The following is a 144,179-nucleotide window of genomic DNA, read 5'->3' on the forward strand; positions in this document are numbered from 1 at the left end:
GCCTTGATGACAAAATGGAAACTCCCATGTTCTGAATACAGTTATTGGGTCTTGGCCTTCTGGGAGCATTTGGCATGGTGTAGTGGTTAAGAGCGGTGGTTTGGAGTGGTGGACTCTGGTCTGGAGAAGCGGGTTTGATTCCCCACTCCTCCACCTGAGTGGTGGAGGCTTATCTGGTGAACTGGATTTGTTTCCCCACTCCTCCACATGAAGCCAGCTGGATGACCTTGGGCTAGTCACACAGGATCCGACCCACCTACCCCAAGGGTGTCTGTTGTGGGGAGGGGAAGGGAAAGTGCTTTTAAGCTGGTTTGATTCTTCCTTAAGTGGTAGAAAAAGTCAGCATATAAAAACCAACTCTTCTACTCTACAAAACAGGGTGCTCAACTAGATGGATCTTTGGTTTGGTTCAGCAGGGCTGCTCCTAAGTTCAGAATGTTTGAAAACTCTACCACTCCAGTTAATTGGTTGCATCTTTTAAAGACGGCTCATACATTTTTGAGCAGTTAATTAAACATTGCAACCTGGCCTGTAATCCCAAAGTAATTTCTTCTGTTTCTTTTTTGAACAGGGTGTAGCACTAGCTTGAGAAGGCCGTTTTCCAAAGAAAACCATTAAAGCCAATGTGGGTGAATGCTGGAGTGAAGCTTGAGAGCCCGTTCCAAACAGGATCTCCCCTCAGGGCATGAATAATAAACACAGTCCACCTGCTAACTAGGCCTGGTGCAGCCAAATGGTTCATTTTATCATAATCCAAAACAGCTGAGCGATAAGGCTCTGATGACTCCATGTGCGGGTCCCCAACTCTGAAAGCAAATGTTCCCTTAATGCTCTTGATTACATTAGACTTGAGCTGCAGAGAGTTATATTTGGATCCTTCTCCTCGGCATCTCTTGAGCATAATTCTGCCTCCTTTACACTCCCGACGCTTTACATTTCACAGCCGTCGCAGGCTTAATGTTTGTTTATCGCACGCCTTTTGCAAAAGTGCTAAAAACTAGAGAGCTTGCCAAAAATGCTGTCAAATCGGCATTCCTGCTCCACCCTGTGAATATTGCACATTGCTTCACGGAGGCGCGGAAGTGTACTTCATGGCATCTTCTTCGGATATCGGCTCGCTCTTTTTTCTTCTTTTGAGGATGCATATAGATCCTGGAGGCTTTAAAAGAGGGTTTTCTCTGCAGCCGGAGGGTTGGTTCTGATCAATTACCTGCCAGCAAACCATGTCGGGGAATGGCACAGCTGCTGAGGATACCTATCCACACATGCTGTTAGACACAGAGATTTGGATGCTTTATTTTATGTTCAGCTTCTAATGTTAATGGTGGAGCCTTGCCATGAAATTTGGCCCACTGATGAAACGTCCTCAAAAAGGACAAATTGGTTGGCTGTGTGTCAGCCACGAACTTCTTACATAAACATAACAAGTGGACTTTCAGAGACACAGCCTGCTTTTTGTTACAGTGATCTACTCATGAACTGAGTTCTGCCATAATTGTGTTGGCAAGATCATGCTGTGAACCACCTTGTACATGATCTACGTATGCAATATGCTTTACTGTCATTAGCTACCTAGAGTGCAGAAATGCATTGATGTTATTTTAATTGTATAGGGACCTGGCAACCCTATCTATAGAGATTCATTTAAAAAAAATATTTATTTATTTACAAAATGTATATCCTGCCTTTCTGCTCTTAAAATCAACATGTGTCCCAAACACACATTATTTTTTTAACTTAAAAAACAAAGGTAAAGCAGATACAAAACAGTTAAAATACATACAAACCCTAAAAACATTCGTTAGGAAGGAGGGATAATTGAGTAATGCCAACCTAAACAAACAAAAAAAATCTTCACCTGCTGGCCAAAGTCAGGAATAGAAGGGGACAAAAGACTCTTCCTGGGGAGAGAGTTCAAGAGCTTTTATAACAGAGCTGTTACTACAGGTCTGTACTCAGGAAAGCAGAGCCAAAAAAATTGCCAGGAAAAACCTTACTTGTATTTTTCGGCTATTTTTTGGGCAAAAAAAGGGAGTTTTAAATTGAAGCTGGCAATCCAAATCCTGAAAAAGCTCAAAAAAATCCAGGTTTTTTTGGGAACATTTTGGAATTACCAGCTACAACAGTAGAAAGAGAAGCAAACACTGTTTAAAGGGAAACAACTGCTCCGGCACATTCACACCGGGTTCTATGGGTCTTTAAAGTTTAATCGCCCCCCCCCCCCCAGTTCCATTATAGCATATAGGAAATACTGCTAAGACTTGGAGAAGGGCTGTTTTTAAAGGTAGAGACACCAAATTTTCAGCATAGCTTCTGGTGACTCTCTTTAGAAGAACCCCCAAGATTGGCAAAGTTTGGGTGAGTCCAATTTTATGGGCCCCCAAAGAAGGTGCCCCTATCCATCCTCCCTTATTTCCAATAGAGCCTCCTTCATCATCGTCCCCCCCCCCATTATCAGGCCTATATAACAACGAATCCAGGGTTGTTCTTCTGCTTTGCTTTGTTTTGTTTAATACATGCCTATTTCGCTCAGGATATGTAGGCCTGCCCCTTTAAAGCCAGAAGGAAGAGCCATTTCTGTAGCCTGAGAGGAAATCCAGGAAAAGAGGATTCTCCGGTACAAAGCCCCAGAGCATCTTTTGTGTGGAAAAAACATTCTTCACTCCAAGAATCTGAAGAAGAAGGTGATGGAAGGTAATTCCTCCACCAACTCAGAATATCTACTTAAGGAAAGGGTTGGACCATCCTTCCCAAATCAAATTTCCTTGCCCAAAGACCAAACCTTTTTAAGGCAGCTATCCTATACTCACTTGCTTGAAAATGAATCCTATTAAATATTGTGTATTTGCTTCTGCTTAAACATGCATAGAATTGCACCATTAGTGGTAAATGAAAGGCATTCTGCATACCCTCACGATCATTTTGGTATCAGGAACTTCTTTGCCAGTATTGTGTAGTGGTTAGTGTTAGATTAGGATCTGGAAGGCCCAAGACTGACTTCCTAGGTGAGGCTGAGAGTATGATACTGGCTCAAAGTCACCTAGGAAGCTCCATGTCAGAATAGGGATTTGCAAAAATCCTAAACATTAATCACAAAAAAGTGAAGTATTTGCAAGCCAGAAGGAACACTGGGCAAATTTATCGAGTGCAGTTTAGTGGTTAGAGTATCAGACAAGGATCTGAGATTAGGGGTGCCAGGTCCACTCCAGCAACCGGTGGGGGGACTTTAGGGTTGCCAGGTCTCAATAAGTCCACTATGATAGGCAGCTGTTCTCTAGTGTCTCAGGTAATATGTTTCTATTCTGATATTTATACCCCACTATTCTTCCCAATATTAGGAGCCCCGTGGCGCAGAGTGGTAAGCTGCAGTAATGCAGTCCAAAGCTTTGCTCACGACCTGAGTTCGATCCCGACAGAAGTTGGTTTCAGGTAGCCGGCTCAAGGTTGACTCAGCCTTCCATCCTTCTGAGGTTGGTAAAATGAGTACCCAGCTTGCTGGGGGTAAAGGGAAGATGACTGGGGAAGGCACTGGCAAACCACCCCGTAAACAAAGTCTGCCTAGAAAATGCTGGGATGTGACATCACCCCATGGGTCAAGAATGACCCGGTGCTTGCACAGGACCTTTACCTTTTATTCTTCCCAATGGGGGACCAGAACATCTTACGTAATTGTTCATCCCTCTTCCATTTTTATCCTCACAACAGTGACCCTGTAGGTCGGTTAGTCTGAGAGTGATTGACTGGCCCAAGGTCATCCAATGAGCTTGCATGGCATAGTAGGAATTTGAACCTCAGTCTGTCCAGGTATTAGTCCAGTCACCACACTGGTAGAGATCTTGCACATCACTTGAAACCTGATCTTCTCAACTGGAGATGCTGGGGATTGAACCTGGAACTTTCTGCATGTAAAGCAGATGCTCTGCCAGGTCTTTGCAACTTTATTTGTATATGGCAACTAACAGCCCATTCCTGAGCCCAACAGCACCCAGGGACAGTGTGGCCAGGGTGCCACCGCAATGCCTCCAAAGAGGTTTAGAGGCTGCCATGAGAAGGAAAAAGGGCCACTTAATGCTAAAAAATAAAAATTGGGGGAGGGGGGAAAGCCACATAAACTAAAGAGATGCTGCACCAGCAAAAACCTGGTGCAGTACCGCTTAGGCCGAGGGGGGCGTTCCCAAGCTGGAAGGGGTTAGGAAGCTGCCTACTGGCAGCTTCACCCCCGGAACATCCCAGAAGCATCCTCTGGGACAACAGCGCAAGCACTTGCGCCATTGGGATGCTGTTGGGAGGCGGCATCCCAGGGCCGCTCTGCCACACCAGTCCACAGAGGCTGGCGTGAGCACCCCAACACCTGCGTCCGTACCACTCTGGGCAGCGCAAGTGGCCTGGGCTGTGGTGCAAGTGGCTCGGATGCCAGCACAGCCACTTGCGCACCTCCTATGGACTTTTGGCCTCGGGACTCAGGAACGAGCTCTTATTCTCCTAGTAACTCTTCCTCCTGTTACATTTGACAGTTGATTTCCAAAAGATGGTTTGCGATCTGTTTGAATATTTGAGCGAACCCGTGGCCCCCTCTGGCAGCACTGAGTTATCCTATCGAGCTTTTCATGGATTTTAGCAAGCCTCTGGCCAATTAATACTGTTTGCTTAGCTAGATAATCCAAAATTTCTGCCCTGTTTGGCTCTGATCTGTTGTTCCCCAGAGAAGGAATTTGGAAAAGATCGCTAAAATTAGAGGATTCCTTCAGACCCTCATCTAATTGTGAGTTTTGTGGATTAGGGATTAAAGACTGTCCTGACTCCTCAACCAAGCACTGATATTTATTTATTTATCTGCTTGGTAGGATATGGGAGTCCTTCTGAAAAAAAGCCTTCCATTTTATCTTGTTTAGTGCAAGGGGTAGGAGCATCTTTAAATGGGTAGCCCTGTTTCTTTCCCATTGTCTATACTAATGTTAAATTTTCAGTTCTCTCTATAAAAAGGTAAAGGTTCCCTGTGCAAGCACCGGGTCATTCCTGACCCATGGGGTGATGTCACATCCCGACGTTTACTAGACAGACTTTGTTTAAGGGGTGGTTTGCCAGTGCCTTCCCCAGTCATCTTCCCTTTACCCCCAGCAAGCTGGGTACTCATTTTAGCAACCTCGGAAGGAGAGAAGGCTGAGTCAACCTTGACCCGGCTACCTGAAACCAACTTCCATTGGGATCGAACTCAGGTCGTGAGTAGAGCTTGGATTGCAGTACTGCAGCTTACCACTCTGCGCCACGGGGCTCCTAGTTCTCTCTATAGAAATAGATTTAAAATTTGGTACAACAACATACAAATAGTGTTAAAGTCCTAAACTCCTACTTCATCACAACACAACTACATAGACACTCGTGTCTGACAATATAAATGGCAACAAGGATGTTGTAAGTTTTCATCACATAGCCAGACACTAAGGATGACGAGCTCTTTAGATGGATGCAGGTGCGAGTCATTGAGATTATAAATGTTGTAAAAGCAGATATTTTCGTGTCGACAGTCAACAAAGGTACACTGTGAAATTTTGTTAATTGAGCACTCACAAGGAGCCCATTTCAGGTTACCCTTGTGTTCCTAACTGGCGCCAGTGTAATTGGCTCTTTCTATGGCCAACTGGGCCAACATTTTCATGTAGTGTAAAATTACGGGAGCATTTTCATGGAACGCTTTTAGGTTGGACTTCACTACAGCTATTTTTTTTAAATAATGACGATAATAGCAATGCATGCTAGAAATGTCTTTCTCATAAAAGTATTTAATACATAGGTTTGGGGAATGAAGAGCCCCCCAAATGGTTAGAGATTATCAGGAGGATACTAAACAAAGAATCTAAATTTGAACATGCTTTTTGTCCATGATGATTTTTAACTGGGCATAATGAAAGGATTAATTCCTATGGAAAAGACAGGTTATATTTAATATGATTATCACAACTAGATAAACTATAACTAAATGTTGGAACAATAAACAATTATCATTGGGCAAATAGTGAAAAATGTATGAATTATTAATTTGATCAATGCTCACACATTATATTGATTTAAGAAGAGGAGGGGTTAAGAAACTTTTTTTTTAGAATTCAGAATCAGGCCACAAGGTCCAGGCAAAGCCTGTGGTTTTGTATTTTATGTTTTTCATATTGTTTGTTTTTATGTTTTGTTGCTCTGTTGCTATAACGTGGTTTTTTTCTGTTGTGTTTGCTTTTATCTTTTGTAATGACGAAAGTTTTACAATACAATCTTATGAAGAGTTGCACTCTTGGATTTAGAAGGGTGTAATTCTGCATAGGATTGCCTTGTTAATCCTCTCTGTCCTTACTTTACCCTCTGTGATGTGGAATGTCATTGTAGGCTCCATAGATGTTTCACATTTTAATTGTATGTCTTTTTTTGGCAGCCTGTCAGTCCCAGGTATTTACACCTCCCAGTTTTGTTATTATAATAATACTAGGGAAATTATAATTATAGTTATTTTTTTTCTGAGAAGTGGATGTCCTGTAATGATCCTGTGGATGTCACGTACTCCTTTAAATACTATGACAAATGGATGTTGGTGATGGAAATAAATTTATTTTGGTAGTTAATGTTGACCTCTTCAAAGCTGACAACAATCACAAAAGGCAAATATAAACAGGCAAAGATTAAAAAAAAACAGGAAGAGGTAACATATAAAGATAAAATGGGAGCTAGGTTTCTTGGCAAAAACTGTTGTGGACAGTATCGGAAAGAAGATGTAATTCCAGATAGACAGAATAAATGTATTTGTATAGCCAGGAACATGAATACAGTCAACTACATGTTAATTAGAGGAGGAGGAGAGTTGGTTTTTATTTGCCGATTTTCTCTACCTTTTAAGGAGAACCAAACTGGCTTACAATCTCCTTCCCTTCCTCTCCCCACAACAGACACCATGTGAGGTAGGTGGGGCTGAGAGAGTTTGAAGAGAACTTTGACTAGCTCAAGGTCACCCAGCTGACATCATGTGTAGGAGTGGGGAAACCAACCCGGTTCTCAAGATTAGAGTCCACCACTGTTAACTACTGCACCACTAAACCATAAGAAAACTGTATTAGCATAAGAGTATAGGGGGTAAGACAAATTCATGGCGGATAGGTCCATCAAAAGCTATTAGCCATGGTGAGTAAAGGGAACCTCCATATTCAGAGGCTGTAAACTTCTGAAACCCAGTGCTAGGATGCAACATCAGGAAAGGCCTTGACCTCTATATCCTGCTTGTTGGCTTTCTAGGGCAGCTGGTTGGTCACTGTGTGAAACATGATGCTGGACTAGATGGGTCATTGTTCTGATCCAGTAGGGCTCTTCTTATGTTCTTAGCACATGAATTGTATCTCTAGATCAAATCAAGCCTTACCCTCAAAGCTGTACCTTACAATCAGTTGCAAACATCCAATTTGCTTCAAGCATGACAGGCTCAATCTGAGAATTCTAGATATTGGAAAGAAATGTCTTTCCTTTCTTAACACAATAAATAGGGTTGCCAACTTCCAGGTGATGGCTGGAGATCTCCCGCTATTACAACTGATCTCCAAGCAACAGACATCAGTTCACCTGAAGAAAATGGCCACTTTGGAAGGTGGACTGTATGCCATTACACCCTATTGAAGTCTCTCCCCTCCCCAAGCCCCACCATCCTCAGGATCCACCACCAAAATATCCGGGTCTTTCCCAACCCAATCTGGCAACCCTAACAATAAATGCCTTTCAAAAGCACTGGTTTACAAATGTTTTATCGCATCCTAGTCCTATTTATTTCCTTAACTTTGGTGGAATGCTACCACCTTTGTTTTTGCTAATCTTTTTCTGATGGAACCATCTAAGGTTTTTGTGCTTTTGAAACAAGGGGGCATTGGTTGTTCTTGTGGCTGTGAATATCAGATGTGTATTGAAATGTTCTGTAGGAGAAGAACTTGGGGTTCATTTTTCAGTCTGAATCCACTACCAGTCAATTTTATTGCACTAAAATAAAAGAATAGTAGGCACTTAGCTGGGATCATAGAAATGGATTATAGCTAACTTTTACTTCTTTGAATCCTTATTCCAGGCATCTATATTTTTCATGTTAATTTTGGCAAGACTTCCATAGTATACTGAATTCATAAACTTGTTCACATTTTAAGCTTGAGGTGATATTAAAGCATGAATTCATTGAAGATTCAGGACCCCATGGCTACAATCCTAGGAACAATTGCTAGCAAATTAATTCGAGTTCTACTTAGCAGCCCTTATTCCTAAACCTCTTTAGGATTGTGCTGTACATGTTTTATGACTATCAACTTTGTAGAAAAAAACAAAACGAGGAGTCTTGTGACAGCTGTAAATCAGATTCCTGAAGTGGGACATCAGGAGGCATACACACCCACACTCCCCCACATACAGAGAAAAAGATTGTGAGCAGTGAGGACAACAGGCCACGAACTATAAACAGTACAGTCTGACACATTTCCGCACAAAGCTCAAATGTGTACAAGATAAGCACAAGAACCAGGCACCGCTCTAGTAATTGGCAATTTGGCAAATTAGTTCTACAAAGCTTGGAAGATTGACAGCTGGAATTAACACACACGCACAAAAACACTTCATCTTGATTCAAACCTAGATGAATACAATTAAGCTTCCGATTGAACTCCACTTCAGGAATTTCACACTGGAATCTCCTTGATATTTCATTTGTGGAACAAAGATGACTTTTAGGCTGAAATGCTCTCAAACAGTATCTGAATGCTGCCATTTTCATGTCAGATTTGCATCCTATGTATGTACATTAAAAAAAGGTAAAGGTCCCCTCTGCAAGCACCGGGTCATTCCTGACCCATGGGGTGATGTCACATCCCGACATTTCCAAGGCAGACTTTGTTTGCGGGGTGGTTTGCCAGTGCCTTCCCCAGTCATCTTCCCTTTACCCCCAGCAAGCTGGGTACTCATTTCACCGACCTTGGAAGGATGGAAGGCTGAGTCAACCTTGAGCTGGCTACCTGAAACCAACTTCTGTCGGGATCGAACTCAAGTCGTGAGCAGAGCTTTTGACTGCAGTATTGCAGCTTAATACTCTGCGCCACGGGGCTCCTATGTATGTACATACATACAAATATATACACACAGAGAGAGAATGACCTGTTTCAGCTCAATAGACAGTAAAAGGACATTGTGGACAAATGATGTTGAAGTATGAGCAGGTAAATGAGTGCCTAACAATATGGCTGAAGTTATTCAGCTTGCCAGCTCCAGGTTGGGAAATTCCTGGAGATTTGGGAGTGGAGCCAGGAAGGGGGGTGGTATAATGCCATAGAGTCCATTTTCGAAAACAGCCATTTTCTCTGTCATCTGGTGATCAGTTGTGATTCTGGGAGATCTCCAGGCCCCTCCTGGAGACTGGCAACCCTGTAGCCTTGTCATATTTATTTGTATTTGATTTAGAAAACATAATATTCGGTCCCTTTGGCAATGCCCTGACCTGGATGGCCCAGGCTAGCCTGATCTCATCAGATCTCAGAAACTAAGCAGGGTCTGTCCTGGCTAGTTCTTGGATGGGAGACCCCCAAAGAAATCCAGGGTCGCTATGCAGGAGGAATGCAATGGCAAAACACTTCTGCTAGTCTCTTTCCTTGAAAACCCTACTTGGTTGTCGTAAATTGGCTGCGACTAGATGGGACTTTACACCCACATGGTTACTAACACTCCAAGTGGACAGAATTTCTTGAATGGATATGAGGGCATCTTGGTTTCTTGCGTGATCTGTTTCCTGGATTTATGTCTCTGACAGGTAGCTGCTTCTTGTTAGCCATTTACGCAGGGTCAATTTTGATGTTCGCTCAAAGCAGTTTTTTAAAATGCGACCTTTAAAATGCCTATTCACGGTCCCAACACAAAAGGACAAATTCCACCACTCCCACTCGCCTGCTCCTTCGTTCCTTCCCTTACCAACCACCTTTTGTATAGCTAACGCGCGGCTGTCATTTTGCATGCTTCCCTGAGGGGATTCTTTGAGGCGGGTGTGGAGCAGACACAAAAGGCCGCGTTAAAGAGGCTCCTAAGAAATGCGAAGCAGCTATACGCTGGCTTTGCAGTCACTTCCTGAATGATGGTTCAGCGTGAAAAACTCAAAAAAATATGCGGGGCACTTCAACCTGGAACTCGCAGCTAATTACCAAGCATAAATGGCCATTGTATTTTTTATTATGGATTTTTTTGGCCCTAATCTTAATTATATTAGGCTCTCCTTCAGGGTGAGCATAAAGTGCTGAGCAAATTTTAAAAGGATGTCGCTCTTGGTTGTGGAAATTATAACCTATATCTAGAAGAAGAAGGAGAAATACCCGTAACTTGAGATGGTGTTAGGTGTGCCAGGCTGGCCTGGCAACCGGTGGGAGATGGGGAGAGGTGGGTGCTCACTGAGGGGAGCAGCAGTCTTCATCACCGCATGATGCTGGCACTTCAGGGTAATGCCAGAAGTGATGTTATCATGTGATGGTGAAGATTGCTGCCACCCTGTTTGCTGGCCTATTTCCACCCGCTGACCAGATGAGCATTGGCGGGCATCAGAAACAATTACCAGTAGTTTGCCTGCCATTAGAGGGCACCTGGTAAGAATAGATTATGCCCTGAAGTTAATGTGACTGATTTAGTGATTTGTCTTATCCATGTTTGATGTGGGTTCCTATAAAGTAGAGGCAATTGGCTTGAAATGCATGAGGATTTATTGTGCAGCTAGTGAACAAATAATAGTAAAAAAAAATCTGCAAATGAGTACAAATCACTTTTTATTATCATTTATTAAGGAGTGCAGAACTCCTGTGTTATTTATGTAATTATGTCCTGACGGATTTCAGGTAAAATACATTGCATTGGAAGTGAGTCCAACCAACACAAAGAATAGGAGAGTGTTTTATCTTCATGAAAATGTATTGCTTTTGGCTGAAATGTGGAAACTTTAGCAGAGATGGTCATCTTTCTTAGAATCTGGTCTAATGAACCCTCCCAGAGCAAGTTTCATTAGTGATGGAGTCTTTATTGCCATTATCATTTCTGTAACTCTTTTAAAGATCAGGCTTTGTAGTTTGTATCTCTTCTGTCTTCCACACCGCACTGACACTGTGGCAGTGACTAGTGACAAATTCCAATAGCACAGAAAAGTTAAATCATCAGCCAAAGGGGAGTGGGGGGAGGAAGCCATAATTCCTGGTCTTACAGAGGATACACATCTAAAGAAAAGCCAGCATCTTAACTCATTAGGTTGCCAACCTCCAGGCACTAGCTGGAGTTCTCCTGCTATTACAACTGATCTCCAGCCATGGAGATCAGTAGTTCACCTGGAGAAAACGGCCGCTTTGCCCATTGGACTCTATGGCATTGAAGCCCCTCCCCAAACCCCGCCGTACTCAGGCTCCGCCCCAAAAATCTCCCGCCAGTGGCAAAGAGGGACTTGGCAACTGTATTAACTCAGGTAAACAACTGTGTGCAATTATCAAATTAAGTGGACATAAATCTGTGCCCCCCCATATAGCCAGTAAACCAGTTTGACACATCATCCTGTATTCATAGCAGTTCCTTTTTCATACAAATTGTAACTCAATAATGAGTGCTGTATTTTAAAACTCTTCTCAGCATGGCACTATCCAGATACTTAGCTCACACTGACGCTGTAGGGGAAAAGTTAAATTCTAGTCCTTTGTGGTTTTTAAATCAGGCCTCTCAAAATGTTTGTTCATGCCGAAAAATGTTTTTTGGTCTCACACACAAATCAAATATTATCTTCCATATGAAAGAAAATGTTCATTTCCCAATAATATTATCAAGCAGAAATCCAGCTGGAACCATTTTGTGTATGTATGTTTTTAAAATAAAACCTGGAATCTTTTGCTGAGATATAAACCAAGTCCAATGTGAGATTATTTAAATCACTGTATATGTTTGGAAAACTTGATCTGCTATAAAATGCATGAATGTAAGGCATCAATCTCTCTCTCTCTTTATCTCTCTCTCTCTCTCTCTTTTTTGAAATGAACCCAACCAAAGTGTAAATGTGAAGATGTTAATGAGTAGTTTGGATGAACCAGGGAGAGCCTGGCTTATTTCATTCTCAGCAAGATCAATTTTTCTCAAATTCAAGAAAAATAGAGAGAAGTGCTTAGGCAAAAATTGCAGTCCAAATAAAACAGAATCTTTTTCAATGATGTGCGTGGAGGTCATTTTGAGAGCATATGGCATATATAACACCCTCTGTGAGTGCAAATAATTTTTTAAAAGGAAGCCAATGTATATCAGGAGGCATCTGAAATAATATACCCTGCGTTGGTGAAATCTGTAAGAAGAAATACAGCCTATGTATTTATGTAGGACTGAAACATTTAAAGTGATCTGATCATTCAACCACAGGTGTGTATACTCTCAATGTGGGCAACTGAACTTTTATTAAAATGTTCTTGTGTGTAACATGTGGAAAAGTGACAGCATTTGATGATAATTGTGGATGAAAGGCAGATGGGCAACTTATTCTGTGACAAGTTGTGGAGACGGAAGGCTGAGTTGACATCCCAGAGACTGGCAGAGACTGGGAAATATACGCTTCATCAGATGAAGAGGATCATTTACAGTCCAAAGGAAAAACATGCTTCTCTTTGATGTGTTAACACGTCTCTATTGGCTGCCCTGGTTCTGGTGGGCTTGAGCTCCAGGACTTGGCACCCAGATTGGATAATGCCACATGGGAGGGGCTCTGCAAAGGGGACTATTCCTTTGTTTGGGAGGTCAGGATTGAGAAAGAGGAGACTAGAGTTGGACCAAGGAGGGTTCAATGTGAGCAATGAAGGAGGATGGTGCTTGCAGGCTCAGCCCTGGGGATTGTACTATGCATGTAGTAGCCAGCCTCCCTCCAAGGCTGGACCAGATGTTCAAGGATTGTAAATTAATTAGCCAGTAACCTTTCTTTTATATTCTTTTTTATTTTGCTTAGCTGAACCTTGATCTGCCTTGTAGTTACCAATGGGTTTGTATCTTGTAGTTAATAAAGTTGTTTAAGGATAACCTACAAGAACCAATGAACTCTGACCGTGAAAGCCTTCGACAAGATTTTGTTTAAGGAACCTTGCACACTTCCTTACCCATGGCCTAGGCTGCTTGACAGCACTACTACTTGACAGCCAGCATGCTGTAGTGTTTAAGAGTGGTGGTTTGGAGCAGTGGACTCTAATCTGGGGAACCAGGTTTGATTCCCCACTCCTCCACATGAGCGGCGGATTCTAATGTGGTGAACCGGGTTGGTTTCCCCACTGCTACACATGAAGCCTGCTGGGTGACCTTGGGCTAGTCCCAGCTCTCTTATAACTCTCTCAGCCTCACCTACCTCACAGGGTGTCTGTTGTGGAGAGGGGAAGGGAAGGTGATTGTAAGCCTGTTTGATTCTTCCTTAAGTGGTTGAGAAAATCAGCATATAAAAACCAACTCTTTTTCTTCTACTATAAGATCCCCCTTGTGTGTCATGCCTTTGGGGTGACATCAGGTGGGAAGGATAATTTAACAGACCCAGAGGTGGTGGCATGCTACTGGAGACAAGAGAGGCACCTTTCTATCCCCAGCTTCATAACAGGGCTGCTCTTGCGCACCAGTGATGAGAAGTCTGGGGAGAAAGCGTCCATGAGCCTCTACATGGTGGCAGCACCCATTACAGGTTTTAAAAGGGTTGGTTTGGGTGACCACTTGAAAAGAGGCAACTATGATTGTGCGTAGAGGCAATAATGCACTTTGGGCTTAGTAACTGATTTTCCTTGGTCCTTTATCTCTTTAATTTCTGTTAGTTTTCTGTTTGTTTCCAATATTGTGGTTTTATATTGTGAAATTTTATTGCACTCAGATAAAAATTGGCATATATATGCAGCCATGTAAATCCAAAGCCTGAGTGCCACTTCCATCTTTAGGAGAAGGGGCAGCAGTTTTTACTGATTTCTTTCTCCCATTGGAGACCCCCATGGCCCCAGTGTTGTCTGCTGGCCTCCAGGAGTGATACTTCAGAGGGCTTAGTGAACTACAGCAGGAGGAGGAAATGGGACTGCCCCACTCTGCATCGAAGGTTGGGTACCCCCTGTAAGTTTTGTGTTGATTGTACCCGATTTTGAAATTGTTGTGAGATGAGAAAGGTCCATTCATCCATAAGTAAAGGCAAGTGGTAGCTCCATGTGAGTTGCAGATTGACTTGTACCCTTTTAGATTTTTATGGACAACCAAATGGTGAGCAATTAAGTTTATGAACCATGTCCTCTGTATTGGTGCCCAGTGCTATAGACATTTCAAGAGTAGAAGTGGATGAGAAGCTATAGATCAGTCTTACTTCCTTTGTAATGCTTTGAGAAGTGCTTGAATGGTAACTCCGACCTCAAGGAAGCTGCACATTGTCATATATGGCGTGCAAGAATGAACTTTAGAAAGTCAGTGTGGAATCAGAACAGAGGTGAACAAGATCTGGTGTTAAGTAACATTTGGATAGCCTTTCTTTTAAATCAGGTTGTCAATTACATGGCCTCAACTGAAATCCAGTGAGACTTCATGAACATAACTTGTTTTGACGGACATCTCTCGTTCTTAGTTCCAAGTTACATCCATTTAGAACAAGTTTAACATTGTTTGTTGGAAGTAATTTATCTCACAAATCAAGAGCTATACAGATGGTAAATGTAACCATAAAGCACGCATCATACTTAGGTGAATGGATGTTAATTTGCTTCAGTTCTAGCAATACATTTTAATCCTCCTTATGTATGCAAACTGATCTTATGTGAAAAGAATACATGAAATGGGAATTGTAGTTTTTGCAGTGAGGAAAATAAAACATACCTAAAATATCATGGCGAACATTTGTATGAAACATAAGAATTATATCCATTAGAGTATTTTTGATTGGTGGCAAATACAAGCATAAAATAAAGTAAAATCAAGATCCGGATTTTTTTTTTTTAATGAGCTTCATGAAGACAGTTTGCAAATCTTGGCCCTAACCCACAGTGGTTTGGCTTGCTGAAAGTTGACTTCTCAACACTACATTTTCCCTACAGAATTGCCAACAAAATAGCATCCAGAGTCCTTTGCAAAGAGTACTATAAAAAGGCAGAAGGACTCAGAAGTCAAAATGTCCTAGGAGTAAACCAAGCACATGAGATGTGGCCACTGATGATATGCTGAAGACAGCTGAGCTGCCCTGCCAGTGCCTCAGTGGCACTACGCAAGGGCCAATCAGCTTAGACATGACCTGTGGTGCCAGGGATGGGCATTGGCTCACCAATTGCCACTTCCTGTGAACTAGTAGTAGTGTGGGAAGAAGGAATTGGAGAGCTGACACTGATCATAATTGCTGTTGGGGGATCTGAGCCAAGTGGCCTTTGGGGCGTGGTCATCGTTGCTGAAGTTTGGCTCCTCTTGTTCTTGGACACAGGTCACCTTCTCAGGCTCACCAGGAACTTTCCTTGTCAGTTCACCCCTGTTCCAGAATGCATCTCTGCACAACCATCCATTTCTCCTGACTTCTGGTTTAACTAGGAACGTTTCTAAAATTAATGCCACAGATTAATCATGTAATGTTTGGTGCAGCTTTTGGTTCCTTCAGTTGATTTGCATGTTTTCATCACTGTGTTGCCAGTGAACATGTGTACATTGACTTGGAGCCAGCGTGACATAGTGGTTAGGAGCAGTGGGCTCTAATCTGGAGAACCAGGTTTGATTCCCCACTCCTCCACATGAGCGGAGGACTGTAATCTAGAGATCCGGGTTGGTTTCCCCACTCCTCCACATGAAGCCAGCTGGGTGACCTTGGGCTAGTCACAGTTCTCTCAGAACTCTCTCAGCCCCACCTGCAACACAAAGTGCCTGTTGTGGGGAGAGGAAGGGAAGGAGATTGTAAGCTGCTTTGATTTTCCTTGAAAAGTAGAGAAAGACAGCATATAAAAACCAACTCTTCTTCTTAAGAGGGCTGAGCAGGCAGCAAGGCAGAAAAACTGGGCACCTGAAGGAGGGATTGGTGGATTTAAACTAGCTGATCACTACAGTGAAGAAATGGTGGCAGCGTTAATGACTCTGGGCAATATCTCCCACTCTCTGTAACAGAGGCAGCAGGGCTGGCCTAAGGGGTTTTGGTGCCCCATGTGAGTGAGGAGCCAGTAGCCCCCCCATGAGTTGGGCTCCTCCACAACTGTGAGTAGAGTATGCAGAGCTGCTGCTTCTGTGAGCGATGGGGTAGAGGCACAGGGCCAAGAAAGTGCACAGCCACTACAAGCAGAGCTGGCTCTTCCTCCCTGGTGAGGGGGGAGGCAGGCTGACAGAGCAGGCCTGCTCAAGTTCATCAGTATCAGCACCGCTTACAGGTGCAAATAGCTCTGGATGAAGTAGAACTAAAGGCTTTGCCATCTCACACCTTTCTAGAAGGTCACACTACGGTTGTGCATATCAATAAACCCAAACTGAAAGCAAACCCAAAATTAGCCAGTTCAGTAATTTTCAGGATTTGGGTTTACTGGGTACCAAAACCTAGGGATAAAGCCAAAGCTGAATAGGCGATTCCCAAAAAAGCCTATCACAGGTAAACATCACTTAGGATAAGCACCAAGTGTAGGGTGAGAGGATTGTGTGCTCAACCTTTTCTTTGTATCCTTGATACTTGAAAAGCCAATGTGTAGAACTTTTTTATTTTTGTTTGCTGAACTTTTAAAAATTTTCATTAAAATGCAACAATATATCATCAGAACTAGTATAAAGAGCAAACGTCTAGTTCACAATTTTAAAACAAACAAAGAAAGAGAATGTACATAGTTATATTTATTCCTTTCTTATTAGTTCATTTCAAACAGCTTAAGGATATTTTTAAAAATGCAGCCAATTGTTGCCAATTTTTGTCATCTAAGGTATTATTAGGATTTTGAATTGCGGTTTCACTATTAATAACAATTCCCACATTTTTAAGAACCATTCTAATTTGCCAGGCAATGCTGGTTATTTCCAGTAATGTGTGCTGAACTTTGTTATATTTTGGACGCTCTAATCCTGGTCTCTATAAATACACCACTTCTGTTTGGTCTTGCTATCTAAGGAGTGGTAAAGGGGAGGGGCAGTAGCTTGAAACTGTGAAAGTGCGATTGATCATCTCCATGCTAGCATGCAGGAGCAAAATGGGATGTGGCAACTAGGTGGAGCCTCTAAATGGCAATGCCGTAAGAGGGCTAGATGTGCAAATCTGTCAAGGATGACATAACTCTCAGATTTGCTGATTGCAGTTTGATTTTGATCCCTCCTGGGAGTAAGAGAAAAAGATGTCAGGCAGGGACCTGGTTTGGCCGTGGGGTTTTCTGACCTCCTGGGACCGAAGGGAATGGAGTGTGTGGATCTGTACTTTAACAGACTGCATTACTTGACCATTTGAATGTTATTTCAGACCCTCAGACCATAAGTTCTCAAAGGACTCCAACAAACCCCTCTGCTTTAAGCCACTGAAATACATGGAACAACCCCAGAAAAGTAGCTACTTAATTGCTTTTAAAACTATAGCATAAGACATTAGTGTGTGTCTGGAATTCCTCATGCTGTTTCTTCTTCTTAGTGACTAAGAAATATGAAGCACCTTCCTGATCTTTGCTGTCATTTTTGTCTCTCCTCGTAGGATATTTTCAAAAGAGACCAGCTTTTGTGGAGACAGAGAAAATTCATTTACAAATAACAGAACATAGAGAGATTTTCCAGCTTTCCTTTTGGTATTCTGTTCCAGCCTACTGCATAATATCAAATCTCCCTTTCAGACAATTGGGGATGATGGCACAGATATTAAAAAATGTCATTTGTTTTTTTTTTAAAGAAAGTCCGTTGTTTAGGCAAGTATCCTGGAAAATTAGTCTAGAAAGTGGGAAACATTGCAAGCTAGACATTGCTTGGCCTGAGCTGGCACAAATGGATATTAAAGATGGAGGAATGTTTTAAATGTGCTGAAGTGTCTGAAGGAGGATTTCTTCAAGTTTGGGGGAGATTTATTTGGGAGTATTTATTTACTGAGTTTATAGTCTGCCTTTCTCGCTGCAATTCAAAGGAGATTGCAAACAATATAAAAACAATGCAACAAAACAGTATGACGTCTGATAAACAATGCGATAAGACCGCAAAGCAGTAAGACTGATAAAGAATTCAATAAGGCTGAAAATAAGACATGGCGTACCATAAACAGGGCAAAACAGGGCAAAAATGGGATTACAATGATTAGAAAACAGTGCAGCAAACAAGATGTTATATGCCATTTGCAGTGCAAATTTTATACCCTTTATAAATTGCATTTGCAGTGCAATTTTATACCCTTTATAAAAGTACCCTCCTGTGCTGGTGCTCCCTGATACACTTTGGATCCAAGGCAGTTTAGGTTATTATAGGCTGACTTGACTTGGGTTTGGAAATAATTTTTTAGCCACTGTGGTTGTTTTCCAGCACCAGTATGCTAAAGTCTGCTTGCTCCCAAAATTAGTTTGGTCTTCTAGTAGGGGATGTAGCTAGTGAACCCACCAACACTGGAAAAATGTGTTCTCGGCCACAGCCAACAGTGAAACATGTTTCCTGTCAAAAATACGGCTATGATAGGGTTGCCAGGTCCCTCTTTGCCACCGGTTGTTCCCTTGTGTATGAAGCAGTCCTTAGTCCAAAGGAGAGAAATATGGGTTTTCTTGCATTGCAACCACACAGAGAAGGCAGGAAGGAAAGACCCAGGAAGGCACCATAGGAACTACTGTTGAACAGCCCCCCCCCTCCTTTCCTTTTCCAGTCAACTGTGCCTGTGGCTTTGGAATTCAAAAGGGGGGTAATGATAGCAGACTGGAAGTGTTTCGAAATGGTTCTTGCATTAACTGAGGATGACTGCATGATGCAGGCATCTTAATCTGATACCATTAAATGCTTTATAGAAAGCTACGCCACTGAGCATATGTAAGATATACTTGAGAGGGTGCCATAATATGATTTCATAAATTTTTTAGAGCCTCTTACAGTGTTTTATGGGGACCATTTTGTTTTACCCCACTGCCCATAAACTCCAGCGGTTGTGGAAGGCCACTGTGCAGGCTGGAGACTTCCTTTTCCCGAGAGCTGCACCCAGAGTTCGTCGAATACTTTCACCGATCAAGAGTACGAGTGCAGATGGGAAGGAGAAGAACTAAATGGAGAAACATATGCCGTGTTGTGCGTGTCTGGTTTCTTCAACTGGCACAGCTAGCGAACATTAAGAAAAACCCTTTCCGCTGTGATATATTACATTTCTATGTTCATTTTCTCGGATTTTTGGAACACTAAGGAAATGTGTCTATGTTTCTTAATTGGTCCTGCCTATCCTCTCTAGTCCCCCCACCCCATTCTCCTGTTTCAGACATTTACCAATTGGTTAATAACTTTAAAAGTTTGTGTGATGTCAAACTGGGAAGCTAAGGAAAACCAAGGGTAAATATTTTCCTGGAAAGAACTATGTGTTCTATTCTATTGGGGTCTTTCAGAAAGGCACATATTTAGCACTAGCATTGTTGCCTAAAACACAGCCATTATTTCTGAAGACTAGATGATTAGTTGATTGCAGGGTTTGCTGTGTGGATTTGTGTGACTGGTCTTTTATGCGTGGCTGTTTCACTCGCCGTCACCCCTCCGACGACTTCGGGACTTTGTGTTGATTATTAATGTCGTTTTTGACCGCCAGAGGTCGCTTTGCTCTCCCCCTGTATTTCCACGCGTTTTGCCTGCATTTTCAAATTTGAGATAAAACAGGTCTCTGAAAATGTGGGCAAAATGCAGGGAAACGCAAAGGGAGAGTGAGACAACCTCTAATGGTCGGAAACGGCATGCATAATCAACACAAAGACCCGAAGTCATCGGAGGGGTGACGGCGAGTGAAACAGCCATGCATAAAAGACCACTGTGGGGTCAATCTCTCGATCGTCTATCAATCATAGTTGATATGATAAATATTGTGGTGTAGTGGTCAGAGTGCTGGACTAGTTCTGGGGACATTCAGGGTCCAAATTCCCATCCACCATGAATTTCACTGGGTGACCTTTGACCAGCCATGCTCTCTGTCTAACCTACTCCTTAGGTTTGTTGTGAAGGTAAAATGCAGGAAGGGAGAACTGTGTGTGCTGTCCTGAGCTCCTTTCTGGTTTTAGCACCACATTTTATTTTTGGTCAGCTTTAGCACCACATTTTATTTTTGGAGCTGTTCTTTAGCTTTTCTTATCCTATAGTTTGTTTCGGAGTGTGACTAGGAAAGGGTAGTTCATCATGGTTGTTAATGTAGTAACATTGATCTGCTATTTATTTATAATTTATTATTATTAGATTTTACACTATACTTTGTAGCTTACTTTTCATTCTGAACCAGTAGATGTTTGATATCTTGATAAAAAAGATGTAGACAAGCTGGAACGTGTCCAGAGGAGGGCAACAAAGATGGTGAGGGGTCTGGAGATCAAGTCCTATGAGGAAAGGCTGAAGGAGCTGGGTATGTTTAGCCTGAAGAGGAGAAGACTGGGAGGGGATATGATAACCATGTTCAAGTACTTGAGGGGCTGTCATATTGAGGATGGTGCCGAGTTGTTTTCTGTTGCCCAAGAAGGTCGGACCAGAACCAATGGGTTGAAATTAAATCAAAAGAGTTTCCGTCTAGACATTAGGAAGAATTTTCTAACAGTTAGAGCGGTTCCTCAGTGGAACAGGCTTCCTCGGGAGATGGTAAGCTCTCCTTCCCTGGAGGTTTTTAAGAAGAGGTTAGATGGCCATCTGTCAGCAATGCTGATTTGGTGATCTTAGGCAGATGATGAGAGGGAGGGCATCTTGGCCATCTTCTGGTCACTAGATGTGGGGGGGAGGTAGTTGTGAATTTCCTGCATTGTGCAGGGGGTTGGACTTGATGGCCCTGGTGGTCCCTTCCAACTCTATGATTCTATGATTCTATAATATATTTAGTGCTTAGAAAGGGAATACCAGAACCTGCTTATGGTTGAATATCTATTAGTTTGGCTCACATTGTACTTACTAGTTGCAAACAGGGAGCAGATGGTTTGGAAGCTGTATGGATGAGTCCAAATGAATTTGGACATGTCCACCTGCAGGATAACATTGGTTTCTCACATGATTAGATGGTTTTCTTCCAGTAATCACCCCCATGCCACCAATTGTCTGCCACCACCTCCAAATTTAAAAGGCTACATAGCAAAATGAAAAGAAGATAAATGTTAGATTTTTGAGTTTATACTTACTATTTAGCTTTTCTGTGTGCCTTCCGTATTTGTCCATGAATCCAGGTAGTCTTGCAGCCAGTTGTTGTGACCACCACTTGAATAGATGCCACTGCTCATGCACTACAAAGCATACAGGGCAATCACTGATGCTGCTCATTTTTAAGGAATGCATCCAACTGCTCTGGTGCAAAGAGAGGACAACAAACAAGCAGTTTTATGCTTTATACAAGTCCTTAGTTTCGTGACCCAAATGGCCATGGTGCTGGAGCAAAGCAGCTCAACGCAGTTCTGTGCTCAAGACAAACTTTGTCAGAGAACATCAGAGCAATCCTTATCCTTAAAATCAGCCTAAAATATAACTGATGGAGTTTGAGTCAAGAATGCTTGCCTGGTGACCGTGTTCCTTGTGAACGTCTCAGCATATCAGAAACTGCTTTACAGGGTGGGGGACCAGAGGCTGTATAACTGATGATTACCAATGTATAACCATGGTGACAACAAGCAAAGCTCAAGGAGCTCATGGTTATGTACATGACTTGGTTGACATCAGCAGGACCACGTCCCTTGTAGTAAAACTAATCTGTTGACAAAGCAAAAAATGCCTTTGCTGACCTCAGAACTTGGTCAATGAGTTCCCTGTACCATTATTTCGCCCTACAGATCCACTCAGTCTAATTTTCAACCAGAAAACAAACATTGACTGCCATAAAACGCTGAGTACACTTTTGTAAGCATTTCATGTTATATAAATCTTCTTTCATTATGATTCATAAGCATAGAATGTGCTTAATTATTGCATTTTAATACAGTGCTCATGTTTCTTTGTAAAGTTTTATTAAAAGTGGACCTGGTATAGAGAATCAAAGGCAACAATTGTGAAACGATTTGCAATAAACTCTCCAGTTCAGCAAAATCTGCCTTGTTAAAAGTCTTTCTGCAAGATATACAAAGGCGACAAGAACACAGCATTTTCACAATATTGTCCCACTCAAGTCTAGTTTCCATGGTGAGAAATACTGAGTGCATGAAATCACAAAGTTCTGTGAAAGGGAGTTAATAACGGGGGCTTAACAGTGTGTTGAAAACTTCTGATTAGAAAGAAATCATTTTGAACAGGGCAAAAAAATAAATTGTGAAAAATGGAAACCATAATGTAGAAATCATGAGATTCAAGCTGTACTGCAGTTTACCTTTCTGTCCTGTTAACTGCCTTAAGACAGGCTCCAGCAAGCAGATGTGCAAAGCTGTGGTTGGTAGATGAGCACCTACCAAGCCTGCCCATTGTCCCCTGTATGAATTCTTCATTCAACATTCTAGTGACACTGGAGCAGAAGAAGAAGAAGAAGAGTTGGTTTTTATATACTGACTTTCTCTACCACTTAAGGAAGACTCAAACCGGCTTACAATCACCTTCCCTTCCCCTCCCCACAACAGACACCCTGTGAGGTAGGTGGGGCTGAGAGAGCTCTAACAGAGCTGTAACTTGCCCAAGCTCACCCAGATGGCTTAGTGTGTAGGAGTGGGGAAACAAATCCAGTTCGCCAGATTAGCCTCTGCCACTCATGTGGAAGAGTGGGGAATCAAACCCGGATCTCCAGATCAGACTCCACTGCTCCAAACCATTGCTCTGAACCACAACACCACACTGGCAGAAGAAAAGAGCAAGAGTCCAGTAGCACCTTAAAGACTAATAAAATTTCTGGCAGGGTATGAGCTTTTGTAAGCCACAGCTCACTTCTTCAGATACAGTTAGAATCTATCCATCTATCCTTAAGTAGAGACGAGTGAATTAGACACATAATGGCAATGTAAATGTCAAAAGCAAGTAAATGACATTAGCAGGCGTGATTGGATTAGGTGTGATTTAGAGGGATAGGAGACGTGGAGAAATCAGCATTGGTAATGAGACAGGAATCCCAGATCTCTATTCAATCCAGGAGAATGCCTTGTCTTGAGCTTCATTATTAGTTGTAATTCAGCAGTCTCTCTTTCTAATCTCCCTTAGAAGTGTGATTGCTCAGGGATCCACTTGTCAGTACCTCTCATAATGCCTGAAGTTTCTCTGAGTTAATCAATCTTATGGGAAACCAAAAAAGGAGAAAAGATGCCAGGTGACAGGTGAAAGCTTTGTTGTCTTGCAAAGCCCCTGTGCATTTCGCTGTACAAGCTTCATCAGGGGGATCAGAGTTCCTTTGTGCTGACTCTCTCCACAGCAATTGTGTAGGGGCTTTAGAAGAAAATAAAGCTGTCACCTGGCATCTTTTCTCCTTTTTCAGTTTGCTGGCACGATGGTGTGTTAGCCCCCCCCCCTTTTCCATTTTCAATCTTATGGGAACCACAGATCTTACAGCTGCAAATGTCCTGCTCAAGCACAGTATCTGCAAGAATTCTGAAGGAAGGTAAAAGAATTCTGAGAAGATTAGAGAGCTGGAGATTCACACATCTGTATGGGTTAGAGCTGTATAGGGTAGGTCTACTAGTTATAATGGATACTAGTCTTGATGCATAACTATTTTCCAGGATCAGAGGAGCATGCCTATTATCTTAGGTGCTGTGGAACACAGGCAGAATAATGCTGCTGCAGTCGTCTTGTTTGGGGGCTTCCTAGAGGCACCTGGTTGGCCACTGTGTGAACAGCCTGCTGGACTTGATGCGCCTTGGTCTGATCCAGCAAGGCTTTTCTTATTTTTTTTGTGTGTTTGCATAGTTACTGCTAGGCTTTTGTGGAAACAGTGCTTGCAAGCATAGTAACTGAAACTGAGGTGGTGCTGAGGTGCTCACCATGATTCCCTCATTGGTGGCAGCTTTGTTTATTGTGAGCTACCTTCAACACTCCTTGTAACTGGTGTGGTATAGATTAATGGTAGCATAAAACTATGCATCTTTTTAATTTTATTTTTATTATTTTTAAAGACACATACACCAAACATACAGCATACACTCCTCTCACGAAGTCAATACCCCATGTCTACAACAAGATCCTTGTCAAATACCAAATGGAGCGAAACAAATTCATTCTATATCATCTAATACTGACTAATACTAATCTTTATCTCTACACATTAATTTTTTAACTAAACAAAATATAATTGTTTATACTCAAACCTACATACAATCTTATATACTGCTAATTTAATATTATATTAATATACTAATAAGCTTTTCTAAGCCTGAAAATCAATATTTCTGAACTGTAAGTTTAACTATTAATTTCTTATTGTCAACTCTGATGTCTTATAAGTACGTCAATACATAATCACTAGTATAATCAGCTATGCATCTGATGAGGTGAGCCTTGACTCACAAAAGCATCCGCTGGGATACATGTTATTAGTTTTGAATCACACTGTACTCTTGTTTAATTGACTACAATGGACTGAGATGGCTATTCCTCTGGAATCCATATCATTCTCACTTTAATAATCAGATATGCTAGAGGTGATCAAACTGCTTAATGTAAAAACAGTTCTGCAATAGAATCATAGAGTTGGAAGGGACGACCAGGGTCATCAAGTCCAACCCCATGCACAATGCAGGAAATTCACAACTACCTCCCCCCCACACACACACCTAATGACCCGAAGATGGCCAAGATGCCCTCCCTCTCATCATCTGCCTAAGGTCACAGAACCAGCATTGCTGATAGATGGCCATCTAACCTCTTCTTAACAATCTCCATGGAAGGAGAGCTTACCACCTCCTGAGGAAGCCTGTTCCACTGAGGAACCGCTCTAACTGCTAGAACATTCTTCCTAATGTCTAGACGGAAACTCTAGTCAACTCTGAGTTTGTGGGGACTCATGCTGAGATACATGCAGTATATTTATTTTTGTGTTCTTTTATTTTTCTGATACTGGGACAGAAAGAATAATCCCAGTATACCTTACAGACTGTCTCCTTCTTTGTGTCCTATTATGGTCATAATAGTCAACAGTGGTCCCCTTAATTATACCATTTGAGCATCAGGTCAAGAAGAAGGGCTGCCCTTTCCCATTGTAGAACTCCCTTTGGACATAGTACCGCCAAAGTCCAAGTTGCCTCTTTGGGTTGGTTTTGGGGGGTTTTGTCTAAATTGAGCCACACTGAGGAAGTGAAATGTTAATATAATTTGCTGCATTTTTGGCTTTTGTTGCTTGCCTTTGCACTTTACATCTATACCAATGTGCTTGGAGGAGCCATGGGTGGACTTCTGCCAAGGAGCTGAAATGCAGCAGGGTTTACTTTGACTCATCTTGCCCCTCCAATGTGAAAACTCTTTTGTAATGAAATCTTCTGTGTCTTTGGTGAACTGCAGCTGTGTCAATTGTCCATAATGGAAATTCAAAATGGCCCCCCATGTCACCTGTCTCGGCGGCTGAGTGTTTCAGATGTGAAGCACAGAGCTGCAATACAACAAAGTTCATGAACTTTCCAAGCACACCTGTGCTAATTAACATTTTCACATGAAAAATGCGAGGAATCTGAGGTTTTGAATGAGATTGGGTGGATCTTGGCAGCTTTGAAATATTAGGTATTTACAGTAATGTAAAATATGAACCTTGGCAACTTTTGAGCCGCTGAGTAATACTTCAAACTGAAATCAGAAATCCAAAGGGACTTGTTGTGCTACTAGGGAGGGCAGAGAGGGGTTTCTCCGCTGGAAACGTTCCTTATCCACAAAGTGTGTCATTTCTATCCAAGCACATTCTTTCCTTGGCCCTTTGGGATATATAGTTGGATTTACTAGATGTTGACATCTATGTGCTATAATTTTACATTTATGAATCTTCAGAGTGAGAGCTTATTCATGAGGGGGAAATCAGCATGAACTCTGGGACTGCTTTAATCAGGCCCAGTTGCCTAATTTGGAGGGTCTTTTGGTGAGGTTGAAATTGGGGCACCTTAGATGTATTAAAGAGATTGTCTTCTGACTGCTGCCAAAAATAAAACAATCCAGTGATACTCCTAAGTCTTAACTATCTAATACTAAGCAGAGTCATTGTGTTCTCAGTCCACAGATTTCAACAGGCTGAGATTGGAGTCACTCAAATTTGAATCTTTTAAGATGAGTATAGCAGAGATGTCATAAATATGCAGTTTTCATTTAGAAAAAAGTATAGTCATTTAAGTATCTAAGAAAATGCAGACATATTGCACAGGTAAGTCATTTGCATGCAAACAGCTGACACCAAGAACACTAGCAAATCTGTAAGAATGGTGACCTTGGGCCAGTCACAGTTCTCTCCAAACTCTCTCAGCCTATGCAGAGGCAAAACCACCTCCAGACAGCTCTTGCCTTGAAAACTCTATGGGATCACCGTAAGTCAGCTGTGACTTGATGGCACTTTCCACCACCACATTTGCAAAGTCAACCCACCCACAAAATTGCACTCAACTAGTATCGAAGCTAATATGCACAATGCCAATTTAGAAAAGTCAGGCTTCATGAAAATTATCGAGCATGTTTCCTGGAGAGTTGGCACAAACATGTTGTAAATAGTTGCAACAAAATTTGTTTATTTAAACACACATTTACTAAGGCAGGTTTTTACATTTTAAAGTTTGCATGTTGAATTTCACATTCACAAAATCCAAAAACTGAAATTTCAAATTTTGAACAATTGTGATGATTCTTTTTTTTAGGACTTTGCTCCCCCTTGCCCAGCACTCTATATATTGTGAAATTCCTTTCTTAGGTGTCAGGGGATCCTAAGTGAACAGCATAAAAGGCAAAATGGGGGCTATACAACCATTGTTACAAATGAACCACAAGATACAAACCACTGTTCCTTTGAGAAAATTCAGCTGGGCATAGCTGTGTGTGTGTGAAGTGGCATGAAGTCTCAGGTGGCAGGCAGTGGCAGGCAGTGGCAAACCAACTTTGTTAGTCTCTTGCCTGGAAAACCCTACATAGCCACCGGAGCATGACCGAAAGTTGGGCGGGGGGACTGGAGTGGCCCTCGTTCTCATTTTCCCCAGAGCCCTATCCGCCCCGGTATGTGGCCCGGTGGTGGCGGCTTGCCTTCGCGCCTGACGTACAGGATTACTTTGATGAGGTTGAGCCCGATGATGAGGACTCAGATGACTGGAATACAAATCTCCTTGTTAGCCAAGCCCAACGGAGATACATGTTCTGAAGGGGGAGCTGAGGAGGAGATACATGTTCTGAAGTATCAGAACCGGGAACTGTTAGAGCGTATGGCCCAAATGCAGGACCAAATGGACGTGCTAGTGTGCAAGTACGATCGCTTGCAGCAGGCCCAAACGGTACCTCAGCCCGTACCGGCGCAGGTACCGCCACCACCCCCAGGGCAGCAGCCAGTTCCGGGACAACAGCTGGTTCCTGGACAGCCAATACCTGGGCAGCAGCTGGTTCCTGGACAGCCACCAGAGCTGCCCCCAGGACTGCCTGCCCAGCCAGGGGCCCCACTGCTACCGGTGACACCGGTTGTACCATGGCAGCAGCCTCGATTGCGGGTGACTTTCGACGGCTCCGCAGACACACTGCCTTGTTTCCTACACCAAGTGGACAGCTATATGAGAGAACAAGGGCATGCATTCCCCACGGAAGACAGCTGGGTAAGGTTAGTCTCTTCTCTTCTGACTGGGAGGGCTGCAGAGTGGATGATTCTGCAGTTTGACACCTGGGCCTGATCCGTCCGCTCTCTCAACAAATTTATGCGAGCGTTAAGACGGCAGTTCAAGGACCCATTCCAAGGGGAGAAAGCCAAGGCTGCCCTTTTCCAACTCCGTCAAAAATCGTCTTCGGTTAGTGAGTTTGCTGATGAGTTTCAGAGACTTGCTAGTAAAATCGTAGATTGGACAGAGGCTACCCGGGCGCATTATTTCTGAGAAGCCTTACACCCCAAGATTTTAAACTGGGCTTATATGCAATGGGATCCAGCCACCCTGGAGGAGTGGATCCTACTGGCGGAGGAAGTGGAAAGCCGCCACCAGTTCATTTCTCTTGCCCGGCGTCGGGCCAAGGAGGGGGGAGGCCAGAAAAACCCTCCTAGGGCCACAGCTCCTGTCCCACGGAGACCGGCTCAACCCACACAAGACCGAGTGTCGTGGTTTCAAAGGGGAGCATGACTCGTTTGCAGTGCCATGGGTCACTTTGCTGCAGCCTGCCTGTTGCGTCCGGAGCAGCTGGCTCCCACTCCCCTGCCGGAGGGGACACCTTGTGGAAGGGGACACCCTCGGAGAAGAGGCACCGCTGCTGATCGTAGCGCCGCACCAGGACGGAAAGCGCCCCCAGCCCTCCACGTTGAGGAGTCTGTAAACGAGCCTTCGCCAGTGGACCCGTCGGGGTGCCCCGGGAGGAGACAGCTCTGCTTCATCAGAGGAAGACCGCCACTGGGACCCCCCTGCTCTGAACTTGGAGTCTTCCTGGATCAATAAAAAAACGGACTGGGTCTGCGGTGAGTGGAGCGACACCGCAGACCTGCGCAGATGTTTCTGCAAAACCCAAGGCTCCCTTAATGGTGAGTAAGGTGGGAGAGACTGTTTATGTGGATGTAGTGTAGCAACATTATAGAAAGGGCCCCCAGTTACAAGTTAAAGCTCTTATAGACTCTGGATGTGCCTGCTCTTTGATCAATGAGGCCACTTTTCAGGCACTCAAAGTTAAGTCGGTGTCTCTACCGGCCCCTGTTCAGTTTGCCCAGATGGATGGCAGTGATTTTAAAGGTGGGCCAGTAGATCGTCGCACTTGGGGAGTGGCAATGGGAATAGGCCACCATTGGGAGCAAATCAACTTTACTATAGCCCCCAATATTCATTACGCTGTGGTGTTGGGAATAAATTGGCTCAGGGGCCATAGCCCCTCCATTGACTGGGGGGCCGAGACTTTGACATTTTCCAGTCCGATTTGCGAATGGCACCGATACTAAGTAGCTGTCAAAACCGTACTCCCATCAACTCCTGCCTTGGCTTCAGACACTACTGGTTCATCCCAACTACCTGCCGAGTATCAGGACTTTGCTCTTGTCTTTAATGTACAGGAGTGTGATGTGCTTTCCCCCACCGCAGAACAGACTGTGCTATTGAGGTGGTGGGGGATGGAAACTGCCAAAAAGCAAAATTTATCCCATGAGCACTTCTGAAAGGACAGTGCTTCATGATTTCTTAGACAAGAATCTAGCTTGAGGTTACATCCGACCCTCTACCGCCCCTTATTCAGCCCCCGCTTTCTTCATGCGTAAGAAAACAGGTGACTTGTGGTTGTGCATCGACTTTCCGAAACTCAGTGCAGTCACCCAAACCAATGCCTACCCCATTTCTCTGATCTCAGATCTTTTGGGGCAGCTAAAGGAGGGACACATTTTCACCAAGTTAGACTTGGTCGAAGCCTATTATAGAATCAGAATTCGAGAAGGGTATGAGCCCCTAACAGCCTTTTCCGGTTGCTTTGGTATTTTTGAATTTTTGGTTATGCCTTTCGGATTGAAAGGGGCTCCGGGGGTCTTCATGCAACTCATTAACGAGATCCTACATGACTTGCTGTTCAAGGGAGTGGTGGTTTACTTAGATAACATTCTTATTTACTCAAAAACCACGGATGAACATTTCACCCTGGTTAGGGAAGTGTTGCAACGTCGTAGAAACAATCAGCTCTATGCTAAGGTGTCCAAGTGCGAGTTCCACCAAAAACAGTTCACTTTTCTGGCCTATATAATTCCACCAAAAACAGTTGACTTTTCTGATTTATATAATTTCACACCAAGGGCTCATGATGGACCCAGAGAAGGTGCAATCCGTAATCAATTGGGAACCACCCTCAACCTGTAAACAGGTTCAAATATTTCTTGGGTTTGCAAATTTCTACAGGGGGTTCCTCCCCAACTTCGCTCAGATTGCCCTGCCCATCACAGACCTCCTTAAGACTAAAGGAAAGGGAAGCGCAGCCACCTTGCCTATGGCTAAAGTGAATTGGACCCCCCAGGGCCAAACTGCTTTTGACAGTCTCAAACGACTGTTTACCTCCGAACTGGTTTTGAAACACCCTGATTGTGAACAAATGTTTGTGGTCCAAGTAGACGCTTCAGAAGTAGCAATGGGGGGTGCTCTGCTACACGAGGGGGTGGTGGTCAACTACATCCTTGCGTTTACTTCTCTAAGAAGTTCACACAGTCTCAGCTCAATTGGCCGATCTGGGAAAAGGAGGCAGCATGCCCTCATGGTGTGGAGACAATTTTTAGAGCATTCTAAAATCCCTTTTGAAGTGTGGAGCGATCACAAGAACCTGGAAGCGTTAACGAGGGCTCGCAAACTGTCCGCGAAACAGGTATGATGGGCAGACTTCTTTGCCCAATTTCGCTTTGTATTGAAACATGTGCCAGGGAAGAAAAATTTGCTAGCCGATGCTTTGTCTAGACTGTCCCAAAACCCTACCAAGATCGAGCGCCCCACAGAGTCTCTATTCACTCCTGCTCAGAGGGGTTTACGGCCCACCCTGGCAGTCCAAACCCGGTCGCAGACCCGACTCCCAACACCGCCTCCAAAAGGGGGGGGAAGCCCAAAGCCTGACCACGTCGGTCGGCCCGTCCACTAGGGCTGTTGAAAAAAAAATCGGTAAAATTCGGATTCAGCAAAATCTGACCTGTTTTGATCCGGGAAATGCCGAAGTCAGAACTCCCTCGCTTTGGATCCATGGAATTCGGCACAAGATTTGAGTTCGGGGGAAAATTCGGCCGAATAAAGCCATAAAACCCACATTCCAGCTATTCCGGATCTGCAGGGGGCACATTTTGGGGGTAGAGCCCCCAAACTTTCAGCGTAGCTTCAGAGGAGCCTTCTTGCAAGAACCCCCAAAGATGGGATCGGGGGGGGGGGGCGAAATATGGGCCTCAAAATAGGTCCCCCCTTCATGTGCATTTTTATTGCCAATGTAAAGTATATTCTAACAACAAATTGAACAAGTATGCACAAGTTCCCTAATACAACAATACAGTTGCACACAAGAATGTGCCAGCAATCACAATAAATACAATGTGAATGATCTTTCCTTCTTTCTATTTAACAGGAAACATAAAGGAGTCTAATTATCCTTCAGTAGAAGAGGAAGAAGGAATCACAGGTGAGTCTTTTTATCCTTAGGTAGAAGAGGAAGAGCCCTGACCTGGATGGCCCAGGTTAGCCTGATCTCGTCAGATCTCAGAAGCTAAGCAGGGTCAGCCCTGGTTAGTATTTGGATGGGAGACCACCAAGGAATACCAGGGTTGCTGTGCAGAGGAAGGCACTGGCAAACCACCTCTGTTAGTCTCTTGCCATGAAAACCCCAAAAGGGGTCGCCATAAGTCGGCTGCGACTTGAAGGCACTTTACACACAGAAGACGAAGAAGACGGCCATTTCTGTTCTTCATCAGTTCTTCCTCATAGACATATAAATATATATCTTTTTCTCTGACTTGCATGTCTACTGCATAATTCTTATTCTTATCGTGGACCTTCCAAATGCCATTCTCAAGGCTTGTATCCATGTCCGTCTGACTATGGCATGTCAGTTCCCCATATTGTTGATACTGTTTTGTATTAGGGAACTTGTGCATACTTATTCAATTTGTTGTTAGAATATACTTTATTTCTGTGCGCTTTTGGGTTTGACTTACATTTACACAGAAGTGTCTGTATTTTGTCAGTACCTGGAGGTTGGCAACCCTAGTCGCCATGGTTCTGGGCTTAAGAAAGGAGGAGAGCAGAGGGAAGTCTCAAACGTGGACATGGCAACAAGCTGGGATTGTGAACATTTTTCATTACCTGCAGTTGCGATGCCTGGAATGTCTGAATGTAGCCATAGACTGAATGTATGGCATAGATTTTGATTTAGGAGGACAGGGTAGATAAACAGGGCTGGTCACCTGATGGCGTAAGGTGACTTGGCTGGCTGGCTGGCAAGCTGCCCCTTGACATGTCTTTCTGTGTTTCTAGGTGTCATTATACTCTAAATTTTAAGATTAATGAAAGAAGCTTAGCTCTTCTGTGCTGTTCTATAGGAATGCAATCCTGCAAGACAGAGCTGTCAAAGGTAGCTCAACTAGAGTGAATAGATTTTGGGTTGTTTTTCCCCCTAGAAGAAATATGACGTTTTCAAAGAGTCTATCTGCGTTGAAAGTCTTGCAGGGATGAGGGATTGAAGGCTTATTTTATTAAAATAATGGCGCTATTTATAACTGCAATTACAAAACTGTTTTTTTAAATATACTTTAAGGATTAAAGCTGCGAACAATGAACGTTAGCACGGTAGGTGGAATGATCAAGCTAGACCCATTCTGTTGCAGAAATCCAATCTGAGTAGATAAATGACTGAACTTGGGGCACAGAGGACTTTCATTTGAACATATGAGGGAAATGCACCATGGGAGAAAGAACAGAGTAGAAAAATCCATTACCAAAAGCTCAATCTGCTCTCATCTGTCTTCTTTATAAGCTATTTGCATTAGAACTTTAAAATAAGCTGTTTGCATTAGATCTTAAGAGTCTGCTGAAGTCTGAATTCATTTTTATAGCTCAGAGCTTTTTTTTAAAAAAGAAACAACAACCCCAGATTCAGTGTATTATTGATGCACCTGAAATAACTGAAATGGTAGGCACTCTTTTGAATGGCTGGTTACTGTCATACGTTGTGCAGAGATGTTCTTGATAAATTAAATAAGCTATACGTGTGCTGCGGTCATGAATATTTGTTTTCATGAGCATGCCAAGTATTTTGTGCTATAGTATAATAATAATTCAAATCACTCTGCACATTATCTTGTTGGATTCCTTACAAGAAAGTCTTTAAGGTAGGTAGGTCAGTATCGTGCATGTAAACTGCCGTCAAGTGCCTCGGGAACTAGTAAGCTCTCCTTCCCTGGAGAGGTTAGATGACCATCTGTCAGCAATGCTGATTCTGTGACCTTAGGCAGATGATGAGAGGGAGGGCATCTTGGCCATCTTCTGGTCACTAGGGGTGTGGAGGGGGAGGTAGTTGTGAATTTCCTGCATTGTGCAGGGGGTTGGACTTGATGGCCCTGGTGGTCCCTTACAACTCTATGATTCTATGATTCTAAGTCACAGCCAATTTATGGTGACCCCTTGGGGTTTTCAAGGCAAGAGATGTTCAGAGGTGGCCTTTGCATGGGCTGAGAGAGTTCTGAGAGAACTAGGACTGGCCCAAGGACACCTAGCAGGCTTCATGTGGAGGATTTAGGAATCAAACACGGTTCTTCAGATTAAGAGTCCCGCCGCTCTTAACCACTACACCACGCTGGCTCCTAGGTCCATATTACAATCCCATATTGCAAATGGGGGCTGAAGCAGAGACAGTGGGTGAAAACATATGGTCACTTTAGCCTCCTTTATCCCCTGTTTCAGCCAGGATCAAACGCACATTCGGCAAAATGCATGTGTTCAATCCTGGCTGAACCCTGGCTGAAACAGGGAATAAAGGAGGCTGACAGTGCATTCCTTAAAGTAATGCCTGTGCTGGGCTTAGGAGGCAAACTAGTGGCGTTGCCTCCTAAAGAGATTTCGGCAGTGCCAAAACCTCTGCCTGGTGCCAAAAACCCGACTCCAGCTAAAAGCATTACAAAAATAAAAAGGGGCATTCCCGAGCCGAATGTTCTTGGCTGTGAACTTAATCATAGAAGGAGCAAGTTAATCTACGACAGAGCAATGTCATAATGCCACTAGATATAATAATGTTAACATTGTTTCACGGTATTGAAGAGTTTGATTTAAAATAAATAAATAAATAATGTTCCAAGTTCTTTTGTGACAGTTATTCAGACGAATGCTCCTTGACTCTCAAATTATCTTAATGTTTGTGCCCGCAGGACAAGCCATTTTGAGGGAAGGGGCCTCTACTTTTTCTTAATTTGACCAGGTCAGATTTTTCTGCATACCTGGGGAATCTTTGAAGAATAAAAAATATCCCTACGTTCTCTGTGGGTGGCCTGGTTTTACTGCTTTTCTGCTAGATACATGAGTGCTATGTGCCATCAAGTCACTTCTGACTTATGGTAAATGTATGAATTAATGATCTCCAAAGCATCCTGTCATTAACAGCCTTACTCGGATCTTGCAAACGGAATGCTGTGTATTTGTACCATATTTCAAATGAATCAATTTTCTTCCTGTCCAACTTCACTGACCAACTTTTACATCCATACCTAGTAATGGGGAATACCATGGTCTGAGTTATCTTGATCTTGGTCTCCAGAGATACTTCCTTACACTTAAATATCTTTCTTTAAAAATTTCTGACTGGATTAAAATGGCCCGCCATTTTCTTCACTTGTCCCTCCCCACTTTTGCACTTCAGTATAGTAACGTACATGTTCTTACTGTGTGAATGATTGAAGTATGACACAACTGTTATTTTATTATTCTACTTCAATAATAAATAGTGCAGTTTTTTTTCTATTTTATGGAATCCTTATCTTTTGAGTGACTTTTCCCTGCCAGCGTAGTAGGAGTTTTTGTGTAAAACTGAGCTCTTATTAATATGGAAACCAAACACTTTTTCTCTTTCATGTTTGGTGATGTCATGAAATCCATCCGTAATATCATTGCTATTAAATATCATTTCTGTTAAATGCAATCTCAGGCTCATAAAAGCTTAGAAGCCCATATATAAGACCTACTAAAATGGATTAACTTAGTGCACAGGCCCAAAGGCTTTAGAAAATAATAGGCTGTATTAGTTTACATGGGCAGAGTATCTTTCCCATCATTAATATTTTACATTGGATTATCTAATATTCCATCATATCCTTTGAAATGAAGGCTTCTCTGGCACATTGTTTGTTTGGTCCATGATTGCAGATGTATACTTAAGAAAATGATATACTTAGGTGTTCGGCTTCTATTGCAGGGAAAGATGGAATGGATCCAATGTCCTAAATCTTTTTAGAGGACCTATTATGAACCACCCTGGGTTAGCATGGGAAGATGAATCCTTGGAGGAGGAGGACAACCTGCCCCAAAGCCTTCCCTCGGAAGACCCTCCCAGTGAGATGTACTTTCCAGTGAATCCCCAAAGGGACCTTGAAGCAGTGCCAGCACTGCTCCCTGAGCTAGTAGGGCGCTCAGACCAAGGGGTTCCAGCGTGGACCCACCCATGACCAGACCCACCCATGACCAGATCCACCAGGGTTTCCTGAAGCAATCCAGAAGCAGAGGAGGCAATGGGCTATGGCTGAAACATGGGCCAGGTGCAGGAGTGTGCACCTGGTGGTCCCAAGGCCTCCCCTCTGCTAAAGAAACACTAGGAGAGACCGATGAATCACTACAGGATCTGAGCCCCAGTACTCCGTGAGTGAGAAGTCTGAGACCCAGCAACACCTGAAGGGAAACTCCCTATATAAGGCTACAGCCATAGTGGGATCAACTTTTTTGCAACCCTGCTGATAGGGTTGCCAACCTCCAGGTACTGGCTGGAGATCTCCTTCTATTACAACTGATCTCCATCTGATATAGATCAGTTCACCTGCAGAAAATGGCTGCTTTAGCAATTTGACTCTATGTCAGGCCTGTTCTCTGCTGAAGTGGCCTGACTGAGATTGTTTTGGTTTCACCAGGTGCTGTTCAAGGACAGCTCTGCCAACCGCTGAATTCCTAGTCTGCTTCTGAGTCCCATGGGAATCCACCCTCGTTGGGAGGGGGGTTGCCATTACTTCCATTGCTATCTTGATATGACCATTGCTCTTTCATATAGGCCCTGCACCATACCCCTAATCCCCATTAGTTCCAATCTAACTGTTTGCTACTGTACACCTGTAGATCTTCCGAATAAATCAACTCTCTTTTGGACTATTCGTCTGTGGATGTTGTTTATGGGATTATCACAGGACAAGTGCTCACACTCTATGGCATTGAAGTCCCTCCCCTCCTCAAACCCCACCCTCCTTTGGCTCCACCCCAAAAACCGCTGGTGGCGAAGAGTGACCTGGCAACCCTACCTGCTGATGAGTCTACCAGTTACCTGCCTTGTGTAAGCTCTTGGAACCTTGCTACCTGACCTTGGACTACTTTTGGACCATGACTGAGAAATGTGCTACTGAACCCTGGGCTTTGACTTTGGACTGGAACCCTGGAATCTTTGCTGAAATACCTCATGTGGTCTGGCGACTTGACTTAAACCTTGTGAGCAGGACAAAACCACAAAATAGAACCCAGAACACTCAGTCAGCAGATTCATCATATGGTGGAGCTCTTGTTGGGCACAGAATGTGGCAGACTGGAAATGTCCATGTACTTGAATATTCCTGAGAAGAGTGTGCAAGCCTATGGCATGGTCCCTGTCTTCCCAGTTTAGAGGACTGAGAATGTTCTATTTGAATTGACCTAACCTGTTTGATATCCTATGCTCATTTCTTTGGAGTAAATCTCATTAAACTGACTTGGAATTACTTGTAAGTAAATTTAGATTCCATCCAAATACTAACCAGGGCCGACCCTGCTTAGTTTCTGAGATCTGATGAGATCATGCTAGCCTGGGCTATCCAGGGCACATGGACACATGAAGCTGCCTTGTACTGAATCAGACCCTTGGTCCATCAAAGTCAGTATTGTCGACTCAGACCAGCAGTGGCTCTCCAGGGTCTTAGACAGGGGTCTTTCACATCACCTACCTGCCTAGTCCCTTTAACTGGAGATGCCGGGGATTGAACTTGAGACCTTCTGCATGCCAAGCAGATGCTCTACCACTGAACGAGCCACAGCCCCTACAAGGAATGTCAGGATCATGACATGGAGACAGGCAATGGCAAACCACCTCTGAACGTCTCTTGTTTTGAAAACCCTACAGGGTTGCCATAAGTCAGCTGTGACTTGATGGCAAAAAAAGAAGATTCAAGCTGCAAGTCTTCTTTTCATACTCCTCAGGAGATGTGGCTGTTGCTACCACCTCTGTGATTGATTCTGCTCTCATAGGAACACATACAATTTTTAGGTGTCTGGATGGATTTCTTTGCTTGTTCATATAACGTAACGTGCAAGTGACTTCTATCCCCTCGAGAGATCTATGCCTTAGATGTTATGTGAACTCATGGGGATGACCAACCATGTAAGCAAGAAGCTTTTATATATTTCCAGAAGCGATGGTGACGACAGTGCCACATCAGGTACATGAAACAGGAGTGTAACCGTTTTGTACAGCAGGGATGTACAAACATAAAGTTACTTCCCTCTTTGAAATACCACATCTGGTGTGTAGAAGGTTTGGTAATGAAATCCAATTATGGGCTAAATGATTTCTACAGTATGGCTGAAACCCATTTTTGTTGGCGTCGTTAGCAACTGTGCACTTTTTCCATTAAAGGACTATGGAGTGGATTTATTAGAGACAGCAAAATAGAGATAGGAACATTTCCACAAAATTAGAGGAGGAGTCTGTTGGTTGGTAGCACTGAGGTAATAACGGCACCCCCTGCAGGCTCAAATCCATTAAATGGATTAAACAGAAGGGGAAGATGGATGCTCTTGGTGAATACTCTGCAAACAAAAGGTGGTTTTTCTGAAATCAATAAATGTTTAAATATGTTACTGATTCCAGAATAAAATGTCCATCTTTTAATGCAGGCTTTTCCTTGTAAACTTGTTTGCAAGAGCCTTGAGTAGCTTTTTATATGGGCCTTTTATTATTTTTGAAACGGCTTTTTCTTTACAACATTCTCAGGTGTTCCGAGACCCTGGCATGATAAGGAAGCTTTTGAACAGTCACTTCCATTCTCTAATCCTTCTGACTATACATTTCAAATATTGATCTATTTAGTAAACTAACCTGTAGTAGTGCAGACTGTAAGAGAGTATTTGTTCTGCACTGGAGGCCCCTGACAGCTGCTGAATGGTGGGATTATGATGTCATAGCAATAATTATACTATAAACATGGGAAACACAGAGAGATAAAACATGAAAGGAAACTTGTGAAGCCAGTCACTAGGCAACCAAAATATGTAACTTAAAACTTTTGAAGCCTATTGGAATTTTCTTTTTTTTTGGGGGGGGGAGTGGTAAATTTTGCAGATGTCCCTGCTTTACGGGCAGTTCTCAGTTTCAGTTTCAATTTATTGCAGTGAATTGCTAGAGAGATAAAGGGAAGGGTCTCAAGAAGAACCCACAGAGCTGGTTGTACACGAGATGACATTTCAGTGGGGGTTTGTTTCGATTCAAATGTCACTTCAGAAGTGACTAAGCAGCTTCAAACTTCAGTTCCAAATGTGAGAATGCCAAATGTCCACCCTTTGCTTTGTGAAAAAGTAGCTCTAGGTGTCCGTACTGATGACCACACAAGACCTATTAATAATTGACTCAGTGGCAAAGTTCTTACAGCTCGCAATCAGAGAATGCAACCGTAATTTTGTACCACATAATGGCTGACTTGGGATTGTGATAATCAAGTAACCAACCCAGTGTACCCATATGTTTCTATAATATGATTTTATTGTAAATTTTATTGTATGATACTTGCATATCTTTTATAATATGATTATTGTAAACTCAATTGCATGATGTCCCTTTTAATGCCAATAAAGGCTTTCGTATTCGTAAAAGGTAGCTCAATAAAGTTGGTAAACTACCTGGTGTACAAACAGCCTGCTCTATCCATGCTCAATCATACAAAAGTAGATCATAGTTGGTCACTGATGACCCTATTTTGGTAGCTGGGCACCAAGTGGGGGACACTGACCAAGCTTGGTACTCGTTCTCCAAATTTTATACTGATGGAAGTGCTATATGCAGAGCTGCCCCTCTCTCCATGTATTATACAGTACTTCCGTGTTGGTTTCCATGCACAGCTGACAGTTCTGGTTGATCAAACTCTAAATCCTCTGGAGCCAGGTTAACTTAAGGTCTACCAATATTCACTCATCTGTATACTCAGTTCATCTACAGAGATTCTGCTACATGTAGGGGTGTGAGAAAAAAAGGTATTTTTCAGATTTGGGTAAATTGGACCTGAAAAATATCTATTCCCAAATTCCAATACCAATATAGTATTTGGACTCTGGTCCCCCCCCCCAAGCTTTGGGGCCATTATTCCCTATGGAGAAACTTTCTGGGTGTCTGGAGGGGGGGGGGATTTTGCAGGCCCAACAGAACAAATGGCAATGTGTGGAAGCCCAGCAGAACCATGAACACATGAAGCTGCCTTATATTGAATCATACCCTTGGTCCATCAAAGTCAGTAACATGTACTCAGACCGGCAGCAGCTCTGCAGGGTCTCAGGCTGAGGTCTTTCACATCACCTACTTGCCTAGTCCCTTTAACTGGAGATGCCAGGGATTGAACCTGGGACCTTCTGCATGCCAAGCAGATGCTCTACCACTGAGCCACAGCCACAGCCCCTATTTAGGAACCCTTTGCCACTGTGGCAGTTCAAGATCAACAGAACTATTGTGAATCCACAGCAGAACAAATACAAGCACTGAACAGTGAGCAACACAGTAAAATCCGCAAAGGGAACACAAAGCAACTCTGGCAAAGAAAAAAACCTCTTGAAACTGACAAAAACACTTGAAATTGACGCAAGCAGCCTGGCAAGCCCATAGACCCTATCCCTAGAGATGCAAAAACAAAGGGAAAGAAAAGAAAAAACAGTCCCTAGGAGCCAGCAAACACCAGCTTCCAATTTTCCTGGTAAATGCTGAATATTTCCAGGGACCATTTTTTTGGTTTCCTGAAAAATTCCTGGATATATTTCGGATGCCGAATATACCCAAATATTTAGAAACAATGCAAAGAAGTATCAGAATTGATAGGTCAAATAATGCTACAAAATAATCTTTACACTCTAACACAGTGTTTCTCAATCAAGGTTCCCCGGAACGCTAGGGTTCTGCGAGAAATAGTGATGAATAGGCTAATAATATGTGCATCATACGTAACCATATGCAGGGGTTCCCTGAGACATGAATATTATTTCAAGGGTTCCGCAAAGGTAAAAAGGTTGAGAAACGCTGCTCTAAGGTGATACCTCCTGTGTTCTTTTGAAGCTCCACTGAGGTGCAGGGATTGGCTTTTTGCTTTGTGGAAGCAATGCTTCATAAAAGAAGCAAATGGGTACCAGGAAACCCATTAGTGGATGCCACAATACCCATAGATGCCTGTTAAGGATCACTGGGCTAGACTGTGAGGTTGCTGAATTGAATTCCTTGACAGTTTTAACATGCTGTTTTGGGCTTGATTTGGTTTTGGAAAGTCCTCAATCAAGTAGTTGCTACAGCCAGTAGATAGGTCTCATATGGGGTATTGCTAACTGTGCTTTTACTGTTCAAGGATTGGGTACGATTGTACATAGCTGCATCTGTGGCTTTGTTAACCCTCATGACTGAATTTTAATTCCATGCACCAGGCACTAAAATTAGCATTTAGTTTTTAATTTTGCCCAGATTTTCCCCCACTAGACTATTGTAGTCTTCACTGTTGTGGCCCACCTCATGCATAAAAAGACCTGTGAAAAGGCATGCGGCAATCAAATTGTTGGTCTTTAATGTGTTGTCTGAGAACCTGGATTGTGTTGCTGCATTATTATTATTATTATTTTAGTTTTGTGTATTCAAATAATGGATAATAATGTTCACTAGGGAGAAGTCTATTTTTGTTCTTGGTTTTTGTTTTTCTGCATGAGATGAGGATTGTTGAGATGTTCAGGGAACAGATACAGCAGGGGTCCTCAACCTTTTTGAGCCTGTGGGCCCATTTGGAATTCTGACATGGCATGGTGGGCCCAGCAACAAAATGGCTGCTGCAGAACATGGAGCAAGCCACTAAATGATTGCCACAGCTTAATTTCAGCAACACAGTGCAGATCCTTGTGTTGTGGTGGTGGCTGCTGCCAATGCAACATTAAAAAAAATCTGCACAGCCAGATCTCAAGTAGTCAATTTTGCTGGGCAAAAGCTCTACTTGGCCACGCCTACTTCCTAAAAACACTTGGTGGTAGGGTTGGCAACCTCCAGGTGGTGGCTGGCGATCTCCTGCTATTACAACTGATCTCCAGCCGATAGAGAACAGTTCACCTGGAGAAAATGGCTGCTTTGGCAATTGGACTCTATGGTGTTGAAGTCCCTCCCCTCCCTAAGCCCCGCCCTCCTCAGGCTCTGCCACCAAGACTTCCACAGAGGTTTTGGCAAAGAGGGACCTGGCAACCCTACTTGCCAGGGCACCCACATTGGGGACCCCTGAGATAGGATGAAGGTTAATGAAGAAAGATATGGGCCAAAATTTAATCTAGTTGTTAGGACTGTAATAGTACATGAGGTTGTTCAATGGTGAGGTCCATTCATACATCTTGCAGTTCTGGCATACATTCTCCCACTCATGCTAGTCCTAGTACTTTGGACTGAGAGTATATTGATCCGGAGTGTAGTCCTTCTGTCTCATTTTCACTTGGTAAATTAAATTACTTTTTGGGTAGAAAATGGCCGATCCACTCCTCCAGGGTGGCTGGATCCCGTTGCATATAAGTAGGGCTGTTGATTCGGTTCGGTCCAAACTGAACAACAGCCAAATTTCCCGCAATTTGGCGGTTTTTTGGTTCGGACGAACCGAACTCAAAAAGGGGGGAAACTGGGGAGCCGAATTCGCCGAGTTTGGTGTGTTCCTGAATAAATTCGGTGAATTCGGCCCCTTTAAACAGATCTGCGCCTTCCAGCTAGAAGGCGCAGATCTGTTTCCCCCCCACCCCGCGCGCCTCCAGGGAGCTTTAAATAGATGTGATCTATTTGAAGCCTCCTCCCAGCCCTGCCGGGACTTGACAACCCCCCACCCCCTTCCCCAGAGTCCCGGCGGACGAGGCGGGGGGTCTGGAAACCCCTGTGCCCAGCCAGCGTTGGCTAAGTTCTGGAAAGCCTTCCTAAAATTCGTTGGGGTGGAACAAGGACTGTCAAGCGCCTTCCAACCCCAAACAGATGGCCAAACAGAACAGGTGAATGCTGTGTTAGAATGCTACTTGCGCTGTTATGTTAATTATCACCAAGATGATTGGGTAGAATTGTTGCCCTTTGCTGAATATGCTTACATTAATGTTGTGCACCAATCCACTGGATTTAGCCCTTTTCAAGCTGTGTATTGGCAAGAGTTTGGCCCCGTCGGCCATATTGATGGTTCAAGGGAGGAGGGAGGTGGCGATGTGGCTGAATGGGTGCACATGATTCAGACAGCCTGGCCGTGGCTAATAAAGAATCTGGAATGAGCCAAACGTAAATATAAGGCTCAGGCTGACAAACACCGGTCTTCGGGTAAAGACTACGGGGTGGGAGATTTGGTTCATTTGTCCACCAAGAATCTACGGTTGTGAGCACTTGTCCCATGACAATCCCATAAACAACATCCGTAGACAAGTAGTCCAAAAGAGAGTTGATTTATTGGAAGTTCCACAGGTTTACAGCAGCTAAGAGTCAAGTCGGCACTAATGAGAACTATAAGCATGGTAGGGGGCTTATATGAAAGAGCATAGTACAAATCAGGATGCCATGGTAACCCCCCCCCCCATTGAGATAAGGTTCCCACAGAGTCCAGAGTCAAAACACATAGTTGGCAGTTGTTAGAGCTGACCTTGGCCAGCACCTGGAGAAAGCACAACATCCTCTGTCAGACCATGTCTGGCATTCTCTGGACACTGCACAGGCTAGGCCTGACAACGGTTAACCCGCCCATGCGGCAAACTCAGCGCAAAGTATGTGGGTCCATTCCCCATCTCCCGGATTATCAACCCGGTAACTGTGGAACTCTCACTCCCCAAATCTCTGAGGCGAATTCATCCCGTGTTTCATGTCAGTCTATTGAAACCACATGTTCCCTCCCCGGAGTGGCATCCTGAACCACCGCCTGAGGCGCATATGATGGTGTGTGTGTGGGGGGGGAGGAGCATTTCGAAGTTGCAAAAATCCTGGACTCGTGTCTCCACCATGGTTCTCTCCAATATTTGATTCGCTGGAAACACTTCAGTTCTGCTCAGGATGAGTGGGTGCATTCACGCGATGTTTCCGCCCCTCGCCTGGTTCGCAAATTCCATGCTGCCTACCCTCACAAGCCAGCTCCCTGGAAGTGATGGGGAGGGGCCTTTGGGGGGGGGGCAGAATGTCAGGCCTGGTCTGAGAAATGAATGTTGTGGTTTTTCCAGGTACTGGCCTTGGCCAGCAGCGTATCCTGTAAACAGGGAACAGTTTAGACTGCCCTTCGTGGGAAGTTTCTTAGCACCCTGACAGCTCCTGGGAGGGGGGTTGCCATGGCATCCAGGTTTACCAATTTGCCCTTTGCTCATCCATATATGCCCTGCACCATTCCCATAGTTCCCATTAGTGTCCATTTGATTCTTAGCTTCTGTTAACCTTTGGATTTTCCAATAAATCAACTCTCTTTGGACTGCTTGTCTGTGGATGTCTGTTTATGGGATTATCATGGGACTAGAGCTTACACTGGTCTGCTGCTGTTCTTTTGAGAATACTTAACAGTACACTATTACTCCTTTAAACCCATGATTACATTCCTGAAAAGAGATTGCTAAGTGAAATGGCTCTGTGACGAGTATTGAGGCATAGGAGTGCTGCAAATTTCACCAGGAACATGGTTCGACAGTTGGACTTACCATGGTCAAAGGTGTCTGTCAGCTGTGAGCCACAGCCTGTTTGGCTTGTGCTGAACAGCTGCAAAGCCTGCCAAACAGACTTGCATTCGATGTTTCAAAACTGCACATGTTCAATGGCACTGCTGATTCAAACTGATCAGCAGCCACGCCCATGGCTAGGGACAAACACCAAATGAGAGGATTTGATGAAACCATACCATTCCTTTATGAGTGATTTATAGGGTTGCCAGGTCCCTCTTCACCACTGGCAGGAGGTTTTTGGGGCAGATCCTGAGGAGGGAGGGGTTTGGGGAGGGGAGGGACTTCAATGCCATAGAGTCCAATTGCCAAAGCAGCCATTTTCTCCAGGTGAACTGATCTCTATCAGCTGGAGATCAGTCATAATAGCAGGAGATCTCCAGCTAGTACCTGGAGGTTGGCAATCCTAGTGATTTATAAGATACATGACTAATTTGTCTATTTAAACAGTTCCCTGCTGAGAGGAGCAATTACATGACAAGGGTGGGGGAGGGTAGCAGAAAAATTGGGCTGTGAGGATACATTTGCACAAAAAGATAAATTTCACAGTGCTGTGTCGTTAGGAAGGAATACAGTGAAGCCTCCTGCTAAACAGCCACTGATGGGGTAACAGAGTCAAATTGATCACTGAAAAATTAGTTCCTTGTTTTGACTGGTGAGCAAGATGTGAGCCAAACTGTGTGTGTGTGTTAAGTCCCGCCAAGTCTGACTCATGAATAAATCAATGTCCTCCAAAATGTCCTATTGGTAACAGACTTGCTCAGGTCTTGCAAACCGAGGGCCGTGGCTTCCTTTGTAGAGTCAATCCATCTCATGCAAGGTCTTCCTTTTTTCCCTGCTGCTTTCAACTTTTCCTAGCGTTATTGTCTTTCCCAGTGGCAGATGTTAATGGCACTGGTTCTAATGGTGTTCACAGTATTGCCATTTCTTACATACGAGTGACATATAAGGCGACAACTGGAGGAGATGGCCACCACCAGCTGACTTTCTCTGTTAGGTTCCTGTGCTGCAGCATCTCAGGAAGTTTCTTTGGGTCACCTTCCATGTCAAGGTTTCCCCCTGAAACAGCTGCATTCACCTTCTCTGACAACTTCACCTCTCATCCTGAGGCCCTGTTCCTCAGCTGTCCAGGTCTTTTATAACTCTCCAATGTGGTTGAGAATTGGGTGTCCCACTTGCAGCAGTACCATAGTGCTTTCACCCCAAACATATTTACTTCTGTCTGGGCCGATCATGGACATGTCCAGCCCCCCTCCCTAGCAATTTATTTTAAAAAATTACACCCAGATTGAAGAGTGTTATAATGGTACAGCATGATAGGAGGTATTATCAGGTGAGCCTTTACATGGCATGGAGATTTAAAAAATGATCACCTGCTAATTGCTGTAAATCACACAGCAGTACAAATCACAGGAGCAGGGTTGATGGGAAAGTTGGCAACCTAATGGTATGTTCTGCTGTGTCACTACTTTCACTAAGGGGTTGCTGTGCTTTGGTCATGAGGGGAAATAAGTTCAGCTGTCACCAAAAAGACCTTTATTGTATTAGATGTAGAGCTTCTTTGTCCTAATCTTGGACTTTCACTGCTCAGACTTCACTGGTTTCAAGTGGAAAGCAATGTAGCTTCTTCTTACCTGTGCGCACCTTCCCTTTCTGTCTTGCAGAGTGAAGGAAGATTAATGTGGATGTGGATCCTGCCGTGAACCACCCAATTTCAGTTTGAGCTTGAAGGCCTCACCCAACGAAACCCAGGGGATAATTATCAGGTAGGCAAAAAGGACAATTTACAATCTGTTGCTACTAATTATAATTTGATGGCGAATAAATCACAGTGGCAGCTCTCTATAAACAAACACTCCTCGAGCCAATGTAGGAGCCTTGCACAATGTTTCTATCCCATAAGTAAATGAATGATGACTAGCAACAGAGGAAATCCCCAGGACAAGAGTGACATGAGCATTATATTTGAGTCAGTACCTGAGCCCTGAATGCACAGAGGGTCAGCTCTCAGGAGTCTCTACTACTGCTCTTCAATAATGTAGAGACAAGCAGGTGGAACTCGATGAGGCGAGGGGCTGTGGCTCAGTGGTAGAGCATCTGCTTGGCATGCAGAAGGTCCCAGGTTCAATCCCTGGCATCTCTAGTTAAAGGGGCTAGGCAAGTAGGTGATGTGAAAGACCCCTGCCTGAGACCCTGGAGAGCTGCTGCCAGTCTGAGTAGACAATACTGACTTTGATGGAACAATGGTCTGATTCAGTATAAGGCAGCTTCATGTGTTCATGAGGCCAACTGGTATTGAGTACCTCTGAAAAGTTTGTTTTTGTGGCAGAATTCCACATGGGAGCTCCATTGCAAACTCAGCGCAAACTTGCTGACAGCCAGCACTCAATGCAAGATACGTGTTTGAACACTTGAACACATACACCTCATTCTGAGTCAGACCCTTGGTCTGTGAAGTTCAATATGGTCTGCTGTAACTGGCGGCTATTCTTGAAGGTCTCAGATCAAGATTTTATTGTATCACCTTTCGTTTTAAATGGTGATGTGTGTGTGTTGGTTTGAACCTGGGACTTTTGGCATGCAAAGCAGATACAATATAGAAGAATAAGAAGAGTTGGTTTTTATATACCTACCTTTTTAAAGGAGAATCATACTGGTTTACAATCTCCTTCCCTTCTTCTCCTTACAACTGACACATTGTGAGGCAGGTGAAGCTGAGAGAGCTCTAAGAGAATTGTGACTAGCCCAAGGTCACCCAGATAGCTTCATGTGTAGGAGTGTGGAAACCAACCTGGTTCACCAGATTAAAGTCCACTGCTCATGTGGAGGAGTGGGGAATCAAACCCGGTTCTCCAGATTAGAGTCCACCACTCCTAACTGCTACACCACGCTGGTTTCTTGAACATTAGCTTCCTTTCGGGTTGATAGAATTTCCCGATGATTAAAATATTATATAAGGATACAAAGTGCTTCAAACATCACCATAAGTATTTAAAAAAAGGGGGGGAGGTAGGGAAAGAGATTCTTCCCTCCACTTTTCACCAGCTTGCCTGCCACCAGCAGCCAGATAAGAGGGGATAATAGGAGGAGGAACAGTGAGAAAGAAGTCGTATTCTGAAGCACCTCTTGAGTTACTGAAGGAGCTAACATCCATTCAGTTTCTCAGAGCCACAAAAAAGGCTGAAGGACAATGTTCCTAGGGTTGTCAACCTCCAAGTACTAACTGGAGATCTCCTGCTATTACAAACGATCTCCAGCCAATGGAGATCAGTTCACCTGGAGAAAATGGCTGCTTTGGCAATTGACTCTACGGCACTGAAGTCCCTCCCCTGCCCAAACTCCGCTCTACTCAGGCTCCGTCCAAAAAACCTCTCTCAGGTGGAGAAGAGGGACCTGGCAACCCTAATGATTACCTCTCAGGCAGTTAGAAAAGAATTAATTTTCACTTTGGCAATTAAAACCATGGATATGTGTTGTATCCTTAAGTACATCTGTACTTTGCACATCTGTCTGAATGTCCTATTGCATGTACTGGAGGATGTGTGGATCACGGAGTCTTTACGTTGACGATGAGCAGCTAGGAACAAGCTGGTGCTCAGAGCAGAATAGCGACATCAATAGTAATAATTTCTAAGAACATAAGAGCAACATACCTACTGTAATAACATTTGGCAATAGCTATTTTTTCCCCTCTCATGTCCTGACCCATTTCCTGGTGCATCAATATGAAATGCATCTTTGGGTAGCATTTGCAAGTGACAGAAGTCTGACTTCTCGTACGAGGAAGGTGGGATTTGGAAATTTCTTCACTTTCCTCATGACAAATTTCCTCATGACAGATCGCCATGATTTGTCGCTGGCATTTGTTCTTCTTCTTTTTTTTTTTACATATATTATTTTGATGGGGGTAAGATTTTCTTGAGCTTGTCTTTTCTTGGACCTGGGGAACTGCTACATTCTCTTTTTTGAATATCTTTTTAAAAAGTCCTATTCTCTTTTGTAAAACTGTAGACAATCCTTTCTAATTAACTTGTTCTAGGTGGTTAATGGATAAAATACCTCAAAGCAACACGAAAGAATGGCTGTTGTACAGTGGATATGAGTGCAACCTAGGAACCAGAAGGACCCTAGTTCATATTGTGCCCCTGCACTTGGTGATCTTGGGTGAGTTGCTACCTCTTAGTGTTTAGAACCCCCCCCCCCCAATGCAGACACATGTGAAATGTGGGCTAAATATATTTCATGTCTATTGCCAGTGGGGCTGATTCAATAGGACAATTGGGTAGTGTCCCATCAACTCAGACTGCCCCCAGCCCCTTCCTGTCTGCCTCCGTACTATCCTTAATTATAATAATGGGGGGAGTCAGGTACTAAATATGCAAGACAAACAATGTATCAACTGGTACCCAACTTTTGGTATGAAATTATATTCAAGATTCACAATGTATTCATGTATTTGTATATATGAATATCAATTCAATAGTAACATGTTATATTTGTAATACAAATCTTACAAATTAACACCTTTTAATCCTGTCTAAATACAAAATAAATGGAGGCTATACTGCTTTTTCTTTCTTTTATACAACACTTCTTCATGTATTATGTGGAGCAAGTTGCCTTCTCTATGTAGCAGGTTAATTCTGTGTTAACAAACTCCTAGGTTACATTTGTTTCATAGAAGTTAACTTCCTCAGAACATCCTCATACTTCTTTCTAACAAAATTACAGAAAACAAATCAAATTCTTTTTAAACATTCTATCTCTAAGTTTCATAAGAATCCACTGACCATGTCCATCAATCTTTCTTCATTCCCATTTGTCTCAAAATGAAATCTTCTTTATGCAGAATGAGCTGAGAAACTTCTCTCTGAGTCAGGGGAAGGGGAATATTTAGGGTTGTCAGCTTTGGGTTGGGAAATACCTGGATATTTTTGGGGCAGAGCCTGAGGAGGGTGCGGTTTGGGGCTCGGAGGGACTTCAATGCCAAAAAGTCTAATTGCCAAAGTGGCCATTTTTTCCAGGTGAACAGATCTCTATTGGCTGGAGATCATTTGTAATAGCAGGAGATCTTCATGTAGTACCTGGAGTTTGACAACCCTAGGAATATTGTTATTCAGTTGTTGTTTTTTTGTGTGTGGCTCTGAGAAGATGATGGGATGTTAGCTCCTTCAGTAACTCAAGAGGTGCTTCAGAAGAGCCCTGGGCATAGGGTTTCCAGATCCCTCTTTGCCACCAGCAGGAAGTTTTTGGGGTGGAGCTTGAAAAGGGTGTGGTTTGGGGAGGGGAGGCAATTCCATAGAGTCCAATTGCCAAAGAGATATCCAGCTAGTTCTTTGAGGTTGGTTACCCTACCTGGACACCTTTGTGTATGTAGAGAGCAGCCATTTCATGATGGCACCCTCCACCCATTCTGCCATTTCCACAATAGGGATATCGAATACCTTCCCATTATTTGCAGTTGGTGGCATGTCAATACTCTTGATGGTAACAACTGAAAAGGACTGGACCACTGTGTTGCAGAAAGGCCTGTGAAGCAATTGTCCATTTCCTGCTTTTCACCATCATAAATACTTTTTGAGCATTATTAGGGTATGTTGAAGAGTGCTAGATGTGGCATTGTTCAGATTTTCCTTGGTAACTTTCATAGAATGCATCCATGTTTTCCCTCTAAATGTGATCGTTGGTTACGTGTGGCTCTCATTAGCAGGGTAATCATGTGGCTGTGCCCATAACCACATGAAAACATTGATGCAACTCCTTGCAAACAGAAGGAAAAGGCTCTAATGTGTTGCACTGGAACTTGTGATGACTCGTTGACTTGTATTCTCATTACTGCAAACCACACACATGTCACACAGACGGTGTATGACGGAAAGGAAGGAATGGTCAGAAAATATGAGTAATTTTTTCCTGAAGTTCAGGAAATCCCTCTGCAGTCAGCACCACATATCTTTCTAAACTATACAGGATAGTGTTTTGCATGTCATATTGGTGAATGCAGTTACCTTTCCATTTCTGAGGACCACTTTCCCAGAAAACGATAACTCTTTCAAGAAGTTTCTTCTCTCTGATCTGTGCCTCAGATTGCAGTTGTCATCTAAGAACCGATCTGAAAGACTTGACAGCATGTGTTTTATTAACCAATCACTACTAGTACTAACCAGTCACTTCTAATCTATTGACAAACAAAATCATTGGCAGCTGTTTTCTGGCTCTCCTTTGGAGAAGCATAGCCTCAGCAGTAGCTGTGCAGTAGAAATTAATAGACATGAGAGTAGTCATAAATCCAGGTGTTGCAGTTTGTGAAACATGGACATCACCCTTTGTCACACACAAAACACAATCCATGGCCTAAAATGGCCATGAAGAATGATTCACTAGTTTCCATTTAATTTTTGTTAAGGGGGCACAGAGGGGAAAAGAACCTGATGCTGCTCCAGAAATTGGAGGTCATATAAAGATGATTTAGATTATTTAGGCCCTGACCTGGATGGCCCAGGCTAGCCTGATCTCGACAGATCTCAGAAGCTAAGCAGGGTCGGCCCTGGTTAGTATTTGGATGGGAGACTACCAAGGAATACCAGGGTTGCTGTGTAGAGGAAGGCACTGGCAAACCTTCTCTGTTAGTCTCTTGCCACGAAAACCCAAAAGGGGTTGCCATAAGTCAGCTGCGACTTGACGGCACTTTACACACACAAATTATTTAGGTCACATAATTATTGTATCCCCCAGGGTATTTTAGTGGAGGGCTTTCATTCACTTCTGTGGACAGAAGTAAGGCATTGTACTTGGTTTACTCCCAACACTGAGTGATATGGCTACCACAACACAGAACAAAAAGAGGTGTGAGCCCTATCTTCACACACACACACACACGCACACACACACACACAGAGTGAGAGTATGAGCTAACTAGATGTTACGGCATCTAAGGTCCGCCATTTTATGACTAGGATTTTCTTCTTTAAAAAAAAAGAAAATGGTGCAGTGACAAAGGGGAAACAGGAGTCATGGAAGCAGCACAGACGAGGGGCAGTACTTGCCAGGCAATGCAGACGCCCCTGGCTGCTCCCTCATGCCACCGATGCTCCCGTCTCTACTGTTTTCAAGACTCCTCAGCCACAGGAAGCCCACCTGGTCCTCCGCCCAGGCACTGCTTTCAGGATTGCCCCCTGCACCCTTTTTGAAAGAAGAAAATCCTAGCCTTAAAATGGTGGTGTGGCACCCTGGCAGACATGAGAATATCATAAATTCTAGCCTGCTCTAATCTATCTTGCCCTTCCTCCAGAGAAGTCAGGGCATGGTACATAGCTCTCCTCTCTCCTGTTTTGCCACTACCTGGGAGGTAGGTTAGGCTTAGAGAGTGTGGCTGACCCAAGTTTACCCAGTGGGCTTCATGGCAGTGGAGAGTTTAGCCTGTATCTCCCAGGTCCTAGGCAAACACTGTGACCACTGCCCACACTGGATCTTTCTCCCTCACCCATGTTCTATTGCAATTACAGCATTAAGATGCATTCCAGACTCTTTGCCTATGCCTAGCGTGCGGTGAGTTATGCTTCCTCCTATGTCTCTCATATTATGAAAACATGAGAAATTCTTCATGGACATAATCTCTCATGCTTAACAGAGGTTGCCAGAAATTTGTTGTGTTGTCATGGATTTTCGATGTAAAGAAAGGCAATCATTTTAAAAGTTCTTTTGAGTTCACCTTTAATCAACTTTTCCCTTTGAGATGCATTTGTTATTTTCGACAGTGCGTTCTAAGCTTACCGAGGCTCATTTCAGTGATTGTGTCACTGCTAGGTGTATGCGTTAAGTGATTGTTTGTGTGTTGTTGAATGGCTGTGTTCAGCGGGAACAAGCTGCAGCGTATGAGTTGACAATGCAAACAACTGGCCCATTTTCTTACCTTTGTATCATCAGAAAGCTGTGGGAGGATTAAACTGGTGGTGCAGGTAGATTTCACTGTGAAAAGAGCTGCAGTTATTACAGACTCTTAGGACAAAACTATTTAATATGCTCCTAAAATTGCAAGTTCCTAATATGAGTAATTAAGTTTAATCCTTTTGAAATCCCTGTCAAATCAAGTTTACAGTGCTGCATTTTGCTTCTTTCCCTTGAGAGAGTTGTATCTTTGAAAACTCTCATGGCTGAGAAGCATTCACACTATTTTGTAGGTGCTTTGTGCCTTTAGCTTTCATTTATTATAAGTCACTCCTCCTGATACCATCAGCAAATCAAGCCATGAATGCAAGATAGGGTTGTGCAAAAAAATAATAATAATCTGATAAATTTCAGGTTCAGGTTTATTGGGCTCAATTGTTTTTGGTAAGCCCAGAATAAGCCAAATACCCAGGTCGGTAATAGAACTATACATGATATCAATTTACTAGAAAAATAATATGTATTAAATGAGTGTTAGAGAGAAATGGAGGACTTACAAAATAATTAATTTTTAATGGAAATAATCAAATGCTTTTTATTATGCTAATCCATTTATTACTAGTGAGATTTATTATTTCTTTTCTTTTCTTTTTTCTTTTATTCTTTTTTTCTTTTTCTTTTTCTTTTTCCTTTCCTTTATATGATATTATTAACTATTAAAAAAAATTCCCTTGAAAAATATAATTGTCAAAGAGATCAATAAATATTAACAATAATATCAGGATTAAAATTTTGTGCAAAGGAGATTACTAATTCATCACAAGATGAAGGGGTGTGTGGGGGAAGTCAACAATTCTTTATTATATATAATTTTTTAACAATGTTACCTATTTGTTTTTATTTTTTATTGTTTATGTCATTGTTAAACTATGTGGTTAATAATTTTGAAAAAATAATAAAAATTGTATTAAGCAAAGAAGTTCAACGTTGCCGAGGACAGGTGAAAAGAGCCAATTGGCAGGCTGGTGCCTCAAAGTCTGGGGGCTCCTTTTGTATCTGGGGCACATAGCATAATGTCCATGCAAATTAACTTCTAAACTGAGGGAAATGGCTTAAATGCAAGAAAAATAAGGCATGGAAAACATTTCTTTTGGTGGCAAATGACATCCTGTAAACAGTCCTTTATTATACTCATCGAAAATCTGATTTCAAGAGATGGTCACGGTGCAGGGAAACGAAGCCTCTACTCAGGGCCACCTTCAGTTTGAGAGCACAAACCGCTATGCCAGCCGAAGTCATGACCAAGGTAGCTCTTTGAAGGAGATTGCTAATCCGCACGGGTGAGGAGTCTTCTTCAAAAGCCCAATAAGTAGCTGTAGAAGATGGCATTTTTTAGTTGGAGGGTATATCCCTCCGGGCGGGACTGGGTGAGCCCCATCTTTTAAAATGACCATTCCAGACAAGTTTGGTTAGACAAGGTTGGCTCCAATTACACGACACCTACCTCAAAAGGGCCGTAACTATGGGGCCCTAACAAAACCAGTCAAAAGATAGGTTAATTGCTTGGTTAATTACTAGAGTTGCCAACTTCCAGGTGGTGGCTGGAGACCTCCTGCTATTACAACTGATCTCCAGTCAATAGAGGTCAGTTTGCGTGGAGAAAATGGCTGCTTTGGCAATTGGACTCTATGGCATTGATGTCCTTCCCCTCTCCAAACCCGCCCTCCTCAGGCTCCATTGATTACTGTGAGTGCCCATACTGGGCATGCCATGGGGTTCCTTACAATAATGGTGGGCAAGCTTCCCTTGAAGTCAGCTTATTTATTACAATTCTTTTGGAAAGAGAGATTGTTCTGTGATCACACAAAGCAACTGCCATGGTGTTTGAGCTTTAACCACCCCCAGACTTCACCATGTTCTGGAAAAACCTACAAGTTAGGAGCAGAACTATGGCAATGCTATGCTCCTTATTCCCAGCCTTTGCAGTCAGTCCAAAATGATTTCATGGGTGATGGTGCAAATTGATGCTGAGTGGTCCTGAGTAGTCACAACCCCCAGAAAAGGCCATCAAACATTGCAAAGTACAGGTCCAGGGTCCCCACCTGAATTATTCCTCCTGTTGAGGAAATCCATGTGGTACCAGGAGAAGCGCTGGCAGAGAGGGAGGATGTTCCACTATTGGAGTACCTCAACTAAGAAAGCGCTGCTGCTTGGGACAGCCCATCTCCTCAGGAAAAGGATGGCAGTGAAGCAGAGTCTCTGATGAAGATCCTAACTGATAAACATGCGGAGACAATCTTTTATATATCCTGGTCCCTAGCCATTTTGGGCTTTCAAAATTATGACCAGCACTTTGAGCTGAACAGACAGTGCAGTCATTTTAAGACTAGTGAGATGTGTTCTCTGTGCCTAGTGCCCATCAGCATTTTAGCTGCTGCATGTTGCCCCAAATACAACTTCTGACCAGGAATATTTGATATTTGCACAAATGAAAATGGAATTTACCTTGTTTGCTCACCATGCCAGTTCACTGTCCAGTCTAGCAACTCATAAGGATACAGTTAAAAACAAGTAGCATTTTGTGTCTGCATAGTACAGGTATTCATTGTGGCAGGTTGTTGTGTAGTACTGTTGACGTTAAAGTGTATGGGCTGCTCTTGTGCCAGCAAGGTCGGCAGCATTCGTCAGGCAGTAATATTCCCCATGATGAGCGCTTCCACAAAATGTAGCAGCTCAAACTACAGTTCCCAGGTAGCTGTGAAAGAGCATGTAAATGTGATCTGGTTAGCACCAAAGAACTCATGACCCATCCATGTACTGATTTAGACCATTGGGCAATCAAGGTTACTGTTGTCTCCACTGACTGGCAGCGGTTCTCCAGAGTCTCAAGCAATGGTCTTTCACATCACCTACCGTTTCATCCTTTTGTAGGGTTGCCAACCTCCAGGTGGTGGCTGGAGATCTCCTGCTATTACAACTGATCTCCAGGCAACATAAATCAGTTCCCCTTAAGAAAATGGCCACTTTGGAAAGTGGATTCTATGGCATCATTCCCCATTGAAGTTCCTCCCCTCCCCAGAACCCGCCCTCCTCATGCTCCACCTGTGAGATTCGTAAGCTGCCCTCGGCAGTCCCAATAAGTCACTGCTCAGACAGGTGACTCAGAAGCAGGAAATGTTTATTGAGGAGCACGTAGGAAGACAGCAGAGCAATCCACGAGTTCAAAGCTGCTAATGGCAACCAATACTACAAAGCATAACTTTAAGCATGACCCCATCCCAGGTGCAGAGCGAAGCGGCCTGGGAATTAAAAGATAGCGGTGCCTGGCAGGAAGCAGGGGAGTAAGCCAGCCATAATACTGTGAGGCCCGCTAGAGGCCCAAGGTCGGAGTAGGTAGGGAGGATGGGAGAGTGAGTTGCTTGCAGAGTTAGAAACGAAACCAAATAATGACACTTGATCATTAACGGGCCTAACTCATGTCAAGAGCCAGACCGAAGTGCTTGACACCACAAGAAGACAAACCGAAGACAAACCCATCAGATACAGTGAACAGAAATAAGCATGCCTCATGGCATGACACTTGACACTTGCACAACACCAGGACATTCTGCCCCCCTTAAGGCCCCCCTCCCCGAACCGTGGCAGGGTGAAGTTTTAGGGGATACTCATCATGGAATTGTCAAACCAAGCGAGGGGCTGCGACATGCGGAGCCGCCACCCACTCATCATGTGCCGGTCCTAAATGTTTCCACATTAAATGTTTCCGTATTAAATAGAACAACTTCCCCTTTTTCAGTTTGGAATCGAGGACTTTTGACACTTCCAGATGTACTTCCCCGCCCACCACCGTCGGTACCTCGGGCTTAAGTTCTGGGTGGAATTGGGGAGCCGCTACATAGGGCTTTAGTAGACTGATATGAAACACTGGATGCACCCCTCTGAGAGCTTTGGGAAGTGCTAACTCCACTGCTACTTCATTGATTACTCTTGTGATGGGATAGGGACCCACATATTTGCCACTGAGTTTCTTCTATGGCCGCAGGGTCCGCAGATTTTTGGTGGACAAATAGACCTGGTCTCCTACCTTAAAGTCCCCTCCCTGGGAACGATGTTTATCTGCCTGTTCCTTGTATTTGCGTTTGGCTCACTCCAGATTTTTTTGAAGCCACGGCCACGTGTTTTGTACCACTTGCACCCATTCACCCACTTCTCCTTTGACCCCCTCCTCCCGGAGCATATCCATGTTTCCAAAGGGACCAAAGTCCTTCCCATACACCACTTGAAAGGGACTATACCCGGTAGACGAATGAGGGGCATTATTGTAAGCATTTTCAGCAAATGGCAGTAAATCCACCCAGTCATCCTGGTGATAATTCACATAACAGCGTAAATTGCATTCCAACACTGCATTAACACGTTCAGTCTGTCCATCCGTCTGAGGATGGTGTGCCAAGGACAAACCTTGTTCCACCCCCATGAGCTCTAGAAACGCTTTCCAGAATTTAGCCACAAATTGTGGGCCCCTGTCGGACATTATTTTGCTTGGGAAGGAATGATATTTCATCACGTGTGCAACAAACAGACGTGCCAGCTTTTGGGCTGTTGGTAAGCCCGAACAAGGAATAAAATGCACTTGTTTAGAAAACAAGTCCGTCACTACCCACAACACCGTCTTTCCCCTGCTGGGTGGAAGATCTGTAATAAAGTCCATGGCAATGACCTCCTAGGGAGCTGACGGGACTTCCAAGGGTTTGAGGAGTCCTGGGGATTTTCCCATAAGTTGTTTAGAAGTTGTGCAGGTGGGGCAATTGCGCACAAATAGGTCCACATCTGCTCGCATGCCTGGCCACCAGAATTGACGTCTCAACAAATGTAAGGATTTGACAAACCCAAAATGTCCTGCGTTTTTTGACCCATGAGCCATTTCCAATACCTCCTTCCGAACAACTTCTGGAACATACAGTTTCACCCCATGAAACCACAATCCCCCCTGGTGAGTAAGAGTTTGAGGAAGCTTTTGACTCTCTTCCTCCTGGCGCGCGGCTTTGGATACCCTCTCGCAAAACCCTTCCGGAAGTCCATTTGCTGAGCCAGAACTCTCCTGATATGCACAAAGCAGCTTAATATGAGATTCGTAAGCTTCCCTCGGCAGTCCCAATAAGTCACTGCTCAGACAGGTGAATCAGAAGCAGGAAATGTTTATTGAGGAGCACATAGGAAGACAGCAGAGCAATCCATGATTTCAAAGCTGCTAATGGCAACCAATATTACAAAGCATAACTTCAAGCATGACCCCATCCCAGGTGCAGAGCGAAGCGGCCTGGGAATCAAAAGATAGCGGTGCCTGGCAGGAAGCAGGGGAGTAAGCCAGCCATAATACTGTGAGGCCCGCTAGAGGCCCAAGGTTGGGGTAGGTAGGGAGGATGGGAGAGTGAGTTGCTTGCAGAGTTAGAAACGAAACCAAATAATGACACTTGACCAGTAACGGGCCTAACTCATGTCAAGAGCCAGACCGAAGTGCTTGACACCACAAGAAGACAAACCCATCAGATACAGTGAACGGAAATAAGCATGCCTCATGGCATGACACTTGACACTTGCACAACACCAGGACAGACCCCAGTCAGGACCCTGACACCACCCCCAAAATCTCCAGGTATTTCCGAACTGGGATCTGGCAACCCTATTCTTTTGTGGGGTCCATTTTCATTAGGGTGTTTTGTTTTTAAGTTGTGTATGATTCTGGTGTAACTTTTTCAAAGTGATTACCTACCCCAACTCCTTGGGAAAGGGTAGGATGAAATTCCAAGAATAGGCATAAAGAAATCCACAAAAACCTTTGGAAACAGCACATTTCATTGAGTTGCACTTTGGGCGGTAACTAGTTTGTCAGAATCATTTGTTTTCTTTTTCTGTTCTCCTTCAGCTTTGCTGAATGCAAATTATTCTTCCTTATTGGAGAAGGCATGAAAGGATGCTGTCATGATCTACTGAAAGGCACCCTGAGCTGTGTTGGAAGGTGTGGGGTAGGGTAAAAAAAACCCAAACCCTTTTAATCAAAACAATGATGGTGTTTGGTGAAGCCAGGTATAATCTGAGCACAAATTATGGCAGGGAAGACTCATTTGCCCAGAATTAGAAAGACTCATTTGCCCAGAAAGAAATAAAATTTATTTTTTCACTCCCACGGTTCATGATATACCAAATGGCCACATGATTATGACTCTGGATTTATGTGACTAACACCCTTTGCATATTCAATCTTGGTAGCAAAAATGACGTCACAGAGCAAATAAAAAATGATTGTGGGAGTCATCCCTAACTGTTTATTTTAGTGTGTGAGGAGCATGTATGCTTTACACAGTCACCATATTTCCAGGCTATACTAAATGTTACACTAAAGGTTTTGGCTGTTGCCAGCAACAACAGCCACACATTTTTTGTCCCCCTTCTCTTGTGTAATGTCTACTACAACTTAATTGGAGTTGTAATGTCAGAGTTCGCCACTTCCTCTAGCAGCGACCAATGATGTGTAGTGGGGGTGGGAAATGGCAAAAAGTTGTGACATCATGCCTTGAGTCAAGCTCTATGAGGTTTTTCTGGAGCGGGAACCAAACACATGGCTGCCTTTTTCTACAGCAACCATGCGTTTAAGGTAACCTGTAGTTTGATCCCCAGCATCTTGTTTTCCTTTCATTTAACGCTTGCCTTTTTTCCACTGGAAAATATTCTTCATATGAAGAAATGTCCTTTCCCCCCTATTGGACATAATGCAGAGAGGAGAGTAAAATGCTTTATTCTTTCATTCTCCAGTCACAGATTTCATGCGCCTTGGATTTCAGATGAAACACATTTGAGTCAGGGTTTCAGTAGTTTCTGGGGAAAGGATAACTTATTTATTCAGCTGCAATACTGCAGTATTCAGCTGCAATACTGCCAGTGAGAACCGCTCTCCCCTTAACATCTCTGAAAATAGCCGAAATGATGCTCATCAGGTGTTGGCCATGGTTTGCTATTCAGTCTAAAATAAAGCCATGGGTTAGATAATTCATACTCAAGCCTTTGCCGAGAGGACACACTGTGCTTTTAAAGGTAATTTATGAATAATGTAAAGGAGGGAGATATTTTAAAAAAATGCAATTGAAAACCTATAAATAGGTATAAATATACCTACTTCTCATATTGACTCGCCTGTTATTAAGAAGGATGAGCTCATGCAAACAATGAAAAACTTCCATTTTCTCTAAACATTCTGCTCTTTTTATTCCAAAGAATGTTTTGCTCTTTAACATTAAAATGGGCCAGGTAGTATTATTATGAAGCAACATGCTAACAGGTCTGTAGACGGCTGCCAATTTCACGTTTTGAGTGTTTTAATACTGCTTCATTTGGTACCCCCTGACACCCCGGCCAGCCCCTAATTATTGTTTTATATGGATGTTATTAGAGGTGCATTTGGAAAGTAACTAGTTCACTGATCTGAATACACCCATTTTGCTAATCTCAGAAGGATAACTAATCCGAATGAAATTCCCTTTGGCTTTCAAACCCACTTGGCTAATTATGGCCATTATTCTGACAGTGCTGTGGTGTCTCCTCTGTCCTTACATTTTCCATCACACTGTGCTTTCTATATTTCTTTATTTGGTGTATTTTTATTCTATCTTTTCTCCAAGAAACTCAAAGCAGCATATATGGAACACCCATCCTCCATTTTATCTTGACAATAACCTGATTGGGTTAGATAGAGAACTGAATGAAAAGTTTCATGAAAAGTGAGGATTTGAACCCAGGTCTCTGAGATCATAGTCCAGCACACAAACCGCTACACCACATTGGTGCAGCTTCCAGGAGGGGAGGGACTGGGCCTAACTATGCAATAGATGAGATGCGAGCCAAGTAGGGTTGCCAACCTCCAGGTATTAGCTGGAGATCTCCTGGTATTACAACTGATCACCAGCCGATAGAGATCAGTTCACCTGGAGAAAATGGCCATTTTGGCAATTGGATCCTATGGCATTGAAGTCCCTCCCCTCCCCAAACCCCTCCCTCCTTAGGCTCTGCCCCAAAAACCTCCTGCCAGTGGTGAAGAGGGACCTGGCAAACAGGGAATAAAGTAGGCTAAAGCGACCATGCGTTTTCACCCCATGAGAGAACTTCTGCTACACCAATGTTAACAGTTTCTGGAGGGTTGATGGAAGAAGAAGAGTTGGTTATTATATGCTGACTTTCTCTACCACTTATGGAAGAATTAAACTGGCTTACAATCACCTTCCCTTCCTCTCCCCAGAACAGACAGAGGTAGGTGGAGCTCTAAGAGAGCTGTGACTAGCCCAAGGTCACCCATGGAATGGGTGGAATGTGGAATGTGGAAACCATCCCCGTTCACCAGATTAGCCTCTGCCGCTCATGTGGAGGAGTGGGGAATCAAACCCAATTCTTCAGATCAAACTCCACCACTCCAAACCACCGTTCTTAACCACTACACCATGCTGGCTCTCTAATGATGGAGAGGAGCAGCAGCAATAATTTTGGTTAAAAAGCAAACTCAAATTTAAGTAGGTTGTCCTAAAATAAACAAACTGCCAAGCCTCTTGAGTCCCTTCCTTCTTTTCATCATACTTCATTGTTTCAACTGAAGACGGTTAGAAGACATGAGTCAGAGCGTAGTTTTATACCAGTGTCATGAACAGACAGACATCTTTTGATGGGATCTTAGATAGAACATAAACAGAGTTGGGGAAAAGCGGGCCATGCCAGTGCTTGTATAAATAATTACAATCCCTGGTTGTGGATGGCTTTTTAAAATTTTTGGAATGTAATCTTTGGGGCAGTATGACCTGTGAGAAATGTTTTTGTAATATAGCAAATGAACAGGAAGTAATTTTTTTTACATTATTCTAACTTATGACTCAGTTTTAAAAAGTTAGGGCATGTTCAAATCCAGCCGAATTTGATTTTAATGAGAGAGGGCTTAGGTGATCTAAATAAAATAAGGGACAGCTCACACCACCTATTTTGGCATGCTGAAGATGGGACTTGTATCAGTAAAACAAAAATGTGTGCTCAACTCACAAACAACCCATATTAATTGTGTGGCTAGTGTAAGCATATGGGTTGCCTTGCTCCAGGACTGGTCATGGCAACCCCAGCAGATGTGTGCAGCAGCCTTTCCAGACCAAGGGGTAATCCAATCAGGCCCCACCCCCTGAAAAGAGTATAACTGAGGTCCTGAAAGTCCAGATGATCCCTTGGGCCTTCCCCTCTATAATGCCTGGCACTCTGCCAGAGTGGGTGTTCACGCTTGAACACACAGAGGGTTCCCCCTGTCCCCTTTTTATCCCCTATAGCCTACTGGAACCCAGGACGGACAATTCTGGACTACTGGAAAGGTATTGTATATCCCATGGAAATATTCCTGCCACCTGGCAAAAGTCTCTTCCTACTACCTTTTTATTCCTAGATTCTCTGTATGTTTGTGTAGCACCATTTGAATGCTTGAATACATAAACACTATTTAATTTGGAATCCTTTTGCCTCTGCCTTCATTCCAAGGTCACAGAATATGGACTCTGGTATAGCTGGTTGATCTCGCTATATAAATATTAAAGTTACCGATCTGCTCAGCTAATTCCCCAATTAAAGAGCATTTCGGGTAACACTAGTGATTTGAACTTGATATAGTAGATGTTGCTGGGTGGAAAAGCAGATTTTTCTTGCATTTTTCACAATATTCTCATTAACCTCGAAACACTGAGAACATAAGCATGAGAAAAATTACTTGCTTCCCTGTTGAGTCAAAATTGTGTAGAGAAAGAACTTAAAAAGTTGTAGGCTCTTTCAAGGGGATTGTAGGCACAAACAAATGTAAGCTCTAGCCCTGTGATCATTCCATGAATAAAGTCCATGAGATTCAAAGTCCAGTAAATCAGGTTTATTCAGAAAATTCAAAAGGTTACAGAAGCCTAACAGTCCAATGGATTCTAATGCAGGCAATAGGCAGTTACAGAACATAAGTAGCTAAATGGAGATAAATGGTCAGGGCAACCACCTCCCCCCCCCAAGACCAAAGGAGATCAAAAGGGGCATTTGGTGCTTCGCACGGTGTGAAGCCTAAACAGAGAACGAGGCAAGAGACCTTGAATGGGGAACAACAGCAGCTGCTCCCAACCACAACATACCATTCTCAGAACCTGTTCCTGACAGCTCCCACATAAAGGAACCATATGCACATGCAAAATATATGCATTGACCATGTCCAAACAACATGACAACCACACATATAGGGAGAATCTACATGCAGTTGCTGGACTCCTGGTATACATGGAGGCAACATCTGGAAAGGGTCGTTAAAGGAGTGGGAAACAGCTGCTAGACTATTCTAGTGTTTCTCTCTACTGGAAATGGGGAATTGTCCAAGAAGGCCTTGCAATGTCACATTTCACAATGGGAGGGACTCCTGGACGCAGCAGAGCATGATTTTTTTCCCTGTTACTGTTGGCAGAGCTAAAAGAAGCACAAAAAATTATACAGTGCTGCTACCGAGAATCCTATCCATAAGGAAATGGGATTCATGACAGGTTGCTCCGGGGAAATAATCCCTTTCCAGACAGCTCTGGACTTAGGGCTGCCAACCTCCAGGTAGTATAGCAAACTAAAGTTAGCGTGCTGACAACAACTTAGCAAACAAAAACAACAACGATATGCGAGAAATACAAGTGGTATTAATTTATCATATCCACTGTAGTATAAATAAACAATTGGTTCTGTATGCAACACTTGGTATAATGATATACAGAAGTACAAACTTGTACAAACCTGCCAATTACAAGAATTAATACATATTAGATGTTTTGGAGAATACACTGTGCATAATAGCATGTGTAGCTTGTCTCTTGTCCAAGAGGAGTGTTAGGAGTTCTTTCTACAGGTGTCCGGTAACCATCTGTTTCGGCTTATAACAGGGACCACTAAATCATAACAAAATAATTTTATACAGTATATATAACGCAAAAAGGCATAAGGAACAGAATACAAAAGACACAAGGTATAACATACACAAAGTAAAATGGAGTACTCACACGCCTGCTGTTAATAACTTGCTTGCGCATTGGCAAAATAGTTCCGTCATAACACTCTATTTAAGCATTGCTATCACCTGAAAGATTCCTGCTTGTAGAGCCTTCACATTTAAAGATACAATTGCATTATAAAGTCATGAGAACAATTAAAGATACAGTTATATAAAGCCATGAGACTAGTGCAAAAAGCTATTACAGAAAGCATGCCAAATCCATGGAGGTGTTTAATCCTTTGGGAGTTAGGGTATCAAAGAATCAAATATATTTTGATTCCTGGCACCTTAATATAAGGTCTATATTAGACCTGTCATATTTAGTTGTAGCAATAAAGTGCCAGAGCACAAAAAATGAAAGTTCCTCATCACTATGATTTTTATCTAAGAAATGTTGGGTTAAAGGTGCCTCTAATACTGAATTCCTAACCCTGGATCGGTGTTCGTTAATCCGATATTTTATTGCTCTCTGTGTCTTACCAATATACCAATATTGGCATGCACATTTAATGGCATAAATGAGATTTTTAGAATTGCAATTATTAAAACTGTTTATAATAAATTTGCGACCTGTAACTGGGTTCGTGATTTTTGTAACAGTTAACATGAATCTACAACTCTGGCAAGAGCCACATCTGAAGTTTCCTTTTGGTAGTGTATATGTTATTATTGGACGTGGTATCCTATTAACCAACAAGTCCCTGAAAGATCTGGTACACTTATATGCCATACGTGGTGGTAACTGGCAGCCTGGGAGATGCTGAACAAGATGCCAATGTTTAAGCACAACACGTTTAATCAGAGGGGACATTGAGGTGTATTGTAATACACAAGTGACAAATGGCCGCTTTGGCGATTGGACTCTATGGCATTGAAGTCCCTCTCCAAACCCCGCCCTCCTCAAGCTCTGCCCCAAATACCTCCCACTGGTGGCGAAGAGGGACCTGGCAACCCTATCTGGATTTGAGGCTGAGAAGCCTAACTCCTTCAGTTCTTTCAGTGTCAGTGGAACTAAAAGGAGCATGACACAGCCATATTCCACAATTTTTCTGGAGTTGTGATTGATGTGGGCAGGCAGGAAATCTCAAATGGGGGAGGGGAAGGAGAAAAGGAAGGAAGCTGCAAAGTGGAGGGTGGGGTCAGGAAGGCAACCGTATCAGGGAGTCCACAGATCCTTCATCTCAAGTGGATTTTTAGAAGAACTGTAAACAGCGAAGCGCCGGCAGACTCTTCGGTCTGGTTTAGAGCTAACACATAGTGTGGTTTTGCTGAACAAATTCTGCCACACAGCCCCATATGGCCTTGGTTTGGTGTCCCTCACTAAAGATCAAGCACTGTTTTCTTTTTCTGGTTTAAGATTTCTAAAAATATACCTCAATATTAAAGACTGTCTTGCTTGCCATGACAAAAAAACAATGTGTTAATTATTGGTTTGGCAAGCACTGTCCCTCAGATACTACGCTTTAGGAAATGAAAACTGAAACACATGTTCAGCAGCCTCATGTCTTCCTTGGTTGTGCCATTTTAGCTGTATGTGGGAGGATTTAATCTTCAACTTCACCCTCTCCCACCAAGTTGATTCCATGCACGCGCCAATCTAGCATGCTTACATAATATCTAGAGCCAGCGTTGCATAGTGGTTAGAGTGTCAGACGAGGATTTTGGAGACCCAGTTTCAAAGACACACTCTGCCATGGAAGCTTGCTGGGTGCTTGTGGTCCAGTCTCTCAGCTCAACCTACGTTACAGTTCAGAGCAGTGGTGGGAGAAAAGTAATTATTTTTTTAAGCCATTGTTGGGCTGATGTCATGACTCTCTAGGAATCACTAGAAATTCTATGGTTTTACCGTAGGGTTTCCGTCAATTCCTAGAGAGGTGTGACATCACTTCCAGTTTCCCCTGGAACTGATGTCACGTTGTCCCTGACAGTATTCCCCTCTATACTTCGGGACACATGAACCGTAGGGTTTCCGTCAATTCCTAGAGAGGTGTGACATCACTTCCAGTTTCCCCTGGAACTGATGTCACGTTGTCCCTGACAGTATTCCCCTCTATACTTCGGGACACATGAACACGTGAGGCTGCCATATACTGAATCAGACCCTTGGCCCATCAAAGTCAGTATTGTCTACTCAGTCTCAGACGGGCAGCAGCTCTCCAGGGTCCCAGGCAGAGGTCTTTCGCATCACCTACTTGCCTGGTCCCTTTAATTGGAGATGCTGGAGATTGAACCTGGGACCTTCTGCATGCCAAGCAAATGCTCTACCACTGAGCCACAGCCCCTCCTGGCCATGCTTGGCCACCCTAGGTAGCAGTGACTGAGAAGGGTTTCTGGCCTGGGCATGGGCAGCTGCAGCAGTGGTGAGGAAAGGGGGCAGCAATGGTGGCTCTTTGCTCCACTTGAGGCTGTGTGAACACCTTGAGCCACAACTGGTTATGCTGATTCGGCAATCTTGTGTCCCTGCAAAGAACAGCTGGTAAACAAAGAGATGAATTGTTATTCGTTATATCAGAATAAATGAGAGATTAGCTGTTCAGGCTTGCTGAGGTCATTTTAATATTTATTATATGTTGCAGTTGTTTAAATTAAAATGCTGGATAAAAATCATATATGAATGTTCTCTGAATCATAATACACAAAACTTAGCTTTGAAAATATCTCTGACCCAGCCTTTGTGCACAGGTCACATTTTAGTGTCAGAGCCATTGATAAAAAGGCTGTGATTAAAATCCTGCTTTCTAAAATCTTGGCTCCCCCCCTCTTTTTCTTTCTTTTTAAAAAATGTTTTCAGTATGTGGCTGTCTTCATTTTGAAAAAGATTCAAAGCACCATTTCAGGACTGTTTTGGATTTTTGTTGCATTTTGCCAAATGTCAGGCAGCAAATCTAAAAAGGCAGTGGCATTAAAGCAGGCATTACAAATGGAGTTGCCTGTAGGAATTTTTTTCGTTAGTTGTAAAAAAATGACAAAACTCCATTCCAGTGTGGCATGTGAGCTTTTGAGTTATACAGTTCTCTTCCTCAGGCTGAATGTTGAGGGGGGGGGGACTAGAAGAGAGAGGGGCAAAAAGATGTTTCTGGCAAAGGATGTGTCTACAGATTGTTTCAGTCTTGAGGTGGTAAGAAAAGAAAAACTTTGCAGAATCATTGAACTGAGACTGTGCCTTGTACCTGGAGCACATCTACAAAAGTAATATAACCTGCAGCCAATTTGCCCTGATGGTGCTTGATTTTCTCCAGCTCTCTATCCCCACCCTTTTCCGGTTCCCCAAACATCACAGAAAATACAAGTAAATATTCTTCATACTGTCAGGCCTTTGCTAGTGTCAGGCCTTTGCTGGTTGCTAGGGGTTGTTTTCTCCTTTGTTGTTTGCAGAGTGTAAAAGTCTAGAACAGGGGTATCGAGCTCATTTGTTACAAGGGCTGGATATGACATAAGTGTCATTTGGTCGGGCCAGGCCATCAGGGCTGGAGGGGGTGGCTGGCTCGTGGGCCAGATAAGAGCTCTCAAGGGGCAGGATGTTTGACACCCCTGGTCTGGAAGATGGGAAATCCTAGCAGTTCAAAATCTACTGCATGGGCAGCTGCAGCAGTGGTGAGGCAAGGGAGTATCAATGGTGGCTCTTTGCTCCACCTGAGGCTGTGTAACACCTTGAACCACAACTGGTTATGCATGGTCTATCCATGTATGGATAAAGACCAGACATTTTCCTATTCATATCATAGAAACAAAGATGAGAAGGAGAATTCTGTCCCCAGTGAGCCACAGTGATCCAAGCACCAGCCCCCTGATTCTGCCAAACCTGAGCTTGTGCAGAAATGAGGAGCTACGGGTGCCTGAACTGAAGGTACCATGTTGGTGATGAACCACCCAGTGCAGACTGAAGGTAAAGCCACAAAATAAACCCTCTGAGCTTGAGAAAGTGTAGGTGTATAAGGCGGCTTGCCAGGATATTCCTCAGGCCAGTTTCCCACCAGAGATTGACACCCAATGTGTGTGGCATTTCTTTATCCCACTGCTCCTCAAGAGAGAGATCAGATAATTGCCTAACTTTACCCTTTGCCCTAGTGCATTTCCTAGAGCATTGTGTTTAACCAAGACAGCTTTCTGCTAACTAATCCCACTCCAGGGTATCTACATGAGGCAATAATGTAGATACCTGAACTTCCTTTCCTTCATCAGAGGATGATCATTTAATTGGAAGGGCACTTTCAGGGTTGGATGCTTCCTAGCGTGGAAGGTGGTACTCTCACCTTCCCCTTGGCTTTCTCAGAACCCATTCTTAATCCTCAAATGTCTTAACCAAGCTTTCACAGTTTCTGCTTAGGTATGTAATATAGTAATTCTAAGTTTCTGAGGATATAATATGTTTTTTTTTTTCTTGGCGTCATGTTATTTACTATGCTGCCTCTTCAGAGAACCCAATCAGGTAGGGTTGCCAGGTCCCTCTTCGCCACAGACGGGAGGTTTTTGGGGCAGAGCCTGAGGAGGGAAGGGTTTGGGGAGGGGAGGGACTTCAATGCCATAGAGTTCATTGCCAAAGAGGTCATTTTCTCCAGGTGAACTGATCTCTATCAGCAGGAGATCAGTTGTAATAGCAGGTCTCCAGCTAGTACCTGGAGGTTGGCAACCCTAATTGCAAGGCAGTTTACAAAGTAAAATATGATTAAAAAAAAAGGAAATGCCATAAAAGTGGTTAACAATGAAAAACCTGCATTGCACAACAAGCCAGAGCAGAAGCACTGCATCAAATTAGTCTCAAGACAGTTCTCAGGCAAGAAGCAGACTATAGAAATGGTGATAGTGTCACTAACAAAAATGCCCTCCTTTAATGCCTTGTATTGTTCTTGGATTTATTCAACTGTAGGAGTATAGGAGTTAACAGCCCTCCCCAACCCCAGTCCTCTAGCAAGGGCCAGTCAATTCACCATAACTCCCTTGTGAATTTAACAAGGTCAGGGATTAGGGTTGCCAGCCTCCAGGTGGTGGCTGGAGATCTCCTGCTATTACAACTGATCTCCAGGTGATAGAAATCAGTTCCCCTGGATAAAAATGGCCACTTTGGCAATTGGGCTCTATGGCATTGAAGTCCCTCCCCTCTCCAAACCCTGCCCTCCTCAGGATCCACCCCCAAAATTTCCAGGTATTTTTCAACCTGGAGCTGGTCACCCTATCAGGGGAGGAAAACCTCAGAGCTGAAAAGAGGATGGAGGGTAGGAGCAACCCATCTGAAATGAGTTGGGGCCTCTAACCCTCCTCCTAAGGTCCTGACACTGCTGCAACCTTGACCCTTCACTGTTGCCCTGCCATGCTGTCCCAGATGTTTTATGCCTTTGCTTGTTGGAAGGGCCTGGGGGATGGAATCATGTGGGACCCTTACTTCAAGCTCCCTTGCTGCAGAAAAAAAAGACCAGGGGGAGGTAAATTGCCTCTCATTGCTCAGCATGCACAAGGGTTGCATAACTGGCAATTACATACTTGTATTTGGAGGTTGTGCTTCATACCCTGCATTATGGGAGACGGGAGGTGTGTACTCTAGAATAATGGAGTAGGCCCTTTATCAACCTAGCAGAGGGTTGCAACCAGTGGGAAATTGGGAGGGCATCAGGTGACAGCACGATACCACTTCCAGGTAAAATCTGGAAGTGATGTTGCACCATCACTGGATGGTGAATTTAATTTTTTCCCCTCTTGCCAACTGTCAAAAGTGCAATGGGCAATGAGAGTTGGGGGATGGGGGATCCCCAGCCCCTGGCAGGAACTTGGTACACCAGCAAATGCACTAGATATAATAGCTTAGGTTAGTAGATGGGGTGTTGCTTGCTTCAGACAATATCCCCTGGCCTAGAGGATGTTGCTCCTGGATGTTGTAATGGCTCTGCGTGACGTCTTTTACTTTTTTAAAAAAAGAGCTTGAAACATAGGAACAGTTAAATTAAAGCTTGCATACCACATTGTGATTGATACTATCACTTAATGAATTTTGTTCATTTAGTCCCTTAAAGAATTTTGTTCCAGTGGACTCATTTCAAAGTTGTTCCCCGCTTAGCTGGTTCATATAACCATTTATTTTTGATAGTATTGTTTGACACCATTGTGCTGACATTTTTGTGTTTCATATATAAATCCATGAAAATTTGCTAAGTGCTGAAGAAGCTCATAAATTCAAACATTTGTTTCTCGAAATTGTATGGCCCAGGAATATGTATCATTGAAATAAGCCAGTTAGTTTTCAGTTCTTAAGAAGTATTACAAACAAAGATTAGAAAATTACATGATACATCAGAATGAGTTACCATTTATCCATGCTTGTTTGTATGGTCACTATTAACTTTAATGTTGTTTGAACTTAATTAAACCCTTGCAGCCTAGTAAATTTTATGGAAGATTGAATCCAAATTATTGATTTCAGAATGTGATGGACCATACTAAAAGTGAATGAGGGGATTTTCTCTGCTTCTGTGAGGACAAATTGGTCAGTCACGGTGCTGGTGCTTATCTTGATGACCTGAGACCCACATCTTTACAAAATAAGGTTGCTAACCGTTGAAATAAGAACATTATGGTTCCTGAGATGCAGGGAGTGGAGCCCCCGGGGCCTGTGGTGTAATTGGAAAGAGGGAGCTCAGTGGTTTGGGGTAAGGCCTGGAAGTGAAGCCAACCCAGCACAAAAGGTGTCTGTTCACTCAAGTGAGCTCTGAAAGCAACCACTGGGACAGTAAAATAAAACGGGAGTCCAGTGACACTTTAAAGACTGAGACAAAATTTATTCCAGCATAAACTTTCATGAGTCAGAGCTCTCTTCATAAAATGTAGAGAGAACAGCGTGTACATCGTTTGAGGAATGCTGCCTTAACTTGCATTAGTTCTAATCCCATTTGAAATTATGCCTGCACTGAATTATGCTTAGCTAGCTTTGTGCATCCCTTATTTTCCTAAAGCCTTACATTAGAGAAAATAATTCTACCTTTGTTGAAATTTTTTAATTAATCCTAATTAGTATACAGGATGATCCCTGAGAATAAGAACAAAATCTGAATGCAGGTGATACCTGTCCTCCTGCACAAGAGTTTCTCATGCATCATTTGCTCTCCCAGCACAGAATATGATCACCAATGCTAGTAAAGTTACATAGAGTTTTGGAATATGTTTTTAGAAGTGCTCACCTTTTCAAGAAGGTACATTTTTGGAGAGCCAGTTTAAAAGAGGGCATCTGAAGAATTTGAATCGTCTATATATTAAACTAAGAAACAAATCTTCCCCCTATCACTGTGCCTTCTCCTGTAGGCTTGGTTTTGGATTTCTTTTAAAATTGACTGTACAGTTTTGTTTGGCCTTGCCAATGGCATGCGGCAATATTTTTGGGTTGTATTCTTCCTGAACACGCATATAGGCCAGTAGATACAACGTTGGAAGATTTTGCTTCATCGTAATATAAAGCAATGTAGGCAAAAGTAACCCTTCTTGCTTTACTTCTGTGGTCCAGGAGGACCGGAAGTACCACACAACAATCCAGATTACGATGAAATATGTTGCCAAGTAGCAAGAAATTACAGAGTGAGAAAAAGCATATTAGTAGAGTTGCCAACCTCCAGGTACTAGCTGGAGATCTCCTATTACAACTGATCTCCAGCTGATAGAGATCAGTTTACCTGGAGAAAACGGCCGCTTTGGCAATTGGACTCAATGGCATTGAATTCCCTCCCCTCCCCAATCCGCGGCCTCCTCAGGCTCCACCCCAAAAATCTCCAGGTATTTCCTAACTTGGAGCTGGCAACCCCTATATATTAGAATTAGCTGGCATAGTTAGATCCATTGCTATATATAGTAAAGAATGCAGATTTCCATGCTGGCCAGCCACTATAAAATCCTTATAAATTACATAATATACATTTCAGCTGTGCTAAGGATTTGTGTTGGCAAATGCTTCTCTTGTGGGCTCCATACAGGATGCTTGCCCTAACCTTTACATTTCCTGGGACCAGGTTATTTGGAGGACCCCAATCTCATATATAAACCCAGGTTGATGACCATACTAGGCAGGGCTTTTCTGTAGTAATATCTCAATTATGGAACACATACCCTAGAGCTAATTGGCTGGAACTGAGTGTGCTAAATGTTGAATGGCAGCTAGAGATGTATTTGTTCTCCCATAACTGTTGATTTATATTTTTTTCAGTGTGGTTTCAATATGTGATTATTTCATATTGGAATTTTAAAATTTGGTTTGTTTTTAAGTATCTCCAACCTAACTTGAGCACCTGTGGTGGAGAGAGCAGAAGATTTTGCCTTTGCTTAAAGGATCACATCTAAAACTTGGTGTACATCATATATCCAGGACTGCCAGCCTCCATGTACTAGCTGGAGATCTCCTGCTATTACAACTGATTTCCAACAGACAGAGATCAGTTCACCTGGAGAAAATGGCCGCTTTGGCAATTGGACTCTATGGCATTGAAGTCCCTCCCATCCTCAAACCCTGCCCTCCTCAGGATCCACCACGAAAATCTCCCATTCGTTTCAAAGGGGGACCTGGCAGCCTTAAATGTATATCACATAGATTCTAGCTGGTGACATGATGGCTAGCAGGACTACTTGTTAGGAGTGTTGATCATTGCAAATCATAATATACCTGTGTGGTATAAATGATTTTTTAAAATAATGTTTTCCACCACAATGTGCTCCCCCCTTCCTTCTCAGCAGACCCAGGTCTGAATCCCACTCATGCCATGGAAGTTCTTTGGGTGACCTTGGGCTAGTCACGCTTTCTCAGCCTTACCTATCTCACAGGTTTATTGTGAGGATAACATGGAGAAGAGGAGAATGATGTAAGCTGCTTTGGGTCCCCATTGGGGAGAATGGTGGGCTATAAATGAATTAAGTAAATAAATAAATATCCCATGAATCATTGCAAACTATTTAAAGGAAGTTGAAAAGCCATTATTCTGAAAGAGAACGAACTCAGTGGCCAACAGCCTTGCTCCCTGGAACGGAATGGAAACATTCCAATTGCTACGAACAACAACCACAACCACAACAACCAATCATGTGGAATTATCATGTAAATTTCTTGAGGTTATTTTCTAAGGTGGCCAGCTAACTATTTCACATGCTAAAATGCATGTGATAACTGTTATAAATTAACAAATCTGTTGCGTGAAAATATAAATCTCCCTGTGACAATTTTATCCTCTAGACTAGACCTAAGGTTGGGGCCAGTCAGAATCTCAAAAATGTATCTTAAACTGTACAGGGTGGGAGACAGATAAAATCTGAAGATGCTGTCTCACTTGGTTTTATCCTGGTAATTACATCTAATGTATATGAGATTATCTCTGTGACCATATAATACAATAGACCGACTTATATGACAGCAACTGTGGTGAAGTTCTTTCTTCCTGAAGAAAATCAGAGAATTGCTGCTGCTTACTGGACCTTTGGACTCCCAGGCAGAACTTCCTCGAAATGACTATCCCATATCCTTTTGTAGTCTGAGACAAACGATTTGATAAGGATTAAGGAAGCAGCTAAATTCGTACTGGTGGTTCTCCTGGTCTTCATTATCAGATCTAAATTAGGGATGTGTGAAAACCTTTGAGAAATTTCATTAGTTGTATCAAAACTCTTTTATCTTCCCTTGAAGTTCCTCAGATGTTTTGACTGAGAAGGAACTTCTCTAATAATTCTGCTTACAGCCTAGGGACTACTTTGAGAAATGTCTCCAGTATTATTGAAACTCTTTTGACTTCAAAATATTGTCAAAGGCTTTCACGGTCAGAGTTCATTGGTTCTTGTAGGTTATCCGGGCTGTGTAACCGTGTAAAATCCATGGTGTAACCGTAAAATCCATGGTGTAACCGTAAAATCCACGGTTACACAGCCCGGATAACCTACAAGAATCTTTTGACTTCCCTTTGAATTTCTTTGTTTCTGGAGCAACATTCTCACTTTATTTGTTTCCTTGTACTTTTAGCATTAGATAAAGTTTGTGGTGATAGATATTGATGATTTGTCCTATTAAACCTAAGCTTGGTTTTAAGAATGAACCCACCCATGAAAAAAAATGACTTCTGCAGATCTCCGGGATGGGATTAGGGTTGTCATTCTCCTGGTGGTGGTAGGCAAGCTCCTTCCCCCAGTCTCCAGGCCCCTTTTTGCTCCAGTGGGAGCCTTTTGGGGGCAGGGAGCAATATCACGTAATGATGCATGACATCATAACGTCACTTCTGTTTTTTTCCTTGAAAGTGATATCTCCATGATCTAGGGGTTCCTACTGGAAGTGACACCAGGATGTTGTACCTTATTGCATAGCACCACTCCCCACTCCCAAAAATCTCTCTCTGATTGCTACTGCCAGCGCCACTCTGGCAACCATATGTTGGATAGTTCTTCAGTTGGGGGGGCAGCATAACGAATGCCTCTCTTTTGGGGTCTAAATGTCATTTGCATAATGAGGGGCATGTTTATTCCCAAGGCCTGTGCCTGTGTCCACCAGAACTAGGGACTTATTGGGCATCTCTTCAAAATGCCCAATGGACATATGGGTATAATTAATTTAATTTTTATCTGTCTAATATGACAACGGCCGGAATTTGTTGTTCTTCGGAAAACTATTTTTATGCATCTACAGTTAGTGATTCCAGGTTCCTTGATGTCTCAACATCATACCTGGTACAGGACGTATTTATTATATTTATTTCATGTATATTCAATGGTTCTCCCTGATGTAGACCCTGATCAGCTTATCTTATATGTATTATGTTTACAAAAATTATACCTCTCTTTTTTGTTCTGATGAAGATCACCAAAGTTGTTTACACCATTCTCCTCTCCTCCATTTTATCCCCCAACAACCATGTGTGGTAGGTTAGTAGGGTTGCCAGGCCACTCTTTGCCACTGGCAGGAGGGTTTTGGGGTGGAGCCTGAGGAGGGCGAGGTTTGGGGAGGGGAGGGCCTTCAATGCCATAGAGTCCAATTGCCAAAGCAGCCATTTTCTCCAGGGGAACTGATCTCTGTCGGCTGGAGATCAGTTGTAATAGCAGGAGATCTCCAGCTAGTAGCTGGAGGTTGGCAACCCTATAGGTTAGGCTGAGAGTATGTGGCTGGCCCCAGGTCACCCAGCAAGCTTCCATGTCAGAGTGGGGATTTGAACCTGGGTCTTCCAGATCCTAGCCTGACATTCTAAGTGCTACACCACACTGGCTGTCAAGAGAAATTTCATTTGATAGTGTAGCTGTTCGCTATACGGCTGAGCTCAGTCTTGACAATCGTCACAAGTAGATTTATCCTGGCCGAAAAATAGAGGCAATTGACAGGAGTCTTCAAAGCTTGGAGCATTAAAGTTGAAAAATACTGAAGGATCATTTGTCTGTAACACAGGGGAGTCAGCACCCTATAGTGAATTTCCAAGCCTTGGATGATATTTGTTCAGTACAAGTCACTGCAAGTTCTTGTGCCCTCAACTTTGCTTGCAGTGTCACTTAGAGGAAGAGTCTCAATATGATGATCGCTTTTACTTCCACTGCTGTGAGCCATACTCCTCAAAATGGGTGGAAACAAAACTCACCAAAGGTCCACCGATCCTCTTGGTGAGAGTGCAGCATATAGGCAGCCTTGAGTTGTTTATCCTCCACATTAAACCTTGAATGCCCACACATTGGCCTTTTATGCATGGGTTGTTTCCATTGTGATCATCCCCTGACTACTTCGGGACTTTGTTTTCATTATGCACATCTTTTCCGACCTTTAGAAGTGTCTTTGGACTCTCCCCTTTGGACTCTCCCATGTTTTTGCTGCATTTTCTGGATGCTGTTTCTGGCAGCATCCAGCAAACTCAGGGAAAACAAGGGGGGAGAGTGAAGTGACTTATAAAGGTTGGAAAAGACATGCATAATGAGAGAGCCAGTGTGGTGTAGTGGTTAAGAGCGGTGGTTTGGAGCTGTGGGGTCTGATCTGGAGAACTGGGTTTGATTCCCCACTTCCTCCACATGAGCGGCGGAGGCTAATCTGGTGGACTGGATTTGGTTCCCCACTCCTACACACAAAGCCAGCTGGGTAACCTTGGGCTAGTCATGTTCTCTCAGCCCCACCTACCTCACAGGGTGTCTGTTGTGGGGAGGAGAAGGGAAGGTGATTGTAAGCCGGTTTGATTCTCCCTTAAGTGGTAGAGAAAGTCGGCATATAAAAACCAACTCTTCTTCTTAATGAAAACAAAGCCCCGAAGTAGTTGAGGGGTGATCATCATGGAAACAGCCTGTGCATAAAAGGCCATTTTCTCCTTGTAGACATCTTTATGTGAGATAAAGGCCACACAGGAAATTTAAAACTGGTCTGTGAGACAGGAACACACCTTAATAAAGAGTGCATCTTCTGTTTCCCATATCACCTTCCTGACAGCTCAGTTTATTTCCTGTGGATGGTGGAACCTGCTCTGCTGCTGATGACGAATGTGCCCATCACACCACTTGTCCCTAGAAGAGTAAAATCTTGTCAGAAGGTTGATGGCTAGGAGATGCAAGAATGTCAGATGGCTGGAACCAAAAACGCAATACTAAAAAGGAAGAAAAAGAGGAAGGCTTAAAATAAACCGGAAATAGTCCTCAGATCACATATTCTCTTTCTCTCAAATATTTCTGCTGGCTTGAAATAAACCGGAAATAGTGCTCGGATCACACTTTCTCTTTCTCTCAAATATTTCTGCTCACTTCTCAAAACTTTTAGCTCACTCCCCCCCCCCAGTACCTCTTTTGCGGCTAGTGTAACTTGCAGCATGTGGCAAGAATGCCTACCGAGAGAGCCAAATGCAGTTTAAAATCCAAACAAAAGCCATGTTTGGAAGAGGGGAGGTTTCTTTGAGGTTCACCCAACTCCAATTTTACCCTACCCCTTAAGGGAAAGCATCCCCCCCCTTTGAAGCTGGTGTCTGCCCCAGTGCATCCTGGGCTGTGGAAGTCTGGGTTGTGCTGTAGGGCAGTCTGCTTCAGTACATTTTCTGCACCTAACCCCTTTCAATTAAGCGTTTGCGTGTGTGTGTGTGTGTGAGTATGCAGGATGAATGGATGCAGTGTTCCGAAAGCGAAGTGAGGGTAAGTTCTTGAAAGGAGATCAAGGAAACCTGCTGTTTTGGAACTGCCGGTGTCTAAACGAAAAGACAAATGGAAATGGTAAATGTAATGAATCTCGCTGCTTCCACATTTAATAGGAATGTTGATTTATCATATTCCCTTCAAAATGTTGGGACTGTTATGGTACCGCAGAGCTTTTCCTTGCGCTGCTTTCTTGTTGACATGTGCCATGGGCAATAATAAAATCCTTGAAGAGGGTTTCATTTTTCCTAGATAAAAGATAAGTTGTTATAATTTACTTGTTCAGCTAGCGTGTGTTAATTAGGGTCAACTGGGGAGAAATATAACTGACTGCTTCTGCACAGCGATTCGTTCCTGCATGGCAGCGGGAAGCATCCTCGGTAAAGGGGAGTGACAAGGCGATGGCATATCTAATGTGCTCCCAGCATGATGTAGTGGTTAAGAGAGGTGGTTTGGAGCGGTGGATTCTGATCTGGAGAACCGGGTTTGCTTCCCCACTCCTCCACATGAGTGGCGGAGGCTAATCTGCCGAACTGGATTTGTTTCCCCACTCCTCCACATGAAGCCAGCTGGGCAACCTTGGGCTAGCCACAGCTCTCTTAGAGCTCTCTCAGCTCCACCTACGACACAGGGTGTCTGTTGTGGGGAGGGGGAGGGAAGGTGATTGTAAGCCGGTTTGTGTCTTCCTTAAGTAGTAGAGAAAGTCAGCATATAAAAAACAACTCTTCTTCTTCTTCCCCCACCCCCCATTTACACTGGAGAAAAGATGAACCCCATTTTCTCCAGTTTAAAGGGCAAGCTGCAGGGTGGCTGCTGGTGAAGCATCCATCCAGATGTTACTCCAGAGCAAGGGAACCCTTAGAAAGGCTAAGGGAAAGCATTTGGCATATATACAAAGCAATAAGAGATAACCAGTAACCCTGGCAACCCCCCTCTTAGTGGCAGGAAGGAGAACTTGGCAATTCCCACACTGAAGGAATCTATGAAGTCTAAACACGGGGCATGGAGTGGTGATCTAATCTGGCCTTGGAGAGAACTGCTAAACAACACCTGGGAGCACAGCCATGAACTGTCTTCATGGCCTGCTCCTGACAGTGGACCACAAATGCATCCTTGCAGGATGATAGCAAAGTCAATTTTATTTCAATATTTTTTTTTAGGATTTCAGATTGCTATTATTCCAATTCAGATTTAAGCTCAGATTCACTCACAGAGAGTCAAGGCTAAAATGAAGATTTGGAGGTTGAAATAGAAGGCTGAGAAATCCAGCTGCATCTCTACCTTTTAGCCACAACGACTTTGGGATGAAAAGAATTGTTTGTCAAGCTTGCCCCATGTGTGGCTTCACAAGCCATGCTGTTTAGCAATGACATATTGTAGTTTCCAGATGCTTCGCAACTCTTGTCCACACAGGCAGCAAAATAAGACATCTCCTTAGACCAATTTAATTTGATAGATCACAAGGAAACCTGCTTTAGAAGAACTGTTTCCCTCCATCCATCCTCTACAGCTGTGGATTGCAAACTTTTGCAAGTGGGATCCGTTTCAAAATGTACAGTACTTTTCAGGACCAACTGACCAAATGATTCTACATGCCAACATAAGCAGCTTAATTTTTACTTGTTATTTTCAGTATTTATATAGTATTTATACAGTATTTTTATTCCTTTATTCCATTCTTTATGCTCGTGGACCAACAGGTCATGAGCAAAACAAATTCAATACATTCCATAATACATAAATAACCAAACATACAAAAATATTATATCTTAACAGTACAGTTAAGAGGGGGTATCATTAAAAACCATAGATAATTTTTTTGCCACGGTGAGGGTTACAGTTGGATCAGTATCAGCCTATAACTTTGCAGCTATATCTTGCTTTAGGGCTGGTCCCCACCTCTGAATGTATATGGTGAACCATTTGTCTCTGGTGAGATCATGCTTTTTACAATCTACAAAAAAAAAAATGCCAAACAGTGTCCAAACTCCCTGATCCACAATCACAAAGTTGCTCAGAAAAGGGGACCCCTGAAAATCTGCCTGCTAACTCCCCCAACGGCAGTGCATTTAACCTGGCCTATAGCTTGATTGAGAAACAGTGTTGGATTTTGTAGCCATTTCAGACATTGCAGAGAGGTAAGCCCAAATCTGTTGTCAAGCTTCCCAGAGCCTCTTCTCTTAGCACATTCTGTTCCACCTCCTTCCTCCTGGCCTCGCAACTCACCTGCAAGAGTCATGACCCCTTGTGGGTCCTGAGCCATAGTTTGAGAGCCACTGCTCTGCAACCTTTTCTGCGTATGCGGACTAACCTAATGCCTTACAGGACTGAGTATAGAATTCAGCGAGCAAGCTCTTTAAATTAAATTAGGTCTAGTTTGCACACCATAGAGTGGCAGCTATTGTCAAACAACATTTTTAAAAAGCTGCACAGTTCTCCAATAGCTAATCAGAAATCTTGTTGGGCAAAAGCCCTACCTGGCCCCGTCCATTTCCTAAAAACATTTGGCAGGCACCACCCATGGGCACCATTTGGGGGACCCCTGCTCTAAGTGATGAGGTTACCAGTGCTAGTGGTTACATTGGTTGACTGCTAATGTATGTCTAGGATTGTCAGGTCGCTTAGATTGGCAGGCAATTGCCCACCAATCCAGTGCCTGGCTTGGAAGCAGGGATTGCTTGTGCACTTGGCCACTCTGACGCAATTGCATCACTTCTGATTTGTTCCACATCGCAACGGGCTTTTTACCACTAAGGCCCGTTGCAATGCGGCTCTTCCGGGTGTAAAGCAGAAGTGATACAATTGCATTGGCACTGCCGTGCACAATCCCTGCTTCAGCTCCGCCCCAAAGACCTCCTGCTAGAGCTGAGGCGGGGACCTGGCAACTCTATGTATGTCAGATGTCAGACATTGCCAATCTTGAGGGGTTACATGACAGATTCTGCTTCCACAACATTGGCCCTGTTCTGTACTACATATTGACAATCTAGAGAATTTTCACAATGAAAATGTGCTGATATAAATGTCAAGAAGCAGGGACTGGTGGTGGTGGGGATTCATTTCAGCTCTGCTTTGTCGGATGGATATAACAGACTGATTTTTGAGGCTGGTCTTCTCTGTAATTTCTTTGCTCCCAGAGTCCGGACATGATGTGATTATCTCCATTTTTTATTTGGCATGTTGGGGGCAACCATTCCTTGTGAAATAATTCCTACTTACTTTACTGAGTTATTTTTTTTAAAAAATGGGTTGATCTGTTGTTGAACATTACATTGTTTTTGTATGAAATACTCAGTATGCGCACAGCTGTGAAATGTTCAATTTATTTTTGGTGACATTCCTGGCTGATAGTCCCAGCTGGCCTTGTGACCAATGGGCTTCCCCTTCAAGGATAACATGACTCCTGAGAATTAGAAAGAGGGGAGGGCAGGGTGAGCATAGGCCTTTGGAAGCCTCCAGACATCCTCCTAGCAGGAGGACCTTAAACAAAAAAGGCTGCTTCTACCTAAGAATGAAACCTAGGGTTGCCAGGTCCCTCTTTTCCACTGGTGGGAGGTTTTTGGGGTGCAGAAAAATATATATAATTAACCTTATTAATCCATGACATTATAGACAAAGACAATCATCCCATGAACCTATCAGCCTTTATAACCTTTTTATTAATAATTCTATTTTGATATGCAAATTTAGACATGAGAGCAATTTTCACATAATCCAGTCATTAGCATGGGGGGCTGCAGACGATTTCCAACAGAGCATTACACGTTGTCTTGTCAACATCATCTAATACTTTAAAATTACTTACAAACAATTGATCATATACTGCTGGATTGCCCCCTATACCAAATATCTTGTGAGAAAAGGCTTAAAAATTGGATACATTCAAAATATTATCTATCCAATAAAGCAAAATGTCAACTCCTATTAAATGATTCTGTTCCAAAGATTACTGTGGATGTTGCCAATTTCCTGATGGATGTCATGAAAATTCAAAAGCTTGCAAACTTTGATTTTTGAGCTCATTCTATTGATATTAGGTTTTATGATTATTTTGTACCAACTGTAATAATAATTATGCCATTAAAGGTTTCATCGTCACTTACAAACTAGATAGTGGCTCTTATGTGCACTTTGAAAGAAGTACGTTTGGAACCGACAAGCTGTTCATATTCCTCTTCTCACTGACTATAAAACTAGGTTCTGCATTGCAGAGAGATGTATGGTCTCTGGAACCTGAAAACAGTGACCTCTAGTGATGCAAGATGGCATGATTTAAATCCCATGATTTGAAAGAAATAGGCAATGTTTGCAAATGTATCAGAGAACTGACAATTTCTTGAAAAGTCATTTCAGTGTATTCTGAAATGGCTTCAGTACTCTTAACAATTTCCCGATGGTCTTCAAACTCTTCCAATTTTTCAAGTTTACTTCAGCATTATGAACTCTGAGAGGACTGTGCTAGTTGAGATAAAAGTGAAACAAACTTAAGAAACAAACTTCGCACCTGTCCCGCCCTTGCTCCCCACAGCTCAGCTGTTTGTCGGGGCTGGGAGCTTTGGGAGTGGGTGGCAAGTTCTGCTAATTGCAAACCCCTATTGTCAGAGATGCACCGATTGGCCACGGGAGAATGCTGCTTACTAACGGACGGTTATGCTGCTGCGCCGAACCCCAAATTTGCCGAATTTATTTGCCAAAGACCCCAAACTCACTGAATTTGGCTCCCCGTTTTCCCGCCTTTTTGAGTTCGGTTCCATCCAAACTAAAAACTGCCGAATCAGGGGAAATTCGGCTGTTTTTCGGTTCAGGACGAACCAAATCGACAGCCCTAGTCATCACTTTATCTCATTACGCTTTTGAAAGTTGAGGGAACTTTTACTAGGGATCATTCAAACATGTTACTCCTCCCTCATATATATTCTAAAGCAGTGAAGTCCATGAACAGTCTTACCATGTAACCACCCTTAAAGTGTTATCAAGCAACACCTCAAGCCAGATTTCCTGATTATATAAGGTAATTCATTGATACCCTTCACCTTGCCTCGCAGACCCTTCCAACTACTCTAGTTAAATGCGGGGAACTTTGGTACAAGAATTCTAAATTGTATGTGTCAGAGGTGTTACGGGGGGAGGTTTTAGGTTTGGTTCATGGTGCCAAAACCGCCGGACATTTCGGATTCCTTAAGACGTTGCATTTACTTAGGAGGCAATTTTGGTGGGCGGGCATGCGGTCAGATGTGGACTCCTTCATCCACAGCTGCCCCATCTGTGCAGTGGCCAAACAGGCACAGGGAAAACCACCCAGACTTTTGCAACCGTTAGAGATCCCCTCTAAGCCTTGGGAGGTGATTGCAATGGACTTCATGGATTGCAATGGACATCTACCCCCTAGTGGGGGAAAGACTGTACTTTGGGTGATTACTGATCTGTTTTCAAAACAGATGCATCTTGTGCCCTGCGCAGGTATCCCTTCTGCCCCGAAATTGGCCCGCCTCTTTTTGTCACATGTCTTCCGTCTCCATTCTTTCCCGCACAAGGTGGTAACGGACAGGGGTTCAAATTTTTTGGCCAAATTCTGGAAAGCTTTCCTCAAACTGGTTGGAGTGGAACAGGGACTATCTAATACCTTCCATCCCCAAACGGATGGTCAAACTGAACGGGTAAATGCGGTCCTGGAATGTTATTTGCGCTGTTACCATCAAGATGACTGGGTAAACTTGTTGCCTTTTGCCGAGTATGCTTACAATAATGCAGTTCACCAATCCACAGGATTCAGCCCATTTCAGATTGTTCATGGTAAAGAGTTGATGTTTCAGAAGAGGAGGGGGGTGCTGATGTGGCTGAATGGGTGCGCCAGGTTCTCCAGCCAACCTGTCAGGTTCTCCAGCCAACCTTGGCAATTCCCAAAAAGCCACTCGCTCAGACTGTCAAGTCAGAAGCAGGTAAACTTTATTGAAGAAGCAACAGGTGCAGCTAAGGTAACTTGCAGGTTCAAAGCTGCTAATGACGAGCCAGGCTACGAGGCATAACTTAAAAGCATGATTACATCACAGGTGCAGTTTCAAATGGCCTGGGAAATGACTAGATAACGGTGCTTGGCAGGAAGGAGGAAGACGGAGCCTAAACACTGTGCCGCTCGTTAGCCGCTCAAGGCCAGGGCAAGGGAGGGGGGAATGGAACAGGGAGTGGGAATAACAGAGCAAATGAACATCAAAGCAAAAATGCAAACACTGGCCGAACTCATGTCAAGAGCCTGACCGCTTGTACGGGCCAGCCCAAGCATGGCTAGGCAAGGACTCTGAAGACATTCAGTGTAGAACCAAAAGGCAATCAAAAGGCAACCTCTGACAGTACCTTGCCTTAGCCCCTTACTAGTGTCATCCTGAACATGGCTTCTTTAACCTGTCGAGTCTAATCAATAAAACTGCTTTCGTGAACTTGCTGTCTGCTGGAATCTGTTTATGGGTTTGCCGCAGGGCTAGAGCTTACATAAGTGGAAGGCAGTTCTTCCAGTTCTCCTCTCTGAAAGGAAATGCTTTACATGCACTGAGATTTCCCATTGCATGTATGGAATGTTCTCCTGGTCATAGAAGAGAACTGGGAAACCATTGCATGGGCACATCATGGCTGTTGGATCTCAGCCACTACTCTCAGTTTTTAAAGCTTTTCTCCCTCTGCCTGGAGGCTTTTCTTTTTATAAAAAACAAAGCCTACAATTCTTATGATTCCGTATTTGCCCACATGGGAATTATTCTACGTCAAAAATCTATATTAGATAAAGGTCCCAATCTGTACTTCACTTGGCATAATGGTTTATCTGGCAACTAGTTAGCTGGTGTTATGTGATACATTGGGGAAATTTAAAAAAAAAATGTTGATGGGGACGATTGCGTGTAAGGCCCTATTTATGTTATAAAACCAACAGTGCGTTATAGTAGAACATACTTATAATTAGGCTGGTTCTTTAATCTTTCCTCCTTGGAAGTTCAAAAAGTTTTGTTTAATCTTTATTAAATCATAAATATAAAGCTGTTAGCGACCATGTGCACACCTTGCATGTTTTCTGCTTTTATCAACACAGTGTTCTTTTTAAAAACACATCACTAATCATATTTCTTTTCTTTTTTTTAGAGGTTGGAGATAAGTTGTTGGTTTCTTAATCCATGGTCCAATTTGTGATGTGCTGAAACTTGGAGCCATGTCTTATTCAACACAGTTCATTTGGGAGGCAAACTCTACTATTTTTATATTGATTTGTTTTCAGCTGAAATTCTGTGTTTGACTACCTGTCAAGTAATCCCCCTCCCCGGAAAAAAACCAACCTCATTATTTTATTTTGGCAATGGTTCAGTACCTTGAGGGATGGAATTTTACAAAACAGTGCAAAATTCTGCAAAACATTGGCATATCCAAAGTCAGCAGAGGACTGGCTGGGCTAGGAGAAGTGCAGGTAATAAATACCTGGCCGGCAGCCCCGAGTGCAAACCTCAGGTCTGTTTTGCTGCCAGCCAGGGAGGAACGAGGCATCTGGGCCATGATTGACCCATTCAGACGGTGGGCTGCGCAGACGCCCAGTGTGCAGCTGGCCACCGCCATTACACCCTACACACTCCACGTGGTGTGGAGTGAAGCCGGCTCCTCCTGCTGCCACCACTGTGGTCTGCTTGACCAGCTGCTCCCCATCGGGAGTTGTGAGGGAGAGGCACACCACCAGTGGCCTTCTCCTGAACTCTCCCCCACCCCCAATGGACAAAGCCAAATCTGGGCCGGACCTCTGGCTCCTGGTGCGGCCCCCCAAACACGTGGTGCGGCCCCTGGTGCGGCTGTTGTTTGTGTTTGCTATTTTGTGGAAATGCAAGTTTCCCAGCTTGAATGCATGCAAACTGACACTGGATTTTTCAGCGTACATGTTTGCATGTACGAAAGTGGGGAAATATGTGCATTGCCTTATTCACGCAAAATGGCAACTGTGCCTATTAGGAGGATCATGACTAGCATATGCTGTAGGGTTACCAAACTCCAGGCTGGGCCTGGAGAGCTCCCAGAATTACAACTGATCTCCACACAGTTCTTCGGGAGAAGATCCCTGCTTTGAAATCACATAGTCCCTCCCCTCCCCAAACCCTGCCCTCCCCAAACTGTGCCCCAAATCTCCAGGGATTTCTTACCCCAGAGCTGGCAACCCTAGTATGGTGCCATTATGAGTACAAATATCTGAAAAGGCCTACAGATTTTGTCCTTTCTCCTTGATCTTCTTTCCTTACGTCATCTTGTCTCCTCCATTGTTAACTGTGCTTCTCATTTGGTCTTCTATACCACATTTTTCTCTCTTCGATTACACTTTCTTCGTTGGTTTCTGTTTTCCTGTTAGACAAAGTTCAAATTATTACTTTTCCCCCTCCCCCGCTTTTGGCTCTTTTTAATCTTCTTCACATCTCTATGGTTGCTTTCTCACCCCCACTGTTGTAGACAGTGGTTTTGTTGGCTAACCTTGCAACTAGGGATGAGTGGATTTCCTCAATTCTCTTCTTTTATTATTTCAGGAGTTCTGTCTGGGCTGTGTTCAATTCCTCCTCAGTTTTGGTTTGACAAGGAGAATTTGTTTCTTTTTGGAATTTGATCAGGCACAATTTTGCTGCAGCTTTCAGTTTAGGTTGGCCGACCTCCAGGTAATAGCTGCTGTTACAACTAATCTCCAGCCGATAGAGATCAGTTAACCTGGAGGAAAATGGCTGCTTTGGCAACTGGAATCTATGGCAGTGAAGTCCATCTCCTCCCCCAAACCCCGCCCTCCCCAGGCTCCACCCCAAAATATCCCGCCAGTGGCGAACAGGGACCTGGCAACCCTATGCATTGATAAACCTATGCCCCAAACAGCCAGTCTTGATGCCGTGCATATGACTTTATGAAGTGCACATGTTTGCCTTTGTATTGCTAAAGCAGCACTCAAAAATCTGGATGCAATGGTACCGCCATCATATTAAGACTGTTTTTGTGGTGTTTTATGAATGTACACAACTGCAGATATGCAGCTGTAAAATACTACATTAAAAGAATTGTGATGCCATCGCTTGTACGGTTCCATTGCTTTTTTTGTGTGCTTTGTTTCATCAATCCATACAAGTTCATTGGCCAGGTAGAGAAGGTTAATGATGTAGAAAACGGATGGAACTGAGAGCAACCTAGACATGCCACAGCACTGTGTGCAAAAACTGAAATAAAAAGATGCAACAGTAGAGGAGTCCTAAAGCACCAGCTGCATTTTGAAAAAGACTGGATAAATCAGAATGACCAAGCCTGGGATGAAATGTGCTTGAGGGGAATTAAGAACCATCTCTAAGATTCTCTTCCTTCTTTTTTACATCTCCTTCTTCTCTTGATTTATGTCTCCTTGTGCTTCTCCATGCTTGCAGCTGTTCAATCGGTGTCTAAAAATGTCGATCTCTTAGGAACATTTTTAAAGATTTCACTGCAACACTTCGGAACAATGGAATAAAATATAGATGGATACTACCACAAGGGTTAACTTTTATCTACAAGGGAGTCAGAACAACCATTACTTCTCTACAAGACATGGGGAAATTCATGAGGAGGTACAAAAGGGATTTTGCGGATGTTACATCTAGCGAATTGGAAAAGGAAGAAGAAGAAGAAGAAGAAGAAGAGGAGGAGGAGGAGGATCTTTCACTGAAAGGAGCATCAGGAGGAACCAGATTATAAGACTCTTATATTACATCAAAGAATCATCATGGCTAAGGTTATTTCATGGAATGTAAATGGACAACGAAAAAATAAAAAGAGCAAGAATTTTCAAATTGCTGCAAAAACAGAAATATACATTAATTTGTTTACAAGAAACTCACATTGTTAAAAAGGATAGAAAATATTTGGAAAGAAAAACGCTGGGTCAAGCATTTGTTGCCTCATCCAAGAAAAAAACTAAAGGGGTAGTCATTTATGCACACCCAAGTTTGAGTCCTGAATTGGTATATAAAGATGAAGAAGGCCGTATTATGATAATTAGGACAAAAATATTGGGTCAAAGAACACTGGTGGTTGGAATTTATGTACCCAATGAAGGGAAAGCTAAATTTTATGAGCAACTACATGAAATTTTGCTACAACATGCTCAAGAACAGATTCTCTTAATGGGAGATTTTAATGGAATTACCTTTCCCTCTCTGGATAAGAAAACTCAAGCCAAAACTGAAAAAGAAGGAACCCTTCCAAAGACCTTCTTCAATATGATGACTGATTTGGATCTACAAGATATTTGGCAAACAATGAATATGACAGCTAAAGAATTTACCTTTTATTCAACAAGACATGATTCACACTCAAGGATTGATATGATTTGGGCAAGTAAATCAATTTTTACACAATTGCGGAAAATACATATTGTACCAAGAACTTTTTCTGACCATAACCCGATCTCTTTTGAATGGAACAACCAACAAGCATTTAGATGGAAGTTAAATGATGAACTTTTGAAAGACCAGAAACTATTGGAGGAATTATCTATCTTGATTAAAGATTACTTTAAAATTAATATGAATGGAGAAACCGCCTTAAATATTGTATGGGATGCCTTTAAAGCAGTGGTCAGGGGATTTATGATCCAGAAGAATGTGGCATGGAGAAAACAACAGCTACAGTTGACAAATACTATACTATGGGATTTACAAAAATTTGAACAAGATTTGACTCTGGAATCACAAAAAGATTTAAGGGATAATATACTGGAAAAGATAAAGGCTCTTAAACATCAGTTAAACATGGTGGTTTCTGAAGAAATGAATAAAAATTTGAAATATGCAAAACAAAGATATTTTGAACATGCAAATAAACCGGGAAAATTTTTGGCAACTCAACTTCGGGACTCATTTCAAAAATGGATTATAGCTAAATTACAAACAGTAAGAGGACCCGTTTATACTACAACAGATATTCAGAAAGAATTTGTATCTTTCTATGCTAGGTTGTATCAAAAAGATGAAATATCAATAAAAAAGATGGAAAAAATTTTATATTCTACAAATATAAAAAAACTATCAATGGCCCAACAGAACCTTGTTGACGAACCGATTTTTTTTAGAGGAGTTAGAAGAAGCTTTTAAAAAACAGAAAATAGACAAAACTCCAGGACCGGATGGCATAACCTCTTTGTTTTATCGTACTTTTAAACTCTCTTTGATGAAACCATTTTTGATGCTTTGTAATTAAATAATGGAAACAGGAATAGTACCAGAAACATGGACACATGCTTTTATTTCATTGATACATAAATCTGGAAGAGATCCCGAAAAAGTAGGGCTGTCAATTCAGTTCGGTCCGAACTGAAAATCAACCGAATTTCCCCTGATTCGGTGATTTTCAGTTCGGACGGATCCGAACTCAAATCTGGCGGGCAACCGGGGGGGGCCGAATTCAGCGAGTTCGGGAGTTCGCGAATAAATTTGGCCAATTCGGCCCCCCCTTCAGGGGAGCCCGCTGAAAGGCGCGGGCTGCCCTTTAAACTGATCTGCCCTTTAAACTGATCTGCATTCAGGGGAGCCTGCTGAAGGGAGGCGGGCTGTCATTTAAACTCATCTGTGCCTCCCGGCCGGGAGGCACAGATGAGTTTAACCGCTGAAGGGAGGCGGGCTGTCATTTAAACTCATCTGTGCCTCCCGGCCGGGAGGCGCAGATGAGTTTAAAGGACAGCCCGCCCCCCTTCAGCGGAGCCCGCTGAAGGGGGGCGGGCTGCCCTTTAAACTCATCTGCGCCTCCCGGCCGGGAGGCGCAGATGAGTTTAAAGGACAGCCGCGCCTCTCCAGCGGAGCCCGCTTCAGGATTCCCTGAAGGCACGCGGGGGCCCTTTAAACTGATCTGAGCCTCCCAGCTGGGAGGCGCAGATCAGTTTAAAGGGCAGCCCTCCCCCCTTCAGCGGGCTCTGCTGAAGGGGGGCGGGCTGCCCTTTAAACTCATTTGCGCCTCCCGGCTGGGAGGCGCAGATGAGTTTAAAGGACAGCCGCGCCTCTCCAGCGGAGCCCGCTTCAGGATTCCCTGAAGGCGCACGGGGGCCCTTTAAACTGATCTGAGCCTCCCAGCTGGGAGGCGCAGATGAGTTTAAAGGGCAGCCCGCCCCCCTTCAGCGGGCTCCGCTGAAGGCGCGCTTTGGCCGAATTTCCCCCCGAACTCCGGATCCCCCCGAATTACCGAGGATCCGAAGCGGGGGAGTTCGGACTTCGGCACGTACCGACCCCACAAGGGTCAAATTCGGCCGAATCCGAACTGTACCGAATTTTTTTTTGACAGCCCTACGAAAAAGTAACTAATTATAGACCTATTTTGCTACTTAATGTGGATTATAAAATTTATGCCTCAGTTCTGTCATCTAGAATTAAAAAAACTTATTGTGGACTTGATACATGAAGACCAGGCAGGTTTTGCTCCAGGAAGACAAATTAAGGACAATGTTAGGGTACTTTTAGATGCCCTGGAGTATTATGAATATCATATTCAACATAAAGCAGCTTTTGTCTTCCTGGATGCAGAAAAGGCATTTGATATGGTTTCTTGGGACTATATGAAAAAGACTTTGGAAACAATGAATTTTGGGGAAAGATTTAGAAGAGGTATAGACGCTATATATACCAAACAACAAGCAAAAATATTGGTGAATGAATCAATGTCAGGAGAATGTACCATAAAAAAGGGACTAGACAGGGATGTCCACTTTCACCTTTGCTTTTTATCTTGGTGCTGGAGTCCCTATGTTGTAAGATTCATGAATCAAAGGATATAACTGGTCTGAAAATAAACAAACAGGAATTTAAAATGAGAGCATTTGCTGACGATCTGCTATTGATTTTAGATGATCCTAACCAATCGGCAACAAAGTTGAATGAGATATTGGATTAATATAGTAAAGTTTCACGATTCAAAATTAATCAGGAGAAAACACAGACGATTTTTAAAAATGTTACTGGTCTAGAACAACAAAATTTCATTGCCACGACAGGCTGGCAGAAACTAAAGAAAGAGAAATATTTGGGAATTTGGATCTCTACAAAAAATGCAGACTTGGTTATGAATAACTATATTAAACTGTGGGAAGAAATAAAGAAAGACATGATGATTTGGACAAATAAGAATTTATCCCTTTTAGGTCGCATTTCAACGATACAAATGAATGTACTTCCAAGATTACTATTCCTGTTTCAAAATTTACCTATTATATCTCAAGTAAAATATTTTGATACCTGGAGAAAAGACTTACTGAATTTTATTTGGCAAGGTAAAAAACCGAGGATTGCATATAAATATTTGACAGATCTTAAAGAAAGAGGTGGACTTGCACTTCCAAACTTTAAACTATATGCTAAAGCGGCTGCTTTAGTATGGCTAAGAGACTGGATGGACTTAAAAATATTCGATTATTGGAATTGGAGGGCTATGATAATAGAAGTGGATGTCAGGTTATTTGTGGTATAATAAAATTAAAACTCATGCATCATTTCAGCAACATATGGTTAAATCTTCTCTTTATAGAATATGGATTAGATACAAACATTTGTTAGAACCAAAGACTCCACTGTGGATCTCATCACAAGAAATGTTAACCCTGCGCCCGCTTAGACCTGCTCAATTTCTAACTTACCAAGACCTTTTGAAATGGGAAAGTACAAAATGTTCACTTAAAGAATATGAAGAAGTTAAAGAGTTATTAACTTGGTTCCAGTATCATCAAATTAATTCGGTTTATTTGCAAGATTTAAAAACAGGATTTTCAAAAACTAAATCAAATTTCCAGAAGCTTTTGCTAGATACTAGTGACCATTTAATATCTAAGATGTACAAACTCTTATTAGAATTTTATTGTGAACAAGACTGAATAAAACCAACCATGACCAGTTGGGCACAAATGTTGGGACAGGATATAATGTTGCAGAAATGGGAAAGACTGTGGACAAAAGACTTAAAGTTAATATCCTCACGACTATTAAAAGAAAATGTATATAAAATGATGTATAAATGGTATTTAACACCAAAGAAACTGGCAAAGTCATTTCCCTCAATGTCACCAAATTGCTGGAAATGTAATAAAGAAATTGGTTCCTTTCATCATATTTGGTGGACTTGTGAAAAAGCCAACAAATTTTGGGAAATGATATATGAGGAAATAAGGTTTATTTTACAATAAAATATACTTAAAACACCTGAAATGATGCTATTAAGTATGATACCGGACACTATTTTGACTCATAGAACTTTTCTGATATATGCCACCACAGCTGCACGGTTGATATATGCAGCAAAATGGAAGACTGGTGAGATACCGGGGAAAAAGGACTGGATAAATAAGATGATGGAACTGATGGAGATGGCTAAACTTACTGCTTATATTAATCAGACTGATAATGCACAATTTCTGGGGGAATGGGAGGTGTGGAGAATTTATTGTGAAAACTATTTTTTGATGGGTCAATTTAAAGGATACTCTTTGATTTAATCCCTTGCATTTACTTGGTATAATGGTTATATTAAGATATTATATGAATACTAACTAGATTAAATAAGTATAAAGTAATTAAATAGAGGGGGATTACACTGTTAGCAAAAGTATATATAATTTAATTTTGGACAGAAGAGAGTGTAGCGGAAGTCACTTTCTCTTTTTTATTTTTTTTTTGAATTAGAAACTCAGACTTTATTTTACATCTGTTAATCTTTAAAATGAAACAGTGATTTATGATGTATGAAATGAGAAAACAATAAAAATTTTCATTAAAAAATGTCGATCTCTTCATTTCTCCTTCTCTTTTACCTTTCCTTTGTGTCCATCTTCCTTATGTTCTTGCTCTTGCAGATTTTCAGCTTGAAAGCTTGGGTTGTTCTTTGCAAGCCGATCATCTCTCAGCAGCGTACTTCATTAGATGCTTTAGAAGAAAAATAATAAATGTGTTATTGTTACACTGTGTTTTTATGCTTTGTTTTTCTCTGTGGATATATGATTTTATTGTACGATATTATTTTGCCAACTGTTGTGGTCCCAGCTGTGGCTGTGGGTGCTGTCCACAGGGCCTGCTGCACTGGAGCCCACAGAAAGTGAGCAAAGAGCCATCCCATCCATGCCGCCCAAAGAAAGGACACAAGGCAGAAATAAGCAACAAATACCTCTTCATTGCTTGCTGTCCTTACATAATGTCTTCCCCTTACTGGAGTTCAATGCCACTCCTTCACCCCTCTACAGCCCGCACTGCTGTCCTTGCTCTCGCCACCGGAGACCTCCCCGCTGTGATGTAGCATGACTTTTAAGGCCCGCCCTAATAACTGGACCCACCCCTGGAGATGGGGTTGCCCTCTTGTCAGTCTTCCTCAACTGCCTTGGCTCAAGCATAATGGGTACTGCCACCTCCCAAGGCTGCTGATACCACTAACCAAGGAGGAGAAGAAGAGTTTGTTTCAGCAGACTTGCCTCAGCAGTAGTGTGTGCAAAAAGGATCTCGGGGTCTTAGTAGACCAAACACTGAACATGAGTCAGCAGTGTGATGCGGTAACTAAAAAGGCAAATGTGATCTTGGGCTTTATCAACAGAAGTATAGTGTCCAGATCATGCGAAGTGATGGTATCACTTTACTCTGCTCTGGTTAGACCTCACCTATTGTGTTCAGTTTTAGGCACCGCAATTTAAGAAAGATGTAGACAAGCTGGAACGGGTCCAGAGGAGTTCAACAAAGATGGTGAGGGGTCTGGAGACCAAGTCCTATGAGGAAAGTTTGAAGTAGTTGGGTATGTTTAGCCTGAAGAGGAGAAGACTGAGAGGGGATATGATAACCATGTTGAAGTACTCGAAGGGCTGTCATATAGAGGAGGATGCCGAGTCTTAGCTGAATGGTGCAATTCTAAGAACACTCTCCTGGGAGTAAGCTCCTTTGAAAAAATTTGAAGGGAATTCTACGAAGACCTGTTTAGGATTTCTCTTGTAATGTGTAATAAATTTTCCCAAATCCAGGGAACCTATCTTTCTTCCTTTGTGACGCTTATAAGGAAAACAGTGAGGAGCATCCTGTCAGTTGAGTTTTCCATTGGCATATTTTTCAAAGAGCAACTTCATTTTGCATTTTAGTTTGCAGGCTCCTACAATGCAACTCAATTACATTTTTGGGATTTAGAGTGCAAACAAAGCTTTTGTCACTTTTCACATTGTCATCTGGATCTTTGTGAAGAAGACACACCTTAGTCTGCAGGGTCAGGCAGCCTGTGCTTTGGAGTCAAAGAGAATGGGATGACAGCTATTCCTCAAACCAGTGCTGTGCCTTTACTGAGATCCTTCTGTGTCAAGCAAGGGCTTGTTTATTTAAATTGTTATCTTGGGTCCCGACTCCCATTCAGCCACGTTTCCTAGATTTTCCTCTTGTGCCTTCCCCCGCTACCTCTGGGTGCTCTTTTCTGCCATTGACCCACTCTGTACTTAACTCTAGAAGTGTGCCACTACCTCCATGGTCTTTTCTTTTTTCTTTTTCTTTTAAAAAGGTCTTGGTATACATAAAGGCTGTCAGCCACATGGGCTCCTATATCAGCTTGTTTACCATGCTGTGTTAACATCACATCTTTCTAAGTACCAGATGTCACTTGTGTGATACAGCAAACACATGATCAGAGGAAACAAGTGGAAAGATACCTTTACCACACCTAAACTGACATAGGAACAATACTGAAGGTGGGGGCAACCATTCCTCAGTCTAGAGGTATATATAAGTAGTGTTTGGCTGCACTAACTTTCCTTCCTGATTTTAAAAAGTCTACCACCACCATTCCTCAGCCAGGATCTTTACATACCCTTCTGGGTCCTGTTGTTGTTCTGGTTCCTCCATAATTAGGGTGGCCAGCTCTGGTTTGGGAAATACCTGGAGATTATGGGGGTGGAGCTTGAGGAGGGCGGGGTTTGGAGAGGGGAGGGACTTCAATGCCATAGAGTCCAATTACCAAAGCAGCCATTTTCTCCAGGGGAATTGATCTCTGTCGCTGGAGATCAGTTGTAATAGTGGGAGATCTCCAACCACCACCTGGAGATTGGCAACCTTATCCATAATTATTATAAACAAATAGTCCCATATTTAGAAATCTACCTCTAACCGCCAAAACTTGTTTCATGTAGTTGTTTTTGTCAGTGAACAGCATCCACATGATTATCCTCTAGCACTCAATTACTGTGAGTGTGTAAAAGAAATATAGTGTGAATCAGTGGTACACTGTGCAACAGCTTCCTTGATCATGGCAATATATTGTGGTACCACTTCAGGTGTGGAAACTATTGCAAGTTTATATCCAGATATTAGGATTGCCAACCTCAAAGTAGCACCTGGAGATCTACCACTATTACTACTGATCTCCAGATAACCAAAATCAGTTCCCCTGGAGAAAATTGCTGCTTAGGATGGTGGACTCTATGGCATTATACCCTGCTGAGGTCCCTCCCAAACCCTGCCCTCCTCAGGCTCCATCCCCAAAATCTCCAAGTATTTCCCAACCCAGAGCTGGCAATCCTATGATATGACTGCTTCATATAGTGTCTCTTATATATCATGGATACAGTAAATATATCCCCAAGCAACCATCTACTGATTCAGTGCATTAAGTTGGTATCACCAGTGGATTCACTTAACTGCTTTGCAGACAAGGTAAAAAAAAATAGAATGCAAGAACAAAATGAGCAGTTCTTGTAGTATTCTGTATGCCTAAGGGGACAATCTCTTAAAATACTTTTGATACCAAGCCAGCTTGCACAGAGGAATTGGCCAAAGCTACATCCTTGTTAACTAAATATATATTTGGTGCTGGTGAAGATTTCAATGGAAAATTAATTATCAGGGGTCTCAGCATCCAGGAAAAAAGAGAGAAAGAAATAGACTCATTATGAGATATGCTGTTATACATGCTGGTACTTGAAACAAATTATTCAAATATGTACCTATGAATACCCTTTTCTGGAACAAAGAGTTGAAGGGTTAGATCCTAGGACTCCCTTCTGCTAAGCAAGGAGTCTTTTTTCTACAGGAAGGAGTTTTTTTTCCATTCAGAGCAAGATTCCTCACTTAGCAGAAGGGAATTGTAGGATTCAACCCATAGACCTTAAGCAGTGGAAAGTTAGCGTAGTATTATAGCCTCTGTTTTATTGAGATCAAGGGGACACCTAGGAAGTGAGACTGAACGAAGCAAGTGAAATAGTGTATTGTGGGACTGAAGTGCTGCAAGTTCTTTTCTGGGAAGGCAATAGGATGCTAGGCCCACACCTGCACACCTGGAGAGCTGTTTGGGGGTGGGGCATGGGAGGGGGAAGTGTTGCTGACTGCCCCTTCTCAACACTCTAGGAATCCCTAAAACTCTGTGGTAAGGTCAATTCCTAGATCATCCAAGTGATGTTGCTTCTGAGAGTTCCCCCTCCCTCCATAGGGACCTGGGAACTAGGGTTGCCAGGTCTCCCATGGCCACCAACAGGGGATGGGGGGATAGGGTTGCCAGGTCCAGGTTGGAAAGCTCCTGGTGTTTGGGGGATGGAGCCTGGGGAGGACAGGGACCTCAGTGGAATACAGTGCCATAGAGTCCACCCTCCAAATCTTCCATTTTCTTCAGGGGAACTGATCTCTGTTGTCTGGAGATGAACTATCATTCCAGGAGATCCACAGGTCCTACCTGGAGGCTGGCATCCCTACTGGGAACCCTAGGAGGCAGTCGACCAATAAGGAATTCATGGGACTGAGCCCCTTGTATGCTGATCGAGTAGGAACTTGTGCAACTTTAATACCTCCATGACAAAGGAAAGTTGCTGGTATGGCTTTACCCTCCACCATGTTTCAGAGATAACAAGGGCTATGCTTTCCCAGTCTTTTGATGCTACACAGCTATTAAAGGCACAGGATTTTTCTTCAAGGACAAGCAATAGTCAGTCTACCAAAACTCACTTTTTCTTCTTCAATGCTGCATGTTCCTTGTGAAAAGAGGGGAACTGATGAGTATCAGCCCTGTTTAGGCAGATACCTGTTAGGAGTCTCTAGGTCTGTTTTACTACTGGTGGTGCTTTATTCTGGTGCCAGGGGCATTCTTGTGAAAATGGAAAGCCGTGGTTAGTTGAAAGGTGCCAACTCAATAATTGCTTTGGAAACAGCATTGTTAAGAGAAAGTATTTTAATTTCTCTTTCCCCAGTTTCTTCCTGGAATCCAGCAATCTGTTTCTTTTCCTGTTTTTAGGACTTTTGAGTCTGTTTTGAATCAGTTCCTTTTTGTTTGCTCAAAAGAGAAATTTGGAGGGGGAGGAAAGAAGGTTCTAACAAATTTAAGAATTTCACTCCGCAGCTGCTTATAGGCAGGCCATGTCTTCCCAAAACTTCCTGTTCACCTCCTAGAGCCCCATCCTGTAGTGTGTGACCATTGGACGTCCCTACAAGGGCTGTATTTATAAAAGGGCACATACATGCTGTAACAGAAATCAACAGAGAGAAATTAAAGAGAAATTCCTTTTCCCAAAAGAGGAATTTGTCTTCAATTTCTCTTTGATCTTGCTTCAGATTTCTCTTTTGATCAAAAGGACTGGATTTGAATCCGACTGCAAATTCCTAAAAAGAGGGATCAATGGATATATATCTACAAAAGCGAGTTTCAGAAAAATTTGGAGAGGCTTAATTAGATGATTTGAACAGTTGTGAAAAGTTAATTGTCAGGAGTCATGCTGTCCAGACAGGCTCTTGACATGAGTTAGGCCCATTTCTGTTCAAGTGCATCTTTTGGTTTTGTTTCTCTGAGCTGTTCAAGCTGTCCCCACTCCTTTCCTTTCCCCCCTGCTCTGACCTTGAGTCTCAAGCAGGCAACTTCAGTATTATGGCTTGCTCACTCCCTACTTCCTACCAGGTACCATTATCTCCTAATTCCCAGGCTTTCTTGGTTTTGCACCTGGGATTGCTTTGTGCTTAAAGTTATGCTTTGTAGTTTGGTTTGCCATTAGCAGCTTTGAACCTGTGGATTGCTTATGCTGTACCTGCGGCTCCTGAATAAACGTTTACCTGCTTTAGACCTGCCTGTCTGAGCGAGTGACTTTTTGGGATTGCCGAGGTTGGCTGGAGAACCTCACATTAATCGCATCTCATTGATAGTTCTTAGTGCAGCATCCTGAGTTGATGAAACAGATGGCAAAAACCACTGGTTTTCAGAACATCCTTATTGTTTTCACTGTATATAATAGTAAAGTGAATTACCTTTCTTCTAACTGTGAAAGCAGTAAAACTGGGCCACCCGCAGACAAGGCACAATCCTCTACATATTCAGAGAACACTCAGGCATGCAGAAAAAACATACCTTTGCAAATTAACTGAAAAAATACAAACCCCCAGAAAATGGCCCAAGGAAGCACATAATGTTGAGAGCAGTTTAGTGTCAGTCAATGAGTGTGTGTTTACAGTGTGTGTGTGTGTGTGGGGGGGATCAGATTACTAATCCTGGAGGGAGAGATTTTGGGAGTGGGGATTTCCTCGAGGAGGAACTGCTAATGAATGATAATTAAAAAATGTGATTATATCTTTGAATTACTATTTTTTCCCATTTATACATTTGTCCTTTTCGCCCGCATCATAAAAGAAGTCATGGTAGAATGATACAGGAGTGTAACTTCAGTGTTGGGCTAAGCCTGGGGAGGCTGGCAGAAGAAAGCAGGCATGGCAAAGGGCAGCAAATGAGACAGAGTTAAATGCCAAGTGTGGAAGCAGACAAGAGCAATGGTGAAAGAATGGAGGTTGAAAGAGCAGAGGATAATGGAAATCCTTTCTACTGTTGCAGTGAATGGTGGAGTTCTGTATTCCTATCTCATCCCTGAAGACTTTTCATTTGCTGCTTATCCTGTGATTTTGCTAGAGTATCCCATGCCTTGCCTACTTAGAGTGTGTTCTTATTCTTACTGTTTCTGCTACTGTGTTTGTTGCATGCGCTATTTTCCATTCAGATGTTCGCATGCGACATCCCTGTAGGTTGCAAGAGGGGTTAATTTGGCTTCTTGAGATGCTAGTTGGAAAAGGATAATGTGGTGTGCCAGATTCTTGCTAGGCAAACCACCTAGTATTTGCTTGTGAAACTGGATCTGTAGGCACATGCATTAGAAGATGAATCAGCTTGGTGAGAGACTGTTTTTACATAGAAACAATATTTGTTTTTGGCAAAGAGGAAGTTGCAAGCCTTTTCCCTTCTCTAGCATTAGCAATGTGGGGGGAGCAGTATGATTAGTTTGTGTGCATGTTTTCCCTGTGAAGTTCATTTAGATAGATTTTCGGTTGCTTGTCTTATATATGCTTTTAGATTGTCTGTGACTCATGGTTGTGTGCTCCAAGTGATTCAGAAGCATTACCTTTCCAGCACAGCTTGTTTGTTCAACTTAGATCTTACCTGTCCAGCAACAACTTAAGGCAGGTCAAAATGGGTCACCTTGTATTCTCACAGCAGTCCTGTGAGGAAGGCTAGGCTGAGCAATAATAACTCTGCCCAAGGCCACCTTGAAGTTAGCAACTTGTGCAGGATTTTGAACTTGAAGCACATCAGTGTAGTCATTCAGGGCAGAATGAGTACGTGGAATTTCATGGTGAAATGGGCAGGTATCGGAGCCTGCAACTTGTTGGAGGTGAAGGACTTTACACTGTCTCTCAGCCTCAGACTTCAGAGACTCGACTAGAAAGTCAGAGAGCTAGAGAGATCAAGGCACTAGGCATTCTTTCTCTTGGTTTTGAAGGACGCCTAAGGCTTGTGGGGACATTGCATGCGTATGTAATCAGTGTATAGATGGATGGGTATGTGCTGGCCTTGTTCCATGTATAGGGTTGCCAGGTCCCTCTTCACCACAGGTGGGAGGTTTTTGGGGTGCAGCCTGAGGAAAGTGGGGTTTGGGGAGGGGAGGGACTTCAATGCCATAGAGTCCGATTGCCAAAGCAGCCATTTTCTCCAGGTGAACTGATCCCTATCGGCTGGAGATAAGTTGTAATAGCAGGAGATCTCCACCTAGTACCTGGATGTTGGTAACCCTATCCATGTATATGTTTTATATGTTGTCTGTAAGAGCACATACAGCTGAACTGTGCATAGGTTCCATGTACATGGTTGGGGAGTCCTTGCAGAAATTATGTAACCCGTAAACAGGAGCAGTCCCACTCCATTTCTAATGTGAGTGCCATCCTGTAAACTTAGGTTTGAGACACGTTTTGTTCCCTCTTGTAGTTAGGGTTGCCAATCTCCATGTACTAGCTAGAGATCTCCTGCTATTACGGCTGATCTCCAGCCGATAGAGATCAGTTCCCTTGGAGAAAATGGCTGCTTTGGCAATTGGACTCTATGGCATTGAAGTCCCTCCCCTCCCCAAACCCTCCCTTCCACAGGCTCTGCCACAAAAACCTCTTGCCGGTGGTGAAGAGGGACCTGGCAACCCTAATCCCCGTGGTAACAAAGGAAGGTGAACTGAATGATCCTCACAAAGCTGGCAAATTCATATTCATGCATTCATTGAAATACATGACGTCGGTTCAGAAAGAAGCAATGGCCAATTCCTTCCAGTTCTGACTCATTGCAGTAATTTCATTGACTTCAAAGTCCTTATTCCCAATTCACATTAGCATGAAGGGGGGGGGGGGGGAGCTAGGCCTGAATTTTCAAAAGCCAAACACAGCTGGGTATGGAACACCATGCATGACTAAAACAGATTCATTTCGGCAACTGGATCAGCAACAGAAATTGTTGTGCAGAGCCAAGAAGTGCATCAGGAGACACAGATTGAGGCTAGGAAGGTGTTATTAACACAAAAGAACAGCCTCGGCTTCCGTTCCAAAGGTATAAGTTCCAAATGAGTGTAGGATAGCTTGGCCCCTGTGACAGGTGGGAAGAGAAACAAAGCAGAGAAGCCGGGACCTTTTAAATATATAGAACACATATATCCACATATCATGGAAAAGGTTACATTTGTAATAAAAGGATACAACTGGCTATTGCAGACATGGAAAAGTAATAGGACACTAAAAAAATTGTGATACAATAGGAACATGCATGTGCTGTGCATTTGTTGTGAAAGCATCTTGATCACAATTTATGCTACCATTGGTTCCTTTCTCAATGCATATGGTGGGGAATGGGAGAGGTTTATAAAAGTGTGTACACAGGGGGGAAATGGATAGAGAGAACTTCTTCCTCTCCTAGAATGTGGGATTTACCCGTGAAATTGATTGGTAGAAGGTTCAGGACAGACCAAAGGAAGTACTGGTTGGCAATCTGGGCTTTGAAGAATGTAGCTCTGCTTAGGTTTGCATTGCAAGTCTTCTACTGTACTTAATGAATAGTTTGCTAGCTAAACCTGGCTGTGGGTCTCCAAATGCCTTTTCCTTTTCCTGAAATAATAATAATTTAAAAAAACACATTTTTCTATGAAAACTATTTTGAGAAACACTATGATTCTTTTGTATCTCTTGTTCCATAATGTTAATAAGGTTATACTTTGTATATAAGACTTTGTCTTTTGAATAGTTAAACTTTTCCTCCAAGAATTCCTGCATTCATAACGTGTACATTTTACATTTGCAAAGCAACTCTGAATTGTTTTGATAAATGTTAAAGCCTTGTTCTTCCTTTGACCAGAAAACATTCCCCATTTCAGAGGTAGAGGTCAGTTTTTCTTTTTGTGTTTGCAATCTGGATTTCTTTATGTATTAAAAATACTTCTCAAAATTTGCAATAAGGACACTCAGGTGTTTCATATTTTTTTCCTCTGTCTTTTTATTATGTGCCTTTTTAAAAATAAGTCAACAACTAGTTAACCACTTTCATATGTTGTAAACTAACTTGAAGTGCCGAAGTAGGAATTAATGAAAGAAACAGTTCTTTCAGCTGTGCTGTCCCATGGAAATGAATGGGAATTATACCAGACCACTGCCATTTGGATTAAGAAGACTTATGTTCGAGGCAGTTCTGGAGCATGGTGCCCAAAGTGTAGGGTTGCTACACTCCATGTGGTGGCTGGAGATCTCCCGCTATTACAACTGATCTCCTGGCGATACAGATCAGTTCACCAAGAGAAAAATGGCCACTTTGGCAATTGGGCTCTATGGCATTGAAGTCCCTCCCCTTTCCAAGCCCTGCCCTCCTCAGGCTTCGTCCCCCAAATCTGCAGTTATTTCCCAACCTGGAGCTGCCAACCCTACCAAAGTGCCAACATACAACTGCCTTGATCAAAAGAGTCCAATGATAAGTGAACTAATTTCCATTGCCTAGATGAAGTGTCACACTATCAGATACTGGAATATTTCTCAAGCAGCATATGGAACATTACCAGTTAATTGGAAGCAAATAGGTTTACCTGAATGGAAAACTAATCCCCCCCCCCACGGGGCGCCATCAATAAAAATATGGGGTCATCTTAAGTTCACCTACAAGTTACAGATATGTATGGTGGTAAAAATACTTTTTGTGTATATTTTTAGAGTCTTTCAGGGTTTTCTTCCTTTCAGATAAATACAGTATAATGATTTGGATCTGACAGGTTCTAATGAAAAGCCATGGGGTGGGACTATTTTATTTGATTTCTCTCCTTACGGCATCATCCTTCCCATCCTGTAGTGCATTTTGCTTCTGAGGGTTCAATGATCCCCAGCAGAGAGTTTCCAGAGCATACAAGGGGGCCTCTTGGAGAAGGAAAAGCCAGGAAAGAGATCCTTGCACAACACATTCATCCACTCATGCATCCATCGGATCCAACCCAGTGTGTTTATCTGAAGTTCAGCTTAGCATGGCTAGTTTGAGAGTTGATATGACATATATGATTATTATTGGCTCCTCGGCTCATTTTCAGTTTCCACCTTTTAATCCTATATATTAGTCAGTGGTAGGCAAATGCTCCTTTATTTGAACTGTTGTTTCTAGTATTCCATCCCTGCCCATTTTGACAGCCTGATTCCCAAAAGCTGAGTGTGGGTATCATTAGACAACACATTAAACGTGAGTTGGGTCAGGGAAACTTAATGTGTGACCCAGGGCTCACCTTAAAAATAGTTTGGGGGGGGAATGGTGTGGACAGGTCCTGCACAATTGTGCAGGTCTATTGCAAGCATTCATGGGAAACTGAGTTTTCCCACGATTCTTGGCTACAGCACGGCCACTACAGACTGTGAAAAGTAAGTAGTTTTTAAATTCTCCGGGGGGGTGGGGGCATTTTTCAAGGTAGAGTCACCAAATTCTCAGTGTAGCTTCACAAATCTCTCCTTCGTGAACCCTGAAGTTTGGTGAAGTTTGGGTCAGGGGGTCTGATTTTATGGGGTCTGGAAGGGGTCACCTCCCTCCTCCATAGAGAAGCATTGTAAACTTTACCATACTTCTCTATGGAGGAGGGGGGTGACCCCTTCCAGACCCCATATAATCAAACCCTCTGACCCAATCTTAACAAAACTTTGGGGTTCATGCAAGGAGAGTTCCTTGAAGCTACCCTGAAAATTTGGGAACTCTATCTCCAAAAATGCCCCTATAGGAGCTTCAAAAAAAATCCCCATAGACTTTAATGGACCCGATTTTTTTCAGTAAACTCGAAAATAAAGCCGAAATCCCCCTTTACCAGTATGGGTATTCGGGTATTACAAAAAATAAATAAATATCAGGCCCAATAAACCCAAACCAGAAATTTACTGATTTTTCTTTTTGTGTGTGCACAACCCTAGACTCTATCTATGATCAGGCTATATGTATCCTTTCCTTACGTGCAGTTGATCATAACCACAACTGAAAAGGGCTTGAAGGAATGCTGTTTCTCAAAGGGACGTGATAGCTGTGCTCTGCGGCTGCTCTTGCTGGCACCAAGCCCCTGAAAATACATCAAAAACTTTCAAATACAAATCATTAAGGTGCCATTCAGGCAACTTCAAATAATGAGCCTGGCTCCAGACAACTCTCGCTTAAACCCTTTTAGTGAAAGAAACTGTTGCTCTGACATCAAGATAATCTTCCGTGACTGACGTCTTAGAAAAATTAAGTGATGTGTCATGCACTTTTTAGTGGAACTATGAAACTGTCCTTTTAAACCTAAGACAATTGGCTCCCATGAAAAACTGTTTGCAGAGCATCATTAAAACACCGGAGCAAAGAAAGAAAGACAGAAAGAAAAGCAAGGGGGGAGAATTTGCATAAGAGGGGAATTTCTCAGGAGGAGTAATTGAACTTGGGTCCTCAACTAAGACACAGCCCAAGAGGGCAACTGCTGAGTATTGTAAGTGAACAAAAATAGATCTGGTTTAAGTAGGGTTGCCATCCTCCAGGCCTGGAGTTCTCCTGGAATTACAACTAACCTCCAGACTACAGAGATCAGTTCCCCTGGAGAAGATGGCAGTTTCAGAAGAGGGACTCTATGGTATAGCATCCTTGCTGAGCTCCCTCCCTTTCCCCAGACTCCAGGCTCTGCCCCCAAATCTCCAGACATTTCCCAACCCGAAGTTGACAACTCTAGATTTAAGTGAAAATTGAAAGGTGACCTGAAATTTGGAAGGCCAAAACTGGATAAGGTACAGGGGGGTTCACAAATGAAGCTCCTGAGGGGTGTTTCAGTGGTAAATGTCAGGCAGCTGAGAGAGCCCTGAGTGGGGTCATGGCATTGGCATTGCAAGATGTAGGAGCACTTCAGTTCAGTTCAGTTCAGGTACCTTTATTGGCATAACAAACATTTCGATGTAGGAGCAAATCCTGACCCACTGCACTATTATCTTGATGTCAAAGATTTCCCCAGAATTGCTGTTTGCCGTCTTGTGGGGGATACATAAGGTTCCCTGTGGCCATTTATGCAGGGCCGATTCTGCTCCTCACTCAATGCTGATTTTTTAAATTTGACCTTTAAAATGACTGTTCACGGTCCCGATGCAAGAGGAGAAAGTCAAACAAATTCCACCCCACCACACTCGCCTGCTCCTTCATTCCTTTGTTTGCATATTCGTTAGCAATGGTCATTTGCATAGCTAAGCCGCGGCTGGGATTCTGCATGCTTCTTTCAGTGAATGCTTCGATGTGGGGATGGAGCAAATACAAAAGATCGCGTTAAAGGGGCTCTTAAGAAATGTGAAGCAGGTATGCTCCAGCTTTGCAGTGATGTCTGGAATGACAGTTCAGTGTGATGAAATAATAATAAAAAAATATGTGGGACACTTCAACCTGGAACTCACTGCTAATTACCAAGCATAAACGGCATGTATGTTATTTTCAATAATTAACACAGCAACTCCAGAGGGACATTTGTGGTTGGGAAAATGGAGCAGGGGAGAGAGGTGTTGAGCTCCCCCTCCCCCCAGGCTAGGGTTGCCAACCTCCAGGTAGTAGCTGGAGATCAGTTCACCTGCAGAAAATGGCCGCTGTGGCAACTGGACTCTATGGCATTGAAATCCCTCCATCTCCAAATCCTGCCCTTTTCAAGCTCCGCCCCAAAAATCTCCCGGTGGTAGCGAAGAGGGACCTGGGAACCCTACCCCAGGCCAAGGCTCTGACTGCTGTTTGCTAGTAAAAAACACTCAGTGCTTTGTGGGGACTCTTAAGATGTCCCGGATTCTGACAGAAAGGGTTCCTTGGCAGACTGGTTGTGAAAAGGTGCTCCAAAGTTACAAAGTATGGAAACTGCTGAAAGTCTCACCTCTGCCATGAACAAGGCAAACCATTTTCTTCCAGCTTCAGTGCCCCACTACTACCATCTGGGAGCCCTACTACTGGCCTACCTGTCAGAGCTGTTATAAGGATTGTAAGTAGGGCTGTTGAAAAAAAAAAAAACGGCAAAATTCGGATCCGGCAAAAATTGGCCCGTTTTTATTCGAGAAATGCCAAAGTCCAAACTCCCCCGATTCGGATCCATGGAATTCAGCACGCAATTCGGAGTTCGCGAATAAATTCGGCCATTTAAAGCCATTAAAAACACATTTGCTCCTTTCCGCGGCTCCAGGGGTGCATGTTTGGAGGTAGAGGTCCCAAACTTTCAGTGTAGCTTGAGGGGACCCTTCTTGCAAGAACCCCCAAGTTTTGTAAATATTGGGTCAGGGGGTCCCGAGATATGGGGCCGGAAGGGGTCCCCCCCCAAATAGCTCATTGGAATAAAGCCATAAAAAACACATTTGCGGCTTTCCACAGCTCCGGGGGGCATTTTTGGAGGTAGAGGTCCCAAACTTTCAGTGTAGCTTGAGGGGACCCTTCTTGCGAGAACCCCCAAGTTTTGTTAAGATTGGGTCAGGGGGTCCTGAGATATGTGGTCCCCCCATCTGCCCATTGGAATGAATGTGAGCAGGCGATCTGTAATGTGCATCTAGAGAGTGGCAAATCCAAAGCAAAACCTCCCTTGCATAAATGGCCAGAGAGAGTCTCTGTGTGTGAGTCTGCTAGAATCATCTCGGATTACTCCTGAGTCCTGACTCCCAGTCCCTGTTCCTGATGGAAGAAAATAAGACATCCACATTATGTCCCATTTTGTAAAACTATCTTACTTCACCCTTCACCCCAGGAGTTCAGAGTTTATTTATTTAGTCCATTGACAGCCCTCCTCAGGCCAGGCCAGGCTCAGGGCAGCTTAAAACAATAATTTACAATACAATTACAATATAAATATCAAATTCAAACATTGTTTAAAACCATTATTTCCAGTTTAACCCAATAAGATGGCATCCTGTGTGTGTGTGTTAAATGCCATCAAGTTGCTTCCGACTCACGGTGACCCTATGAATGAAAGTCCTCCAAAATGTCCTATCTTTGACAGCCTTGCTCAGGTCTTGCAAATTGAGGGCTGTGGCTTCCTTTATTGAGTCCATCCATCTCTTGTTGGGTCTTCCTCTTTTCCTGCTGCCCTCCACTTTTCCTAGCATGACGGTCTTTTCTAGTGACTCTTGCCTTCTCATAATGTGACCAAAATATGATAGCCTCAGTTTAGACATTTTAGCTTCTAGGGTCAGTTCAGGCTTGATTTGATCTAGAACCCACTGATTTGTTTTTGTTTTTTGGCAGTCCATGGTATCCGTAACACTCTCCTCCAACCACATTTCAAAGGAGTCTGCTTTCTTCCTGTCAGCTTTCTTCATTGTCCAGCTTTCACATAGTAATAGGGAATACGATGGCATGAATTAAGATGGCATCCTAGCTACGTGTAATGAAATAAAGAGAAGAACTCCTCAGTGGTGAGGGTGGTCTAAGATGGATCTGGAGACGGATGGCAACCCGAAAACTCCCAGGTCCCCCAGAGGATAGAGACAGATGGAATACAAGAAACAAAAGGAAGGGGGGAAAGGAACAAGGGAGGGGAGGAAAAGGAAGGGAGAGGAGGGAAGGAACAAGGGAGGGGAACAGGGAAGGGAAGGGAGGCCAGCTGAGTGGCACACATGGTTTCCCTTTTTTACAAACCAAAGAGGTTGAGCTGAAAAATGCTAAAATTACAAATATATAAATTTTAATAAGGTGCACATATAGATTAAAAGCATAAAACTCCTAGTAAAGACAAAAACTAACACATTCGATATATACAAACATGAACAACTGTGATGTACAATCTTTCATTGACCAATATGAGATCCAAAAAGGACCAGACACATTTCAGCCTGGAAAGGCCTTCCTCAGTAGTCAGTATAAAATTATAACTTATCACACATCCTAATAATACAATCATATCATAATGGGCCATAAGAAATGTCTAAAAGCCCTTCTAGTACAGTGAAGCTCCCTGTAAATTTCTTATATGTTAAAACCTTCTTATATGTTAAAACCTGGCTTCACCTTCTATTGTATGCGGGGCTCTTAAGGATGTGGATACATCAAGCAGTATAAAAGGTCAAATGGTTTCCCCCTTCCATTTTGTGCTCACAGAAACCCTGCTAGTAGGTTAGCCTGACAGAGAGAGTGACTGGTTTAAGGTCACAGGATAAGCCTCCTGGCCCAGGAGAGATTTGAACCCTGGGTTCAACACTTTGACCACTAGACCAAGCTGGTTCTGTCAGTTCATCTTGAATTTAAAAAAAACTTTTGCACCTGTCTTTGGAAACTGTAAATTGGAAGAATACGTGCTTGACCTTCATGAAGATTAAAACGGGTCTCTCCTGTGATGAGACACACAAGAGGAGAGGCAGATAAATGGTAGAGGACACAAATGGAATGAACTTCAGAAACTACTGATTGGATTAAAAAGAGTGGGGAGGAAGTATCGAGAATGGGTACGCTTCATTGCATTGATCTCTCGGTTTCTGTATATAACAGTTTAAATTAATGGGCCGTTTCAATTTCAAGGTCTTGTAAGCAAGCCCATCTTTTTCAAGTTCCCTGTTTGACTCCATAAAGGTTTATTGTGGGTAATCTCTAAGCTTTTTGTTGTAACCACTAATTGTACCAAGAAAGTGAGCAGGATTAACTAGGCAAACAGCAGCTTATGTCGTGCCCTTTCTGTGCAGTATACTTATGATTGCAGTTGAGGGCAGCATCTTCAGAAGGTGGTTATGCAAGCCACAGGTACATTCAAACACACCCGATGTTCTTGTTCGTTGCATATGGCAGGCCTAACCACTGCCAGAAAGGCTAAAACAAACAGGTCCTCTTCAGTTAATGAATCCAATATTTATTTCCTTTCATAAATATTTTAAATTGGATTCTCCACCTTTTAAAACCTCAGTGTCCTAAGACATGAATTTCTTTTCATTTAATTTCCTTTTATTTAGTTGGAGTTTTTGGTGTTTTTAATTCACTTTGTTCTTTATTCCTTTAATTTGTCTTGCCAAAAAACTCGTATGTGAAACTCAAGCCAATTTAACAATTTAGAACACCTGATTTCTCTAGCCAGGCAAAGGATTTTCCCAGGTCATACAATGACTTTTCTTTTAGTGCTTTAGGTTTGGTCCATCTCCTTGTACAAATCTGCATGGAGTTTCCTGCTCAGTCATTGGGCACTTTCACACATGATGAATAATGTCCTTTCAACCCACCTTCAATGCACTTTGCAGCTGGATTTTACTAGCCATTTACGCAGGGTCAATTTTGATGCTCGCTCAAACCTCTCTTTTTTAAATGCAACCTTTAAAATGCCTGTTCACGGTCCTGATGCGAAATGAGAAATTCCACCCCCCCATTCACCTGCTCCTTCGTTCTTTTGTTTGCATAGCCATTATCAACCCCTATTTGCATAGCTAATGAGCGGTTGTGATTTTCCAAGTAACCTGTGACCCCCGCCACATTTGCATAATAAAGTCATAAATGACATTTTCAATAGGATAAAGAAAACACAATACAAATAGATTTTTCAGAATATAATTCCAACGTAATATTTAATTAACTAATTTCATTAAATAATTAATTAATATTTAATGTGATGGTTGTGCTTGCATCTGGGTAACCAGCTTCAAAATTCGTGGCTGAGTGTTTGTTAAAGCCAACCTCATGTCATCCTCAACATTTCTTGTCTTTGAACAAATAAATATGTAGTATTGCCAACCTCCTGGTGGGGAGATCTTCCAGAATTACAACTGATTTCCAGATGGCATAGATCAGCTCTCCTGGAGAGTGTACTCTATGGTATTATACCCCACTGGGCTCCTTCCCCTCCCCAAACCCTGCCCTCCCTAGGCTCCACCCCCCCAAAATATGCAAGAAACCTGGAATTGGCAACCGTAGGGATCAGGGTATGGAAAGACAAAGGCAAGCTCGGAGCAGGAGAGAAGCAGGCAGGAATGGTATAGAAGAGTGTTTTGATATGAAGAAGCGTTGAAAATCCACTCTCGCAGAGATATGTAGAGGCAAATGGAATTAAAACTCGAAAGGCGAGCATGGTGACATTTTTATGCTTTGGGCTGGTTTTACCTGATTACATTAGGGCAGGGGTGGGGAACCCTTTTCCTGGAAGAGGCTAGGGTTGCCAGTCTCCAGCCACCACCTGGAGGTTTGCAAACCTAGCAGAGGCTATGCAGGGGAGGGAAAGAAGGAAAGAAGGAAAGGAAGGAAGGAAAGAAGAGAATGAAGGAAAGAAGGAAAGGAAGGAAAAAAGAAGGAAAGAAATGAAGGGGAAAAAGGAAAGAAGGAAAGGAAGGAAGGAAGGAAAGAAAGAAAGGAAAGAAGGAAAGAAAGGAAGGAAAGAAAGTAAGACAGGGAAGGAAGGAAGGGAGGGAGGGAGGGAGGGAGGAAGAAAGGAAAGGAAAGGAAAGGAAAAAAGGAAAGGAAGGAGAAAGGAGAAAGGAGAAAGAAAGAAAAAGGAAAGGAAGGAAAGGAAGGAAGGAAGAAGGGAGGGAAGGAAGGAAGGAAGGATGGAAAGAAAGAAAGAAAGAAAAAAAGAAAGAAAGAAAGAAAGAAAGAAAGAAGGAAAAAAAGAAAAAAAGGAAGGAAGGAAAGAGAGGGAGGGAGGCTCCCCCCCCCACACACACACGCACTCGCCAGCGCCCCGGGGATCTCGAGCACACACACACATGTACACGGGGAAGGCTGGGGGGGACCCTTGGGCTGCTTCAAGGGGGACCGCCCTCTTCTCCTCCAAGACCTGAACGGGCCGAGCCAGGGAGCTTCCTCGGCCTCCCACACATCCCGCCACGTCATCCGACCGACAGAGAGGCGAGGTGAGGAACCGGAGAGAGAGAGAGGCGAGGAGAGAGGCGAGGAACTGGCCGACCAACAGCTGGAAGGAGCCGGGCTGCAGAGACGCGGCAGTGCGCCACCGCACACAAGCTGTAGCCCCGCCGCCCAGGGCAGGCCCGCCCGCCTCTCAGCTGGGCAGCGAGGCTACAGCTGGTGTGCGGCGGCACGCCGCTGCGTCTCTGCAGCCCTGCTCCTTCCGGCTGTCGGTCGGCCGGTTCCTCGCCTCTCTCTCTCTCCGGTTCCTCGACTCGCCTCTCTGTCGGTCGGCTGGTTCCTTGCCTCTCTCCTTCCGGCTGTCAGTCGGCTGGTTCCTCGCCAGGATGGGGGCTGTCCCAGGACAGTGGCAGCGACCCCCCAGAAAACACATCGCGACCCCCTTGGGGGTCGCGACCTACAGGTTGAGAACCACTGCCATAGACTATAATGGGCCCAAATTATTTGGTAAATCTAAAAATAAGCTAAATACCCATATTTACCAGTATGGATATTTGGCTTATTTTGGCTTTACTGGAAAAAAAATCAGGCCCAATAAACCCAAACCCGAAATTTATCGGAAATTTTTTTTTGCACAACCCTAGTCATTTATGCATGGCTGTTTCACTTGCTGTCACCCCTCTGATGACTTTGGGTCTTTATTTTGGCTTTACTGGGGAAAAAAATCAAGCCCAATAAACCCAAACCCGAAATTTATCAAATTGGGTTTTTTTTTTTTTTTGCACAACCCTAGTCATTTATGCATGGCTGTTTCACTTGCTGTCACTCCTCTGATGACTTTGGGTCTTTGTGTTGATTATGCATGCCATTTCCAATGGTTAGAGGTCACCTCACCCCACCCCCTGTGTTTTCCCGCGTTTTCAGAGACCTGCTTTATTTTGAATTTGAAAACGCGGGCAAAACGCAGGGGGAGAAGAAGAAGAAGAGTTGGTTTTTATATGCCGACTTTCTCTACCACTTAAGGAAGATTCAAACCGACTTATAATCACCTTCCCCTCCCCTCCCCACAATAGACACCCTGTGAGGTGGGTGGGGCTGAGAGAGCTCTAACAGAGCTGTAACTTGCCCAAGGTCACCCTGCTGGCTTCCTGTGTAGGAGTGGGGAAACAAATTCAGTTCAGCAGATTAGCCTCCGCTGATCATGTGGAGGAGTGGGGAATCAAACCCAGTTCCCCAGATCAGAGTGAGTGACTTCTGATGGTCAGACACAGCATGCATAATTACCACAAAGACCCAAAGATGTTGGAGGGGTGATGGCGAGTGAAACAGCCATGCATAAAAGACCACAGTTATGCCTTAGGCGCTTGATTCCCAACCAAAAGAACAACTCATTTCTCTTCAGATCCAAACAACAGAGTTCTTTAATATTTAACACCAATCAGATAACAATAGAAAAATGCAGAACTGAGTACAGGAGAACTGTCCTTGTTCTTATTTCCTTTCCTTTTATCCCTTAGAAGCTCTTTGATCAATTGATCTTGAGCAGCATATATCTAGTGTTGGAGGGATATAAGGACTGAAACAAATCTTGCCACTGACAATGTAGCCTTGGGGTCCCTATCACTTAGTAAAAAAGGCATTATGTCAGTCACAGAGGCATTGGATTTGTATATTAAAAGGGGGGAAATATAGTGCGATTGAAGATCTTCGTAAAAGCGGCATTCCCAAAGGGCATGGGCTAATGAGTCAATAGAGCCAGAAGAGCAAGGGCAGATCCTGTCTGAGTATGGTATATTCAGAATTCTGCCCTGCATTACCATAGAAGGGTTAGCATTCAATCTAGCCAAGCAAAAAGCTCTACAGAGACGAGGAGTTGTTAGATAATATGTATAGGCAGGCAGACCACGTGGAGGGGGTATTCCAAAGAACTGGGATGAACAGACACGACGAGCACGAAAAGTAGTGCTGTTATAATCGAGCTCTTTAATGCGCTTTTTAATTTTGGCAAAAGCTTCAGTTTTCCCAAGATCTGATAACATACCCTGCGAGAAGCCCAACAATGCCAGTTTCTCATCTAAGATTTTTTGCCATGAGGATTTAAAAGGTGTTCTTATTTGAGATATTAATTCAAATTTACAATCTTCTAAGTCTTTTCTGCCAGCATTCTCATGGGGAAGGGAATCTCCTCGTCCCTGAATTTCAATGTAGCAGCTCCCTTTGTGGACACCCATGAGACTGACTGTAGTCAGGCTTCTGGAGCCTCGCTCTCTTCATAGCTATACCGCCCTCCCTGGTCTACAGCTTCCTCAGCCCTCAGGCTCCATCTGCTTCCTGAAAGAATTCTCTGCTGCAGGTATCTGGATTTCAGCTCTGTCCCTGTTTTCTGAAGTCCTTCAGAGCTCTTCCTCTGCTTCTTTTTCTGGCTGACTAAGCTAGTTCTACTTATAGTTTGAAGGGGGATTAAAAGCTCTAACTAGTGACCGACTCTTTATCAAAATTTACTAGACAGGCCAATAGGAATGCAACGTTCTTCTTGCTGTCTGATTGGTACTGATCTTACCAGGCTAAGGACCAATACAACAGCTCTATTTTGCCATCTTTTTCTCTAATTGGTTAGCTTTACAACCCCTGAATTTACAGGATTGCTCAGCTTTCCAACACACATGATGACCTTAAATTCATTCTAATGCATATACCTTTCTGTTTACAATCATATATACACAGATATACATGGGAGTGTTTTTTTTTTTTATTTCTTTGCAGGTTATTTTCAGGTCATACCCTTCTGGTCTCTGGCTCACCCCCTTTTTGTCATTGTCATGTATACATACCAAATTAATTCCATTGTTCTCCATGCTAATTGTCCCCAAAAGTACTTTTAACATTTGGCCAAAGTTGACTTACTGCTCTATATAGGGAATCTTCTGGGAGATTGATGACTCATAAAACATCAGTTTTGTATTCTCATTCCCCAGCCCCATCTCTCTCCCCCTCTCCTTTGAATAAAGTCAAACATGTTAAAAGAGATGTTTTATAGATGTCTCCAATCTCTATCTTGCATATGTTATAATTTACCCCTTGGCTGTTGTACTCAATGCTTGAAAAAGGTGCTCGTATTCAGAAACCTATTTCTCTGAATGTGCAAATCTTAACAGTGCAATTAAGATTTGGAGCTCAGAAGATAGTAGTAAATTTTTGGAAAGATTTCAATTGCCGATCTCAATGCAAAGCTAGTTTTACAAGCTCAGGGTTAAGTGAAGAATGGTTGGAGAAGATGCTCAATTTAAATAGTTTATTGTACTTTTCTAAATTTTCCTTATATTTCCTACCAGGATCTTATAGGATGGGGAAAGATATACATTTAAAGACATAAATTTAATTCAGGAATTGGTTGTATTTGGAGGAAATAGCTCCTCAGAACTTGAACTATTTTAGGTCATATTCTTCTGACTCAACTGAGTAAATATTTTCCAAAGGCGAGATAAGGAGCACTCTCTGGCACATAGGGCTGTATCTGTAGAAATCAGTTCATTGTGACCTATAGTTTCAGTGGAGCTGCCAGAAGCATATGTAGTGTACATAGTGTGTAAAAGTATAAGAGTCCTGAGTTTTAGAAGTAAGCTCTAAAGTCCTAAATTAGTTGGATGAGATATCAAACAGGGATGTATTCAAAGTGATGAAAGGCACATATGTCTAAAGCACATGACCTTGTTATGCAAGAACATAGTGAATTTGCCCAGTTTCTGTCATTTTCTTCTGCCTTGTGAAGTTTCCCCTTTTCCACAAAGTCACCAGTATCTTGCACTTTGTGATTAATGCTGGAAATACCGGTGGATATGCCTACAGGCATATGATAGCCCGTGGGTGTGCAATGATAGCCCGTGGGTGTGCAAGCTACCAGTGTGTTTGTGGCAAGGCTGGAAGCGTTTCTTATATAGCCTGAGCCACATGATTACAAAAAAATGTTCAGACTCCTGTTTCTCTCAGAGGTCTATGGCATTATACCTCTCTGAGTCCCTCTCCTCCTCAAACCCCACCCTCCCCAGGCTCTACCCCCCCCCCACAAATCTCTAGGAATTTCCTAAGATGGAGTTGGCAACTCTGTCTCCTTCCCACCCAACAGTCAACCAACCTTTATCCACCACTCTGCCTTAAGCTTTCCCTCTTCCCCTCCCCTCTACCTAGGAAAACTTTGGCCCAGTTGTGTGGTGCTGACCAATGGGCCAAGGCCACTTGGGTATCAATGACTTGTGCAATGGCTCCTCACTTTCCCCTGTATTCCCCTCCCAACACTATTTCCTCTTTCCCTCCTTCTGGCAACCCCTCATACCCTCTTCCCTTTCTCTGTCTCATTCTCTCCTTCTCAGCCATTCACCAACTACCTTTTATCTGCCTCCTACCTGCAGCTATATTTATTATTTATTTAATTCATGTATACCCCATCTTTCCCTACAGTGGGGACCAAAGCAGCTTTCATTATTCTCCTCTCCTCCTTTTTATCCACACAACAATCTTGTGAGGTAGGTTAGGCAGAAAGTATGTGACTGGTCCTAAATCACCCAGTGAGCTTCAACAGCAAGATGGGATTTAAACTTGGGTCTCGCAGACCTGCTCTGAAGCTCTAACTGCTACACCACACTGGCTTTCACAGGGTGGCTGCTTTTGAACAGTAGTAAGCAGCCAGGCCTAATTGAGTCATGCAAGTCAGGTGGTATCAAGTCACCCAAAGGCTGGTGTAGGGTTGCCTGGTCCCTCTTTGCCACTAGTGGGAGGTTCTGGGGTGGAGCCTGAGGAAGGCACAGTTTAGAGAGGGGTGGGACTTCAATTCCATAGAGTCCAATTGCCAAAGCGGCCATTTTCTCCAGGTGAGCTCATCTCTATTGGCTGGAGATCAGTCATAATAGCAGGAGATCTCCAGCTACTACCTGGAGGTTAAAGACAAGTACCTACGCTGAAATAGCTAAGTCTTAAAACATGAACAGAGTGCAAGGCTCTCTTAGAAAATACATAAATGAAATACAATACTCATACTCTTTATCTCAATTTTTATCTAATTTTCAACCAAAGTGTTCTGTATGCACACACAACAACCCTAGTCTAACCTAAATAATTGTTCATGAAAATTACAAAAAACCAAGCAATATAGTTGATAATGTCTCAACTTTTCATCAAAATCATATAAATGTCCCAAAGGGTTTCTGGAGTATTTCTGTTGTGCTGCATACAGCAGCAATCAATCAAAGCGTCCAGACGGTGCAGATAAAGTCCGGGGAAGATCTTCAAAGTGGCTTCAGCCTAAGATAAGTGATCTCCCGGGCTGGAGATGGCAAGGGATGTGGCCTCAATTCACCCACGTTTCAAGCTTTCTTCAGCCTGCCACAAATGAGTTATTTCTTCCGTAGAAGTTTTACTTGCAGCACATAGTCGCGTATTTTTTAATGAGAGATACAGCTGTCCAATATTTCCTTCAAGGCGTGGTCCTGGACCTCTTCAGGATAGGGTTGCCAACCTCCAGGTACTAGAATCCAAACGCACCTCGTGCTGATACACCAAAGGTATTCCAAGTTCTAGCCAGGGATCTCCTGCTACTACAACTGATCTCCGGCTGATAAAGATCACTTCATCTGGAGACAACAGGGATCTGTCCCCCTAGAGAAAATGGCTGCTTTGGAGGGTGGACTCAATGGCATTATCCCCTGCTGTGGCCTCTTTGCTCCCTAATCCCTTCCCTCTTCAGACTTTACCACAAAATCTCCAGGAATTTCCCAACCTGGAGGTGGCAACCCTAGTCAAGTCTGGGCCCAGTGAGTCCTCCCTCAAAAGCCAAAACAAAACAAGCCTGGAAAAAGCCCTGCCCCTACCCCTGCCTTTTACTCATGGAAGCTGAAGTCTGGAATTAGGGCTGTTGATCCGGTAAAAACCGAACCAAAAAAATACCTAATAAATGCAAATTCAGTAAAATTTTGGTTTGGGTTTACCGAGTCAGCAAAATCCGGCTTCCCCATTGAGATACATTGCAAATGTCACATTAAAGAGTCTGAACAATGCATTGGAATGGAGGTGGATGGGGTGACCCCTTCCATACCCCATAACTCCTGATCCCCTGACCCAATCTTTAGCAAACTTGGGGGTTCTTGCAAGGAGAGTCCCTTATAGCTACTTTGAAAATTTGGGACCTCTACCTGCAAAAATGCTCCCGCAGGAGCCGCAAAAAGCAGAGAATGGGTTTAAATGGGTTTAAATGGCTGAATTATTTGGGAAACCCGAATTTAAACCTGAATTCCTACCTTTACTGGTATAGGAAATTTGGTATTCGGGTTTTCCCAAAAAAAAAAATGGCCAATAAACCCAAACCCTAATTTTAACGATTTTTTTTAACAGCCCTATTTGGAATGCTGTGATTGCCTAGCAACAGTGACTAAAGGAATCTATTGCTTAAAGCTACAGACGGTCTTTTTATCATTTCCAGGTTTTTAGCCCCCTTATGTTGTTTTTTTTAATTTCACATTTTTATGCAAACCTGGGGCTTTTCAGGTTTGTAGAAAAATCTGTATTGCCCGTTCACAGCTCCCGTCACTGGATTTCAGTACTGGAGTCCTCCCTCAAAGGCCAAAACAAGCCTGGAAAGGGCCCTGCTCCCTACCCCTGCCTTTTACTCACAGAAACTGAAGTCTGGAATGCTGTGATTGCCTAGCAACAGCCACTGAAGGAATCTGGTCCCTACTGTGGAGAAAGGTGGGGTATACATGAATTAAATAAATAATAAATATATCTTAAAGCTATAGATGCTCTTTTTATCAATTTCAGTATTTTTTTTAAGAAAACCTCCCATGTATTTTTTTTTATTTCACATTTTCCTGCAAACCTGGGGTCTTTTCAGGTTTGCAGAAAAGATCTGTATTCACAGCTCCAGTTCCTGGATTTAAGTGTCCAAAGATTTGGCTGACTTGGCTATTAGAATAAAATATGGCCTCTCTCCCCCCCCCCTTCTGTGGTAGAAATTCACTACCACCTTTGGAGGGGACAGTAATTACCCCTTCGGATTTGCTGCTCTTATGGGGTTTCTTTAGTTTATACTAAATCTGGTTGCCAAGTACGTGTACAAGGAATGAACTTCTCCCTATAGGGTATTTGTGCATTTATGATTCAGATTGGAGGCAAGATTAAAGAACCCCATCAAAACATCCCGTACACTGTTGAATGAAAACGTTAAATCTTTAGGATTAATCCTTCAGCTGGTATATGACAAACACAAAGATGTCAGGCTGAAATAACATGCCAAAGTGTAAAGAAGAGGGAGGAAGAAAGATTGTCCTCCATCCAGGTCTCCAAAAGCAACAGAAGATATGCCAGACGACTCTTATTTTTTTTCCAGGGTGGAGGAAGGGATGATGCTAGTTTAAGAATTTGCTGCATATGCTGTATATGAGAAATATATTAATTTTTGTCTTATCATATGGTGCAATTTTTTTCAATAGACAATGAAGAGAATTTCAGAGTTGAAATTACCAGCCCAGACCTGGCTCAGGGTAAACTATGTGCTGTAGATTTAGTATTCAATGTGTGATTGATAAACATGCATTGTATATGCCTTCTCCCCCACTAAAAACAGCTGTATTCATGGGGTGTTTGTACACAGGAGGCTGATTCAGATGCATCTGTAATGTGCACGAGAAACCTACTTTGGTCAGAATGCCAATCTTGTGTTGTGTTAATTTAGCCACAGCTGAACTCAAGACATTATTTTAAGAGGGCAGAAAATGACATTGTAAGGTCATTGTCTCCTACGGTGTACACACTCTTTTTTGCTGCACCTTTACAATCTCTGGTAAAAGTTGGGTGGCAGGTGTTGTAGTGAATTTTCATCATTCAAAAGTTCTAACCATACACATTGGGAACAAAATAGTACGTACACCACGGACGACAGGGGACCTATCATACTACTGTCAACTCTCTTGAAAAAAACTATTGTCTGTCTACAGTGACCAAAGAAACAAGACAAGATTCATGAATTATCATTAAGCATTTTCAGAACTTCATGGCAAACATTTTTCACCGGTGGACATACAGTAACAGCCACAAGCATTGCCTTGGCTTACATTCAGTGTTTGTACCTGACTCAGATACTGTGCTAAGCAACTTTGCAGTAGCTGTGGAGGTTGAGTTTCATTTCCTTCTGCTTTGTGGCACCTTTTGCACCTGCACAATAGGTGAAATCAATTTCCCCCTAGGTTGGGCCAGGTAAGTAAGTGAAGCTGGGTGGTGGTGGGAAATAACAACACTCCTGGGACAGTGTGAAAATGCACACGTGGTAACTTCTAGAGAGCCAGACAGATGGGGGCCCATGAATTGGGGTGACATAGGCGAAAAACAGGTGGTGTATATATACATAGAATGTATAGTTTATATTTTATGCTGGCCTTTGGCTGTTATAAAGATGAATCTGAATCTGAAGGTGGAGGGTGTAATTGTGCGATATATGTAAAAAGCAACTCAGGAATCAGGCTTGAGCTTCTTGCGAGCTACCTGAATCACCCACTGAATAATTGGCCCCCCGCTTAAAATGGGTAAGCAGGATGTGACCCCATCTGGCCATGCTCAAGCATCCCCATTTATAATTCAGTGCATGCCCTTTCCATACAGTTACTATAGTCTGTCTTTATTATCCACACTGAGTGACATCTCGGATTACATAGTTTGGCATGTCGTTGTTCTAAATATAATTCAAGAGCCATCTCAAGTAGTGAAGTGATGAATTCCCGTAGCTTTGCCCTTACTTCTCTAATGTTCTGTAATTTTTGTGAGTAGTTCTGCACTGCTTGAACCTAAATTTGATCCCATCACTTTCATTTCTGTAACTGTCTGAAGATCTTCATACCACTCAAGTTCTGCTCTAAGTATCAACATTTCAGATGTATGATGTTTATTGACAAGCTTTGGGATTCCTCGTAAGATTTATCTGTGTTAGTCTGCTGCAACCAGATATAAATATCTCTATCTATCTATCTATCTATCTATCTATCGATCGATCGATCGATCGATCGATCGATCGATCTATCTATCTATCTAGATAGATAGATAGATAGATAGATAGATAAAAACAATTAATAATTTTTAATCTTAATCAACTGTGAAAAACTGGCAACAGCCAATGTAATATTTAAACCCACCCCTGTTAAAAAACATAACCTTCAAATTATTCAATTCCTACCTAGGGTCCCAGATAAAAGGTTTTATCCATCTATGCCACATTGAGCAGGTCACAACTGAATAAAGAATAATGAAGGGGGTCTATTTGACCAGAACCACATTGATGCACTCGCTCAGAACACAGCACCTTATTTAAATGACCCAGTAGCTCCCTGATGGAATTACATTCAATCTAGCCAACATAAATAATCATCTGTAGCGTGGGACTATCAGGGAGTCAGAGTATGTTGGAAGAGACTGTGGCAGCATTAAACGTAGGTATAAAGGTGAACATACTCTATGAGCTTTTATCATAGTGCTTGCAAAAACTAGTTTTTAGAAGCACTATGATAAAAGCTCATAGAGTATGTTCACCTTTATACCTACGTTTAAGATTAAAGCTCAAGATTAAAGAAAGAGCTGCTGATGGAATAACACTATTTATCCAGTTAACAGTAGAAACCATCCAATAACAGTCAGGGACTCATATAACTCATATATTTAGTTATATTTGTTATTTCATAAAAATGGTACATCCTGCTTGTCCGCCTAATCCAAATTTCCAAGGGGGCTGACAGCCAAGCTTAAACACAATCACCATAACCAGTTGTATAATAAAAACAAAGAAGAAGAAAAATCACAGTTGTTAGGAGGCAGAATTCTAAAAATATCAATTGGATGTAGCCAAGAGGCTTGGGTGAGTAAAAATGTTTCCTAACTGGAGCATAAAAGAGAAGAAGTAGGCACCTGACAAACATGCCTGGAAAGAGTATTCCACAGAGTATTCCATGGTATTCCACAGTATTCCACAGAGTATTCCATGGAAAAGGTTGTTGTTGTTGTTTTTTCTGGACACCACCTCTCTCACTTCTGAAAATATGGGCACTAAGAGCAGGTCTCTTAACAGAAGATCATGGCATATACAGCTCATCCAACAGAGGGAAAGGAAAATCATTAAAACAGCAGTCTGTAAGAACACATGGCAGGCATGGTGAAAAAAAGAAAGATGATCTTTGTTCAGTAAATAACTGGTATGTTTTCCCCACCATGGAACAAATGGCAGCACCGGGGTGTCATTAATGGTCCAGGAACTAGCTGAGTAAAGGGGGTTAAACCCCATTCCACTGGCACCATGCCCCATGAGGGACTACAAACTGCTCCTTACTAATAAAAATATTTGGGAATCCTTGCACAAATTTTCCAGCACTCTGTGTAGCTTGGCTCTAAACAATCTACTAGTAAACCCCGTGGTCTGTATCTGACCGTAGGTTTGGAAGTCTTAAGGGCAATTTTAGTTTTCTGAAGAGAGTGCAGGGATTTCTGTTGATTACACCTCACAAAATCACAAAATCACACAAGGTTGGAAGAGACCACAAGGGCCATCCAGTTCAACCCCCTGCCACAATCAAAGCGCTCCTGACAGATGGCCATCCAACCTCTGCTCAAAGACCTCCAAAGACGGGGACTCCACCCCCCACCCCAGAGGCAGCGCATTCCACCGTCGAACTGTCCTCACTGTCAGAAAGTTCTTCCTAATGTTTAGGTGGAATTGCTTTTCTTTTAGTTTAAATCCATTACTCCATGTCCTAGACCCTGAAGCAACAGAGAACAAGCTTGTTCCCTCATTAACATGGCATCCCTTCAAATATTTAAACATGGCTATTTACCTTACCACCCCTCACCTCCATGGCTATTTACCTTACCACCCCTCACCTCCATTTCTCTCCCTATGCTGTTCCTGCGGGTCCAGTGACTCCCAGGGGCAATATGGGGGCAATGGCTGCAGTAGAGGAGGGAAATGGTGGAAACTGTCACCATCCCTCTTGAAGAAAACTTAAGTCGTGTTGTTGGATCCAGCCAGTGTGTTTACTGGGATCCCATTGTTTGCTGCCAGAGGTAGGAGGGCTCCTGCTCCATAGCCTCTGTTCCCCACCACCTCTTGGTAGTGCAGCATGGAAGAAACTGGGAGGGCGGGACTGACATCACTCTGATATGCAACATCATTTCTGATGCAAACCCAACAATGATGTCACTGCATTGGGGGCAATTCTCTAGGATTCCACCAAAACTTGTTGCCCTGATGTGAGGATGACACTTCCAGGCTTGCAGCAGAAGTGACATTGTGGGATTGAAGCTACACCAATTCACATGTCCCCGCACCCTAAAACTCCTGCCAGCTGCTAGCACTGGACTGGCAACCCTGCAAGGAGGTGACGCAGGAGCAGGTACTATACTACATGGGTTGAGAAAAGAATCTTGAAGAGGAATAAAAAGCAAGACAGTCTTGACAAACTGGCCTTCTCTTTACAGCTCTTTGCAAACTCCCTTTCCCCATAGAAAAGTGTTCCTTGGAAAATACCAATAGCGAAAATAGTAGTACCAAACATTAAAGAACTGAGCATTCAAACAGATTCTTTGTCAAGTTCAGTCTTGAGCTGATAATGACAGTGGCCTTTTTCTAAAAAAAAGGTTTGACTGCCGTCATTCTTCTTTCATTTAGGTAATTACGTACATGTGTACTCCTCTGCTAAAGAGCAGCTCCATAAATTTTATGGGCTGTTAATCACTTGTGTGCTACTTAGCAGGTACCACAAAGAAATAACATTTGTCTGGCCTGGCGAGCATGGCATGGCATGGCATACATCCTTGCAGCTTTCCTCCATGTGGTAGAATTACAGCTGCCATCATGTGTAAGGCAGGAGTCCCCCAACCTATTTGGCCATCTTTAGAATTTTGAGAGGGAGTGGTGAGTGCTACCCCTAAATGGCTGCCACAGGACACTGAGCCAAACCAAAAATGGCTACCACAGGAGGCAGCTGCCGAAACCATAGGGTTGCCAGGTCCCTCTTCACCACCGGCAGGAGGTTTTTGGGGCAGAGCCTGAAGAGGGCGGGGTTTAGGGATGGGAGGGACTTCAAAGACATAGAGTCCAATTGCCAAACTGGCCTCTGAGAACTCCAACAGTATCGACAGGAAAGATTGACCCCTGTCCAGTTTTAAATGGCAATTGTCCACCAGTGGAACTAAAGCCACCTGGGTACCAAACCCAGGCCTGAAGCCAGACTGAAATGGTACAAGGGCAGATGTGCCATTCAGGAAACCCTGGAAAAATGTTCTCAGTATTGATCTGCATCAGAATGTTCTCAACCCTTGTGGGAAAAGTAGATTATTCTTACGTTTTCCCAGAACTCCTAGTTTCATGTAGCTTCCTGTGCTAATATGTAAGCCATACCCATCTTGTTCATGATACCTCTCCCTACTTTTTTATTTTGTCTTAGCTTTTTCCCCATTTTGAAATGTCAGATCATGTTGAACACATGAAACACATGAAGCTGCCATATACTGAATCAGACCCTCGGTCCATCAAAGTCAGTATTGTCTACTCAGACTGGCAGCGGCTCTCCAGGGTCTCAGGCAGAGGTCTTTCACATCACCTACTTGCCTAGTCCCTTTAACTGGAGATGCTGGGGGTTGAACCTGGGACCTTCTGCATGCCAAGCAGATGCTCTACCACTGAGCCACAGCCCCTCCTGGTATACTGAAAATGTGGGATGTACTGAATCAGCTGTTTTTGTACACAACACAAAATCTGTTTGCGTTCTTGGCATAACAGTTAAGTCAGCCCCGATGCATAGTGATGATCTGTCGAATTTCCTGAAGGAGGAGGTATGTAAACAGAGCCAGGGGAAGATGAGCCAGTTTGACTTTAAACAACAATGCATGTAATGAACTAACGTTAATTTCAATTAAGAGAAAAAAATTCTGCTCCTGGCACTTAGCTCTGTGTTGGATCGTGGTGGTCTTCCAGTCGTTGCAATCTCTGCTTTTGGCGTCCTTTTGTGCCTGATGGTTATAATCTGTAGATTTCATCAGAACTCAACCCACTCAGCCAATTATGACATGTCTGCTGAGTTGTAGAGATGCATTGCTTAAGCCCCTGTACTTTCCTTTAAGCCTTTTTTCCTAGAAGCCAAACAACGTTGCAAAGATTTACATGGCGGTTGCATCACCATAAGACACAGGCACTAAAAATTGAGGCATCTGCAATGTATCCTTCTGTACAAACTGGAAATCAAAGTTGACTGTGGAAGCTTGAGAAATGTTGAGTTGTAGAAAGAAGTGTTCAAACCAAAGGCACCGAAGAACTGATTCAATTTACTATGTTTTGCATACCAAAAGGAAGAAATTACAGCGGAAAGTTCATGTATGGCACCGTCAGTTGGGAGTGGCTGCAAGCATTAAATGGCCAGATTTTCCCATGAAGAACATGGCCATGAACAGTGAGAAAAGATTAGGCTCCTGTATCCATGTTTATTTTGGTATATTGAGCATCACACAAAAGCAGAGTTGAACGAATGTCACTCATCTCTGCCATACTTGGAACACAGTGACACTGTGACAGGTGTTCTCTCCCACCTCCACTGATGATCCGATGTGAATTTCTGTTAAACTAATGAGTGTAGATGCTTTCACAATACACATTTTGATATGTATGAGTTTTCTATTTATATGTTTTGCAGTCTGTATTTCCATAATGGTACTATGTATACCCCTCTTTTGGCCGCACACCTTAATGTTGTGAGAGGGTTTGTGTGTGTCAGAGAAGCTGGGAGCAATACCGTAAGGGGTCTAGACTCTGTAAAAAAGCTAAATTCCTACCAGAGTCACTCAAGGCGGAATGGTCTCACCTGAGACACCAGACCCCCTACATCCAACCCCTTCAGGGATCAACGGCCACATCAGCAGAAGAGAACAGATAGTTCCAATGGTGATGGGGCAGAGGAATCCTTGAAAGCTAGCTACTGGGCAGCAGCAGTAGTGGAAGGTGACTCTGGCGGAGGATCTTCCGTAGACGACTGCAGTCCCACTACAGCTAACCCCAGTTAGTACTGTGCAGAAGAAGACACTAGTAAACCACTTCTGACCAACCCATACCTTGAAAACCCTGTGATGAGACAATCCAAAATGAAAAAAAGATATAGTGCTGGAAGATGGTATTCCCAGGTCGGATGGCACTCAGTCAGCTACTGGAGAAGAGTGGACAAGTACAAGTAGCACTATTCTTAATGATGCGACTGGACTAAAGTCAAAAGGACATTCCATTGTTGACATGAATGGATGCAAAAGGAAAGTCCAAAGCTGTTTGAGACATACAATAGGAACATGGAACGTGAGAAACATGAATCAAGGTAAGCTTGAAATTGGAAAACAAGAAATGGAACGCTTAAAAATTGTTATCCTGGGAGTGACTGAACTAAAGTAGACTGGATTAGAACATTTTCAGTCAGAAAATTACAAAGTGTTATATTCAGAGAATGACAAAAACAGAAGAAACGGAGTTGCTTTAATAGTGAGGCGAGATGTAGCACAGGCAGTCAGGGACTATAATGCAAAGTCTGACCAAGTAATATCAATCAGACTTCAGGGAAAGCCTATCAACATAACCATCATTCAAGTTTATGTTCCAACTACAGATGATAATGAGGAAGAAATTGAAAGCTTTTATGCAAGTGTCCAGGAAGAAATGAATCACACATCTAAACAAGATGTGCTGATAATCATAGGTGACTGGAACGCAAAAGTAGGAAACAAAGTAGAATCAAATATTGTTGGCAGATTTGGGCTAGCAGCATGACATGAAGCAGGAGAGCAACTCATGGAATTCTGTGAACACAACAATTTGTTCATTGCAAACACATTTCAGGCAACCAAACAGTCCATTTTGTATACATGGACTCACCGGACAGCCACTATAGAAATCAAATAGATTACATAATAGGAAGCAGGAGATAGAGAAGCTCTATTCTCACTGCTAAAACGACCATGAGCCGACTGTGGTAGAGAACATTAATTGCTAATATTGAAAATTAGAATAAAGCTGAAAAAGCACCAGAACATTCATAGTGCCAAAATACAATCTAAGCAACATTCCTGAAACATTTAAAGACCATGTAAAGAACAGATCTGCATTACTAAGTTCAATTGAAGGTAAACCAGAAGAACTATGGGTTGAAACTAGAGATATTATTGAGGAAGAATGTACAAAGACTACTCCTGTAGCCAAAAGAAATCAAGCCTGAACTGTCATTAGAAGCTAAAATAACTAAACTGAGGCTATCATACTTTGGTCACACTGTGAGAAAACAGGAGTCATTGGAAAAGGCAATAATGCTAGGAAAAGTTGAAGGCAGCAGGACAAGAGGAAGACCCAACATGAGATGGATTGACTCTATAAAGGAAGCCACGGCCCTCAGTTTGCAAGACTTGAGCAAGCTGTTAATGATAGGACGTTTTGCAGGACATTGATTCATAGGATTGCCATGAGTTGGAAGTGACTTGGTGGTACTTAAGACACACACACACACTGTATATACAAATTTTATCCTCCCCCTCCCAAATCCAGGGCCTTCTGATGGAAAATAGATAAAAAGAACATGTGTGCACTTCCATCTGTGTCGTGAAAACTCAGATTGGAATGGCATATCCCAGGGAGACTTTTAGTTGGGGTGGTGTTAAGAAGTAACTTGGCACAAAGGTGCCACTGTTGAAAAGGCAAATTACATCTGGGGTGCTAACAACTAGGAGCGCTGCATGTGCATTAAAGGTCACATTTGTTAACAATAAAATGCAAGTTGCTTTAAATCTAAAGGATTTAGGACATATGTGCTTAATTTTACATTTAGCCATCTCTCATATGTTTTATATTTGGTATATGTATAGATGGACTCATTATTGAGTTTCCTCTCATTTCTGTGTAATCTTAATATATTTGCATTTATGTAGTCCTTTAGAGTATATGAAGTGCCCCCAGTGAGGTAGGCTGGTATTGGGGATGGGAAGCTCCAGCTGCATCCGCATATTGTTAGATATTGCACTTTCCTTGCACGATAGCAACCGTTTGTCACTGGATTATCCTGTGTAGACAAGCCCATCCAGTTGCAAATGATTGCTACAGCACAACAAAAGCACGTTATCCAACAATGTGCAGATAAAGGCTACGAATTCCTGTCTGTCAAGTTGTAGCTCAGTCACCTAGCTACCATGCTACACTAACTCTCAATGTATAATAAATTGTAGGTTGCTCCTTGTCCCTAAGTCTCATTCCCTGGTGGTGGGCTGATCATCAAATGTGAGCAATATGATTATGATTAAGGCAGTGCCTCTCTCCCTCTTCTGTGGTGTGCAAACCTTTTTGCCCTGTGATTATCGCATCATCATTATGGGCATTAGACACCAGATGGCCCGCTGTGCTTGTTCCCTCCATTGTTTGCTATGGGCTTCCCTAAATCCAACATGATTGTTGCAGCATATTCTCCCAGCCAAAAGATCAGAGCGTAAAATAAAATACCTCTTCCCATTAGCCATTTTTTGAGGAATGAATTCTTGCTGAATTAGCCCTTTGCCAGGGATGGAGCTCCACACTGAATGCTTTCCTGCTGACTAGTTCATCTGCATTGGACTATCTCCAGAGCAAGTACATTTTGGAAAACTGTTACCGTGGAACCTCTTGGGGGCAATCTGTGCTGTTTCCTATTTTTTTAAAAACACACCAGGGATATTTTTTAATCTGGATTTCTCTCCACCCAACCCGCAAGTGGAAACCACCTTGGCTGTAGCCAAGTGACATGTCAACCATTCAATCTGCAAAGAGCTGAGGAGGAATTTGTGGCTTGTACCCAAAGGCAGACACATTGCTCCAGTTCCCATGTTCCTTCCAGGGACAGGTGGATGCCATACTCCAATCAGATAATCTCTCTTTTAAAACTGTTTCACAATTTGTCTTTTCTTTGGAAGAGGACCAGAAAAGGAAACAACTTCTTGATACTTGCTGTTGGATGCAAAACCATTCTGAATGACGTGCCAGTAAAAACGGAAGGGGATCAGAGCCCTCGCATGCCAGACACTACAAAGTGCTCCCTTTGGGTTTGGGGGAAAAAATTCTTCTCTGCATACACAGAAGCCTTTTTTATGCAGAGTGGTCATAAATGAAGGCCTGAGGCTAATGTTGCTTGGGAGAAGACTTATAGGACGCATCCAGCCTTTCCATGCATGTGTGGAAGTTAATCTCACTGAGTCCAATTCAGTGCAACCTATGGTTAAGTATGCACACTTCAGGTTGTTCAAAACTACACTTATTCATCATCACACCATCTAAACGTGCTCACAATTAATACGTTTTACACTGACAACACATAACCTATTTTGAATGAAGCAATATTTCATAGTCCTATATTAATTTTGAGTGCTTCACATCTACTGTAAGTAGATTTATTTGTATGTGGCCACGGGCCTTTACAAAACATCATCAACAAATATAATGTAGATAAACATAGTAAAATAATAAAATCTATAAAAAAGAATTTACAATAATATGAATAACCTTATAATGATAAATATTAATTAAACAATAAGTTCTTCATCTGCAAATAAAATCATTTTTGGAAATCTGCTCTTTAAGTATCAGGTTTGGCCCTTATTTTCCTCTTCACATCTACTGTCTGACAGCCTAATGACACATTACTGTTTTGATCCCTGACTGGATATCCAGATGATTTCTTTAACATAAAAAAAATGTCGGGAGGTGGGTATATTCAGTGGTCGCACCACTGAATCACCTGCATTGTTTCCCTAGATATTTGTTTTATTTTCTCAAGTTGCTATTAGATCTGATAGGAGGGGGAAAAGACAGGCAAAGGTACCTGGTAGAGAAAAAAGACAGGCACCATATGTTTGCCTGTCTTTCCCCCTACCTATGCTAATAACACCTCAGGGGATATGATTTCTACTGGGGGGAAAGCCCAGCTGCTCCTATCACCCCAATCCAAATAGCTTTCGGAAGATACTTTGAATGTTGGGAGAACCAGTCACAGATCCCAATTCTGACTGGCAGGCAGTAGTTGTCTTCCATACAACAGCTCTAAGGGCCGGACTAGATGGTGTGGGTTTTTAAGAGTTTGGTAGGGGTTCCCCACATACACACAACAGCTGCTAAAAAATCATGGAGAGGCTGTTTGGGCTTGGAATGCAACTGCAGGGGGTCCTGCCTCCCCCTCCCCTCAGGCTGTGTTCCTGTGCCGAAATAGCAGGGGAGTTATTTTTGCTGCTCCACATGGAATATTCGGTGTAGCAAAAATGGTGGAATAACTCCCCTCAGTGCTCCTGAGATGTGGGAAAGAGCTTGGGGCAGGGAGGGGAGTGGACATGTTCATGGAGGAAAGGGCTATTCATGGCTACTAGTAAAAATGGATACTGGTCATGATGCATAGCTATTCTCTCCAGGATCAGAGGAGCATGCCGAATATATTAGGTGCTGTGGAACACAGGCAGGACAATGCTGCTGCAGTCGTCTTGTTTGTGGGCTTCTTAGAAGACCCTGGTTGGCGTCTGTCTGAACATACTGCTGGACTTGATGGACCTTGGTCTGGTCCAGCATGGCCTTTCTTATGCTCTTATAGGGAGGCAGGAGCCCTTCCTCTCCCCATGGTGGTGTTCCAACTCCAGATGGGCTCTCCTTTATTTTTTGACAGCTGATTTCCACAGCTGCTGTATGGCTGCAGGGAACCGAGTTGGGTCCGAGGGAACCGGCATGCCTAGTTTGCTGCTCAGATAGGTCCCTATTCCACTATTGCAGTGAGTGGTTTGTATTATGGCCATCTAGCTACTTGTTGGCTAAAGTGAGCTGCTCAATTTTTGGCAACTTCCATTTTTGCCTTAAAATATGCATTTTCAATGGGAGGGGGCGGGTAAAATTTTTGGATCCCACACACCACACAGCAAAGATCATGATCTTTACCCCTGTTACCCCAGCATGGCTGGCCTTCAATACCGTCCATTCAACAGAGCCAGCAACATCTCTGTATTGTAGGTGTCACTGTCCACGCGTTTGGTACAGTGCAATTCAAAATATGGATAAAATTATTTGACATGGGTGGCAAAAATTTTTTTTGCCAAAAATGAAGGTGGGTCTGATGTAAGCCAATACGACATTGAAAAACAGAGTAATTTTGGCTTCGCTCTCAGTTGCTCTTCTGTTTGCACTCAAAGCAGTTTGTTAACTGGTATCAGAACGCATCCTGTCTCTGAACTCACTATATTTACCTCCCCCCCAGAAAAAAAATCCAGCAACCCTTAAATGAACATCTTTGCTTATAGTGCAGAAGGGGCTGTGCTCATTATTTGCTCTTCCAATGGAGTTCTTTTGCCAGCCCTTTAATTCATAAGGACCATTGACTTTACATTATAAACAGATGACCTAAAGAAAGAGTGATTTGTAAAAACAATGTCTTTCCCCCTCTTTTTCCAATATTGTTCATCCAGTACTGCCACCTAGTGCTCAAAGCGTAGGCATAACAGCCCACTGTGTTGGAGGGAAGAGCTTTGTGCACTGGCTATTTCTTCTGACAGGTTTAACATGCTTAGGGGGGAAATTATGTGTACACCTGAGATGCTTTTACACCCGATGTGTTCCTGAATATGCAAAATGTGTACACCCGATGTGTACAGCCGATGTGCTTGTTTATATGCAAAATCTGAATGTGGCAAATGTGTTTCCATGTACAAACTCATGTGCCCATCAGGATGCTCTTATGGACTGTAGCTACCTGTTGAGGGTTTATCTGATGGCAAACTGGGATTTATCACTGTAACATGTAATATGAGCCTGCCTGGTGCAGTGAAAGCTACATATAGTCATGTCCCCCCCACCAGTATAAGTAGAAACTTATATTAATCTTGTATGTATTAGACTTCTTTTCCTGCCTTTCCTTCCAAAGAGCTCAGGGGAGTATAATGAACTATCCATTTCTCCCTCATTAGAAGCCTGAGAGAAAGTTTAAGACACTCTGGGGCTTTTGACCTTGACTTCTCTGGTCCAAATCCAGCACTTAAACTGAGACAGCTCATGAGATGCCACTGACTTATCTCTTTGATGTATACCAGTATCTTAGCATACCTTCTTCAGCACAAAAATGTATTGTGTACACAGCTATACTCTTAGATCAGCTGCAGTTTCTTGCCAGAATGGCCATTCCTTTGGAAGTAGCCAGAACTTAAGTATATCTCACCGAACACATGTAGGGTTAGATCCAGAGAAAATGTCTCCTGATGTTAAGGGGGTCATTTTAAGCTGCAGAGGGAGGGAAGAGGTGAGGAAGTCTTACATACTAAATAATGCACTTTCAATCCACTTTCAATGCACTTTGCAACTGGATTTTACTGTGTAAAACGGCAACATCCACCTGCAAACAATCGTTAAAGTGCATTGAAAGTGGATTGAAAGAGCATTAGTCAGGATGTGTGAACGTGCCCTTGGTCTGCTGACAGAAATCCCTCCAGTCAGTAGAGATTTTCTGTGGGATCCAGCCCATAATGTATTTGCTAGCAGAGTTTCCAAGTCATCTGTATGTTCAAAGCAATTTAAAATGAAACATAACCCATTTATAAAACAAGCAAGAAAAAAATCTGACCATGTAATAAAAAAAATACCATCACCAATTTGTAGCCTGAATAGGAGGGATATATGAATAAAGGAGGATTGGTTTGGTTTGTTTCTTTAAACTTCCTTGTGTGGTCAAGCAGACCTTATTCATCCCACCTGTTTTCTCTGACAAAGAAGGAGGAGGAGGAGAGTTGGTTTTTATATGCTGACTTTCTCTACCTTTTAAGGAGAATCAAATCAGTTTACAATTGCCTTCCCTTCTTCTCCCCACAACAGACTTGTGAGGTAGGCGGAGCAGAGAGAGTTCAGAGGGAATTGTGACTATCCCAAGGTCACTCAGTAGGCTTCATGTGGAGGAGTGGGGATTCAAACCCAGTTCTCCAGATTAGAGTCCACCACTCTTAACCACTATACCACGCTGGCTCTCATTGAAACAAGAGAAAGTACTGAAGTGTGTTGAAGCCCTCTAATGCACATATGCAAGTGACATCAAGCCACAAATGATGTATGGCAACCCCAGCAAGGGGCTTTCAAGGCAAGTGAGAAGCAGAGGTGGCTTGCCATTGCCTTCCTCTGCAGAGACTTCCTTGGTGGTAACAAATCCAAGTACCGAACCTGCTTAGCTCCCAAGATCTGAGAAGATCAACTATATCACGTCTCCCTCCCTCTCCAACCTCTCTAAAGCACTAGATAAATTTATACTGTTAAAACAATAATTTAGACTAGTGCAATGCATTTTCCACGAGATTGTCACTGATGAAAATTCAGATCCTTTAGCTAGGGCAAAACACAGCAGCTCATCTTGGTACTGGGTGGTATGTGCACATAAATCTGTGATAAAAAAAGTTGCACTGGTTGCTGATTGGCTTTCAGGTTCAATACTATGTGCTGGTTATTACCTTTACAGCCTTTTGTGACCTGGGACTCACATACCTGAATAACCCCCTCTCCTGATATATTAGCTGAGATCACTTTGGCACGCAGCCTTATCTGTCCCATTTGCTAGGCTTATTTGCTTGGTGGTGTGTGTGTATAAAGTGCTGACAAGTTGCAACTGACTTATGATGACCCCGTAAGGTTTTTAAGGCAAGAGGTGGTTTGCTATTGCCTGCCTCTGCATAGCAACCCTGGACTTGCTTAGTGGTCTCTTATCCAAGTAATAACTGGGGAAATCCCTGCTTGGCTTCTGACATCTGATGAGATAGTCTGGACCATTCTGGGCCATACAAATGTGGTTGATTGGCTACCAACTTAGAAGAAGAAGAAGAAGAAGAAGAAGAAGAAGAAGAAGAAGAAGAAGAAGAAGAAGAAGAAGAAGAAGAGTTGTTTTTTATATGCCAACTTTCTCTACCACTTCAGGCAGAATCAAACCAGCTTACAATCACCTTCCTTTCCCCTCCCACAACAGATACACTGTGAAGTAGCTGGGGCTGAGAGTGTGTGACTAGCCCAAGGTCATCCAGATGGCTTCATGTGTAGGAGTGGGGAAACAAATCCAGTTCACCAGATTAGCCTTTGCTGCTCATGTGGAGGAGTGGAGAATCAAGCCTGGTTCTCTGGATCAGACTCTACCACTCCAAACCACCGCTCTTAACCACTACACCACACTGGCTTATTGACACATTTGTAACCCACAAGCCTCGCTACATACTTCAGGAAAAGGCAATCCTGACCCCCTTTCCAGCTCAATAGTCAAAAAGAAAATTGTGATATGCGATAGGTTAATGGTTTATAAATTAACCTGCAAATCTCATTTGAACTGGGTGTAACTGATCACCAGACTAAGAATAAGAAACAAACAGTATTTACTCAATAGTGGGTACTTCATTTTGGATGAGGGATATTAAACCGGCAGTCTTTCAGATATTTTGTCACTGATCAGTAGATGCTTCAGATCTCAATTCAAGTGGGTGTTTTAGCAGTGTACATAAACAAATCTGTTGGTATGTGTCTGGTACTACTAGGGTTGTCAACTGTACTGATACAACTAGTAACCCTGTATTCTGTAAAGTCATTAACCTCCATGTTCTGCACCTCTGCCCTTGATCTGCCATTTCCCCCCCCCCAGGCTATAGCTGCAGCCCACCAAGTTTCACTGTGGCTCTACAGAACCACCAGATCCTATCCTAGCTCCACTGACGACCTCCCAGATTCTTCTAGCCTCTGCCTTAGAGTCACCAGGGTTTTGCCGGTTCACCTATCTAATTTTGCTGTTGTTCTTCTTGCTCCGGCAGTGCTGGAAGGGAGGAGGGTATGGGCAAGAACGCAGCATTTCTGAAAGGAAAAGGTAGCTACCACAAGTCACGATACAGAAGTGACAGAGAGCGTTATTACTGTCTGGGCCGCTGCTACCACAGGCCAGGTGGCTTCCCTGCCACTTCTGAAGATGCTGGGGGAGGACGGGGGAGGAGTGGCTCCCAGTTGTTTTTGATAGCGTGCCAGGACGTCTCTTAATGGAACAACTGGATTCGAGCCCATCTGGGGTTTCTCTACTCCTCGGCAGAGCAAGAATAATTTGCTTCCATTGTATCTGACAGAAGAAATGAGTCATAAGTGTGTGCAACAGAAGATCTGAGCAGTGTTATCATGGAGGGAGTTGATACATAGGTAACGCCAGGACTCGAGTGAGCGCCATCCTCAGAGTAGAAACCATGTAACTGGCACGTCAGTTGCATTCTAAAGGCCTGTTGTGACCCAAAGTCTTGAAACTCCATGGTTCCTTGGCCTCGTATCAAAGTCTCTGAATCACTCGATTTCCTTGACATTGTACGCAGTGTGGTATTGTTTCGCACCGCCTGCAATTGTGAAATCTCCCCAATGGGTATAAAACACACCCAAGGAGTGGCAGGGGGAGAAGAGTGGTGACTCACCAACCACAACAAAGTTCTTCCTGTCACTCAAAGCGTAACCTGCCAAGAGGCGAAGGATGTGAACCTGATGGGGACATGAGAATAATTGCTGTCATAAACAAAAATGCCACGGTCTGCTGGAAAGGCCTGTAGAATGGATCTTTGCAGTCGTGGGACTAAAAGGCACGATCCAAGATGGATGGGAAATTGAAAGGAGTAGGAACAGCGGTGACATTCAGTGACAGCTTGAATGGGGTTAATTGCCAGGGTTGCTTCCTCCATCACATTTTACAACCAGAGATTCAGTCTAGGCTGTTCTTGCATAATTTAGTGTATAAAATGATATCTCCTTTATTTTGCCAGCAGTGAGAGCAGACTGGATCTGCTAGAGGTAATTTGCAAACAGTATGCAACAGTTTTGCGAACATTAAGTATACCTAGTGAGCCACAGCATCATAGTTAGTGTAACAGACCGAGATCTGGAAGACTTGGGTTCAGATCCCACTTCTACCATCCAACTCGCTGGTTGACCTTGGGCCAATCCCTCTAGGCCTAGCCTGCTTCAAAGGATTGTTGTGAGGATAAAATGATAAAGGGAGTATATACCAGTGAGCTTCATGCAGGAAGGGTGATATCAAAATGTACTAGACAGACAATTTTTATATGCAACAGCCAACTGCTGTTTTTTCATACTCCTGTGTGAAACAGCGCTGAAAGCGGCTTCCAGCATTCCGGAGAAGCAGCAAAGGAAATTAAATGCAAGTGACTTGCACTTCCTTCCTCATGCTTTTGAGTCATATGGGAATAAGTTCTAGAAGAATTTCTAGGCAGCTGAACTGGAATTCATTTGCAGATTTGGCAAACATCAGGACTTAATCATGACTTATGCTGGATTTTTTATTCTCCTGCAAACAGGATTCAATGGGGTCATACAGTTTGGTCTGTTTCCTGATGCTGGACGGACCCTTCCATTGGTGGTGAAGCAGGACATTTTTGTCTGTTGCCCCTTTGAATGAAGACCCCCTTTTGTCCCTGTTGTTGGTCCCCTGACCTCATGGAACTGAATTTCAAAGGGCTCGGTGGACTTGGGGAGGCGGAAAATTCCAACCCTGTGAGTTCCAGCCTCATGGGATCCAAGGCTGAAGTTGGTTATGCCTTGACCCATCTGTTGGCTTGAGGATCCTTTGTGACTGATCTGTGTTCATACCAGTTGACTGACTCATTTATGGTGTCTTTGATTTCAGTTTGTTAGAATTTGCTTTGGAATCTCTTCTTGACTCACATGTTTGGACATATGTATGTGTGTGTATGTACATTCAGTGGAAAGCAAGCGAACGTTACATTGATGTGTTAAACCCTGTCTATTGCTGATAAAGTCCTTATGTGTTGCCTATAGCTGTGAAATTTGGTGTGGAAGAGCTCTTTGGTGAATAGTGCAAAGTGTCAGTCTTCAGAAAATTCATGTATTGTTGTATTGGTTTCATAGTTGGAGCCAGAAGAAGGGTGCCCCCCCCCCCGATGTTTCCTGCCATTGTTTATTCTTGAATGGGAAGCACACTATAAATGTATCTGTCCATAGGTACAAAAGTTTACCACAAAAACGGAGTGTGCCATTGGTATGTGCATTTTGTTTAATTTTTAAAAATCTGTTCTGGAGTTTTAATCACTGTAAGTTCCCATGTTGTTCAGTGAATGGAGATGGTGAAGGCGTTTATGATACACCCTTGGGAGCTGCTCTACAGGGAAGGTGTGTGGCATTCTCTTAATGGATCATGCACACGTTGTTCCTTATTAAAGAGAAGTGATTTGTTCTGTCACTATATAACTTGATATGGAGGATCTCTTGGTTGATGTGTGCCAGATGGCCCAATTTCAGAAATCAGATGCAGTATGCCTCCTGTGCAGCAGCCAACTGGGTGTGTGCAGTGGGTGCCATCTTATCTAGCTTCACCAAGTCTTCTTCTAGCGTGACCAAGTCTTCTTCAAGTCCCGCAGCTTCTCCCTCATCCAGTTTGCCTGCATACCATAGTTTGCCTCCATACCATAATTTTAAGTCATAAAGGCAACCAGGAACCAAGGGCTTCAACCATGCATCTGGGTTGTGTGGGCTAGCTTCATCTCTGTTTCAGCTTACATAAAAGAGTGTTTAGGGATTTTTCCCCTACAGACCAAGGAGGAAACTCCTGTTCCCAGCTCAAGTGCTGGATGGTGAATGAGAAGATAGAGACAGTAGAAGTGGTGAGGCAACAGGGAGGGAAGCAGTCTAGAATTCAACAAAGGTGAGATAGTTAAGGAGGACCAGGTGAATGGATAGTTAGGGTTACCAACCTCCAGGTAGGGCTAGGAGTTCTTCCAGAATTACAACTGATCGACAGACTACACAGATTTCTTCCACTCAGTTCCCCAGGAGAAACTGGCAGCTTTGGAGGATGGACTCTGTGGTGTACTAGAGTGTCTTGGAAAAACTGAAGCTTTTCTCTATTCCCCCCCCCCCCGCCAAATATCCAGAGTTGGCAGCCCTGATTGATAACAAAGAGGAGGTAGACTGGGTGAATTGATAACAATATTTCCACTTGTATCCAGTCCCTCCTGCCATCACATTTTTTCACATATAAACTACCTTTTCTACCAAGTTACCATGATATTTAACCAGTTGTTCCATTGAGGTAAATTTGTGCCCTGCCCTTTGCCCCAATGGGAGCCCAAAATGGCTTACAACATTATCATCTCCTCCATTTTATCCTCACAACAAGCCTATGAGGTAGTTTAGGCTGAGCGTATGTGACTGTCCTAAGGACACTTCGCAAGCATCCATGGCTGAGTAGAGATCAGACCTGAGTCTCTCAGATCCTAATCTGAAACTAACTACTTCACTACACACTTCCCTATAATACCTTATAATATCAATTTACGGGTGCACTAAGAACACTAACTTGTTTCATTTTATGAGGAAAACTCAGTGTGAGAATATGGCATGGCAATAAAGATTCAAGGGATGAATTTTCATAAAAGAAAAGTTGAACAAGAGATGCTGCCTTCTACTGAGTCAGACCAATCATCTGTCAAGGTCAGCATTGCCTGTTCTGACTGGCTGTGGCTCTCTGGAGTCTCAGGTCCTTCACATGACCTGCTATCTGACCTTCTTCATTGAAGATGCCAGGAATTTAACCTGGTATCTTCTACGTGTGGAAGGCACAGAACTACAGCCTCTTCTCAAAAATTGAAATGGCAATTTTTGAATCAAGAGAAGACAAAAAGGAGCAAGGTACAAGGTTGAGAATTTATTTAGCTCTTCTAAATCCCTACATGTTCCACAGGGTCTCTGAGATCCTACTCCAACCCTACAACCACAGTACGACACTGGCTCTCAATTTGATTTGAATTTCAGTTCAGTAAATCCGTCAGATTGCTCTGCATGTTTTCTTTCTTTCTTTCTTTCTTTCTTTCTTTCTTTCTTTCTTTCTTTCTTTCTTTCTTTCTTTCTTTCTTTCTTTCTTTCTTTCTTCCCATATTTATATATTGCTTTTCTGAATCTGATTTTATTGTGTCTACTTGATTATAATGGCCTTTGGCTGTACAATAAATCACTACCTACAGACATTGCTTTTCACCTTGGGGACCCAAAGTGGCTTACATGAGCATTCTCCATTTTACCACAAGCCACCATGTGGCTTCCAGCGACCTTTGGTGACAGAGTGGGTGTTCAAACCTGGGTCCACCAGATCCTATTCTGAAATTCTAATCCCTATAAAATGCTGGCCAGCTCCTTGCTTGGCAAGCTGCATGGTTCATCTCAGCCAATTGTATCCCTCCCTTAAGTGATCATATCTCTCAGCTTTCAAGCAGATAAGAGAAAGCCTTCCCATTCCAGAGTAGGGATGCTATTGAATTTCTCCGCCCTGGTGGTTTGCTCACAAATCCTGTTCCATTTTTATTTTGTTTTTGTTTTTCTTGCATGAATCAAACCTGTGGGTCTTCATTTTGTGCCATTTTCTGCTTTCCTCATGTTGGGCTTCTTATAAAATGTATGCATTTTTCAACATTGTGCATCATTTGTTTATAAATAAGCACAAAATGCAAAAGGTGAATTGGGAACACCAACGTAAAAAAAGGAGAGAATGAAAAGGCTCACTATGGTCATTTATGCATGGGTACTTGGACTCACATTCGTCCCTGTCTGTCTCAGTTGTTCCTTGAGTTCTGCATGAGTTTTCCATCCATTAGAAATGACCTTGCCCCCAGCCCTCACAATGTCTGGGTCTCATTCCTCTGTTAACCCGACTCATCACTCTTCCCTGAGCTCAGCCCGGCTGAAATCTCTGTGCAGAAGGCAAAGCACTGGACACAGAAACTTGCTTTCTCTCACAGCCAAACACAAAGCAGTGTGTAAAGAGGTGGGGATTCAAATGATTCCTGCTTACTGGGGGCTCTTTCTGAGCAAAAGAAAGGCCTTTTAAAACTGAGGCTTGGATTTGCCCCCCCCCCCTTTCAAATTGCTCCTGTTTTTGTGTTTTTGTTCTTAAAATGTTTTTTAATGTGGCAATTGGGTTTGGGGGGGATTGTCTCTCACAGTAAGCACTGTGAAGTAAGCCAATCACAAAGCAGTATTTAAAGGGGCGGGACTTGATTTGAGTTTGGAGATTGCTGGTGCAGAGATTCCCAACAGGAAAGTGTGGGTCCAGCCAGCAATGAACCTCACGTAAAACTCCCGTGCATAAATGACCCATGTGTGAAAACAAAAAGAAACAATGTTGGGCATACCACTACACCACGCTGGCTCTCACTGTTAAGACAATATATAAAAGCAAAATGTTTTCCTCTTTGCCTAGCAGGCACAGCCCAATAAAAAATAGAATATTGTCAAAGGCTTTCACGGTCAGAGTTCATCAGTTCTTGTAGGTTATCTGGGCTGTGTGACCATGGTCTTGGTATTTTCTTTCCTGATGTTTCGCCAGCAGCTGTGGCAGGCATCTTCAGAGGAGTAAGGACAGTGTCTCTCAGTGTCAAATGTGTTGGAAGAGTAATATATATAGTCAAAAAGGGGGTTGGGTTTGAGCTGAGTCATTGTCCTGCAAAAGTATCAAAGGTAATGTGCTAATCATTGTCCTGTAAGTACCAAGATAATGTGCTAATTAGGGTTAAAGTGGTATGTTAAAGTGGAACCATTGTATCCTGAAGTGATATGTTAACATGTGGAATCAAAGGTAATCTGCATGGCTATTGTGGACTGTAGTCTTTGTTAGTCTGGAGTTTTTCAGGACAGGAAGCCAAGCCTTATTCATTCTTAAACTCTCTTCTTTTCTGTTAAAGTCGTGCTGATGTTTATGAATTTCAATGGCTTCTCTGTGCAATCTGACAAAATAGTTGGTAGAATTGTCCAGTATTTCAGTGTCTTGGAATAAGATCCTGTGTCCTGTTCGGGTCAGTCCATGTTCAGCCACTGCTGATTTCTCAGGTTGGCCAAGTGTGCAGTATCTTTCATGCAGTATCTTGTCCACAACTGCAAGGTATACAATATACTCCTGCAGAGGTTTGTAGGTTATGTTTTTTCAAAAGTTTTTCGATCCTATCAGGGACTCCTTTAATAAATGGCAACAGTGTTTAAACCCACCAAGAAAATACAACAGATGCTACGATCAGCAAAAGACAAAAGAGACCCCTCACCTCTGCAGGAGTATATCGTATACCTTGCAGTTGTGGACAAGTTTACATCAGGACCACACAACGCAGCATACAAACAAGAATAAAAGAGCATGAAAGATACTGCAGGCAGGCAATGAGCTCAGCATTATTTCTAAGTAACTTGGAGCCACCACATGTCTCTGGTAGTCTGGATGTCTGGATCTCTGTTACCATGACCTTGGAACTGAACCTGACCTTGAATTCGGATTGCCCTTCTGCTTAGAAGTTGGACTTGAACAGCACGGTACCTGATCTTGGAATTTCCTCCTGATTATCTGCCTCTGGGCCTTGTCTTTGTCAGCATTCTGGACAGTTGTTCATTTATTTAGAGATTTAAACCCTGATTTTTCCCTCAGTGGGGGTCCCAACATTATTCCCACCTTCTCTATTTTATCATCACAATAACAACCTTGTGAGATGGGTTAGGCTGAGAGAGACTGGCTAGCTCAAGGTCACCCAGTAAGTTTCCACAACAGAGTAAGGATTCGAACTTGGATATCCCAGATTCTAGTCCAGCTCTAACCACTGCACGACCCTGTATGTTATTGCAAACACACGCTGCAATTATATATCTTAAAACCAATCCCTTCCCTCATGCCAACAAGCCTGTGATCTGACTGGTGTAAATTCACTTTGAAAGTATAGAACTATGATGTAATCCTCCTTGATGATGGGATATGTATGTAGCTCTGCTGTTTACTAATTGGCCCTGTCACTTATCTGTCAACTGAGTGCCCCCCCCCTGCTTTCTCTACTCCCTCTGACCTTCCTGAACTCCAGGGCAGACAGCCAGGTGCCAAAATTAATGGCTTGATCTGAATATTTCCCACTCTCATTAATTTTTCTAATTTGGATTAGTGATAATACATTATTAAAGAATGGGGGAGGATTTGATTTGAGTTTTTATTAGTTAATATCTGATTGCACATCTGTGTATGGAAGCATCTAAACCATCTGCGGACTTTGCAGGGCAGGCCTTTTCCACTTCCTCCTCCTGCTGCAGTCCACTGAGCCTCCTGAAATTTTGTTCCTTGGGTGCCAGTGGACCCTCAGGTACAGCACAGATGGTGACATGGTGGTCAGCAGTGGGAGGGAATTGGCAGATATCCCCTCTTCTGCAAATGGAAATGCTGTTCCATCAGAAGAACTGCAGGGTTAGACACAGGCCAGTATGCATGTAGAAGGGGGCAAAGACTTGTTCTCACCTGCCTCTGTGGCGAGACTAAATCGAATGGGCATAAATTACAGGAAGGCAGATTTCAGATGAACATGAAGAGAAGTTTCGTAATTGCAACAAGGGGAGAGGCTGTGGCTCAGTGGTAGAGCATCTGCTTGGCATGCAGAAGGTCCCAGGTTCAATCCCTGGCATCTCCTATTAAAGGGACTAGGCAAGTAGGTGATGTGAAAGACCTCTGCCTGAGACCCTGGAGAGCCTCTGTCTGTCTGAGTAGTAGACAATACTGACTTTGATGGACCAAGGGTCTGATTCAGTATAAGGCAGCTTCATGTGTTCATGTTCATGTTCAGCAATGTCACTAACCAGTTATGGTGGTGGTTGATGCTTTCTGTTTCTGGAGATTTTCAAACAGAGGTTGGACAACCACCTTTTCCGTGATGAGCTGTCTTGGGATTTCTCGCTTAGAGCAGGGGGTTGCATCAGATGGCACTTCCAGACCACTTCCAGTTCTCCAAGATTTCCCCCCCTAAATTGTGGAAGTTTGTGTTTTCTTCAGTCTGCACACTCAGTTCACAAACAAGAAGAGAGGCAGAGTGTGTCCAATCTTTACACCGAGATGGTGTTTGTCTGTATGCCAGTCTTTTGTCATTCTCTTCCCACTCGCCGCTGCAAAAACCATGTGTAGCTCGGGCCTGCACTGATGGGTACATACCATCTCTTTTTATTTACTAAGCATAAAATCAAAGTTTGGGTTGTGTTTATTTAAGGGAAGAAAGAATGAAACCTGAATCACACTCCTCCATTAGTCACATACTGAAATAATATTTAGAATGCATCAGCCAATGCCAGGGGGCATTGCAGAGCCAAGAAAACAACAAAAATGTGTTTTCAATCAAAATGTCTTCTAGGCTTTGTTTCCCCATCTTCTTTCTCATCACTTTGGTAACCTGCTTCAAACCCTGTAATTTAATTGTGGTATTTATGTGTGTGTGCGAGTTTTTAAGTACCTGAGCAAAATTTAAGGTGCCGACTTTCTCTACCACTTAAGGAAGAATCAAACCGGCTTAGAGTCACCTTCCCCTCCCCAGAACAGATACCCTGTGAGGTAGGTGGGGCTGAGAGAGTGTGACTAGCCCAAGTTCACCCAGCTGGCTTCAAGAGTTGGAAACCAACCCAGTTTACCAGATTAGCCTCCACTGCTCAAACCCAGTTCTCCAGATCAGAGTCCACCACTCCAAACCACCGCTCTTAACCACTACACCACGCTGGTTCTCTCACACTTTTAAGAGGGAAAAGTGTTGCTTGGCTCCAAGCTAGAGAAGAGGCTTCTGTGCCAATGATGGTATTGGGACATGAGGAGACGAGATTCTGATACATCAAGTGAAAAAAAATCAGTATAAGCTCATGCTTGAGAGGTTTCCTTCTGTCTGTATGGTGGTGGGTTAACTTGCCCAAAGCTTCCTTCTCAACAGCCTCCTCCACACGAGTGGTCTCTGTCCTCCTGCCAAACACCTGCAGGATTCAAGAGCTGCAGTTACAGGGCTGCCAGTTATGTATTTCATGTCCCATCTCAGCCTGTCCCTGTTTACGGGGTTCCCCCTCCCCCAAAGTCTGCCACCTGGTTAGAAGGATTGTCTTGGCCTTGCGATACTTCTTGTTCTGAAACGTGACTGGCAGGATTCCAGCTCATGGGCTGTCATCAAAGAATGCACTTTCGAGCATAAGAGTGTAAACTAACTAGTGAGGCTGCCAGATTTTGTGCATGGGAAAGCCCACACCCCAGCCCCTCTCTTCAAAAAGGCTCGCTCAATTTTTTTGAGTTAGAACTGTATACAGGTCTGCCAAATGAGCCTCCAGGACTACCGTCTGCCATGAGCCAGTCCACCTTTCCTATCCAAGCAGCAAAACCTTGCGAATACTTGGGAATAAAGTTGCCACCACTCCTGTCAGCAGTTGCCACTAGGGGGTGTGCATTCAGATATGCTGAACTGAAAAAAAGGCATGATTTCAATGGAGTAAAAATGGCAAATCCAGAAAAAGGCGATATTTTTGGGATTTCCCCAGATTTCCCAGGCCCATTTTACCCTAGGTGAATCTTTGTGGGGCTCTGGGGAGATTGTGTTTTGAGGAAGAAGCACCACATTTTCAGCTTACAGCCCATTCCTGAAAATGCATCATGTGGAGTCAGTGGGGAAGAGGCGCAGTTGTGCCTCTTCCTAAACCGAATTGTGCATGCCGCAAAAAAAAAAAAAGCAGTTTTGTGGCTTTTTTTTGTTTTTCCAGGGCCTTTCACCCCATAGGGAACAGCAAGGCAGTTAAAAAGCAATCGCAGCCCCACCATTCCTGGCACTGGCAGCAAGGGCCGAAATGGGATAGGAAGCCGCCTACCCAATGGCTCCTCCCCCCAGAACGCCCTCAGAATGCCCCCCCCTGCGCAGGTGTGCCTCTCGATGCCGTGGCCTGCGCCACGGAGAGGCCGTGCCAATGGAGGGGGGAGGCACGGTCCCACAGCATTCTGCCGCCGGCAGGACTGGCCTCGCCGCCAGCGTAAGTGCGTTTAAACCCGCGATTACATGCACTTTTGCTGACGGCGAGGTCACGCTGCCTCCTAAGAAGTTTTGGCCCAATTTTCATGAATGGGCTGTTAGTTTGGCAAAGATCAGATCGGGGATCAAATATTATGGGCTCCCAAAGAGGGTGCCCCATCCATTCTCCATTGTTTCCAATGGAGAAAAAATGGGCCCCCATAAAATTGGACCCCTGACCCAATCTTTTTATATATAGATTTTATTGGATTTTATACTAAAAATTTTCCATTGCATTAAACAACATCTATGACAATATAAAATTTCAATTCTAACCTAAAGTTGTTATAGTTCCATAACATATAATAAAGAAAAAAAGGAAAAAAAAGAAATGGAAAATTTTGACTTCCCCTTCACCTCTATCTTCCTCTTAATAAAAAGTTCATCTCGTCGTGGTTAATCTAATCTTAATAAACTATCAATATCCTGTATAAAAAAAACCATAATCTGTTAGTAAATATAATTATGCTTATTCATTATAAAAAAACCCAAAAATAATCCTCTGGATCAGATTAGAAAATATTCTTCCATTCTTCCCAATTTTAACTCATATTCACAATAATGCATCCACGCCCCCCATTCCCCCAGAAACCGAACGTCATTTTCTTCATTTAGAATAGCTGTGAGTTTTGCCATTTCTGCCACTTCAAACATTTTAACAATCCAGTCTTTTTTTCTCAAGAATTTCTAGCCCTTTATTCCCAAAATGATGTCTTAATCTTAATTCCACTACATCATTAATAGCCATGCCACCCGTCCACACTATCAAAGCCTTTGGATCCAGCAATCATGTTTAAATCAATCCTTTAACCATGGTCTAATACTTCCTTCTGTAACTGAAATAGGCCAGTCAGGTATGGGAACAGGATTTCTTTGTTCTCTCTCATTTCCTCAGACAGGATACGTATCCAAAAATAACTCTTTCTGGGCTTCATCTCCATCGTGGCTTCAATCTGTATTCCTTGACCTGCTCTCTTCTTCCTTATATCCACACGTCGTTCCATGACTTTTTTAAATGAAAAGTCTATTTCTTGTATGTCTGATCTCTTTATCGCCGGCTGGATGCTTTCTTGAACTTCTGTCTTCTTCTTTGTATCCTTGTATTCTTCCATGACTTTTTGGGCAGAAGAGTCCATTGCTTGTATGTCTGTATTTGTGGTCATCGTTTGAATTTTCAAGACTTTTATGTCTTCTATAACCAGATCCAACTTCTGATTGCCTACCTGTGATGATTGGTCAAGAGTCGTCATCATTGAAATCAGTTGAGCCATCTGTGTTGAAATCTGTTTTAATTGTTTAATTGTCGCCTCAGAATGTTTAGCAAGCATGTCCTGTATTTTTTTTTCCATGTTTGAATTCTGTAAAATTCCCTTTGATTTCATAGGAGCAGGGCTATGTATTAAGCCAAAAGAAGCTGGTAAAATACATGTCCACAGACAGGGCCTTTAAAGTTCTAATTAAAAGATAATAATTCAAACATCAGCCTTATAATTTTTTCGGGTTGAAAAGAGTCGAAATTGGCTCTAGAATTGCGTTTTAAAGTTTTGAAATACCAGTGAGTTTTTTTCGGTCGCTCTAGGTCGGGCTGATCAGGAAGTATACAGGAAGTTGCTAGTGCCGTGGACCTTCTACCGCCTCTTCTCGATGGTTGTTCCTTCAGGAATGATTTCCAAGTAACTCGAGTGCGACGCGTAATCGGTCCTACAACTACTTCCTGTTATTTTAGTTCCGATGATAGATAGGTTGTTATAGAGGGTCTTCCGTTCCAGGCGCTCCCTTACTGCAAACGTGGCAGGATATTCTTCGCCGGAAAATCAGGAAGAAAAATCACCCTCCCCTTCCCTTGGACCCATTGGTGATAGTTCTTGTCAATCAAAAGGTATCCTTCCGACTCTTTATTATGGTTTAGGCTGATCGGATTGATAAGGCTCCTGTCGCTAATCCCGATGGCTAACTCAGATCAAACTTTTTCAGTTCGGATTAAGGAGGAATGGGGGTCCCAGAAATATTCTTATCAGCCCCCCGTCTGTTCAAGTTTCCAGTAAGTAGACGAAGAGTTCTTTTGTACTCACTTGGGTGTCAAGAGGTGAGGTTCTTTTCTTTATGTAGTCCTTATGTTGGTATTAAGGTGGTGGAGGGTGGAGCTTGATGCCTAAGTTGCGTTTTGGCGATGTCCTTCCCTAGTGCCCTCGCAGGACCGGCGTCCAGGACTCCGAGGGGCTTAAAAAGCCCCCTCAGAGTACCTAGGAGGTCAAACCGCGTTTGCGGGCTGCAGGGAGTTCCTGCTTTCCAACCCACTTGCAAGGGTCGGATTGGGGTATCTATGTACCCCAGAAATAACGCAAACTTGGATTTCTCCCAGGACAGCCTGGGGAAATGGAGTGCTCTCCCCAGCAGCACCACCGGAAGCCTCCGACCCCTGACCCAATCTTCACCAAAATCTGGAAGTGAAGTCCCATTGCTATAGAATTCAGTGGAAATTCTGATGCAATGATAGATTTTCCGCTGAATAGGGCTGTTGAAAAAAAAATCGGTATAGTTCGGATTCAGCCGAATTCGGCTCGTCTGGATTCGGGATATGCTGATGTCCGAACTCCCCCACTTCGGGTCTGTGCAATTCAGCGCAAATTCAAAGTTCGGGGGAAAAATCGGCCGAATAAAGCCATTAAAAACACAACTGTGCCTTTCCACGGCTCTGGAGGGGCATTTTTGGGGGTAGAGGTCCCAAACATTAAGCAGAGCTTCAAAGGACCCTTGTTGCAAGACCCCCCAAGTTTTGTAAAGATTGGGTCAGGGGGGGCTGAGATATGGGCCCCGAAAGGGGTCCCCCCACCCTT

Source organism: Euleptes europaea, chromosome 4, assembly GCF_029931775.1.
Source record: "Euleptes europaea isolate rEulEur1 chromosome 4, rEulEur1.hap1, whole genome shotgun sequence".
NCBI classification, from domain to species: Eukaryota; Metazoa; Chordata; class Lepidosauria; order Squamata; family Sphaerodactylidae; genus Euleptes; species Euleptes europaea.